Here is a 121896-nt window from a genome sequence, read left to right on the forward strand (position 1 = left end):
TTCAATGAGCAAGCTTGCATTGTGATAAATAACACCCATGCTATTACACCCATGCATATTATCAAATGACACTGATGTTAAAGATAGATTTTATATTCACCTTATGCATAGATAACTAATTGATAGGTGATATGATGCATTACTAGATTAGAAAGCCTAGAATACTTCATCCTAATGTAACCTAAATGCATTGAATACAAAACAAACACTGGCATACTACGCGGATTCCCTGTTCCATCTATTGCTGCCCTCTGGACCCTATGATCACTTGGCTACATAGCTGATGCCTGCTGGACTGTCCATTAATCACGGTACTCCATTCTGTTTATTTTTTGTTTATCTGTCGGCCCCAGCCGCGAACTCAGGCTCTGTGTGTAGTTAACTGACCCTCTCTGCCCAGTCATCGCCATTTTACCTGTTGTTGTTGTTTTAGCTGATCAGCTGTTGTCTCACCCATTGTTGTCCAGCTAGCTCTCCCAATCAACACCTGTGATTACTTTATGCCTCGCTGTATGTCTCTCTCAAATGACAATATGCCTTGTATATTGTTGTTTAGGTTAGTTATCATTGTTTTAGTTTACAATGGAGCCCCTAGTTCCACTCATCATACCTCTGATACCTCCTTTGTTCCACCTCCCACACATGCGGTGACCTCACCCATTATAACCAGCATGTCCAGAGATACAACCTCTCTTATCATCACTCAGTGCCTGGGCTTATCTCCGCTGTACCCGCACCACACCATACCCGTCTGCACATTATGCCCTGAATCTATTCTACCACGCCCAGAAATCTGCTCCTTTTATTCTTTGTCCCCAACGCTCTAGGCGACCAGTTTTGATAGCCTTTAGCCGTACCCTCATCCTACTCCTCCTCTGTTCCTCGGGTGATGTGGAGGTAAACCCAGGCCCTGCGTGTCCCCAGGCACCCTCATTTGTTGACTTCTGTGATCGAAAAAGCCTTGGTTTCATGCATGTCAACATCAGAAGCCTCCTCCCTAAGTTTGTTTTACTCACTGCTTTAGCAGACTCCGCCAACCCTGATGTCCTTGCCGTGTGTGAATACTGGCTCAGGAAGGCCACCAAAAATTCAGAGATTTCCATACCCAACTACAACATTTTCCGTCAAGATAGAACTGCCAAAGGGGGAGGAGTTGCAATCTACTGCAGAGATAGCCTGCAAAGTTCTGTCATACTTTCCAGGTCTATACCCAAACAGTTCGAACTTCTAATCTTAGAAATGAATCTCTCCAGAAATAAGTCTCTCACTGTTGCCGCCTGCTATCGACCCCCCTCCGCTCCCAGCTGTGCCCTGGACATCATTTGTGAATTGATCGCCCCCCATCTAGCCTCAGAGTTTGTTCTGTTAGGTGACCTAAACTGGGATATGCTTAACACCCCGGCAGTCATACAATCTAAACTAGATGCCCTTAATCTCACACAAATCATCAAGGAACCCACCAGGTACAACCCTAAATCCATAAACATGGGCACCCTCATAGACATTATCCTGACCAACTTGCCCTCCAAATACACCTCCGCTGTTTTCAATCAGGATCTCAGCGATCACTGCCTCATTGCCTGTATCCGCTATGGGTCCGTGGGCAAACGACCACCCCTCATCACTGTCAAATGCTCCCTAAAACACTTCTGCGAGCAGGCCTTTCTAATCAACCTGACCCGGGTATCCTGGAAGGATATTGACCTCATCCCGTCAGTCGAGGATACCTGGTCATTCTTAAAGTAATTTCCTCACCATCTTAGATAAGCATGCCTCGTTCAAAAAATGCAGAACTAAGAACAGATCTATATCTTGGTTCACTCCAGACCTGACTGCCCTTGACCAGCACAAAAACATCCTGTGGCGGACTGCAATAGCATCGAATAGTTCCTGCGATATGCAACTGTTCAGGGAAGTCAGGAACCAATACACGCAGTCAGTCAGGAAAGCAAAGGCTAGCTTTTTCAAGCATTTCTCAACGGCTGGCCATGCCTTCCTCCTGGCTACTCCAACCCCGGCCAACAGCTCCGCCCCCCCCCCACCTGCAGCTACTCGCCCAAGCCTCCCCAGCTTCTCCTTCACCCAAATCCAGATGGCAGATGTTCTGAAAGAGCTGCAAAACCTGGACCCGTACAAATCAGCTGGGCTAGACAATCTGGACCCTCTCTTTCTAAAACTATCCGCCGCCATTGTTGCAACCCCTATTACCAGCCTGTTCAACCTCTCTTTCGTATCGTCCGAGATCCCTAAAGATTGGAAAGCTGACGCGGTCATCCCCCTCTTCAAAGGGGGTGACACCCTAGACCCAAACTGTTACAGACCTATTACCATCCTGCCCTGCCTATCTAAAGTCTTCGAAAGCCTAGTTAATAAACAGATCACTGACCATTTCGAATCCCACTGTACCTTCTCCGCTGTGCAATCCGGTTTCCGAGCCGGTCACGGGTGCACCTCAGCCACGCTCAAGGTACTAAACGATATCATAACCGCCATCGATAAAAGACAGTACTGTGCAGCGTCTTCATCGACCTGGCCAAGGCTTTCGACTCTGTAATCACCATATTCTTATCGGCAGACTCAATAGCCTTGGTTTTTCTAATGACTGCCTCGCCTGGTTCACCAACTACTTTTCAGACAGAGTTCAGTGTGTCAAATCGGAAAGCATGTTGTCCGGACCTCTGGCAGTCTCTATGGGGGTACCACAGTGTTAAATTCTCGGGCCGACTCTTTTCTCTGTATATATCAATGATGTCGCTCTTGCTGCGGGCGATTCCCTGATCCACCTCTACGCAGACGACACCATTCTGTATACTTCTGGCCCTTCCTTGGACACTGTGCTAACTAACCTCCAAACGAGCTTCAATGACATACAACACTCCTTCCGTGGCCTCTAACTGCTCTTAAACGCTAGTAGAACCAAATGCATGCTTTTCAACCGTTCGCTGCCCGCACCCGCCCGCCCGACTAGCATCACCACCCTGGACGGTTCCGACCTAGAATATGTGGACAACTATAAATACCTAGGTGTCTGGTTAGACTGTAAACTGTCCTTCCAGACTCATTATTAAACATCTCCAATCCAAAATCAAATCAAGAATCGGCTTTCTATTTCGCAACAAAGCCTCCTTCACTCACGCCGCCAAACTTACCCTAGTAAAATTGACTATCCTACCGATTCTCGACTTCGGCGATGTCATCTACAAAATAGCTTCCAATACTCTACTCAGCAAACTGGATGCAGTCTATCACAGTGCCGTCCGTTTTGTTACCAAATCACCTTATACCACCCACCACTGCGACCTGTATGCTCTAGTCGGCTGGCCCTCGCTACATATTCATCGCCAAACCCACTGGCTCCAGGTTATCTATAAGTCTATGCAAAGGTAAAGTTCCGCCTTATCTCAGTTCACTGGTCACGATAACAACACCCACCCGTAGCACACGTTCCAGCAGGTACATCTCACTGATCATCCCCAAAGCCAACACCTCATTTGGCCGCCTTTCCTTCCAGTTCTCTGCTGCCAGTGACTGGAACGAATTGCAAACATCGCTGAAGTTGGAGACTTTTATTTCTCCAACCAACTTTAAACATCAGCTATCTGAGCAGCTAACCGATCGCTGCAGCTGTACATAGTCCATCTGTAAATTGCCCACTGAATCTACCTACCTCATCCCCATACTGTTTTTATTTTATTTACTTTTCTGCTCTTTTGCACACCAGTATCTCTACTTGCACATCATCATATGCTCTTTTATCACTCCAGTGTTAAACTGCTAAATTGTAATTATTCGCTCCTATGGCCTATTTATTGCCTACCGCCTCATGCCTTTTGCACACACTGTATATAGACTTAATTTTTTCTACTGTGTTATTGGCTTGTTTATTGTTTACTCCATGTGTAACTCTGTGTTGTTGTCTGTGTCACACTGCTTTGCTTTATCTTGGCCAGGTCGCAGTTGCAAATGAGAACTTGTTCTCAACTAGCTTACCTGGTTAAATAAAGGTTGTTGTTTTTTTTTAAAGGAGAACATGTCCAATTTCCTATTATGCATGCATATCAAACAGGAATATATATGAAATTAAATGAATACACCATTGAAATATTATTAATGCTTTTCACTCCTTGCAGGGGATTGGACAAATGAAATGCAGTCCCCAGATGCCTAAGCCTCAAAACCAGAACCGTGGGGAGACATCAACACTTGTCATTTAAAAACAATTTGGACCCTTTAATTGGATTTCCTGTATCTGTGTATGAAATCTTACAACACAGTCCGTTGTACAAAAGAAGTCAAATTTCAAGTTTTATTAGTCATATGTACAGGATACACATGGTCCAATGAAATGCTTACTTGCAGGTTCCTTCTCAACTATAAAACAACAATAAATAGTCAAAGATAATACGAACATAAAGTAAATGGCTCAGTAGAATAGAATAAACCTTTTAACATCCCCAAGTGAGGCACATCAAGGAGATCAACATTCAAAAGCTTGTTCAGTACATGAGGGCACATTTTGTCATAAAAGCCACAGGTTTTTTATACACAGGACAGGAGTTTACAGGTTTTTGTTCTAGCCTTTCACTAACACCCCATTCAACTTACTGTGGTCTAAATTGTAGACAATGAATAATTGAACATGGTGTTTGCTGGGCAGGAATAAAAATGCGCACACGGTGCAGTACCCTGGGACAGAAATCACTCGTCTGTATTTTAGAATGAGCTTCATGTTACAATGAGCTGACAATTCTGCATGATAGAGAATAACGTGTGGATCTACTTTTAACATAGTGATGTTTCAAGTTCGGGAAAGAGGTTTGCAAGTTCTTTACATCTGTCTGGCTGATGGGGTGGGCTGTGCTTAAACCTGAGGAGAACAGAGCAGAAACATTATGCCAAGGGAGGAGAAATTAACCTTGCTGCTCAAATTTCAGTGCTGGTTCCAGTTGCTGAGAACCACAACAACCTTATCAATGTACAATGATTTTGTAAACAGTTTTACATATTCATAGGCTTGATCAAGTTGTCACTGATTTACTTTCACTTTATCATTTCATTATTTAAAACATTTTCTTTATTTGCAATGGGGAAAGTAACAAGAAAGTTAGCTAACGTCAGGTGAACAGACTGCATGCATGTATTGACTGATCATGTATGAATGCACAAATAACTTGGCTGGCTAGCAAGCCTAGATTGAACAGAACACAGCTAGCTATATTTCCTACGTTTTTAATCAAATGTTGTTAAAATGTCTTGCATCCAAACCAGTCGGGCACAAATATTTTGTCCTGCCATGGAGTGAATTGAACGCATCATTTGTCATCTGTCCCTGAAAACAAAAACACTATTTTCTACATGTTTAATTAGCTGGCTAGCAAGTTCACGAATTCAGGATAATAATAAAAAATGTCCGGGTCTTCAGAATTGACACTGATGATTGTATAATTAGTTTGTTTAGCTAATAACCAGGACGAGATCTCCTGCTAGCTAGCCATCGCTTCCTACGAACTAACTTAGCTTGGCTAGCGGGCTGATAAACAGCGGTGACTTAACATTTGAATTCAAAATTCATATGAAATAAAAATTAAAAATTAAATTGATTGGTAAATAAATGTAATACTTACATTTAACAAAGTTATTTATTCCTTACATTTTCTCCCAAGTGGCAAGATTTTCTTATAAATTTCGCTGTGTCGCAAGGTTTTATGGGATAGCTTCCCTGGCGAAGGGAACGAAAAAGTATGCTCCCATGTGTGCTAATAGAACTTCCAGTATACATATGTTGTGGAAATTCTTAAACTGGGACACTCGAAGTCAATCTTAAATCAATCATCGTTTATTGTCAGCGCACTGGTGATGTTGCAACCAACTCAATGCACCATAGTACACATGTCAATCAGGAGTTCTCATTGGGCGGTCCCAGCAGTTGTCTTATATACGGCTATACACAGTTATATTTGCATGATTTAGCATAATTCATTAATCATTACCGTTTTGTTTCATTCATGTGACTGACCAATACTGGTTCATAACATGTGACAGACCAATACCTCACGAGGCTTCTTCTCTCTAAGCTGAGACCTTGAAACTGAGATATCTTTCGTTCTCAAAAAAAGGTCTGGGTGTACTGCCAAAATGCAGCTACTGATAGTGAGGATTCTTACAGTCAGTCACTTGCATGAACACAGAAATTGGTTATTAGAGCAGCACATGAATAGAACACAAAAATTAGTTATAAGAAAAGCACATGTATAACATTTCCATCACACTTTTTTTTTTTTTATATATATATTGTAATGACCTGACTAGATCATAAAGGAGCAATTGTCCAGACAGAGGATTGAGTTTACGAATTGACGGTTTATTAACCCAACTTTACACAGGCTACTGTTTGGCCGTAGCCCACGCCAAATAAATGACAGATAACCACAAGCCAACCGTGACCTTCTCTTGTGAAGGCCAGACATAAGAGAGAGAACAAAGGCTAAACCTGGTCTTAACTTCCAATGCTCCATCCCCCTGCCCAACCCCCCTCCACGCCACTCCGCCAACCGCCAGGATGCCCGGCATCAGAACATTCCAGGCATTCCCGTGATTGGCAGATAGCAGGTTGATTGGCATGTCGGACCCCGCGAACACTGGGTACTGGTAAGTACAACACAACCACCTACTAGCCTAACACATAACACACAGCTGTCTGTGCGGGTCGCTACAATATATATTTTTTAATTGAATATCCGAAACATACAATATACTTGCAGTGAAGCCGCTCAACAACTACATCATACCAGTCATCCAACATATTCCCATTCAGAGCGACACAGAAGCATCCTGGGTCAGTGCCCTGCTCAAGGGCACGTTGACAGATCTACCACCAGGCCAAAAAACGTGAACCCGAACCCTCCAAGATCCCCCCTCAGTTCACAATAGCTGTCCCTCAACCATTCGAGACCCCCCCCCCCCAGAAGAAAAATAAAAAATACAATGAATTCCATTCCCCACCCCCAAGAACCCCCCAATGCACCAACAACCAAGAGAACGAACTACTGAGAAAAAAGGAAAAGACAGAAGAAAACAGCAAAACAACAATGCCATTTAAAAAAAAATAATAATACATTTAAAACAAAGGATATCAAGGACAACTAAAATCATAACAGCAATGCCAACTGTATATGTTTGTGTGCATGTCTGGCACTATTACATGTATGTGTGTGTTCTTGTACTCCCACACAGCAACTCCACGCCCACTTGTCTCCAATTCCATCACACTTAGTACTTGCCTTTTCACGTTCTTATGTTTGGAATCGCCCTTGAAAAATTACAGTTTACTTCCGGACTCGCTAAACGCTTTAGTCTAGATAGAACACAAGTATGCATTTTGGAACACACCCCTAGTGTGTTCCAGCTAGTTTGAGCTGGCTTTAGGGGACACACAGCAGCTTCTAAAGAGCCCTGTGGTCTCATTAAGCCCAGCTCTACCCCCACCCACTCTCGGCTTTGAAGCTTGAAGGGAAAAATCTCACTATTGATCTGAAAATCAGACTACTCTCAAAACAGCTGACCACTGAGAAAGTACTAGAGCTCAAAGAACACCTAAATGCAAGAGTCAGGAGGATTAGATCATTCAGTTCCGCTGTATATGATGAAGGGCCAAGAAGAGAAGTATCGTAACTTATTATTAAACCCTCAAAATATTTGTGACGTCACTTCTCCAATAGCTTGCCTCTTTCACAGTCACTTGAACGTTTTGGCAATTACCTGATTCTGTAGGAAGACCAGGAACCAAATACATAAAGTTTTTCATAACCCACTCCTGTTTATCATGCTGGTCACTCACACTGCCTCTCTCTACCATAGTACCCCCCTACCCCTGCCTCCCCCTACACCCCAGCACCTAAACTGTCCTGATGGGCAGCTCTCCAAGAACCGTCACTTATAGGCTTGTGGACAATCCTCAAAAGGGGCTTTAGTTTTTGAGATGAACAACCATGTTTTTTTTTTACATCTGTAATGTCTCCCATTTATGAAATGGATGGTTGTGAAAAAAATGTTTTACCCGAAAACGTGGTTAAATTGATAGATATTGTGACACACGCTCTAAACTCAAAAAGTGAATGCCTGGTTGGGGGGAACATAAGCTCATGTAATCCAATATTGCAAGCTCTGATATTGCTAATGTGGAATACAAGTAGTCAGTTGTCTGCACTACATACACAAATAAACAGCATTAGGATATCTTAATGCATCTTGGAAATATAGACCTGTAAACACAGAGATACAATAGGTGGAAATATAAACTATGAATATTTATGAACGTAAGCTTTACTTTTTGGTAGCTGATTAATAGACAACTTGCTCTCATTCAGTGCTGCATGGTCCTGTATGACAAAAATACACACAGTTACACGTTTTTTGAGGGAAACAAGTGGGCTGAAACAGTGAAAACTGTCATTTCTTTTCAGTAAAAGGTTCCTCTGTGGATTTTATATGTTTAGCCTCTTGCAATTACATAAGGTGGCCCCGCCCACATTTGACTCCAAATACATTATGGCTGCCACAATACCATTATATGGTGGTTTACAGTTTTCCACAATTGTTTACACACGTTTGCTGAATCTTTGGCTCATTTTCCCAAAACTCTAAACACAAAAAACTCTACAAATCTCTAGCAAAAGCAAACACTGCATTCAAAACAGTTTTCTCTTTCCAAAATGTTTTTTTTTTTGCATCAAAATGACACACACACGCATCATATGAATACATCTGTCTACCAACCAACAACACACTGATGTGCTCAACACAAAACACTACTATGAATATCCCATAAGTAGGTTTATGCCTTTTGCATTTTCAGTGTTACACTGTAGCCGGTTGTAAAAGATTGTTACAGTAATGTATACCTACTCAAAAATACATAAATAAACACACACAAATGCAATACAGTAACAAAAACATTGTCATGTATTTCCAAAATGCAGTATTTTTGAACACTTGTGTTTTGTATGTAACACTTTCCATATCCAACAGGAGAAAACCAGGAAAAACATTCAGTTAATAAAAGACAGAGACTTCATGGACCTGCCACATATCAGGAGGCCATTCAACAGACAAAATGCCATCTGAAAAGAGCTGCCGTGCACTGCCCTCATACTACATGACCAAAAGTATGTGGAGACCTGCTCGTCGAAGATCTCATTCCAAAATCATGGGTATTAATAGTGAGTTGGTCCCCCATTTGCTGCTATAACAGCCTCCACTCTTCTGGGAAGGCTTTCTACTAGATGTTGGAACATTGCTGCGGGGACCTGCTTCCATTCAGCCACAAGAACATTAGTGAGGTCGGGCGCTGATGTTGGGCGATTAGGCCTGGCTCGCAGTCACGTTCCAATTCATCCCAAAGGTGTTTGATGGGGTTGAGGTCAGGATTCTGTGCAGGCCAGTCAAGTTCTTCCAACCCGATCTCGACAAACCATTTCTGTATGGGGGGCATTGTTATGCTGAAACAGGAAAGGGCCTTCCCTAAACTGTTGCCACACAGTTGTAAGCACAGAATCTTCTAGAATGTCATTGTATGCTTTAGTGTTAAAATATCCCTTCACTTGAACTAAGGGGCCTAGCCCGAACCATGAAATATGGCCCCAGACCATTATTCCTCCTCCACCAAATTTTACAGTTGGCACTATGCATTCGGGCAGGTAGAATTCTCCTGGCATCCGCCAAACCCAGATTCATCTGTCGGATTGCCAGATGGTGAAGCGTGATTCATCACTGCAGAGAATATGTTTCTACTACTAGTCAAATGGCGGCGAGCTTTACACCACTCCAGCCGATGCTTGTCATTGCACATGGTGATCTTAGGCTTGTGCGGCTGCTCGGCCATGGAAACCTATTTCAGCTCCCGACGAACAGTTCTTGTGCTGACGTTGCTTCCAGAGGCAGTTTGGAACTCGGTAGTGTGTGTTGGAACTGAGGACAGACGATTTTTACGCACTACGTGCTTCAGCACCTGGCAGTCCCGTTCTGTGTGTGGCCTACCACTTCGCGGCTGAGCCGTTGTTGCTCCTAGACATTTCCACTTCACAATAACAGCACTTACAGTTGCCCGGGGCAGCTTTAGCAGGGCAGAAATTTGACGAACTGACTTGTTGGAAAGGTGGTATCCTATGACGGTGCCACGTTAAAAGTCATTGAGCTCTTCAGTAAGGCCATTCTACTGCCAATGTTTGTCTATGGAGATTGGTCAGCCAAAAAATACCCTTCCAGTCATACAGGAAGGATACTGCCCTTGTCGCTGCATCTTGCCCAGAATGACCAGTTAGCTGTTCAACTAGGTAAGGCCCCAGAACTACAACCACAACTGGCTACTTTGTCTCCTCACCCTGTTAGGACTCACTCATGTCCGGGTCACCTCAAAGACTTTGAATCAACCTTCAGTGGGGGAAAGGGGGTGAAAAGTTAGACCTGCTATAGTGGCTGACTGTTGTATTAAAGGTTAATTTCCTGCAACTTGGTTATGCTACTATGGCTACCTTTACACAGGCAGACCAATTCTGATATTTTTTCCACAAATTGGTCTTTTGACCAATCACATCAGATTTTTTTCAGAGCTAATCTGATTGGTCAAAATACCAATTAGTGAAAAAAATTACAGAATTGGACTGCCTGTCTAAACACAGTCTATATCCTTGTTTCATGAAACACATTGAAAAGGTAGTTGGCTTCAGCTAATCAAACATAACAGAGGCACGGCAGTGCTCATAGTCCTAGTTATAACAAGAGCCGTATGAAACCATTTTAAAGACAGAATAACACAATACAAAATTAACCAGGGCAATTTACATTACCACTCAAAAGTTTAGACACACCGACTCATTCAAGGGTTTTTATTTTTACTATCTTCTACATTGTAGAATAATAGTGAAGACATCAAAACTATGTATCTCTGTGTTTACCAGTGTTGGGGAGAAGTGAACTGCATGTAGTTCAACTAGTAATTGAACTACATTTTGCAGTAGCTTCATTGTAGTTGAACTTAATTCAAATCTAGGTATTGTTTTCTGTACTTCATTACTATTTTGCTATGTAGTTACCTACTGGAACTACAGTACTCTTTTTTGCCTTGTCACTAGCCTATTACTCCACATCTGTTTATCAGGCTGGTCACTCACTGTCCCTCCCCTACCCAGCACTCCCTTACTTCACTTCTGTAATATTGAGACCTGAAAATCTTTCAAATACTTTGACCGTTTTCTCACGCCAGCCTGGAGTGCCAGGGTTCAGTTTTAACACTATTCTATTGGTTCCATTGTGCAAGGCAAGCTCAAATAGTATTTGAACCCAGGTCTGGTACTGTTTATCCAGCAGTTTTCTTCCGGTGGGTCAGTCAGTTGGAGGATGAGGATCAATAGAAGGGCTGCATTATCCGGCCTCATCAGAGACGCAGGACGCTAATGAGCCGGGAGAAAGAACAGCTGACTACTCACTTTTGTCCCGTACAGCCCCCCGGTCTTCTCCAGAGAATCATGCACATCTTCTGGCCAAACACAATATCAAACACCAACCTCCTTAGACAAACAAAGCAGGAAGCCATGGATGCCATACTCAAGAGACCCTGCTGGATTGGACAGGTCCTGAGAAAGAGTGCAGACTCCATCCCAAGAATAGCTGTCCATTGGACTCCAGAAGGCAGATGTACAGTGCCTTCAGAAAGTATTCATACCCTTGATTTATTCCACATTTTGTTGAATTCAAAATGGATTACATGTCTTTTTTTTCTCAACCATCTAAACACAATACCCCATAATGACCAAGTGAAAACAAGTTTTTAGAAAGTTTTGCAAATTGCTTGAAAATGAAATATAGAATATATATATCATTTACATAAGTATTCACACCCCTGAGACACCAATACATGCTAGAATCACCTTTGGCAGCAATTATAGCTGTGAGTCTTTCTGGGTAAATATCTAAGAGCTTTACACACCTGGATTATACAATATTTGCACATTATTCTTTTTTTACATTATTCAAGCTCTGTCAAGTCGGTTGTTGATTATTGCTAGACAGCCATTTTCAAGTCTTGCTATAGATTCTCAAGACAATTTAAGTCGAAACTGTCTCTAGGCCAATCAGGGACATTCAATGTCGTCTTGGTAAGCAACTCGTGTACATTTGGCCTTGTGTTTTAGGTTATTGTCCTGCTGAAGGTGAATTTGTCTCCCAGTGTCTGTTGGAAAGCAGACTGAACCAGGTTTTCCTCTAGGATTTGCCTGTGCTTAGCTCTATTCCGTTTTTTTTTTTTTTTTTTTAACTCCCTAGTCCTTGTCGATGACAAGCATACCCATAATATGATGCAGCCACCACCATGCTTCAAAATATGAAGAGTCGTACAGTGATGCATTGGATTTGCACCAAACATAACACATTGTATTCAGTACATAAAGTTAATTTCTTGGCCCACATTTTTTGCAGTTTTAATTTAGTGCCTTATTGCAAACAGGATGCATGTTTTGAAATATTTTTATTCTGTGGAGGCTTCCTCCTTTACTCTTTCAATTAGGTTCGTGTTGTGGAGTAACTATAATGTTGTTGATCCATCCTCAGTTTTCTCCTATCAAAGCCATTAAACTCAACTGTTTTAAAGTCACCATTTGCCTCATGTTGAAATCCCTGAGCGGTTTCCTTCCTCGCTGGCAAATTAGTTAGGAAGGACGCATGTATGTTTGTAGTGACTGAGTGTATTGATACACCATCGAAAGTGTAATTAATAACTTCACCATGCTAAAAGGGATATTCAATGTGTTTTTTTTTTTTAACCCATCTACCAATAGGCACCCTTCTTTGCGCGGCGTTGTAAAACCTCCCTGGTCTTTGTGGTTGAATCTGTGGTTGAAATTCACTGCTCGAATGAGTGACCTTACAGATCATTGTATGTGTGGGGTACAGAGATGAGGTAGTCATTCAAAAATCATGTTAAACACTATTATTGGACCTACGTGACTTAATCCCATTTTTACTCCTGAACTTATTTCGGCTTTCCATAACAATGGGGTTGAATACTTTTTGACTCAAGACATTTCAGCTTTTAATTTTAAATTTTAAAACAGTCTAAAAACATGATCAACTTTGACATTATGGGGTATTGTAATTTAATCAATGTTAAATTCAGGCTGTAACACATGTGGATAAAGTAAATGGGTGCAAATACTTTTTGAAGGCACTAAGAGGTGGAGGCCCAAGACAATCTGGTGGAGAACAATCAAGACCGAGGTCCAACAACATCAGCAGAGCTGGGGCATGGTGGACAAGACTGCCAGAAACAGACAAAAATGGAATGCCTTTGTTGCTGCCCAATGCACAAGCCAGCGTGAAGGGGATGAGTGGGCAATGGAGGAGAAACAAAGTTAGAGTTATAATTAAAGGAGTCTTGTTTAGATATATTGTATTACAGACATGGCAACACAGTATATGGTTTCAACAAGAACAACTCAGAGCAAAGGGTTAGGGGAAACATCTGCCTGGCTACAGCGATTCAGAGGGAGATCTTGGGAACACAGCTGGACCTCACTATCCACTAGCAGGCCTAGTAAACAACCTTTATCCTTGCACTGACCCAAAATCAAAAGTAAATATTCTTCACACTTAAAAGATTATAATGAACAACATAGCAATTGATTATGTGGTCGCCTGAGTGGCACAGCGGTCCAAGGCACTGCAAGAAGCGTCACTACAGTTCCTGGTTTGATTCCAGGCTGTATCACATCTGGCCATGATTGGGAGTCCCATAGGGCGGCGCACAATTGGCCGGGGTAGGCCGTCATTGTAAATAAGAATTTGTTCTGAACAGACATGCCTAGTTAAATAAAGAAATGTATAACCTAGAGATTCTAGCATTCATATTGTTTGTCCACAAGTACTCAATGGCTGCATTTACACAGGGAGCACAATTCTGATCTTTTGCCCAATTATTGGCATGAGCCAGTCCAATTGTTCCAAAGATCAATTAGTGGAAAGAAATCTGAATTGGGCTACCTGTGTAAACGCAGCCAGTGAGTCAGCAACAGAAACTCACTGAGGCACTACTGACACCAAGTGGACTTTACAAGTACTGCGCCTCTGGTATAACTAGAATGAAGGACTGACCGCACAAAACATCTATAAAATCGAAAAGTCTCAACTTTCTGGAAATTTACATTTCAGAGACAATGTTAATGCCTTTGCATCCAGTGCGATTTGTATCCAGTCACACTACCAAATAACCTTGTGTTAATATTTCCATTTATATGCCAGTTATGAAGAGGGTGGTCTGTCCCATCTAAACTTAAAATTGTCCATCTGTACATTTAGTACTGGACTCATTCAAGTCACTTGATCTAAATAATATAACTAGCAATAGCATTTGAGAAGCACCATGTTCAAATAGGACTACCTTCCATCAAGTCACTTGGCAGGCAGCGGTATGAAGGCTGGGAACTAAGGCAATGAATGTCATATTACAGATTGAACGTCTGTCTAGAACACCATCCTCCATATATCAATGTTAAAATAAAGTCCTAGTCTGTCAGAGGGTCTATCCATGAATTCTATGAAACATGTTTCATCAGTTATTAATCTAAAAACATTCTAAAGCGACATTCCGAAATACATGGAGTCCAGCATCCTAATTTGCAAGACAAGACAAGTCAGTCAACAAGTAATCGTGTTTTTTTTATTGAAGATGTTTAGGTTTCATTTGGACAAAAAAAAAAGATTAACATTACTTTCCAAAACAAGTGTCTTCCACAACGCATAGCTAGACATTGTGCATGGTCAGACTGGCTTTATATGGATCAAAAAGTTGTAGGTTACAAGTGTTCAACATTATACAACTGAAAATGCACAATTACCACCTAAACACTGGATTCAGAGAATACACCAGTATGCAACCCACCCTCTTCTCATTGCTCCTATGCTTTAGAACAAGTAAAGACATTTATGGGAGAGAAAATGTAAACTTGATGCATCAATTACAGTAAAAGCAGACAATATAAAAGTCTAATAAAATAAAAATCGAGGTAAAAGAAGTCCAGAAACCAGAGCGCCAAAACCATGTCAAAACTGACTGGTGACTAGAGAAAAAGCTTTGATGATTAAAAACCCACATTATTCCAAGACAATACACTGAGGCAGTTTAGCTTCCCTCTTCTGGTGAATTGCATTTAAGGAAATCCACAACCTTTCAGTTACGAAAATGTATTTATCAAAAGTAGAAACAAAACATGACAGCAGAACTCACTCAACTTTAACGCCTCTTTTCCTTCCTATCTGACTTGCGATCCCTGTCACCGCGAGAGGACCTCTTCCCTGACCGGCTGCCTTCAGAGGTGGTCCTCTTCCTGTCAGACTTGGAGCTCTTATCTTTGGAACCTTTAGATTCACGACCACTGCCCTTGGACGACTTGTGGCTCCTCTCAACTACTGCCTTCTTCCGCTCCCTGTCCCTCTCGGATGGCCGCCTCCTACGTTTCTTGTCCTTCCTCCCTCGGCTGCGGCTCCTGCTAGAAGAGCTGGAGGAGCTGCCACTGGAGGAGCTGCTCCTGCTGGAGGAGCCACTAGAGGAGGAGCCGGAGCTCCCACTGGACGAGGAGCCGGAGGAGCTGCTAGATGAGCTACTGCTGCCACCACCACCTCCCTTCTTGTCCTTTGACTTCTTACGTCCCCTGCTGGCTTCCTTGCTCGGGGGCGCCAGCTCCTTGGGAGCCGCAGCATCATCCTGGGCCTGGGCAGGCTGGGCATTAGTGGTCTGCTTTATGGCACCTTGATCAGCCTCTTGTCGCTGCTCGGTTGTGAGCGGCTCTGGATCCATTCCAGCCTCCAGTAGGGGGATCTGAACCTCAGGAGCCATAGATGTTACATCAGAGACTTCCACACTAGGGTTGCACTCTGAGAGCAGGGGTGTGGCCACTTCTGTACATGGCTCGTCATCTTCGGTTGGTTGCATTTCAATGCTCTTCTCCTGGTCGTCTGACACAGCTGTGAGGTCCTGACCGTGAAGGGGCTCCTTTTCTGCCTTAACCAGTTGCTGCTCTTCTACTCCTTTCTCATTACCTACCTCCACTGGACTATCCTCCATCTTCTGATCCCCATCCCTGGCCTGCCCTTCAGCCTCCCTTACTACTGCAGTAACCTCCATCTGCTCCCCCACATCTCTGAACTCCACTATTCTAGTGTCTTGACTGTCTTCCTCAGCCTCCTCCATCTCATCTGCTTTAGTCCCCCCCTTCTTAGACTCCTGCTCCCCAACTTTCTCTACTGGCTTTTTCTTTCTGTCCTCCTTACGCTTTATACCCTCACCCCCCTCTTCCTTCTTTTCCTCCTCTATTGTTGCCTCATCTTCCTCCTCCATCTCCACATCAAACCGGTTACCTGTCACTTTGACTACCTGACCCGTGGGCTTACCCTCCTCTCGATCTTCTTTCTTCAGGTCCTTACCCAGAGCGGTGTCCCTCTGAGACTGGCGCCGAGGCCGAGCCTCCATCTTATTCAGATGCTCAGCAAATGCCTCGCATCTCTCCTCAAACATAACTGAAAGCAGGGATTTAAAAAAAAAAATGTTTACGATTCAGTGACACCACAATGCACACCAAGGATAGGAAGTGTATTATGGCTACTTGTTGGAGGGCAGAATAATTTGGCTAATTGCACAATTGCTTACCATTCATTTTTTTCTGAGACTCATCTAAGAGCTTCTGAGTGGCTGAGCACATCCTCCCAGGCAGAAAGAAGATGGGTGGCTTGGTCTTTGTGCGGATGTACTTGACAATTTTTGTGTTGTGCACATTCCACTCCTCTTGCTAGAATACAAAAAAGTTCATGAGCATTCAATCGTCCCATCTACTTATGGGGAAAACTGTCACACACACACAGGTTTCATTTCACCTTAGTGCAATGTTATTACAGATTAAAACATTAAATTTTTTGGCACCAGCACAACCAATGAGGTTGAATATTGCTTTCAAGTTTCAAGAAAAGTCTTTACCAACTGAGCAAGCTCCACTTTCTGTTCCAACAGTCTCAGCTCTGTCTGCTTGGCACGCCTCTCCTCAAAGAGCTCTCGCCTTTCGCCCTCTACTTTTTTGCGCTCTTGTTCAGCTTGAACTTCCAATTTTTGTTCAATCTCAATGCGTTTCTTTTGCTGAGAAGATATAGATTAAAAAAGTATATATAAATTCACACATACATACAATTTCCCCATTAGCAAACATTCCAAACTATAGCCTAACGGCTGGAATAATTTTCACCAAGCTAGCTTGAAGGCTAATTCTGTAAGGGGACTTTTCATGCATTTACTGTATTAGAGTACTAGTTCACCAGTGTTAAGAGTAAACAATATTCCTACCCTATCCGTTGCCACATTAGATTCCTGCTTGAATTTCTGTAATGTTCCCATCAACAGGCCAAACATACGTCGATTCCTATAGGGAAAAAGGACAAAACAAAGAATAACATTTACATGATTTCTTGAAGACACACAAACTAAAGACCATTATTTCCCTAAGCATGTACAATGACACGTTACCTTTGTTTTCCCCTCTCATCCATGGTCTGATCCTGGATCAGGTCTCGACGTGTACGCTCCTTGGAGGTAGCTACTACTGATGACTGCAACACTGGCTGTGTTTGGACAAAGGCAAGTGGAGAGTTGGACTTTTAAAACATCAAGGTAAAATATTCAGACAGTGAGTGTATAATGATGGTCTACCTTTTTGACATCGTCATCATCTTCAGCGTCGCTGTCATGGCGTGAATCTCTCCTCCCTCTCTGGTCACCGGCCAGCCTATACAACAAAGACACGAGCAACACAAATGTGTGATTTACAGGCCACATCAAATAGAAACCCATTTGAATGCCACCAGGTGTAGGGCAATACCTTTTTAGGAGTGCCCACTACCGATTAATTGACGCCATATGGAAGTGACTGCAATAATCATGCAACAAAGAATGACAGCCTACTAAGTGAAAGTTGGGTTCTTGCACAAGATACGTCTCCCTCTGGCTATCTGCCTTGTCAATATCCTCGGTGTCTATTAGTTTCACTTGTCTGTGCATCCATCCTGTGTACGGTAACTAGTGGATTTGCACTGGTTTTATATTTATTTTGTTAACTACTCAACCGGGCATTAGAAGATGAGGGAAGCAAAAATTACTTAATCTTCAAAATTCTTAATCTCTTTAGAGGACATGTATGAGATCTGTACATTTTATTTTGCTGGATTAATCCCTAAAACATCCTAACACACTGCGAGCCAGTACCAGTTGATCAATTGTTGCAACAGAGAGAGCAAGCTCAAGACAGAGTGGACAGGCAGAGTAAGAAGATTATGCAATTGAAAGAGAACTTGAACCAACCTCCCTGCATACCCAGTGTGATTTATAGAGGATATTTACTTTTAATAATTATATGTTCTGACAACGCAGTGTTTTAAAATTTGTCCACTATTTTATTATAAAAAAATATTTAAATTCTCCCCGCCCTGAAGATGGCTGTATCGATCCACTAATACAGCAGCAGTAAAGGCCCAGCGCACTAACATTACTTTTGTGAGAGAAAAAAATCCCTGTGCTGCAGACTGCTATATCAGTCAGTTATTATTAATAACTACTACTTTTTAAAAGTAACCTTTATTTAAATAGGACAAATTCTTATTAAGAATGACGGCCTATAGCGGCTAAACACGGACAATGCTGGGTCAATTGTGCGCCGCCCTATGGGACTCCCTACAGCCTGGATTCCTAATACAGGAAGGCCCATTGAAATGTTTTTATAAACATTTTTATTGCGATTTCTTTGGGGGGGGGGGGGGTGTTGTAACACCCCTACTTCCCATGGCTATGGACTCACCTCCACTACATCTGAAAGTGGGCTAGATCTACAGATTACTCTTACCTCAGGAGGGCCCCTTCAATATCCCTCTGTTTCACTGGGGGTCCTCCTGGTCCACCGCTGATGTCGGAGAGTCCACGTCTGCAGACAAATACGACATATAGCTCAATGAAATACAATCACCACACATAATGTTGGAGATAAAGCCTAAATATGAAATGTGTTTTACCTCAACAAGTTGATTCCTCGACCCCTACCTCCTCCAATACCTGGGATGGTTGGCCGTCTAACTTGGCCAGGTCTGTAAGGAAACGTTACATTTAGATGTAATGTTAACATAGATCGACCAGAGCTAGCTGTAACTAACATTGTTTAGAAAAACGTAGCCAACGTTACATAGGGGGAGTGTTGGGGGGGTATAGAATAAAAAATATATAGAAAAGCAAAAATAAATCAATGTGGCATAGCTAACTGTTACTTCAAGTAACGTTAGTTACTCTGACTAGTCTGGAAATGAAACTGAATCGAAACTAGCCAGCCAAAGGACACTAGCGAGCAACAACCGAGTAGCTAGCCAACTTGCTAACTTTACCAGTTGAACAATAATATATGGACATAACGTTAGCTAAGTAAAAACAGTAACGTTAGTTACCTAACTATAGTAATTGCATAAGTATTTGTACTTGCAGCTAGCTAGCCAACTAACACGCGGCCGATTCCATTCGACAGCACAGGCACACAACCAAGCGGCTAGCTGGTTATGCACGAGAATGGGAGATGCCATTTTTGTCGTGGGATTGGCATTTGTTGCTAGCTATTCTGCATAGTTAGCTAGAAGACGAACGAATGCTGAAAATGTTAATACAATTTACATTTTAAAATGCCTTTTTGTCATACCTCAATTCATTAGGATCCCGACCAGTTAATTTACGAATATTATCGTCTACATTTTTCAAACTCTCTTTCGCTTTCTCAAGCTGGGCTTGCAAAGATCCCACTGCCACCGCCATCTTAGCTACAGTAACTACCTTTCCTCACGGGCACGCCAGCTAAGTGTTGGTCGCAAAGCATCACTGGGTGAAAAGCGCGCTTCACTATCTTGATTGACAACTCAAAAGCCCAATCGGCAACTTCGTTATCTTAACGCGCACGGCCATAAATTGTAAGCTTTCTCCAGTCGACACGTCCATTAGTTTGTTGATCAATGAATGATTTTGATAATGACAAATAATTAGTAATTTGGTTGTTTTGGTCATAGAGTTACACCACAGAACAGTGGAGCCTAAAATATCTGGTAACAGTCACTAAAACACTCATTGAGAATAAAAGGATGTCCAATGTCTTTATGGCATACAGTTTTTCTTGATGGTACATAGCAGTGGTGGGCTTGTAGAGATGGAAGCCACAACAATTGTGAAAGCAAACATTTAACTCCAGCAATAGCAGAAAGTGAACAAAAACTGTAATAGAAAAAAATAAACTGTCTAATTGCACCAGGTAGCCTAGCAGTTAAGAGCATTGGACCATTAACCAAAAGTCGCTGGTTTGAATCCTGAGCTGACTAAGTAAAAAAATATGCTGATGTGCCCTTAAGCAAGGTACTTAACCCTAATTGCTTCTGTAAGTCGCTCTGGATAAGAGTGTTTGCTAAATGGCAAATGTATTGGGTCAAATGTTCTCCATAAGACTAAATAGTTGCTTTATCTAAAGGCTTCAAATTGCCACAGTACAACTCCCTGTGGATCCTAAATCTGAGCATGGTGATGGGTTCATAGAGCTACAGCTCATGGGGTGATGAGTTTCAACCTCATCGTGGATTTCATCAACCCGTTTAGTCCTCCTTATCGGCCAAGTCGTTTTGATCAAAGTACCTATGTAAAACAAAAACAAAAACATGAGCAATCAAATGACACGGTTTCCTGGCTATGAGTTTGTGAAGTCAAATAAACTTACCTAGCAACAAGGCAGATCATCAAGTTGAGAGGAGACAAACTTTCATCTTCTTGGTGTTCCTGTAATGGGAAAGAAAGAAAAACAAAATAATGACTATAATATACTCTGTTCATCATTATCAAATATTATCATGCAAACATTTGAGCATCTAACATTAATGTAGTTACATTTTAGTCCTCCATAAGGAAGTTGGTTTGCAACCTTTCATCTCAACATTAATACAAGCCACTATATCACCCTACCAGTTTGGTCCGCACTTCAGAACTACGTCTGGCCAGCTGTCTTATTAGAGAATGTGCTTCAGGGAGGAGAGGTTTCTCAAGGCAAGCCAGCAGTGCATACTGCCATCTTCCCTAGAGAAGTTGAGCACATATTAGCATTAAAAAAAAGGCACAAACTCTGTACATAGCCCATCTATAATTTAGCCCAAACAACTACCTCTTTCCCTACTGTATTTATTTATTTTGCTCCTTTGCACCCCATTATTTCTATCTCTACTTGCACATTCTTCCACTGCAAATCAACCATTCCAGTGTTTTACTTGCTATATTGTATTTACTTTCCCACCATGGCCTTTTTTTGCCTTTACCTCCCTTATCTCACCTCACTTGCTCACATTGTATATAGACTTATTTTTCTACTGTATTATTGACTGTATGTTTGTTTTACTCCATGTGTAACTCTGTGTTGTTGTATGTGTCGAACTGCTTTGCTTTATCTTGGCCAGGTCGCAATTGTAAATGAGAACGTGTTCTCAACTTGCCTACCTGGTTAAATAAAGGTGAAATAAATAAATAAAATAATTAATTAAAGAAACTGAACTTACTAACTGTGGGACAAACTCTCTCTCTTCAAACCAGTTTATCAAGTACTCCAAAACTGCAGAGACTGTGGCCTAGAAGGGAATAATCATTTAGAGAGTGTCAAACACAAGTATTGTCATTTAGGTAATGAAGGAAAGCATCAATTGATGAACAATTAGTGTAGTAAGTATCATGCCAATGCTGTGAAAACACTCACCTGATTTAACCTGCTCACTATGCTAAGGAAAGGTGGAAAACCAACCTGGTGAAACAGGTGGGTAAATATCAAACATGATTAATGTCAATTTTTACACAGAAATCTTGCAAGATGCATCACTTAAATATTTCCTCTGTGGTCTATATACAGTTACCTTCACATAATCAAGGCCTGGATCTTCAGTAACAGGGTCAGTTGGAGGAGAGTTCAGATAAACATTTTCACCCAGGCAGAACTTTTTCCATTGTTCCTCTGCATCCTGTTTTGGCTAGATACAGACAGAACACATACTTTAGGGTTGCTGTATTTTACAATTCACTTCTACCAACAACAACAAAAATCATCCTCATACTTACCATGAACACATTGTCATCTAAAGCTTGACCACTCCAGTGTAGTCTGTGCTTACTAATACTCTGCAAGTAGTAAAACATTATCAGAATAAGTCACTTCAAAACAAAGCGACAAACAACTCGAAAGGGTAGTCAAATCTATAGTTACCCGTCTTATTTCTGAGAAGTTGCTGACTTGCTGTCGCTGCCATTTTAAACTCGGTGAAAATCCTTGTGGAGCAGCTTGGCAACCCGTGAGCTACCAAATAGAAGATTTGACAGGAAATTATACAGACAGACTCTCTCGCTCCCTCTCCCCTTTATACATTTTTAATTTATTTATTTTATTTATTTAACTAGGCAAGTCAGTTAAGAACAAATTCTTATTTACAATGACGGCCTACACTGGCCAAACCTGAACGATGCTGGGCCAATTGTGCACCTCCCTATGGGACTCCCAATCACGGCCGGTTGTGATACAGCCTGGATTCGAACCAGGGTGTCTGTAGTGACGGCTCTAGCACTGAGATGCAGTGCCTTAGACCACAGCGCCCCTCGGGAGCCCAAAATATATCTGCGTTGGCTGGGGAAAATCAAGACAGTAGGCTACATTTAATTTGTGTCAGTGTGGTGAAACTTACCGACACATTCACTGTCTGTTTCTTTCTCAATTTCTTTGGGTCAATCTTCGCCACCACAACATCTGGACAGAGAGACGCCTCTAATCTGAAAATGAGAAAGGCAGTGTTGTTTTTACTTACGTGAATGCGTGTTTCCTGATCATTTGCGTGAAAAAATATCAAAAGACAGAGCTGAGGGACTTACTGAACCTGCCTCAGATATTCCTGGGGATTTCTTGGAGGCTCGTTAAGATTGAAGTCTTCCCCAGTTTCAATGCCGCATGTTTCCACAGGCAGAAGCCTGGGCATCAGTTCCTCCACGTCAGATTTCATGATGATGATGCAAACTATATGGTCAGCGTTAGACTGATACGACGTTAAATTAACCAATGACCGTTGCACTTACTATTGTACTTCTTAAAATATCACATTATAAAGGTTATTTTGTTGGATAACGACACAAGTCTCACGTCAAAACAAACGTTGTCGCCATCTTGTTATACTTTCGAATCAAGCCTGACGCATATAGAATGCGCCCGTTGCCATGGCGATTTAAAGAAGATGCTGCATGTGTATTTTGCGTTCTAAATTCCACAGGTCAAAGTCGAAAATAGAATGTTCCACATATTTTTTTCTAACAAAATCTACTACGCCATAATGACTATACAAATACTTTAAATCACTTGAAGGGAGATAATTATCAAATCATTGGTTGTTTGTGTTTCTTATTGATCAGCTCTTGATACAATTAAATTGGTATCTTGTTACAAGTTAATCATTACCCTCTGTTACATTGTATCTTGAATCCCTCATTTAGCTATTGAAACGTCCATACTTGTTGAGATGTGACATCAACAGCTTGAAGGCAATGTCAATTTGACACTATGGAATTCAATGCAACCTGACTGTTCACCTCAAGGACTGCTTTAGTCAGGTTTTAGTATCTGGACCATTTTACATGACTGGACTTTCCAACATCAATATGGCTATTTCAACGATATACCTTTGGACATTTACTATTTGCATTTTTCCAACTCTAACTTGTGGATTATGAAAGTAAGTACAGCCGTTGCCAAAAGTTTTGAGAATGAAGCAAATATTAATTTTCACAAAGTTTGCTGCTTCAGTGTCTTTAGATATTTTTGGGACATGTTACTATGGAATACTGAAGTATAATTGCAAGCATTTCATAAGTGTCAAAGGCTTTTATTGACAATTACATTAAGTTGATGCAAAGAGTCAATATTTGCAGTGTTGACCCTTCTTTTTCAAGAGCTCTGCAATCCGTCCTGGCATGCTGTCAATTAACTTCTGGGCCACATCCTGATGGATGGCAGCCCATTCTTGCATAATCAATGCTTGGAGTTTGTCAGAATTTGTGGGTTTTTGTTTGCCCACCCGCCTGTTGAGGATTGACCACAAGTTCTCAATGGGATTAAGGTCTGGGGAGTTTCCTGGCCATGGACCCAAAATATCGATGTTTTGTTCCCCGAGCGACTTAGTTATCACTTTTGGCTTATGGCAAGGTGCTCCATCATGCTGGAAAAGGCATTGTTCGTCACCAAACTGTTCCTGGATGGTTGGAATATCAGTCTGTCCCTGATGTTTTTCCTGGAGAGAAGTGGCTTCTTTGCTGCCCTTCTTGACACCAGGCCATTCTCCAAAAGTCTTTGCCTCACTGTGCGTGTAGATGCACTCACACCTGCCTGCTGCCATTCCTGAGCAAGCGCTGTACTGGTGGTGCCACAATCCCGCAGCTGAATCAACTTTAGGAGACGGTCCTGGCACTTGCTGGACTTTATTGGGCGCCCTGAAGCCTTCTTCACAACAATTGAATCGCTCTCCTTGAAGTTCTTGATGATCCGATAAATGGTTGATTTAGGTGCAATCTTACTGGCAGCAATATCCTTGCCTGTGAAGCCCTTTTTATGCAAAGCAATGATGACGGCACGTGTTTCCTTGCAGGTAACCATGGTTGACAGAGGAAGAACAATGATTCCAAGCACCACCCTCCTTTTGAAGCTTCCAGTCTGTTATTCAAACTCAATCAGCATGACAGAGTGATCTCCAGCCTTGTCCTCGTCAACACTCACACCTGTGTTAACGAGAGAATCACTGACATGATGTTAGCTGGTCCTTTTGTGGCAGGGCTGAAATGCAGTGGAAATGTTTTTGGGGGATTCAGTTCATTTGCATGGCAAAGAGGGACTTTGCAATTAATTGCAATTCATCTGATAACTCTTCATAACATTCTGGAGTATATGCAAATTGCCATCATACAAACTGAGGCAGCAGACTTTGTGAAAATTTGTGTCATTCTCAAAACTTTTGGCCACGACAAGAGAAGAAAGAAATATGTATCTCATATAACAAATTCGTTTTTTCCAGTCGCTCTGGATAAGAGCGTCTGCTAAATGACTTAAATGTAATGTAAAATGTAAGTAAAAATTCCTATGATGACCTTATGTGACTTTTCATAGGCTTTAGTCGGGTCAGGGCCACAAGAGCATCGGGGAGAGGACTGGTTTTAGACCCCATCATAGCACTGAGACTGCACTTGTGAAGGTGGTAAATGACCTTTTAATGGCATCAGACCGAAGCTCTGCATCTGTCCTCGTGCTCCAAGACCTTAGTGCTGCCTTTGATACCATCGATCACCACATTCTTTTGGAGAGATTGGAAACCCAAATTGGTCTACACGGACAAGTTCTGGCCTGGTTTAGATCTTATCTGTCGGAAAGATATCAGTTTGTCTCTGTGAATGGTTTGTCCTCTGACAAATCAACTGTACATTTCGGTGTTCCTTAAGGTTCCATTTTAGGACCACTATTGTTTTCACTATATATTTTACCTCTTGGGGATGTCATTCGAAAACATAATGTTAACTTTCACTGCTAAGCGGATGACACACAGCTGTACATTTCAATGAAACATGGTGAAGCCCCAAAATTGCTCTCGCTAGAAGCCTGTGTTTCAGACATAAGGAAGTGGAGGGCTGCAAACTTTCTACTTTTAAACTCGGACAAAACAGAGATGCTTGTTCTAGGTCCCAAGAAACAAAGAGATCTTCTGTTGAATTTGACAATTAATCTTGACGGTTGTAAAGTCGTCCCAAATAAAACTGTGAAGGACCTCGGTGTTACTCTGGACCCTGATCTCTCTTTTGACGAACATATCAAGACTGTTTCAAGGACAGCTTTTTTCCATCTACGTAACATTGCAAAAATCTGAAACTTTCTGTCCAAAAATGATGCAGAAAGGTTGATCCATGCTTTTGTTGCTTCTAGGTTGGACTACTGCAATCCTCTACTTTCCGGTTACCCGGATAAAACACTAAATAAACTTCAGTTAGTGCTAAATACGGCTGCTAGAATCCTGACTAGAACCCAAAAATGTGATCATATTACTCCAGTACTAGCCTCCCTACACTGGCTTCCTGTTAGGGCTGATTTCAAGGTTTTACTGCTAACCTACAAAGCATTACATGGGCTTGCTCCTACCTATCTTTCCGATTTGGTCCTGCCGTACATACCTACACGTACGCTACGGTCACAAGACGCAGGCCTCCTAATTGTCCCTAGAATTTCTAACCAAACAGCTGGAGGCCGGGCTTTCTCCTATAGAGCTCCATTTTTATGGAATGGTCTGCCTACCCATGTGAGAGACGCAGACTCGGTCTCAACCTTTAAGTCTTTACTGAAGACTCATCTCTTCAGTGGGTCATATGATTGAGTGTAGTCTGGCTCAGGAGTGTGAAGGTGAACGGAAAGGCTCTGGAGCAACGAACCGCCCTTGCTGTCTCTGCCTGGCCGGTTCCCCTCTCTCCACTGGGATTCTCTGCCTCTAACCCTATTACAGGGGCCGAGTCACTGGCTTACTGGTGCTCTTTCATGCCGTCCCTAGGAGGGGTGCGTCACTTGAGTGGGTTGAGTCACTGGCGTGATCTTCCTGTCTGGGTTGGCGCCCCCCCTTGGGTTGTGCCGTGGCGGAGATCTTTGTGGGCTATACTCGGCCTTGTCTCAGGATGGTAAGTTGGTGGTTGAAGTTATCCATCTAGTGGTGTGGGGGCTGTGCTTTGGCAAAGTGGGTGGGGTTATATCCTTCCTGTTTGGCCCTGTCCGGGGGTATCATCGGATGGGGCCACAGTGTCTCCTGACCCCTCCTGTCTCAGCCTCCAGTATTTATGCTGCAGTAGTTTATGTGTCGGGGGGCTAGGGTCAGTTTGTTATATCTGGAGTACTTTTCCTGTCTTATCCGGTGTCCTTTGTGAATTTAAGTATGCTCTCTCTAATTCTCTCTTTCTTTCTCTCTCTCGGAGGACCTGAGCCCTAGGACCATGCCTCAGGACTACCTGGCATGATGACTCCTTGCTGTCCCCAGTCCACCTGGCCGTGCTGCTGCTCCAGTTTCAACTGTTCTGCCTGCGGCTATGGAACCCTGACCTGTTCACCGGATGTGCTACCTGTCCCAGACCTGCTGTTTTCAACTCTCTAGAGACAGCAGGAGCGGTAGAGATACTCTCAATGATCGGCTATGAAAAGCCAACTGACATTTACTCCTGAGGTGCTGACTTGCTGCACCCTCGACAACTACTGTGATTATTATTATTTGTGTTCATTTATGAACATTTGAACATCATGGCCATGTTCTGTTATAATCTCCACCCGGCACAGCCAGAAGAGGACTGGCCACCCCTCATAGCCTGGTTCCTCTCTAGGTTTCTTCCTAGGTTTTGGCCTTTCTAGGGAGTTTTTCCTAGCCACCGTGCTTCTACACCTGCATTGCTTGCTATTTTGGGTTTTAGGCTGGGTTTCTGTACAGCACTTTGAGATATCAGCTGATGTAAGAAGGGCTATATAAATAAATTTGATTTGATTTGACTGTAGATTCCTTAACTTCAAAATAGGGGATGTGATATTTGTTTACCACAAACTCAGTGGTAAAGGAGATGATCTATGTACAGGAAGTGTAGGCGGTTTTCATTACAACCCATATTTTTACAGAAAAGTACCACAATACAGCTAAAATTATGATCAATTACATATATTTTGTTGAATGTGAAATATGCAATAATGTTTGTGCCCTAAACTGTATTTCAGATTGATAGACGATATTGGTATTTTCTAAAATATGCTGTGAAAATTGAGGAAATTTATGCAAATCACAGAGAAAGAAGTAGCCACACAGGTAATCTTTGCAGTGCTCTATGCATTTCCGTTTTGGGAATGTATATGTGTACTGAAAGTATGTAAATTAAAGGGTGAATAATCGGTGCTTTAAACCTTTCTATTAAAGACATTCTGTTAAAGCTCTTCTTCTGTTCCTTCCAGAAACATGACTTCTTCTGCATTGATGAATATGGCACATTAATTGATAATGACTCCAGTGAGTGGGACAATGAAGTTTATATCGGTTCAGAATTGCAAGAGATCACAACCAATAATGCTCCAGAATCTAAAACTTCCAAAGATGTCTCTGTGTCCAAACATCGTCATAGAGCAGTGATGAAACAAAAACAAAGATGCCAATCAGGCCGGAATGGAAGACTTCTCCATGGATACCAAACCTGCACCTAGCAAACAAGGTGGGTCTCAGGGGAAAGCCCTGATGATCCCAAAGAAGACAACCCAGAACAGTCTTTCAGGAGCAGGAAACGTGCTTTGGACATTGATGGGAACCAATTGGAGGAAGAGACAAAGCAGACCGAAATGTCTGTCTGGTTTGGAGATGGACTGACTAGTGTCTTCGGTTTTGATGAAAAAGCTCCAGAGCAGAAGAAGCCCATTGAAAAGGAAGTGGAAGAGCAACCCCCAACTTCTAACTCCTGGTTGAACATTGGCAATAGAGATGTCTTAAATGTTGTCAGTCTTATCAGGATAAAGTTGAAGAGAGAGTATCAGCAGCAGGCAGAGAGGAAAACATTGATCCAGATGAAATGACAGGTATAACAGACCCACAGGACCTTGACTTAAGTCAGTCTCATCATGATGCTACAGTGGAGCAAATAAAAGAAACAGAGCACCACAGAGATGATGACACTGGTAAGGAGACAGAGAGAACAGACACACACCCCTCAAAACCTGTTGGGGATTATGACGACGGTCAAGAAGACCGCAGTAAGAAATCACCAAAGGTGGTGAATTTAGAAAAGAGGACGATGCAGGGTGGTATGGCAGAATCTATAACAATGTTGCAGGCCGTTATGGGGAACAGGATAATGAGGAAGAGGAGGATATAGTTATAGACAAGGATAAAGAGTATAAAGATATCAGCCTTCAGTCAGAAGCAGAGTCTCAGTCTGTGTTCTCATCCATGTTTGACACTCTGGCATCACTGTTTCAGGCAGATACCGATTATAAAAATGCTCAAAATGATGAGGTAACAGATATAAAACCGGCAGCCACAGATGCCAATAGAGAGATCTCCGCTACTCCTCAGACGGCTATCCCATATGATGGTAATGACAGCAATGAGGCTCCACATCCCCCTCCATTAGATATAGGTAAGGTTCAGAGTGCTAATGAAATACAGGAGGCATTCAAAAAGCTCTTGACACTAGCAAGAATATTTCATTGTCCCATGACCCTCAATTAAAGAACACAATTGGCATACTGAATCTTGAAGTTGATCCTGAAAAAGCTATCGCTGAGATCAGTGAAAATGATGAGCATAACTCTGCAGGTAGATTAGAGTTAGATGATGTCACCACCACTAATGAACCTTTCAGTTCTCGTGGAGATGTAGAGCCAAACCAATTTGTGTTGGACAATGAGGACGTGCAAAAATCAACTGTGCTCCTCAATGGGCTTATGCATTCAAGTGATGAAGATGTCTCTAATCACCATCAAGAGAGTCCTGCTGCTGACCTCTCTGAAAATAGCCTGAATGATGTTGAGACTGATCATTCAGTTGGTCGGGACATTTTAGAAGGCTCAGGGATTTCAAATCTATCTGATTTGATTCTTATTCAGACAAAACCAGAAATATTAACAGAGGAGCTACTTGATGTATCGAAGGACACGTCTGTAATGCTTGCTGACGTGGAGGACATTGACACTACAGGCATTAAAGTGGTCTCATCCAATCAGACAGGAGAGGACAGTATTCTAGTGTCTCAGTGCCCGGCAGAAGAGGACAGTGATAATCAGACAAACACGCCAGCTACAGATGATGCTTCAGTGCTGGAGGAGATCACACAGACACCTGACCCCTATCTGCATAATGCTGATATAGCTGAATCTAATCTGAATCTATCCCTAGCTGAACCTGTCACTGAAAATGTCTCAGGACAGGAAGGACATCATTTGATTAGGAGGTGGAAAGTAAGGACATGAATGAGAATACATTCAAGGCACCAGATAAGAATGTTCATGTTGAAGAAATTGACAAAGATTCAGTTTCTCTGAAAGACTCGTTCTCTTCTAACTGTGAGGGAAGTAATTCCAATGTAATGTAAGTTGTTGATCAAGAAGAATTTCTCTCCTCTGATCATTCCAAGGAGTGGCACATTGAGGCTGATCCCATAGATAAAGTAGGGTTGATAAACATAACCCATGACCCAATGTTAGACTCAACTATACTAAATGATGGCACTACAAGTAACAAACTTGTATCTGATAAAGCCAATGATGGTAGGGAAAGTAATATAGTGGGCAAAGCATCTGAGATAGAGGAAGAGGGTTCAAATATTGAAGTTACTGAGACAGAGTGGATAGAACCAGGGAAAATAGTTGAAGTTGAGCGAGACAATGTCTTTGAGAATGATGAAACACAGAGCCGTTCCAGACATGATGCTAAAATCAAAAGTTATCCTGATAGCTCAGAGCTAGTTCCCCCTGAGACAGTAACAGGAAATTAAGAAAGACAGACAGCAATCCTTGAGGAGGCAGATACAGAAAACTTGTCAGTGGAAGATTTCGTTCATGACCACGGGAAGTCAATGAATCTAAAAAAGACAGTGACGAGGAAAACGTCCTGAAGGATAGATCCAGGATGATGAATGACCAGACAACAGCAATTGAGGACAAAAAATCTGCCACAAGAAAACAGGAATCAGATGGATGACAATAACCACATCTAAGAGTCAGTAGCAAGGAAATACTTTCAAAAAGGACCAAAGTATTGCATAATAAGATCAGTCTTGAGAAGGAGAGAGCACAGGAATTAGGCCAACAGGATAGCGAAACCGATGATGGGCGAATTAGCTTTGATAATTTAAGTGCAGTCAATCAGCTTTCCCCCACTGATGAAGCTAATGATGTCATTACTCTGTCAGAGAGAACAGTAGACCATGATACATTGTATTCAGGTGAGAATTTCCTTTCAGATAGTTGTTCTAATTATCAAGAATTATCAGAACTAAAGAGATGAGAAGAAGAATAACAAGAACCCCTACCTGTTATTCCTGACTTGGACCTCCATGAACCAAAACCACAGTCTCAGTCACCTTCAGTAGAGGACTCTGACAGAACGACAACATTTTTGAAAGAATACAAGAATATCCAAAAGCACCTAAGTGCAGGTGAGATAACTACTTTGTTGTACTTGTTTGGGAAGCACATACTCCTGCGGCTTGACTACAGTCTAAGACGCTCAGAGACTTTGAATGAGGGCCAAGATGGTGATAAGGACCTTGCTATAATATCAGACTTTGAGAGGCTCCTGCAGTATTACATGGATGAGACAAAAACTCCATCTGGTGGATTTCTGGAGGATGAAGACAAATCCACAAAACGTGTGTCACTACAAAAACTAGAAATACTCTTGTCAAACATAACAAAAATATTGGATATAAATATATTTTGCATGTCTCTTGCATGTCAATATTGGAAAGGTTAGCATATTTTGTCAAAGTTTTTGCAATTCGGTCATTGTTAGAAGTGTGCTAAATCTGACCATCATTTATTGACAATGTCTTCATGTTTTAAGAATGAATTGGTGTCATAATACAATATGTTCTATTGCAGATACAGACAAGACAAACTGCATCAATGATGATGCAAGGAAAACGAAGACCTAACCAACCTGAAAAGAAAATAAATCTCTACTGAGGGGGGCATTCAGACTGGCAGATGGATGGGCAAACCAGGGAGGGAGTTAAAGATAAGCAGTGGTGGAATATCTTTCGACTTCTGCATGTCAAGTCACTGGTGATACTATTGCTCATATGCTGATTGCTAAGGTGCTTCTGAAATGGCTCACTGTACAGGTAAGAATGTTTAAATGACTGCTTTAATATACCCCTTTGTCATTACATTTACATTTACATTTAAGTCATTTAGCAGACGCTCTTATCCAGAGCGACTTACAAATTGGTGCATTCACCTTATGATATCCAGTGGAACAACCACTTTACAACAGTGCATCTAACTCTTTTAAGGGGGGGGGGGGTTAGAAGGATTACTTTATCCTATCCTAGGTATTCCTTAAAGAGGTGGGGTTTCAGGTGTCTCCGGAAGGTGGTGATTGACTCCGCCGACCTGGCGTCGTGAGGGAGTCTGTTCCACCATTGGGGTGCCAGAGCAGCGAACAGCCTTGACTGGGCTGAGCGGGAACTGTACTTCCTCAGAGGTAGGGAGGCGAGCAGGCCAGAGGTGGATGAACGCAGTGCCCTTGTTTGGGTGTAGGGCCTGATCAGAGCCTGAAGGTACGGAGGTGCCGTTCCCCTCACAGCTCCGTAGGCAAGCACCATGGTCTTGTAGCGGATGCGAGCTTCAACTGGAAGCCAGTGGAGAGAGCGGAGGAGCGGGGTGACGTGAGAGAACTTGGGAAAGTTGAACACCAGACGGGCTGCGGCGTTCTGGATGAGTTGTAGGGGTTTAATGGCACAGGCAGGGAGCCCAGCCAACAGCGAGTTGCAGTAATCCAGACGGGAGATGACAAGTGCCTGGATTAGGACCTGCGCCGCTTCCTGCGTGAGGCAGGGTCGTACTCTGCGAATGTTGTAGAGCATGAACCTACAGGAACGGGTCACCGCCTTGATGTTAGTTGAGAACGACAGGGTGTTGTCCAGGATCACGCCAAGGTTCTTAGCACTCTGGGAGGAGGACACAATGGAGTTGTCAACCGTGATGGCGAGATCATGGAACGGGCAGTCCTTCCCCGGGAGGAAGAGCAGCTCCGTCTTGCCGAGGTTCAGCTTGAGGTGGTGATCCGTCATCCACACTGATATGTCTGCCAGACATGCAGAGATGCGATTCACCACCTGGTTATCAGAGGGGGGAAAGGAGAAGATTAATTGTGTGTCGTCTGCATAGCAATGATAGGAGAGACCATGTGAGGATATGACAGAGCCAAGTGACTTGGTGTATAGCGAGAATAGGAGAGGGCCTAGAACAGAGCCCTGGGGGACACCAGTGGTGAGAGCACGTGGTGCGGAGACAGATTCTCGCCACGCCACCTGGTAGGAGCGACCTGTCAGGTAGGACGCAATCCAAGCGTGGGCCGCGCCGGAGATGCCCAGCTCGGAGAGGGTGGAGAGGAGGATCTGATGGTTCACAGTATCAAAGGCAGCCGATAGGTCTAGAAGGATGAGAGCAGAGGAGAGAGAGTTAGCTTTAGCAGTGCGGAGCGCCTCCGTGACACAGAGAAGAGCAGTCTCAGTTGAATGACTAGTCTTGAAACCTGACTGATTTGGATCAAGAAGGTCATTCTGAGAGAGATAGCAGGAGAGCTGGCCAAGGACGGCACGTTCAAGAGTTTTGGAGAGAAAAGAAAGAAGGGATACTGGTCTGTAGTTGTTGACATCGGAGGGATCGAGTGTAGGTTTTTTCAGAAGGGGTGCAACTCTCGCTCTCTTGAAGACGGAAGGGACGTAGCCAGCGGTCAAGGATGAGTTGATGAGCGAGGTGAGGTAAGGGAGAAGGTCTCCGGAAATGGTCTGGAGAAGAGAGGAGGGGATAGGGTCAAGCGGGCAGGTTGTTGTCATCTATTGAGATGTAATGAGATCTAATTTAAAAGGATTGGACTGCACAATGCATGTGTCAATATGAATGCCCCCTCTTCATCATCATTATAATAGAATAGCTTAATTCTTCCAAGAGGGAACTTTGGTTGTGGCATTTGAATTAGACATAACAGCCCAATACACTATTAATTGACCCAATAGCTAAAGAAGCTGGTCCTTTAAAACCTCTGGTATGTTTCTCTGGTATGCAATATATCATCTATCACAGTCATCATCCAACACTTTGAGGAGTTGGCTTTGGTGACTAGGCTATTCACTGCACTGTGGTAGTGCAATAACATGAGCATTTTAAATAGAGAATAGAGAAGGAGGTTCAGGATGTTGACCAGGTGAGTGACAGGTAGTGTTTTGGACATGCACTGAGAAGTTGAAAGGTTAACACCCAACCAACAACAACTTCTGGGCCTACTCTGAAAGGGCAGGGCAGGTGACAGCAGAGGGACTTTGGTGACAGTTGGTCTCAGCTGGAGGGAAAGGTCACTTATTCCATGTTTATAGATTATTTGAGAATAGGTATAGAGGTTGAATATGTGTTGTTTTCAAAACATTTTTGAAGAGTACTACAATTTGCATTTGTTTCATCCAGGTTTCATCAGTTTGAGTGTCAGCAAGGTTTGTCTATTATATTGACAAGATTGTAAAGTGACCCGCTCTAACAATGGAAAAACATGTCCTCAAAGATGGAAGGAGGCGGGATCAGGTGGGACCATTTAGCCAATGATAAGGTAGATATGCATGTGAACAAAAGTCTATAGAGATAGAGGACTCATCTTTTATCTGTGCCACTATAGCATCTGTGACAGCACGGGCAGCGCCATTGAGGCTATCTCCATTTTAAAGTATTCAATGTTCTTCTTCTTCATTGGCTAATTGCTCCGAATTCAGTTGACTACTTTAAAATGGTGGAACCCTCAATGGGAGCGTTGGGCCAGTAACCGAAAAGTTGCTAGATCGAATCCCCGAGCTGACAAGGTAAAAATCTGACGTTCTGCCCCTGAGCAACGCAGTTAACCCACAGTACCCCGGGTGATGATGTGGATGTCTATCAAGGCAGCCCCGGCACCTCCAGGATTCAGAGGGTTGGGTTAAATGCAGAATTGTATAACTGACGAGGTATCCCCCTTTACCCACGCTAAAAGGGGTTATGTCCATGCTAAAACTGATTATATCCATCATAAGCACCTACAATAACATCTGCAAAATGTGTATGACCAATAACATATCTCTATGATAACACCAACAACTCCGCTATAGTTTTTCCCCCCAAAGATGCTGAAATGCCACGTGCCTTCACTTATAACAGTGCATTTGTAACAAACTAACCATTACGAAACTTATATTCGATCAAATAAGACTCACATAGCAAATTAGCAATTAGATTGTGTTGTTCACCAAATTAGACACTCTCATTGACCTCCATACAAAAATTCCTCACTTCGTGGACCGATTTTGGGGTATTTGGAATCCCTTGGAAGTCCCTAAACTAAATATTAACCCCAACCTTAACCTCTACTCTAACCTAACTCTAACTTTAACCATTTTAAATGGCAACGTCATGGGGTAGGGGCGTCCCAAAGATGCAAGATAGCATGGATAGTTCTACAATTGGTGACGTTGAGAATATACCAACTCAACATTAAGGCAGGAAGTGGGGGCGTTGTAACATTTACCAATACTCCTTTTGAGTGAAAAGTCAAATAAAACACATTATTGTGTAGGATTAGAATTATACAAATCAACCAATATTCGTTTTAGGACAATATAAACGAAAGTGAGTCGTTTTAGCGAGTTCTGGGTGCATAAAATAGCATCAACCTGCGCACGTTTGAGCGTCATACGTGTCCTAACTCTCTAGTTTCATGTTGCCAACGATACTTCAGGATGACAGCTGGGTATTCGTTTTTTCAATGTTAATATAATCATGGAAATAATATTTCAATGAAATATTCGACAAATGGAAGATCAAACAAGTGGTGAGGCAGTTGCTACCCAATTGGCTGATTTTAAAATGACAGCAAGGACCTATTACACTCTAGCCGTGGAGAAAGTGAGAGATGTGAGTGTCAAATCAGGTTACCATGCTAGATAGCTAACTTGGACTAGTCAATGCTAAAAACATCAAATGGTGTAGCTAGCTAACGTTACCCAACTTTGTAATTTCTGTGAATTCAATGATTCATTGTGTAGGACTGTCAAATATGGCTTATCTACATTGTTTAGTTAACTAGCTAGCTAGTGTCTTGTCTTGTTGTCCACGAGAACACTGTTTCCTGGTAAGATAACGTAAACTAATGACATGTTAGTTAATTTAGCCAGCTAACTAACGTTAGCTATCTGTTGTATCCTAATGTAAGTGTGTTCACACTTGACTTTGTCCCTTTCAGTCAATTTTTGCGAACTCAGTGCGGTTCGCTTAATTATTTATTTTCTGCAGTGTGAACACGCCAAAGGAACTCAGACCCCTCAGAAGAGCCCCCGAAGCGAACCGATACCCTCTCGAGAGGTGGTCTGATTTCAGTTCGCTTGAATTCAGAGGTACGGTTCCCTTTTTAGGGTAATGTGAACACAAAACTTCCCAGGTTCGCTTGTAATTATTCCTGCACCACACACTAGACTACTGCAACACCTGGCCCCCTACCATAAACCCTCACATTGGTGCAACAAAAGAGATAAGATGATGTGCAGATTCGCGGGGGAAAAGTGTGCTGTTTTTAGATATTGATTAACGATTGTCAAGGATGCGCGGAAATTCAAAAATAGTGTGTGTGGTGCGGGAATACTGACAAGCGAACCTGGGAAGCTTTCTGTTCACATTCCCATAAAAAAAGTGAACCGGACTGCAGAATTCATGCAAACCGATCTAAAAACAAAAAAATAAGCCAACCGCACTGAGTTCACAAAAATTGACTGAAATGGACCAAGTGTTAAAACACCCTAAGTAGCTAGATAGCTGCCTAGTTAGTTTGAAGTTTTTATGTCACATACACAAGTACAGTGAAATACAGTTATTGCAAACTCAAAACCCAACAATTCAATAACAATGTAATACAAAAAATATATATACAAATAAACACCCAAGAAATATGACCAACACAATAAGTAAGTAAGCATTCTATATACAGGGTCATTTACAATACCGTATTTACAATGTGCAGAGCTACTGGAGTGATGGTAGATATGTATATGGGTAAGGTGTCTAGGCATCAGGATATAAGATAGAGTAGTAGCTATTTATCAGTCTTATTGCTTGGGGATAGAACCTGTTCAAGAGGCTGTTGGTGCCAGACTTGATGCACCGGTATCACTTGCTGTGCAGAAGCAGAGTGAATAGTCTATGGCTTGGGAGGTTGGAGTCCTCAACGATTTTCCGGGCCTTCCTACCACCATGCCTGATATAAATGTCCTGGATGGCAGGGAGCTCTGCCCCAGTGAAGTACTGGGCTGTCCGCACCACCCTCTGTGTGCCATGCGATCGAGGGCGGTGCTATTGCCATACCAGGCAGTGATGCAGCCAGTCAAAATGCTCTCAATGGTACAGCTGTAGAACTTTGAGGGCCTATGCTATCGCAGCTTCTTCATGACTGTGCGTGTGTGTTTGGACCAAATTAAGTATTTTGTGATTTGTACACCAAGGAACTTGAAGCTCTCGAACTGCTCCACTGTGTCGATGTGGATGGGGGCATGCTCACTCCTCCTGTTTCCTGTAGTCCACGATCGTCTCCTTGGTCTTACTGACGTTGAGGGATAGGTTGTTGTTCTGGTGCCACACTGCCAGGTCACTGATCGCCTCCCTGTAGGGTGACTCATCGTTGCCGGTGATCCGGCCTACCACCGTTGTGTTGTCAGCAAACTTGATGATTGTGTTGGAGCGAGTACAGGAGTGGACTAAGCACACAACCCTGTGTTGAGGGTCAGCGTGGCGGAGGTAATGTTGCCTACCCTCACCACCTGGGGTTGGCCTGTCAGGAAGTCCAGGATCCAGTTGCAGAGGGAAGTGTTCAGACCCAGAGTCTTAAGCTTGGTGACGAGATTGGAGTAGACAATGGGGTTAAATGCGAGCTTGTTGTGGCTCCTTGTTGCAATGACAATCACTTTACTTTTCAATCACTCACAACAACTAGCTGTGTGTCTGTGTTTAGATTAAGTTGGACGTTTGCATTTTGACTGTTACGTACTTGCAATCCAGGGCCTGAAACCTGAATAAAAATACTATAGCAAGTCTTTTGATTGTAAACAATTTATCTGATTTTCTACCCAGGTTGTGTCATCCCTTCCTGATGACATAAGGCCAGGTCCTGACCTGTATGGACTACCATGGGAAGCTGTCATCGTCACTGCGTTGCTGGGGTTGGGCACCCTCCTATTGTTCACCTGTAGGTTCTACCAATGTGTAAGTTGACTGTCTGATATTTATACCAGCATGCAAGTATAGAGATGAACAACAGCATTCTTTCTTTTGATCGGGGCGTGACCAAGCTCACACAATTGTTCTTGTTTCCAGATAAAGAGCAGACTATATTCTGGCAAAGAGAGGCGGATGGGCCTGAAGGTGGCTCAACTATTAGATGAAAAGTGCAAAGTACTTAAGACTTTGAGTGAGGTTCAACAAAAAGTGAGTCCTATGTCAAAGAATGCAGTGTGTGTGTGTTTCTGACTCACTGGATTCGCACACTATTCAATGCAATGCCCTCGGAAATTACATGTTTTGTATAGACCTGTGTGTTATGAATGCCTTTGCTACTGTTTGTTTATGTTTATTTATGTACATTTTTTAGTATGAAAAACTGGAATCTGCCCTGCGGAATAGTGGCGTTTTGGCTAAAGCCGCAGAGAGGGAGAATCTGGAGGTAAGACACAGAAATTACACAGTATAATTGTTCTCAATACTGAATAAACATTCTCATATTTCAAGTCCGAGTAAACCAATAATGGTCTCCTACTCAGGTGATGTTCCAGAGACTGAAACAGTCAAATACACAGCTTGGAGATGATATAGAAAAGTTAAAGGAGGACCTACATATCCAGAGAGCGAGGAGGTTGCAGCAGGAGAAGACGGTGAGTTTGACTTCGGACTGGACATTTTTCACCTTTTCCTGTGTTTTGATGTTCATGCGTTGACATCTTTTATTTTTTCAGTTTCACTCTGCTCTCATATTTCACAGTTCTTTTATTTTTGAGATGTGGTGATTTGTGTGATTTTACAGATTGCAGATATGCAGGAAACCTTGAAAACTGTAGAAGAAGAAACCAGGGACCTCAAGTCCCAGACAGAGCAGGTAAAGTATGACACTGACACATGTCCGCATTACAGTGTTATATATCATGAACAACACGTTAATTGTAATTCCTTCCTGTTCGGCATGTTAATAATATCCACACACTTAGAGCCAGGATAGATTTAACACATTTTGCTCTTTTCAGGCACAGACAACCCTGAAAATATATGACATGAACAGTGAGAGGAATCAGAATAATCTGGAGGCAGCAAAAGAAGAGAAGGCCTTGCTCCAGGAGAACAATGCACAGGTATGTAACCTGACATATAAGATGTCAATTTACAGCTACAGCGAGGGGGGGAAAAGTATGTGATCCCCTGCTGATTTTGTACGTTTGCCCACTGACAAAGAAATGATCAGTCTATAATTGTAATGGTAGGTTTATTTGAACAGTGAGAGACAGAATAACAACAAAAAAATCCAGAAAAACGCATGTCAAAAATGTTATAAATTGATTTACATTTTAATGAGGGAAATAAGTATTTGACCCCCTCTCAATCAGAAAGATTTCTGGCTCCCAGGTGTCTTTTATACAGGTAACGAGCTGAGATTAGGAGCACACTCTTAAAGGGAGTGCTCCTAATCTCAGTTTGTTACCTATATAAAAGACACTTGTCCACAGAAGCAATCAATCAGATTCCAAACTCTCCACCATGGCCAAGACCAAAGACCTCTCCAAGGATGTCAGGGACAAGATCGTAGACCTACACGAGGCTGGAATGGGCTACAAGACCATCGCCAAGCAGCTTGGTGAGAAGGTGACAACAGTTGGTGCGATTATTCGCAAATGTAAGAAACACAAAAGAACTGTCAATCTTCTCGGCCTGGGGCTCCATGCAAGATCTCACCTTGTGGAGTTGCAATGATCATGAGAACGGTGAGGAATCAGCCCAGAACTACACGGGAGGATCTTGTCAATGATCTCAAGGCAGCTGGGACCATAGTCACCAAGAAAACAATTGGTAACACACTACGTCGTGGAGGACTGAAATCCTGCAGCGCCTGCAAGGTCCCCCTGCTCAAGAAAGCACATATACATGCCCGTCTGAAGTTTGCCAATGAACATCTGAATGGTTCAGAGGACAACTGGGTGACAGTGTTGTGGTCAGATGAGACCAAAATGGAGTTCTTTGGCATCAACTCAACTCGCCGTGTTTGGAGGAGGAGGAATGCTGCCTATGACCCCAAGAATACCATCCCCACCGGCAAACATGGAGGTCGAAACATTATGCTTTGGGAGTGTTTTTCTGCTAAGGGGACAGGACAACTTCACCGCATCAAAGGGACGATGGACAGGGCCATGTACCGTCAAATCTTGGGTGAGAACCTCCTTCCCTCAGCCAGGGCATTAAAAATGGGTCGTGGATGGGTATTCCAGCATGACAATGACCCAAAACACACGGCCAAGGCAACAAAGGAGTGGCTCAAGAAGAAGCACATTAAGGTCCTGGAGTGGCCTAGCCAGTCTCCAGACCTTTATCCCATAGAAAATCTGTGGAGGGAGCTGAAGGTTCGAGTTGCCAAACGTCAGCCTCAACCTTAATGACTTGGAGAAGATCTGCAAAGAGGAGTGGGACAAAATCCCTCCTGAGATGTGTGCAAACCTGGTGGCCAACTACAAGAAACGTCTGACCTCTGATTGCCAACAAAGGTTTTGCCACCAAGTACTAAGTCATGTTTTGCAGAGGGGTCAAACACTTATTTCCCTCATTAAAATGCAAATCAATTTATAACATTTTTGACATGCGTTTTTCTGGATTTTTTTGTTATTCTGTCTCTCACTGTTCAAATAAACCTACCATTAAAATTATAGACTGATCATTTCTTTGTCAGTGGGCAAACGTACAAAATCAGCAGGGGATCAAATACTTTTTTCCCTCACTGTATACAGTACCCACGAATCAGAGCCACTGATATCTGAATGTATGGCTCTGTCACTTATAGTGTTTTATACTCCAGTTCCATATCAGGCTTGGTTGCCGTTTATACAAAGAACCTGCATGGGTTGTGCTGAAGAGAAAGCAGAAATTGTCCTATATTCTGGTGTGGTCCTCACCCTCTCCCCCTCTCCCCACAGCTGGTCCAGGAAGCAGAGGACTGGGGGGAGCGGATGAGTGAACTGGAGGAGGAGATGAGGATGTGTGAGAGCTCCTACACTGGAATGGTGCAGGATGCTGCCACCAAAGACGAGAGCATCAAGGTTTGCATTCATATTACTGCACTGGCAAAAACCACATGCAGCTAAATGTGTGCCTATAACAAACATTTGCATATTCTTCTTGTACTGGGAAAAACCAATCACCACACACTTTGAAGATTACTGAGGGTGTCAACTAGGACTGTTGCGGTGACCGTATTACTGCCACACCGGCAGTCATGAAGGCAGTCAAATTCCTGATGACTGTTTAGTCACGGTAATTAAGCTTCTCCAAGGGCTGCTGCTGGTCATTAGTAGCCTACCAAACTTGCTAACTGCCTGGTACTCAGTTCTGTTGTCCCTCTAATATCAATGTAAACACTTCATAGGAGCTCATGTTGCGCAACATTTCTATAGGCTATGCAATTGCAGGAATAAAACCGAGTGATGGCCGCTAATAAAAAGAGGATCCTATCAGTTTTCTATAGGCTAGGAATACTATATTTATTTCTAAACTTTCCTAATGTTAAGCACATTGCTTATATTTACAACAGGAGTATAGCCTACCTGGCTGGCATGAAAATAAACCACGGGGAAAAGCATCCTCTGTTTGCAGGTGCATGATAATGGTCCATTCGAAATCAAGACAAATGTCACACATATATTATTTAGTATATGTAAAGACAAGATTAAATCAAAGAATAGTCTGATGGGTGACAATATTAGCCTATCATTTGTGAATTATATATCATTTGTGAATGATGCCCATCATAAGAAAATATGCCTTTTTTTTGCGACGTGTTCGAATCATAGTCGCACACCTCATGTAGCCTAGCCCATAGGTCTATATGTTTTAATATGGTTTGTATCACAACTAAAGTGGCCAAATAACTTCTTAAAATTAAGCACATTGATCAGCTTTACAAGCGGTGTAGACCCTAACTGGCATATACAGTGGGGGGAACAAGTATTTGATACACTGCCGATTTTGCAGGTTTTCCTACTTACAAAGCATGTAGACGTCTGTCATTTTGATCATAGGTACACTTCAACTGTGAGAGACGGAATCTAAAACAAAAATCCAGAAAATCACATTGTATGATTTTGAAGTAATTAATTAGCATTTTATTGCATAGGTCTCGACCGGCCGCGACCGGGAGGTCCGTGGGGCGACGCACAATTGGCCTAGCGTCGTCCGGGTTAGGGAGGGTTTGGCCAGGAAGGGATATCTTTGTCTCATCGTGCTCCAGCGACTCCTGTGGCGGGCCGGGCGCAGTGCGCGCTAACCGAGGGGGCCAGGTGCACGGTGTTTCCTCCGACACATTGGTGCGGCTGGCTTCCGGGTTGGAGGTGGGTTGTGCTTCGGAGGACGCATGGCTTTCGACCTTCGTCTCTCCCGAGCCCGTACGGGATTTGTAGCGATGAGACAAGATAGTAATTACTAGCGATTGGATACCACGAAAATTGGGGAGAAAAGGGGGTAAAATTTATTTAAAAAAAAGATATATATATATAATAACTCTAAATGAAGCATATAGGAGTACCTATTTCTTTGTTAACCGCGCAACACAGAATAGCCACGTGTGCACTCACTCAAATCGTTTTGGAGGAAATATTTATATTTGTTCAGCTTTGTTCATTTGTAGTCTTCGTACTATAATATAAAATAATGCCAGGGAATTCTAAGCAAATCTTGTCTGCTAAATTAACTAGTGTAGCCCACAGCCATTTGGCACAGCCACATCAGGACCTAACATAAGGACATCTGAGTATTCTGTTCTTCTGAAATACACTACATTTTCTTCATATCATGCATCTTTAGACCTGTCTAAAATAATGGATTTATTGTGAAGGTGTAGGCTATATTACATGGATTTATTAGACTTTTTAAAATGGCTTATAGGCGGCAGGTAGCCTAGTGGTTAGAGCGTTGGACTATAACCGAAAGGTTGCTAGATCGAATCCCCGAGCTGACAAGGTAAAAATCTGTCGTTCTGCCCCTGAGCAAGGCAGTTAACCCACTGTTCCTAGGCCGTCATTGTAAATAAGAATTTGTTCTCAACTGACTTGCCTAGTTAAATAAAGGTTTAATAAATTTAAAAAATGTGTGGAAGCCAGGAGATGCTTAATGTTCTTATATTAACGGTCAATTACCGTGAGACCGACAGTTTATTTGCTTGCCAATCACCGGCTGATGACATTTTGTGACCGCCACAGCCCTAGTGTCAACTAACAATTAGTTAGTTGACACCCTAAGTGGCTATGGTCATAATGGTAATCCTCTATTGCGTGTTAATTATTGTAAATGGTATATACTGTGTTTTGTTGTATGTATCACTCAACAAAATACGTTTCCTTGGGGGAAAAACTATAGTTATTTAAATGGTAAAGCCTTCTCACGCTCTCTCTCGCTCTCACTCTCTCCATTAGTCCCTGACAGACTGCCTGTTGAAGATAAAGGACTGGGACTCAGTGCTGGAGGACGGAGCCAACGGAGAGGAGAGAAATGGGACACGAGGGGCGGAAAATGGAGAGGGGCCAGGTGAGGTTACGGTAGATAAGACTATAACCGCCAGTAGGTATGATCAACTGGCTTTCGCTCACCATCTCTTCGTATTATTATGCAAGATCATCGATTGGATTTTTTAAAAAAAACAAAAAACATTTGTGTCAGGATATTGAGGAAGTGGGATATCTGTCTTCCCAGATTTAACTTTTGTTTTTTTTATACACAGATAACCATCAACGACAAAGAATACAGAAACTAATTCATGCAGCCAAGGTATGTCTTCACTTAAATAAAATTCAGTTTTACAAACAAAACTCTTGTCAGCAATAGATGGGAAATGAGACTTGTTTATTTTTTATTTTTAGATGAATGCAGACTTGAAGTCAGTGGATGAAGACAAGGACAGGGTGTTTGCCAAGCTAGCAGATGAAGTCAAGGCCATGGAGGATCTCCAAGGTAAGCAGAGTATTATGCTGTTCAGTAGTAACTTTTCACTGCGGAGAACAAAACAAGAATATAACAAAGTAAATTTTATAATGTACATAAAATGTCTGTAGGTTATATTGAAATGAGCTTCAGTTGCTGTTTTCATGATACAACAGACCCAAAGGGTTGGTTTCCCAGATGCATATTAAGCCGTGTCCTCCTGGACTAAAAAGGACATGCGTCAGTGTCCGGGAAACCAGCCTAAACTGCTGTAAACCTCTGACATTTAATGAAAAACCATGTCTAGTTTTTAACACCAGGTTGAAACTTGGGTTGCAGAGGGGATTAAGAAACTTAAGAATGAGAAGGACTCTCTGCAGACCGAGAGTGAGAAGTACACGGGCCAGGTGCAGAAACTACAACAGAAACTGCAGATCATGACAGAGATGTACCAGGAGAATGAGCTCAAACTACACAGGTACTATACAGGAGCCACTCTAAGGCTGACCCAAATGCACAGCTTCATCCATGAACTTTGTCATTTTATACAGGCTGATCATAACAAACAAAAAACATTTATGAAGGATTTATAAGCATTTATAATGGCTGATTTATGAAAGTTTGGTTACACTTCATAATAACTATATTCAATAAGTGGGACTATTGAACTGCTGCATGCCTGGTAATATAATAATATATGTAATTTAGCAGACACTTTTGCAAAGCAACTTAGTCATGTGTGCATACCTTTTTTATGTAAGGGTGTCCCCAATGGGAATCGAACCCACTATCTGTGGCATTGCAAGCGCCATGCTCTACCAACTGAGATGCACTGGACCACACATGGCCTGGTAATGTTTGTCTGATCATGGCTGTTCCACTCTGTGGTATGCATATAATGGGTGTTCTCCCTGGTGTCAGGATGCTGACGGTGGAGGAGAGGGAGCGTCTGCAGAAGGAGGAGAAGCTGACCAAGGCTGACAGGAGTATCAGCCTGGCCGTGGAGGAGCTCAGCAGCTACAGGTCGGCTACTGGACATACACACACACAAACAAACCATCCCTGACTCCAGATATCACCTGTCTCCAAACCTACCCTGCAAATCTCTTGTTTACGGTGTTTTCATACAGGCCTGAAATTTAAAGGTATACTTTCAGTACACTTGCTGTCAATCGAATACATCCAATTAATTTTGTGGAACATAGAGTTGCACATGTCCAAAATTTTCGCAGGGCGGTTTGTATTGCGAGTGCTTGCATCAAGGTGCTGTTTTGTTTCCACACAAAGGCAAAGAGCACAAGACCTGGAGGATGAGCTGGAGAAGACCAACCAGGCCTACAAGATCCAGGTGGGAGATCTGACAGTCTGTCATAAGAGACGAGAAGAGGGGGGAAAACATAAACCACATGCAATTATCTGATGTATGGCCAATAACAAATGTCATTCTCCCTCCATTTTTCAGATAACCTCCCAGGAAAAGAAGGCACACAATAACTGGGTAAGTACATAGTAGTAACACACTATGGCGCACACCTCAGCTCATAGTCATGTTAAAGAGCAACTGAATGCATTTCTGGTTGAAAACAGCCTATGTGGCATCGATATTAGAAATGTTTATTCCATTGCCAAAATTGACTAAAGTGTAAGTAGGATAATTTTGGTCATAAGGTCAGTATAGTCCTAAACTGAGATTTGTGTAACTGAGGTCATCACAATTTACATAAGGGCTGGGTTTGGATTGCAACCATGCCCACTAACACGAGACGGTAACGGCAAAAATCTGCTCTGATTGCGCTCTATCCAATCGCAGAACCTCCAGGCAGTGAGACAAACTTGCCCAAACACTGCAAGACAGATGCAAACTCTGGTAATAGATTGTTTTTTAAACGGCACCGAAGCGCACACGTCGCCACTCGCCAGTGACTTGATAAGCTGATTTAGCTAACGTGGCCTGCCTGCTCAATGTGCCTGCTAGCTACTACTACATGGAACTTAGCTAGCTAGTGATGTTTTGGCACTGATAAACAGCGTGAAGCTTTTGATTTATTTAAGATAGTTTGACAGCTTGCTGATGATGTTGTAGACATGTTCCCCGAAATCAGTCCTGAGTACAGCCAGCAGCAGCTGACTCAGTACTCATACACTTTGCAGTGCACTGACTAGTTTTTTTAAATGTATTTATTTTTTACTTGAGAAATACTGCACCAAACACCTTAGCTAGATGTAAAATTGTGACCTCCTTAGATCAATTCTGACAATTTTTAGAAAGTGATAGTGGCTATGTTGTTGCCACGGTGTCTCAAGAGGGACAAACAACAGTAACTTGCCAGGGTACAATATATACGAACATAACACACCCACATACATGTCTTTTTTTAACTTGAGAAATACTGCACCCAACACCTTAGTCACACAATTTTACATCTAGCTAAGACCTTAGATCAATTCTGACTATTTTGAGGAAGTGATAGTGGCTATGTTGTTGCCACGGTGTCTCAAGAGAGACAAACAACAGTAACTGCCATGGTACGATCTACAAACATGAGACACCCACATCAAGCCACACCCCCAAGACCCACATACATTTTTATTGATGAGCAGCAGAAAGACACATGTGGAATCGGAGCTTAAATGGGATTTCCTCAGCTTGGCGACTCATCTGTAATCTCTGTTGTCTGCATTGTAGCTAGCAGCACGAGCTGCTGACCGTGACCTGGCTTACATTAAAAGAGAGAATGCACACCTCAGGCAAAAGTAAGTACTAAAGAATACAGTCAGTTTCACCAGACGTGTTGCTACAAAATAGTATTTCCCTGCCGTGTGGAAAGTATTCTCCAGCTGTGGTGTCTCCATGCAGGTTGACTGATACTCAGTTCAAGCTAGATCTGGTGGAGAAAGACCCCTATGCTCTGGACAATATGGGCAGACCTCCGTTCAGAGGTGAGTCTACAATAACCCTCCTATCACCCTAACTATAATCATATACTCCTCTGAATCCCAACTCGCTCCTACTCCCTACATGGAGACGATTGCATAGGTGAAAGCAATATGGGACTAGGTGTTGAATAGGTCATTATTCTGCTATTTGAACTTTCTGTCTCCCTGTCCTGCAGGTGAAAGGTCACCGTATGGCCCCTCCCCCCTGGGTCACCCTGCCGCCGAGAACAGAGCCTTCCTGTCTCCGCCCACCCTGATGGATGGCCAGCCACACCTCTCTCCAAACTTCCCTCCCATGGGACCAGGAGGCAGAGGTGACTTCTCCAGTTCAAACCCCCTCTTCAGTGCAACATGTGGCACTGCACCGCAGCCAAATGTACATGGCTTGAGACGTGTGTCCTAGAAGCATTGCAGAGTATCATGTTCTAATCGTTGGCATGTCATGAGTTTATAATTAGGATTCTATTTACGTTTTCTATTTAGTACCTACTGATGTGCCATGACATGGTGAAAATGCCATTAAGAAAGCAGGATAAATAGATTTAATTAAGTTTTGATTATTATTTAATCTCCTATCAATTGAGTTATTGAGTAAGGCAATGCTGAAGTCTGTTCTTAATCACCTGATACAAATACATGCTGAATCTTAATTTGCTAGAAGGTTGATACATATGTTACAGAGATGCTTATCTTTATAGTCTAAATTGCCTTGGTGGTGAGCATGCACCAGCAAAATAGGGAATGATGTGCAGCTGTATCACCTACAGAGGGAGCATTGTCTTTGCACATGACGTATTGTTCTGGTCTTGTCATCCTTGCTTCATGAACTCATTGACATTATGCTGTCTCTCTCTTTCTTGCTCACCTACCACTCCCACAACTCTCTCTCTCATAAGCAGTATCCCGAGGCCTAGTAGATCCCACCGGTGGGGTGGACTCCGATCGGAGTGGTGGTCCTCACTCTGACAGTGGCTCGATATCTCCCACCTGGGAGAGGGATCGCAGGGGCCCACCTATACCCCCTCCAGGTACAGTGATGACCACCCGCTATCCCCCCCCCCCCCCCCCCCCCTTATGATCTCAGCAGCCCCTCTAATCACTACAGACAGAAGATATTCTAATCTTCTAGTCTACTATATTGTGTGTGGAAAAATACTAATTTGCATTCAGTATCAGCCCTAAAGGGTGTGTGTTCGTTATTTATTTACATCAGTATGTTTTACCATCTTTTGCTATAAACAAATGTCCAGACTTTCTTTTGGGTTGTAGAGAAATATAATTAGTTATAGGGTGAGAGTGAGTTATATTTGTTAATTGACTGTCAGATTATTTCACAGCTAAACAATTCCCCTCAGTTAGTTACTGTTGTGGTCAGCCGGCCCTGTGAGAGGTTTGAGATTCTCTTTATTGGTTCAAATCACTGTTGTCAGTCTGTGAGGTGCAGACCTAGTCGTGAGCAGTGAGTGTATGACTACTCTATATATACAAAAGTATGTGGACACCCCTTCAAATTAGTGGATTCAGCTACTTCAGCCACACACTTTGCTGACAGGTGTATAAAATTGAGCACACAGCCTTAGCCTTACTGAAGAGCTCAATGACTTTCAATGTGGCCACCTTTCCAACAAGTCAGTTTGTCAAATTTCTGCCCTGCTAGAGCTGCCCCGCTCAACTGTAAGTGCTGTTATTGTGAAGTGGAAACGTCTAGGAGCAACAACAGGTCAGCCGCGAAGTGGTAGGACACACAAGCTCACAAAACGGGACCACCAAGTGCTGTAGTGCGTAAAAACTGTCTGTCCTTTGTTGCAACACTCTACCTATTTTCCAAACAGCCTCTGGAAGCAACTTCAGCACAAGAACTATTTGTCGGGCGCCTCATATATATATATATATATATTTTTTTTACAATGCTACCTGCCCGACTGCGTAGTGCCAACTGTAAAGTTTGGTGGAGGAGGAATAATGGTCTGAGGTTTCAGGGCTAGGCCCCTTAGTTCAAGTGAAGGGAAATCTTAACGCTACAATGACATTCTAGACGATTCTGTGCTTCCAACTTTGTGGCAACAGTTTGGGGAAGGCCCTTTCCTGACAATGCGCCTGTGCACAAAGCGAGATCCTTACAGAAATGGTTTGTCCAGATTGGTGTGGAAGAACTTGACAGGCCTGCACAGAGCCCTGACCTCAACCCCATCGAACACCTTTGGGATGAATTGGAACGCCAACTGCGAGCCAGACCTAATCGCCCAACCTCACTAATGTATTGAGGAGCCTGGTTTGTGTCGACTCGAACCAGGATCTCTAGTGGCACAGCTAGCACTGCGATGCAGCGTCTTAGACCACTGCGCCAGTCAGGAGGCCCTGGAACTAGGAACCTTTTAACCATTTACTTCCGTTATCATGGGGGAGCGATTTAGCATGTGGCATCACTGTATTTTGATTAGTCAACGACAATTCCATCATACCCATTCTACTACTGTCACTGTTTTGTTGTGTACTACGTAAATGCATCATGATTTTATGCTTGTTTTTGTTTTTTTGTGACCTGCAAAGAGGCTTCTGCTTTTGGCTCCAGTCCCCTTTGGACAGCACACTGGTTGTTTTGATTTGGACATTTCTGTTCTGATCCCCATCCTCAGTGCAGCTGGTCTGAATAAGGCTGCTGAAACGGTGCTCTCTCTCTCTCACTGCTCATAAAGGGTATATGTATCCAGACCCAGGCCTTCCCTACAGGAGACCCCTGCCCGGAGCCTTTCCCCTCGGGCCTATGGGCCCCCCCCCACCCAGGGGCCCCGGTCCTGCTGAGCCCCACAACTTTGGGCCCCACCCTGGAGATCAATCTGGTGAGAATCCTCCTTTTTGACCTTTTCTCTCTGTATTACAGCGCCGTATAATTAGTTTAAAAAAAGTGATTGATACTGTATCTCTGCACCATAGCCACTCTGTCAAATAAACTTCAAAATGATGTTTAGTGCTTGGAGTATGTAACTGAAGTGATGAAATACATTTCAGGACAGGATCTTTTTAATGCTGACGTGATTCAGACCAAGCTCCTTTGTCAGCAGCACACTGAATTGTAGGAGTGTAGATGATTAGTATACCTCTGAAGAATAATATAATGTTAGCTAGAGAATGAGCAGGATATTTTGCCCAGTGTTGGGTAACTCATTATGTAATCAGATTACTTTTATGAGTAACGGAGTACATTTTTTAAATTGGGTGATATTATAACATACTTCGTCAACTAACGTGGGCGTTACTTTCAGATTCATATCCCTACTGCACGCGTTTCCATGATCCGATCTCGACTTGTTTCCTCATTTGGTTCTTGAGCGAGCCATTGATCGCTTCTTTGATAGTAAAAGCCCGTAAAGGGCTTTCCCATCTAGTGGCAAGTGTGCCCTCTATACAGCTCTAGGGTCAGTGTATGTGCGATCTATAACCAGAACTGGCGGCTCGAGAGATATTTTGAATGAAAAGATGGCCAGATATCTGTACAGATTTTCTTACAGTGCATTTGGAAAGTATTTAGACCCGTTTTTCCAAATTTTACATTACAGCATTATTGTAAAATGTATTAAATAAAACATTTTCCTCAACAATCTACACACAATACCCCATAATGGCAATTTTTTACAAATGTTTGTTAATTTAAAAACAATAACAGAACTGAGACTCAAAATTGAGCTCAGGTGCATCCTGTTTACACTGATCATCCTTGATGTTTCTACAACTTGATTGGAGTCCACCTGGGGTAAATTAAATTGATTGGACATGATTTGGAACGCCACAGACCTGTCTATATAAGGTCCCACAGTTGACAGTGCATGTCAGAGCAAAAACTAAGCCATGAGGTCCAAGGAAGAGCGCTCAAAGACGGTTGTGTCGAGTCACAGATCTGGGGAAGGGTACCAAAAAATGTCTGCAGCATTGAAGGTCCCCAAGAACACAGTGGCCTCCATCATTCTTAAATGGAATAAGTTTGGAACCACCAAGACTCTTCCTAGAACTGGTCGCCCGGCTAAACTGCGCAATCGAGGGAGAAGGGCCTTGCTTAGAGAGGACAACGACCCTACGCACACAGCCAAGACAATGCAGGAGTGGCTTCGGTACAAGTCTCTAAACGTCCTTGAGCCAGAGCCCAGACTTGAACCCGATCAAACATCTCTGGAGAGACCTGAAAATAGCTGTGCAGCGACACTCCCCATCCAACTTGACAGAGCTTGAGAGGATCTGCAGAGAAGGGGAGAAACTCCAAATATAGGTTTGCCAAGCTTGTAGCATCATACCCAAGAAGACTGGAGGCTGTAATTGCTGCCGAAGGTGCCTCAACAAAGTACTGAGTAAAGGGTCTGACAAATACTGAAATATCACATTTCCACAAGTTATTTATTTTTGACAAGCAATTCTAAAAACCTGTTTTTGCTTTGTTATTGTGTGTAGATAAGGGGATAAAAAAAAATCTGTTTTAGAATAAGACTAAGGTACCAATGTGGAAAAAGTCAAGGGGTCTGAATACTTAACGAATGCAGTGTGTGTGTGTGTAAGCAGCCCATATGATAGTCTACAAAAGCTGCGCCACAGATGAAAGGAGAAACTTGTGATCAAACTTGAGTTAGGCTACTTACTATCTTTGGTAGAGCGTGCGCAGCTCGCCTTGCTCCCTCTGACAGTCAAACATTTCATTCATGAAAGTAACTCAAAGTACTGTAACATGTTACTTTCAACACAAAGTAATGCATAATATGTAATGTATTACTTTTTCAAGCAATACATATTAATCAGAACACTGTGCCCAATGTGGAAACTCCCTTGTTTTGACAGAGTTGAGCTGATAGCATTAAAGAGCATGAATGAACCCTCTTTTCATCAAGTTCTTAAGGATTGAATGAAATAAACCCACCAAAGATTGAAGTGGATATAGCTAGGTTCTTACTGTGTTTTTTCTCTTGTGTTCTTGCAGACTTGTCATTTATGGAAAACAGCATGGGTCCTGGTGAAAATGAAAGAGATGTAAGTATTCTAACCCTTATATTAATACATTGGCTCATTCATGTACTGTCTCTCTGTCCATAGGTGCATATTTTGCTGCAAAACCAATTTCCCATTGGGGATAATAAAATGTTCTACTACAGGGATGGTTAACTTTGACGGGGGTGTGGGATTACAAAAAATCTGAGCTTGTCATCATGGCCGCAGTGGCTCACGGGTCTGCGTACCCACATTCAAACCCACACATTCAGTCAGAGCCGGCCCTGGGTGAAAGAAATCCCCCCCCCAGAGAGAAAAACAGCGCTTTGCTGCAATTCTACTTATTTGCCATGGGGTGGAGAGAAAAATTAGCAGTTTCACAGATTTTCTGCAATTCTACACATTCTACCACATTTTGAAATTGCACTTGTATTTGACAGTTCAGACCTTGACTAACTAAAATTAGTAGTATATATTTTTTTACCTGAACATTTTCCTGTAACGGGGTGATCAAATTAAGATCCTACATCTATATTTAAAATGTTTCCTCAGTCCCACATGTCAGCACCTGGAGATCTGAGGATGGGGCCTCCTCCCTTAGGACCTCCTGGTATGGGTCCCCTCCCCCCCATGGACCCTTACTTTGCACGCAGAGCCCCCCCAGGCCCTTTCGGACCCCCAGACTTCTTCCCCCCACGAGGTCCAGCAGGACCCCCCATAGGCAGTAAGTATTATTCTCTGTATCCCTTACATATTAAAGGCTTATGTGCTTTGTACTTATAATGCATTTATAACTGAAGGTTTTTATGTAATCATTTGGTTCTATTAACAAGCTATGGGTGGGAGATGAGGAATATCATTTTATACCACATTCAGTACATCTTGCAGGTTAAATGACTCTGCATGTATACTGTTAGACTGACTAAACGTAAAGCTTTCCCCCTTGTTTTCCCCTGAAGTGCGAGGACCACCTCCCCCGGGAATGTTTGGGCGATTTCCACCTCTGCTGCATATGGGCTATCCTCCCATGAGGCCCCACCCAGACAGTTTTCCCCCTGGACCTCCTCCAAGGCCCTCCCCACCAGACAGCGAACAGCCTCCTGACCAGTCCCCTTCTCCACATGATGTCATCTGAGCCATCTCTCCCCGCCTGCTTCCTGTGTGGCACTTCACTTCCTGTTGTGCTGGTAGTGAGCGACTTAGGGTGTGCTCAAGGACTGTTTCATGAAGTGTAACCTTAAGTCATTTGACTGTCTTTCCCTTTTTTAGAGGCCGACAGTAGAATTGTTTCCCCACAGTCTGTCACACACACAAAAAAATAGATTAGTGACTACAATACCACCATGAATTTTACACAACTGGAACTACTGAGTGATCATCACTGTTGCTATGTGTATTTCTGGTGTTGAATGCAGTGTCTTTTTGAAGAAGTTCCATAGTTGTGTGAATCTGCTGATGGTAAACTGCCTGTGAGACTGCCTTTTTTGGAGTTGTGACTTGGGAAGGCTGTGTTTTCTTCCAATGTCAAAGGCTTTTTAATTTTACTTTGAAATAAGTTCCTAATTGCATACTTGCCATGTGTATATATTAAGATATTGTGAAAAAGGAAGTGTATCACCCTTAATCCATTCACATTTTCTGTCAATTGACCTGAAAGATGTTCATTACCTTTTAGCTGTGATTTCTTGACCGTCCATAGTTTGATCAAGAAATTACAGTAGTGTTAGCCTTGAGGGAATATGAAATATTGTAAAAGTCTAATAAATTATGTTCAAGTGTTTACAGTTCTTACATTTTCATAGATCAAATGATTGGGGATAAGGATATAATCACAATATTATAGAATAAATGAATTTCTGCTCAAGTCATATTTACAACTGGCATGCCATATTGGTCCTCTTCATGTAGAACTAACCCTTACATGACCTAAAAAGGACTGTATCAGCTGTGCCGTTACACATCTAGCTCTGACATGTACAGTTGAAGTTGGAAGTTTACATACACCTTAGCCAAATACATTTAAACTCAGTTTTTCACAATTCCTGACATTTAATCCTAGTAAAAATTAGGCTCACCACTTTATTTTAAGAATGTGAAATGTCAATAATAGTGATTTCTTTCATCACTTTCCCTGTGGGTCAGAAGTTTACATACACTCAATTAGTATTTGGTAGCGTTGCCTTTAAATTGTTGAACTTGGCTCAAACGTTTCGGGTAGCCTTCCACAACCTTCCCACAATAAGTTGGGTGAATTTTGGCCATTCCTCCTGACAGCTGGTGTAACTGAGTCAGGTTTGTAGGCCTCCTTGCTCACACATGCTTTTTCAGTTCTGCCCACAAATTTTCTATAGGATTGAGGTCAGGGCTTTGTGATGGCCACTCCAATACTTTGACTTTGTTGTCCTTAAGGCATTTTGCAAGTATGCTTAGGGTCATTGTCCATTTGGAAGACCCATTTGCGACCAAGCTTTAACTTCCTGACTGATGTCTTGAGATGTTACTTCAATATATCCAAATAATTTTCTTTCCTCCTGATGCCATCTATTTTGTGAAGTGCACCAGTCCCTCCTGCAGCAAAACACCCCCACAACATGATACTGCCACCCCCGTGCTTCACGGTTGGGATGGTGTTCTTTGGCTTACAAGCGTCCCCCTTTTTCCTCCAAACATAACGATGGTCAATTGGTCTGATGAAACAAAAATAGAACTGGAGGACATTTCTCCAAAAAGTACAATCTTTGTCCCCATGTGCAGTTGCAAACCGTAGTCTGGCTTTTTTTAATGGCGGTTTTGGAGCAGTGGCTCCTTCCTTAGGACTCGTTTTACTGTGGATATACTTTTGTACCTGTTTCCTCCAGCATCTTCACAAGTTCCTTTGCTGTTCTGGGATTGATATACAGAACGCGTCTCCTTCCTGAGCGGTATGATGGCTGCGTGGTACTGGGGTGTTTATACTTGCATACTATTGTTTGTACAGATGAACGTGGTACCTTCAGGCATTTGGAAATTGCTCCCAAGGATGAACCAGACTTGTGGAGGTCTACAGAAAAATGTGAGGTCTTGGCTGATTTCTTTTGATTTTCCCATGATGTCAAGCAAAGAGGCACTGAGTTTGAAGGTAGGCCGTGAAATATATCCACAGGTACACCTCCAATTGACTCAAATGATGTCAATTAGCCTATCAGAAGCTTCTAAATCCATGACAATTTTCTGGAATTTTCCAAGCTGTTTAAAGGCACAGTCAACTTAGTGTATGTAAACTTTTCCAAACAATTGTTGGAAAAATGACTTGTGTCATGCACAAAGTAGATGTCCTAACCGACTTGCCAAAACTATAGTTTGTAAACAATTTGTGGAGTGGTTAAAAAAAACGAGTTAATGACTTCAACCTAAGTGTACGTAAACCTCTGACTTCAACTGTACACTGGGTTAATGGGAGGTACAATTACACCAAAGGTAAAGCACTGCCATAAACTAGGATCAGCACAGGATTATTGTAATTCAAATTAAGCCAACATGAATAACAAAGCCCATGTTTGTCTTTTGTAATGCTTTTATTCACTGGTTTAAAAAATAACCATTCAACATTCAGCTGGTTTACCCAATATGTCACTTAGGCTTTTCCTTCTTTAGCTATCTTGCATCACTTTTTCAAATCAAAATTCTCTACACTTGGCATTTTCACACCTGCACCAGTGGATTTCCCATTTGCAGATGTACTGTACATATCCAATGCGCTCACTTGAGACATAGTTGACAGAACAGCTGTCCAAATATTTAAACATTTAGCAAAAATGGTAAAACCATCTTAAAGCTTAAACGTTCATAAATAGAACCCCGGAAATATGTTGCATAAGAGTATACATTATGTATTGATATATACAAATACGCAGTTATTTTCTTCCCCGAAAGCTTATAAGGACACAGCCTAGGTGTTCGCACTGCTAGTGCCCCATGGCCACTTCTATGACTTATTTTGCATTAAAATATCCTGATTTTAAACAAATGCACAACATTCATACCACTTAAAACTGGGGCCTGCTGGCCAGTCTCATAGAGACCATGTCTGTAACCCACGGTAGCCTTTGAAACAGAGTTTCACGTCCAAAGAATCAAGATCTTAAAACAATCACATTGTTATTTCCATTTGTAAGTGACAGAAAAATAAAAGCCACTGGATTATATGCGTTTGACTTGGCTGTAATGCAAGCAAGCCATTAAGAGATGTGACATGTTAAGCTCACCTCCCTCCTGACCCCCACAACAGTGAACTGTGGTATGATAGTGGTGCAGGTTTTTAATAATGGAATAAAACAAAACAGAATCCTCACTCAGGTCTCTTCAAGCGTTTACGCTCTTAATAAGGCTGGTACGAGGTCATTTAGCTGTAGCTTTCGCAGTACAATGAGGTTCTACAGGTAACAGTTAACTCGGATGGACCTGCCCTCAAGCAGCTCACTGTCGCTATATAGCTTCCTCCTTTTCTACAAGAGAGATGTGGATTGTGATGGCATATAAAATGTCAAGAAAATAAAATAAAAAATGGGATCCAACTGATTTGTAAACTGTAATAACTTTTCTCCAGAATATAAAAATAAAATACCTCCACTGCTATGCCTGTTAACATGCAAAGTGAGACTGGGCTGCACAACCACTTCACACAGCAAACCATTTTTTCAGCAAAGACCAATTGTGCATCATTTACTGGATCCAATTACCCCTAAAAAAAATATTTAAATAAAAAAAAAACATTTTATACAGACATTTGGCCATTTTCTGTTGGTTTTTAACTCCCCAGTGGAATGTTCCTGACACGTCTCATAGCAGCGTACAGGGCTGAAAGAATCAACCAAACTTGATTTTATCTATACTTAAATGACATTCACTTTTCACAATGAAACTGGTGAGCGAGAGCTCTGTTGTTGACCAAGCCACAGCACAGCTGTGCACCACATGTGGTCCAACTTCACCCCATATTCAGTAGGTATATTTCTAGTAGTATTTGTGGAAGAGCAGTCATAGTAGTACATTTTGGCTGATCAGCCATTGGCCCTGCCCTATGCCAGCACGTTGGCACTTCATAAGGGTCGTTTCCTACAGTTATCTTTGGCAGCTGATGCAGACACGCTGACAGACCGTTTTGTTGAAACCAGTGACTTGTTGGGAAAAAGATTCTTCCTAACTTTCATCATTTATTTTTTAGGTATGGAACACCTCATGGAAAGGTTGTTTCCTGCTCAAGGGTGAGAAAGAGGTACACCATGCTTTGCTTCAAGCACACCATACACCCCCTTCTTTGATGTATGCACTTCTGAAACTTTACACACACAACCAGCCCCCACAACAACAAGAAAATGCAGAAATGCTTTAACGGTAGTGAAATGCTGTACTAGAACTGAACACACAAAAAAAAGAGCAAAAGCTACACTGGATTTAGGCACAGCATTAGGATGTTTTACACATTGTAACAATTAACTGGCATTTGTCATATTCTAACAAGGTCTTACACTACCCCTGTTCAGCATAAACAAGTTAACTCCAAATATAGAATATTATCTACATCCTTTTTGGTGTGGTACTAAAAACAAACAAAAAAACGTAAGAATCCCCCTGTTAACATGTATATAATTTCAATATTCCTTTATCACTTCTCATGCATCAACCGTCGATAGACTACGTAAGTTTAACCCAAGTGGAACCTTGCATGCAGGCTCATATCTTACTGCCACAACTAAACAGGTTAGTAGTGGATCCCATAGGCTGATCGTTACATTGTTTGAACCATGGATCACACACGCACCTTGCCATCCGATGCCAGCTGTTTCTAGGCAAACTTATTTTCCCCTCAATATACAGAACTTTGCATACTGTGTTTCTCTTCCTTGACTAAACTGGCTGGCTTTGGTAGTACCAATGAAAGTTATGGGCACGGAGGAACACTACAAATAGTAATAGCCGACCGACAGCTTCACAAATCACACAAGAACAAGAGAAACCTACACTCCGCTTTTCCAGAATGTTCCAACATCTCAGCAGCACAGAACAACCACAGGTCACCTATTCAAAGCCCCACACACTACTGCGTTATCAGTCAAGACTGGCTCCCGAAGCTTTACAAGCAACAAAAAAAGATTTGGATATATAAGGGGAATTCTAGATAGCAGACAACTTTACACATTAAAAAGGTTGTTATCTTCATATTTACATTCTACCACTGAGCAATCAACCTCAGATTCCCTCTACTACTCTGAGCTCTAAAACGTCAAATACACGATAGAAAACGCCATTAAAAGTATTTTCACAGACGCACATCGAGGATGTTAACCTTTTTAAAAGTTAAGAGGAAACGAGAAGGCGTGTCTAGAAAAATAAAACCAACAACTTCTGGTATGCGTAGTGTTGGAAGACCTCTTCCCACAGTATTAGTATCCAGTATTCAGTCACACCACCACGCACACTGGCCCGCAGATCAACAGAAAGCTTTGATTAAAGATTAAAAGAAAGCCTTCAAATGGACACATTTACTGAAAGTGCAAAAATCCTGAGATTTGGAAGCAAGCAAGCAAATGCTTCCCTCCATCCAACGTTCAGCTGGTGAAACACTGTGGCCCTGGAGTCAGCCAACATAGCTGTGAACAAGAGAAACATGTGCAAGGAGTAGCTTTTTGCCATTGTTTAAACACCGTAATCTTATAAAAAAATGTACGACTAAGTTTGTTTACCCCACATGGTAAAAGGGGCAGATTGGATGGCAAAAACTACTGATACTAGAAAACAAGGGGTTTTCCAAGGCAAATGTGAAGAAAACTGCATTAGACCGACAGACTAGCTGATTGTTTCATAGTATATACATCCTCATCATCTTCATATAATCATGTTTTGCCCACCTGAGAGGATTTTTCTGAGAGCAAACTGCAGCGTACAACTCGCAACGCTAACCCCTGACTTAAGTACTGCAGCAGTACAGTGTGGAAACCTATCATATCCCACCTCTGGGTTGAGAAGAACCAGCAGGATCTTAGTCCCGTAACATAGCAACAATATCATCTCCAAAACACAAAAGTAAAGAGCAGACAGGATCTTGCTGGGCTGGGGGGGGGGCCTAACCACACACTCCATCAGCACGGTCCCTCCCTCTGCCGGAAGACTACAAGACTAATCTCCCATTTTAAAAAAATGTGCACGAACAAGTACACAGGATTCCATCATTGCAAAAAGCCAAGGTGGATTAACCTCTTAACTCAGCACTTGCTGACAGACAAAACACAAAGCAAAAAAGAAAACTTGCAATACAACTAACTAAGCTAGCTGTGTAGAAAAGCCTCCTTGCAACACCAATCGCTCATTTAGCTACTAAACAAATATTCGACTATACTCTCCTAATCATAAGCAGGATATATATAGATAGATATAAATGTAGAGCTAATACTGATAAACACGGCACAAAGGATAAGTTCATGCTACAGAGAAGAAAATAAACACAATTAAAAGATAAACGTATGTAAATGAGATGATCTAACCACCTTATAGGTCCCAAGACAAACACTGAGCATGTGCAGCAGGCAAGACCAGACCAGGGTTGTATTCATTAGGTCATTCAATGGAAAACGTTTTGTAACAGAAAATTTGCGTTGCTTATTGGTGAAGTGGGGTCCCTCCTGTTTAGGTCTTGTTTTCTTTTGTTTGACGCCTAATGAACACGACCCAGATGGCTGCCCGGTCTGGCGGCTGCAGCTCTAGCCTACATGCCCAAGCTGAAGCTCTGCATCTCCCTGTGGAAGTGCTGGGTGGGCTCGCTGAGGACCAGGTTGGAGTCCATAGAAGGGTGCCAGACGCGCCCCAGGCCCAGCGACACCTCCTTCACCAGGTTGTGGACGGGGTCACCCTCCATGAAGACCCTCTGGTCTGGGTCGAAGTCAATGCTCTCCTCGGACACAGCCAGGACCTTGAGGCTGGAGCCACGCAGACGGGAGATGGCCACCAGGTTGTGGGACCACACAGTGTAGCCTGTAGTGTTCAGACAGAGGAGAACGCCACTGTAGAAAGAACATACTGGATACTGAATGTAAAACAACTCCATTTGATCTGTGCTATACATATCAACATGCTGCCAATATGACCTCTATAATACACACACAAGACATTAGGGCTGTCCCCTAATTTTTATTAGTCGACCAAGATACTGTTCTTTCAACCAATCGATAGGTCAGTTTTAAAACATGTATTTTTCCATATACTGACACATCCTATGAGTTTTAACCAAATCAACTATATGCACTGAGCTTGTCTGATGTTTTAAGCAAACCATTTGTTGAAATAATTAAGACACAAATGACTAGAGGGAGTTTGACCGCAATTGATTTGATTGTGCCGGACCTGGCTCAGACATGCTGCGCTGTGTAAAAAATAAATAAATAATAATAAAAAAAGACAGCGAGTGACTGACTAGCTCCCGTTGTCTCGCTCTCCTCACTGCTGCATCGACACCACAGAACATCAACAGTGTATCGCGCTGTCCGTGTTGCAGAAGCTGCAACATAATTTGCCATCTGAATGATAAATTGTGTTACCGAAATCCCTAATCCCTAAATATTCCCTAAACCCTTGCTCTCTTTACGTAACCAATAGGGCCTGACCTACAGCATATCATAATAACATCAATAAATTGGTTAGAAACTCTGAACACCGTAACAGCAAATTGGATGCAGAGGACTGACAGGTAAACTCGAAACGGGATAATGTTTACTTGTTGCTTACTGGTAAAGGGGAAGTCAGATGTGTGGAATAAATTTGACTAGTTGTGGAAAATACTGAAGATCAAGAAAAATGAGGTAAGGAGCAAGTGCTGCGTGCATATTATGTGTCCCAAACAAGTGCTGTTAGATTACAATATCATTTCTCTGACCGTTTGGAACAATGTAAACTACACTAAATACATTATAAGTGGACCAGAGAGTTGGTTGAAAATGCTTAAATGCTTGAATGCATTTCAAATCATGAATGACTGTGATGACATGAATTAATAAATGATTGATTCATGCAGTAGCCTATTAATAGTGCCCTTGACTTTATCCCCCCGTTACGTTAGTCGTATTATAAAATTGATTAAATAAAAACATTTGCTCGGGAGTCTACTCACAATACCCCAAAAAGACAAAGCGAAAACAGGTTCTTAGAAATGTTTGCCCCCCCCCCCCCAAAAAACAAACAAAATACCTTATTTACGTAAGTATTCAGACCCTTTGTCACACACCTGTTTATATAAAGGTCCCACAGTTGACAGCGGAGCTCAATTTCGAGTCTCATAGCAAAGGGTCTGAATAATTATGTAGATAAGCCATCTGTTTTTTAATTTTTTATACATTTGCAAACACTTCTAAAAACCTGTTTTCACTTTTTCATTATGGGGTAGTGTGTAGCTTGATGAGGAAAATGTTTTATTGAATCCATTTCAGAATAAGGCTGTAACGTAACAAAATGTGGAAAAAGTCAAGAGGTCTGAACACTTTCCGAATGCTCTGTAAGTACTGAAATATAGGCCCAAGTTACGATATTTATACTAGACAGGATGCGCTCTTAGACCGACAGCTCAATAGTGGTTATACAAGGCTGCTATACTAAGCCAACTAATGAGAATGAAATTACTTATGATCATAATAATAACAATAAGAAGGAGATCAAGGAAAAAGGGCCAATTGTGCGCCGCCCTGTGGGACTCCCGGGCACAGCCGGTTGTGACACAGCCTGGGATCGAACCAGGGTCTGTAGTGACACTTCAAGCACAGCGATGCAGTGCCTTAGACCGCTGCACCAGTTGGGAGGCTTATGGATGATTTATAAAGTCAGGCACAATTTTCTTGGACAATTAAGGCAAAGTCTGTTTTCTCATCTCTCCTAACTTCGCTGCTGCCTCCACCGCATTGTTCTCAACACCATGCTGGTTAACTATTACGCACTTAGCAACATGGTCTAGTAAAAGGCGCCAATTCAACAGTGTACTGATGTGTTTCAGAACTGAGGACAGTGACTACATTCCAAAGTGTGAGAGGGCGCAGTTGTTAAATGTTTGATTTGTGTTGCACCATTGTTCTTACATAATATAACCATATACAGTTTCAGTAGCACATTTCTTAGACTGCTGGACTGTGTCATCCCCACGGCTTCCACAATGGATCAGTCCACTCAGACAGATGTCTTGTACACCATGATTTTTGTTGCTGTTGTTGCTACTCGGTCGACCAACAGCCTATCGCCCAAAACAATCAATCAACCAGTCGACTAAATGGGGTCAGCCCTACTAGACATTTTATTTTACCTTTATTTAACTAGGCAAGTCAGTTAAGAACAAATTCGTATTTTCAATGACGGCCTAGGAACAGTGGGTTAACTGCCTTGTTCAGGGGCAGAACGACATATTTTGACCTTGTCAGCTCGGGGATTCGATCTAGCAACCTTTCAGTTATTAGTCCAACGCTCTAACCACTAGGCTACCTGCCGCTGCACATAACATTACTCCCAGAAATAACCAGTAATAAATATTTCTATCAGAAAATCTTATAGAACCCATGCCACTGGAAATCAATAATTCCCATTAAAATGTTAGGCCACACTAAAAGAGTGGTGAGCTATGTAATGCTAACATCTGGGCCAGGCTCACCGTGGATGACCAATACAGAGAGGTGTACGCAGCGCCAGGCCAGTAGGACCAGCGGGTCCTCGTTTCGGTTGATGCCAAGGTCAGGGAAGCCGGTGTCATCCCTCATCAGGACGAAGTGGCTCAGGGTCTTGTTGTACTGCTGGGCAATGAGCTCCAGGGTTCCGTCTGTGACCAAGGTGGAGTAGCTGTCCAGGTGGATCCTCTCCAGGGGCAGGCTTGGTTTTAGCACCCTCAGCAGGTCCTGGCTGCACACATCCAGTGCCATCACGTAGACCCGCAGGTTAGCGCTGCGTTGGACCAGGGCCTTCCAGTCGTCCTCACTGGCGGTGCCATCGAGCGGCTTAGCCTCCAGAGCAGCGCCGTTGAGCATCAGGGAGAGGCGGTGTAGCGGAGCACGGTCTCCCCCAGCCAGTAGGTGGCTCAACTCAGAGGTGAAGTCACAGAAGTCGAGGGCCAGGGAACGCAGGTGGACCAGCCGCTCCAGCTCCACAGGGGAGACCAGGCAAGGCAGCTGGTTGTCCAGCAAGCCGAGGTGCTCCAGGGAGCCTGCGCTGTGGTTGGACAGAGAGGCCAGGGAGCAGGGGGTCACCACGCCCAGCATGAAGGCGGACGACAGCCACTTTATCTTCCTGCTGTTAGACAGAACCTCCACTAACAGCTGTTGGATCCTACCCCGGCCCAGAGGAAAACACAGAAAGAAAGTTTGAAAACTTTAGACATTTGTTCTCTGTTCCATTTCTGCAAATAAAAGGCCTACTCACTGACAATGAATACATAAAAAAAAACTGTATGGGCAGACCAGAGATCCTATTAAAATGACCTGTGTGTTCTATGTAATTATATGAGGCAGAATTTCAACTGAGGACAGTTTGTACTGTGATTTTGAACCTAAGTATTTTGCTGTGTGACCTCGAAGAAAAATCAGGATCCTAGCTTTATTAACTCAAATCATTTTCATTGTGTTCTTAAATTTCTTTGTGTGCCGACATTTTTCAATTTAGGCGCAAACATGTTCCTGGTAAAAAAAAAAGTGTAGAGCCCTGCTGTATGCCCTTTTGTTGCCCTGGGCAAGATGTAGCCTTGCCTAAAAGCTACTCACTCTTTGATTTTCTTGCCTCCTTGGTCAACCTGCTGGAGATCGGCACTGTCCAGAATGCCCTCATCCTGAAGAATGCAGGTATCCCCATACAGACTCAGCTTCTGGAGATTTCTGAGAGAAGGAGCGAGAGAGAAAGGGCCGAGAGAGAGAGGGTGTGTGTGTGTGTGTGTGTGTGTGTGTGTGTGTGTGTGTGTGTGTGTGTGTGTGTGTGTGTGTGTGTGAGAGAGTGAGAGAGGGCCGAGAGAGGTGGGTTGGGGGGCGGGGAGAGAGAGATATGAGCTTTGGTCAAAACCGGACACAAATCAGCCATAGTGGAGGTCTGTGATAGTATGTTGCAGACCACAATTAGAACAAACACAATCAAACAGTATACATGTCCTCACCAATTTGCCAGAAGGCCTCTGACAATAAATACCTTTCAACATCACACACTGGTGTCCACCACAAACCTAGCGGACTAAATTCCACTCCATGGTGACTTCCTTCACCATTGAACGGAGTTTGGTCCACTACCACAAACCCAGCTTCCCGCCTTTGATTGTGCCACTAAATATCTCAAACAAGTGTGTTGTAATTGAATGAACACTGGAATTACTTATCAACAAAGAAATGCCTCAAGACACCTTTAAGCCATCTCTGCAGCAGTGCAAGTGTAACTTTTCAGGACACAAATGTGTCCAAAAGATATTAGCATATTGAAAGTACACGTTCGAAAAGACAGAGTTGCATATCACCAGGGTTGGGGAGTAACGGATTACATGTAGTCCATTACATGTAAGTGACTACGAAAAAACGAACTGTCATCCGTTTCCAGCAAAAATATTGTAATCTGGTTACAGATAATTTTGAAAAACTAGATTACTTTAAGGATTACATTAAGGATTACTTTTGAATTCAGAAAGGATGTTTGCGGGGGGGAAAAAATAATAAAAAAACGGACACTTCTGTTCTCAATGACATTCAAATCAGCATTGAAAAGGGTGCAAGTTTAAATGTATTCAACATGTGCGAGTCTGACCATAAGTCAGAGACCACTATGATGACAAACCAAATGTGTTTGATGGATCGCGGGAAAACAGCAGGAATATACGTTTGTAGGCTACAGTCCAAGCTACGTCTTCCAATGGTGTGACTGCTATCGGCATCCAAAGATCATCCAACTTGAATAAATGCTTGGAGGCGAGGATGACAGCAGGTGTAGTCTACAACGATAAAGATATCACTTATTGATATCTACATAGCAGCAGTGTGATTCACAATCAATCACACTTGTGAGGCGTCTGAAAAATAGACAAGTACATTAGAGTGTCTAGTTTGAGAAACAGACGCCTCACAAGTCTCCAACTGACTGGTGTTTTGCCGGTATTATTTAATGAACCTGTCTCAATGTCAACAGTGAAGAGGTGACTCCGGGATGCTGGCCTTCTAGGCCGAGTTATTCTGTCCAGTGTGTGTTCTTTTGCCCATCTTAATCATAATTTCATTGGCAGTCTAAGATATGGCTTTTTCTTTGCAACTCTGACTAGAAGGCCAGCATCCCGGAGTCACCTCTTCACTGTTGATGTTGAGACTGGTGTTTTGCAGGGTACTATTGAATGAAGTTGCCAGTTGAGGACTTGAGGCGTCTGTCTAGTTTGAGAAATACTCTAATGTACTTGTCCTCTTACTCAGTTGTGCACTGGGGCCTCCCACTCTTTCTATTCTGGTTAGAGCCAGTTTGCGCTGTTCTGTGAAGGGAGTAGTACACAGCGTTGTACGAGATCTTCAGTTTCTTGGCAATGTCTCACATTAAATAACCTTCATTTCTCAGAACAAGAATAGACTGACGAGTTTCAGAAGAAAGTTTTGGTTTGTCCATTTTGAGCCTGTAATCAAACCCACAAATGCTGATGCTCCAGATACTCATAGTCTAAAAGCCTTTAATCAGCACAACAGTTTCAGCTGTGCTAACATAATTGCAAAAGGGTTTTCTAATGATCAATTAGCCTTTTAAAATTATAAACTTGGATTTGCTAACACAACGTGCCATTGGAACACAGGAGTGATGGTTGCTGATAATGGGCCTCTGTATTAGAGGTCGACCGATTATCATTTTTCAACGCCAATACCGATTATTAGAGGACCAAAAAAAGCCGATACCGATTAATCAGCCAATTTTTTAAAATTTGTAATAATGACAATTACAACAATACTGAATGAACACTTATTTTAACTTGATACATCAATAAAATCAATTTAGCCTCAAATAATGAAACATGTTCAATTTGGTTTAAATAATGCAAAAACAACAAGTGTTGGAGAAGAAAGTAAAAGTGCAATATGTGCCATGTAAGAAAGCTAACGTTTAAGTTCCTTGCTCAGAACATGAGAACATATGAAAGCTGGTGGTTCCTTTTAACACGAGTCTTCAATATTCCCAGGTAAGAAGATTTAGATTGTAGTTATTATAGGACTATTTCTCTCTATATGATTTGTATTTCATATACCTTTGACTATTGGATGTTCTTATAGGCACTTTAGTATTGCCAGTGTAACAATATAGCTTCCGTCCCTCTCCTCGCCCCTACCTGGGCTCGAACCAGGAACACATCGACAACAGCCACACTCGAAGCAGCGTTACCCATGCAGAGCAAGGGGAACAACTACTCCAAGTCTCAGAGCGAGTGACGTCACCGATTGAAACGCTATTAGCGCGCACCCCACTAACTAGCCAGCCATTTCACATCGGTTACACCAGCCTAATCTCGGGAGTTGATAGGCTTGAAGTCATAAACAGCGCAATGCTTGAAGCATTGCGAAGAGCTGCTGTCAAACGCATAAAGAAAGGCATTGATGTTTATGGTTAGGTACATTGGTGCAACGACAGTGCTTTTTTCACAAATGCGCTTGTTAAATCATCACCCGTTTGTCGAAGTAGGCTGTGATTCAATGAGAAATTAACAGGCACCACATCGATTATATGCAACGCAGGGCATGCTAGATAACTACACATGGTTGATGATTTACTAGTTTAACTAGTGATTAGGTTAAGATTGATTGTTTTTTTATAAGATAAGTTTAATGCTAGCTAGCAACTTACCTTGGCTTCTTGCTGCCCTCACGTAACAGGTAGTCAGCCTGCCACGCAGGCTCCTCGTGGAGTGCAATGTAAGGCAGGTGGTTAGAGCGTTGGACTAGTAACCGGAAGGTTGCAAAAACAAATCCTCGAGCTGACAAGGTAAAAATCTGTCGTTCTGCCCCTGAACAAGGCAGTTAACCCACCGTTCCTAGGCCGTCATTGAAAACAAGAATGAGTTCTTAACTGACTTGCCTAATTAAATAAAAGGGGTAAAAAATGTATCAAATAAAAGTTTTTTAAAATAAAGAAAACATTTTTAAAAAGAAAAGAAAAAATCTGCAAAATCGGTTTAACTAATCCAAAAAAAACGATTATGAAAACTTGAAAAATCGGCCTGAATTAATCGGTCGACCTCTACTCTGTATGCCTATCAGCCGTTTCCAGCTACAATAGTCATTTACAACATTAACAATGTCTTTCTGATCAATTTGATGTTATTTTAAAAATGGACAATTTTTTGTCCAAAAACAAGGACATTTCTAAGTGACCCCAAACTTTTGAACGGTAGTGTGACACACAAACACGTCAAAGTTTTAAAACACCTACTCATTTAAGGGTTTTTCTTTATTTTTTACTATTTTCTACATTGTAGAATAATAGTGAAGACATCAAAACTATGAAATAACACGTGGAATCATGTATTAACTAGGGATGCACCAATATGACATTCCGATACCGATATTTTCCTTGCCAAAACACCCGATACCGATAAACGATATTGAAAATTTTGGCGCCATTTTAAGCATTCTTGTACAGTTAAATAGTTGAAAACACACACAAATAAGTTATTTTGTTGGCATATACGTATGTCCCCATTACCAGTAAAACATAATCAAAACCTATTTCATTTATTGCTGTGCCATTTCGTTGTTCATTTGTTCAGTCGTTATATTCTCAACCAGGATTTCATCATACATGTCAAGCAGTGAAGTTTCAGCGCAGTCTGTCCGTGGCCTCTCTTTCTCGGTGCGCACTGTTACTGTGTCCTTTTCCATCTTGTCCAGCTGTGTTTAACATTTCACATAAACCCCGTTTCTTGTCTGCATCGAAGTAGCGGTCCTTGTACCTAGCATCGAGCATGGTGGCGACACAGTAAAGAGGCTCAGAGAGAATTCCTGTTAACGAAGTAGCGGTTCTTGTACCTAGCATCGAGCATGGTGGCGACACAGTAAAGAGGCTCAGAGAGAATGCCACCGAAAAGCTTGTTCACAGCCTCTAGTAGAGTACTTTTGCACGTTTTAACCCCGCGGTCTGTGTTGGCAGTTTTGTTGAGCAGGCGTTTCAATGACATGACAGATGGTATCACGTCTGCTGCAGATGCAGTTGATGAGCTTATTTCTCGAGTCAGTTGTTCAAATGGCGCTAGGAGTGTGTTCATGTTTCCAAGTTTCAAACATGTTCTCAAATGCCATTGAAATGGCAGCAGCAGTATGAGAACCAGCACATTCTTGAGCATGCAATACAGCTTTTCTCAGTACGAAATCCTTGTCGACCCACTATGCTGTCAGACTAAGCGCGCTCATGGGGCTGACATAGCTGGTCCAACTGTCAGTCGTGAAGCTAATAGCATGGATGTGCGTTTCAACAAAACTAACTCTAGTAGGGCAACATCTGAAAAATAGCGCCTACTTGGTAGTGTGCACCGGGGCTCGAGGTGCTCGACCAGTCGGCAAAAGCAAACATCATCCACGACAGAGAACGGTTGATTGTGAAGGGCAATGAACTCCATTATCTTGGCGTTAATGGATTTTGCCTTTGAGTTGTCTCGCTGAAATGTTCTTACTCTTTCAAATGACTGCTGGACTTCAACTTGTTTAGTTGTTGGAAGTGTGTGCTTAGTTTTTTTCTGCTTTTGTTCTAAGTAGTTGCTGAATGTCTGGGGGTGATGCACTTTCAAATGACTAATTAGGTTTGTGGTATTGAACGATTTCACTTTCTCCTCGGGAAATAGCAGCACAAACGTTGCATATAGCCTTTCTGTTATCTTCCTTTGAAACTTCAAAATAGATTCACACAGCAGACATTGTGGGCTAGGTTAGGAATGCTGTGTTGCACGTGTAACGCTGTATTTTTCGTGGCGTCATTACGTCATCCACCTATGTTATATAGGTATGCATGTCAGCTTTGACATCGGTTTTGCACATTGACGTTAAACTGGACATCGGGCCAATGCCGATGTTGGCATTTTTAGCTAATGTCGGCCGATTCCGATATGCTTACCAATATATCGTGCATCCCTAGTAGAAACCAGAAGAGTGTTAACCAAATCAAAATATATTTTATATTTGAGATTCTTCAAAGTAGCCACCCTTTACCTTGACAGCTTTACACACTTCGCATTCTCTCAAACAACTTCATGAGGTAGTCAACCTGGACTGCATTTCAATTAACATGTGTGCCTTCTTAAAAGTTAATTTGTGGAATTTCTTTCCTTCTTAATGTGTTGTGACACAGTATGGGGGGAGGGGGGGGGGGGTTATACAGAAGATAGCACTATTTGGTAAAAGACCAGGTCCATATTATGGCAAGAACAGCTCAAATAAGCAGAGCGAAACGACAGACCATCATTACTTCAAGACATAAAGGTCTGTCAATACAGAACATTTCAAGAACTTTGAAAGTTTCTTCAAGTGCAGTCGCAAAAACCATCAAGCGCTATGATGGTTCTACAGCTGCACCATCGAGAGCATCCTGACTAAGAGACTTGTTTGGGCAAAGAAAAACACACAATGGACATTAGACTGGTGGAAATTTGTCCTTTGCTCTGAAGTCCAAATTTGAGCTTGTTGGTTCTAACTGCTGTGTCTTTGTGAGATGCAGTGTGGTTGAACAGATGATCTCTGCATGCGTATTTCCCAATGTAAAGCATGGAGGAAGTGGTGTGATGGTGCTTTGCTGGTGATACTGTCAATGTTCGATTTAGAATTCAAGGCACACTTAACCAGCATGGAAACCACAGCATTCTGCAGTGATACGCCATCCCATCTGGTTTGGGCTTAGTGGGACTATCATTTGTTTTTCAACAGGACAATGACTCAACACACCTCCAGGCTGTGTAAGGGCTATTTGATCAAGTAGGAGAGCGATTTAGTGCTGCATCAGATGATCTGGCTTCCACAATCCCTCAACCAAATTGAGATGGTTTGGGATGAGTTGGACCGCAGAGTGAAGGAAAATCAGCCAACAAGTTCTCAGCATATGTGGGAACTCCTTCAAGACTGTTGGAAAAGCATTCCAGGTGAAGCTGGTTGAGAGAATGCCAAGAGTGTGCAAAGCTGTTATGATGGCTAAGGTTGGCTGCTTTGTTTGACACTTTTTTGGTTACTACATGATTCCATGTGTTATTTCATAGTTTTGATGTCTTCCCTATTATTCTACAACGTAGAAAATAGTAAAAAAAAAAAAAAAAACTTGAATGAGTAGGTGTTAAAACTTTTGACCGGTAGTGTATATCCATTGATTATTGAAGAATATAACTTAAATGCCTCATGAGCTTAGTTCATCTGTCACACTCCATGAGAACCCAACAAAATATAAGCTTGTTTTTCACCAATGTTTGTAAACATTGGAAATGTAAACAAACGCTGGATAAAACTATTTTGATATCATGGATGGTCAGTTCTTGCATCAATAGCTCTGTCTATTAATCTGAGAGTGGTTTCATTTCTCCAGGCCCATCCCTGAGTTTTTTACCAAAAACAGAGGCGGGGCGACCCTTTTGTTATTGTTTCATCTGGATTTGCTCTTAACACAGCTGCATATTATGAATATATCAAAGTGTCACCAACAAAAAAGTAAACAATAGGCCTATAGCAAATGCAGCATATGGCATTCATTTTTCAAATGTAAACAGCACTGTCAATAGTGCTCAAAGCATGCCGTTCCATGAGCGCAGCATTTATTTTTCAACTCGAATCAATGAGCCCAATCAATCCTCCATGACAACAAAATCATAAACAACATTAGGGATGGCTAATAAATCCTTAGTTTTGGGGTTATGCTCAAGTAAAACAACTTGGCTAATCTATACCTCCAAGTCCTATTCTTGAAGATCACGTAGTATAACATTTATTGGAATGCCTGAACTTCGGTTATTAATGTAAAGATATAATTTAATCGTATTATTATTATGTAGTAGAAAGCAATGGGTTAGAAGAGGCCTAAATAACCAACCCATAAAGTAAAATGTAGCATCCATATAAGGCCAGCTATGTAAACTATAACATTGATTTATCCTGCAATAGATATCGTTCAATTGGTAACATACATTTTTGCATTCTTCTTATGCCTCTTAAGGGGAAGTCATCTAAAAGTAACTTAATGTAATCACATTACGTTACCGAGTTTGGGCAATCCAAAAGTCACGTTACTGATTACTATTTTGGACAGGTAACTAGTAACGGATTACATTTAGAAAGTAACCCACCCAACCCTGAATGACAGCATGCTGCCAATGTCATTGTTGACCTCAGTGGTTGAGCCTAGCTAGATTCCATGAGCATGACCACCACTGCTGCAATGTTGTTCAAATGTCATTTAAAAAACTCCTTGCAACATTCTTCGCACAGCAAGCAGAAAAACAGACTTCAAACTGACATGCCTTTTCCAAGTAGTTAGATTACAACTTGAACAGACTGAAAACCACACAAGCAGTATAACGTTAAGCAGAAATCGTTAGAGTAACGACATGACCCGATTACGTAATGATAGTTTGTTTATAGCTAGGCTAGCTACTTAACGTTAGCCGACTACGACCCAACAAACACTCAAATTGACATGTACGGAGTTGCTGACTCAATTTGCTTTAAACATGTATTGAATAATTGTAGTAACTATCCAACTACCTGTTGTTTCGAATACATCCGAGCACACACAACACCTGTTCCAAATAGGTGATCATTGCGTCTTTCCAGCGATCAAGCAATTGAGGGTCGCGTTCTACAGGTTCTATCCTGCCCTCCACTCCGCTCAGTGGGCTTAGATATCCGTCCACAGGGGTAACCTCGAGATGTAGCTCCCGCACGAAAGAGCCAAAGTTCCTCATGAGAAATTCTAATCTTGGGGTCTGTTCGGAGCCAGAGCCTTCCCGGTTTGCACCACCTCCGACACGCAACTTCAGCTCCGTCCAAAGCGATGGGTAAAACAGACACTCCCTCCAGCGAGCGCACACGGACGAGGCCCGAAGCTTGTCACGGTCGGACAAGAATGAAAATATATGGACGATAAGCTCGCTAGGTAAAGCCATGGCTCCGACACACCCGTACAAAGCCATGGCGCAGACCACTAAACTACTGTATTAATCGCGGACAGAAAGTGTAAATATAACCGTTGTAAAATTGTGCGACAACAGTCCAGTTCCGGTACTCGCTCTCAGTAAAACTAAACAGCCAGCAGATTTGCGTTCAATACTATTGGATCATACCACTTATGACTACGTGGGGATGAAAACAATACTCTGCAATGTTCCACATTTGAAAACAGGCCGACATCATTTATGTTTAAGTTACATATTCATATGTTAGATCATAATTTGTTTAACTTATATATTCATATGTTTGATATACTTTCATTTTCTGTAGAATATGTTGTTAATTTAGTTGTCATCTGCAAATATAGTTATTTTATCAAACCATTTGCAGTAGTGGTTTGGCCCAATTACTTATTTTCGCCATACCTCTCAAGTGCGCAAGGGGGGGAACTTTTACTGCAGTTGAGTCCCCCACATAAGGGGGCATTTTATTGAATTCTCTGCCCACGACAAGACCACCTCGTTTTCTCTTTGCACACTCTCTTTACCGTTACAGTGTAGGATACCATATTATTGACCTAACTAGCACAGCCAATGCTGTAGAAATGTAAAAGGAATTGTTTTTCAAGGACAATATCCAATAGCAGATACCTTCATCACATTTAGGGGTATTTGATTGAATGCCATATTCACATATTTGGTTGCATCCAACAATTTCTTATCTGTAAACTGATGGAATGGGAAAAAATAAACAATCAAGTCGAGGCAGGAATCATGGTGTAATTGAATGCCGAGTTTGAAATGAGAAGTGCATCATGTAGAGAAGGAGAGAAAATGGCATCTTTGGGCTGGATGGCCTGTAAGATAAAGGACCGGTAAAAAATGAGGAAAGTGGAACATATGAGTAAATATGGAGTGGGTGATTGCACAAGCCTGCAAGATCTGATGAGGGAGAAAATGGTGGACAAGGAGAAAAGTGGAACATGTTTTGAGTGAATATGGAAAAGAGGACCATACAGAACTTTTGGAAGAGCTACAGAAGGAAATTGAATGTGACGAGAGTGAGGATGAAGTACCTGCGGTGAAGACCGCCGAGTTGGAGCCTCGTCCCGATGATGACAAGGATGATTCCGGCCCAGTGGGAGTGAGATTTGTGGAGAGAATGGGTACTTGTATTCTGGCTGATCCATATGTGGTTTCAGGTTGGATGGAAAAAGAGGTTTGGGACTGTTGAGTTGGTGAAAGTAACTCAACAGTGATTTATTGTGTTTCTTCCATCCAGAGGGAGAGGGCGCTCCGGACCATGCGATTAGGGACAAGAACTGTGACTTGCTTTGCTCTTCGAAGCAGGGCGCTGTTGAAAGGCGTGATAATGGGGTGGCATTAAGTATTGCGGAAGATCAGCTGAAATGGTAGATTCCTGGTGTCTGTGAGGCCCGCCGTTTGGTGCGATGCAGACCTGGTGGAGAGCGTGGTGAAATGGAGAAGACATTGGCTGTTCTGCTGAGTTTTGATGCAGAGTCTTTGCACAAGACCAAGTTAGCATGTGTTAGTTATCCCGTGAGAGTTTTTGTTCCGAAAATACTAGTGTTATAGGTGCCAAGCTTATGGTCATGTTGCAGCAGTGTGTAGGAGGGAGATTCCTAGATGTGAGAAGTGTGCAGGAGGGCATGAGATTAAGGAATGTGTAGTATCGGTGGAGAAAGTTGTGTGTGTAAACTGTGGGGGTGCCCATGGCACTGGAGATCGGAGGTGTCCGGTGAGAGAAAGGCAGGTTGAGGTTTCCAGACGTCAGAGTAGTACAGAAAGTGTCATATGCTGAAGCAGTGAAGAAAGTTGTAGAGAAAGATGGGTACAGGGTGAGAGATCCTGAGGGGATTCCTGTGAGTAGGCAGAGACCAATAGAGAGGGATGGGAATAACATGTGCTTCAGTAAGGTGGGTTTCTTAGCATTCATAGCCATGGTTGTCAGCTGTACTGTAGAAATGGAACATAAGTCACATAAAATAAAGGTGGTGGTGGCAGCTGCAGAGAAGTACTTAGGATTGTGGGGTTGTACTGCAGAAGATTTGCAGGGGGTGTTCTGTCCTCCCAGACCATTGGCCTAGAGTAGGATTAAATAGTGGAATGGGGTGGTGAGTTTTTTAGTGAGGGTTAATAGTTGGCAGGGTAATGTTCCTTTTTCCCAATTTTGTATTACCGGAAGTTAATGTAGGTAGGGCATGACTGGCCTCACACTCCAGTACAGTAGGTGGCAGTGTATTCCCGTAAAAGTTGGTTGCGATCCGCCAACCCAATACCGAAGAAGAATGGACAAAAGTAGTGGTGAAGAATGGAATGAAAAATAAGTGTCGATAATTGAAGGGGATGATAGTATATCAGACAAGGATTCGTTTCTTGTTGGGATGCGATTTTTTGAAAAGGGTGATTATCTGGGAAATCAGTTTGGCGTCTCGAAGACGGTAAATTGTAGCCTGTCAGGAAAAGTCAAATCAAATCAGAGTGACCAGGCGTGGGCTTGTCCCTGATTAATTGTGTGTCTGAGGAACAGGGCAGTGGGCCTCACAAGAATCGAGTCACCCGAAGTATCATGCTTCAAACACCGGAGTAGGGGTAGGGCACCTGTTTTAAGGGAGTTATCTCTGGGTTGTCAATGGAAACTGAGGAAAATCTTGCGAAAGGAATCCCTTGCGACAAGAATCCCAGGTGTGGTTAGTGCCCGTCACTTGACCCGCATGGTGGATGGAAGAAAATGTGTTCTATTTTTTTTTATGATGTCACATATTTTTTTAATGATGTCACCTTTTGTTACGTTACAGGCTTATTCTAAAAATGTATTAAAATGTTTTCTCATCTATCTACACACAATACCCCATAATGACAAAGCAAAAACCGAAAAAACCTTATTTACATACTGTAAGTATTCAGACGCTTTACTATGAGACTCAAAATTGAGCTCAGGTGCATCCTGTTTCCATTGATCATCCTTGAGATGTTTTTACAACTTGGGAGTCCACCTGTGCTAAATTCAATTGACTGGACATGATTTGGAACGGCACACACCTGTCTATATATTGTCCCACAGTTGACTGTGCATGTCAGAGCAAAAACCAAGCCATGAGGTCGAAGGAATTGTCCGTAGAGCGCCGAGACAGGATAGTGTCGAGGCACAGATCTGAGGAAGGGTACCAAAACATTTCTGCAGCATTGAAGGTCCCCAAGAACACAGTGGCCTCCATCATTCTTACGTGGAAGAAGTTTTGAACCACCAAGAGTCTTCCTAGAGCTGGCCGCTTGGCCAAACTGAGCAATCGGGGGAGAAGGTCCTTGGTCAGGGATGTGACCAAGAACCCGGTGGTCACTCTAACAAAGCTACAGAGTTCCTCTGTTGAGATGGGAGAACCTTCCAGGACAACCATCTCTGCAGCATTTCACCAATCAGGCCTTTATGGTAGATTGGCCAGACGGAAGCCACTCCTCAGTAAAAAGCACATTACAGCCTGCTTGGAATTTGCCAAAAGGCACTTTTTATATTCACACATTCAACAGACATTCAACAGACATTCGCCAAAAGCCATTTAAAATTGTAAAAATCAATAACTAACTCATTGTCACAGAAACGTAAAAATAGATATAGTTTATTCTATACATTTCTAGCATACTTTTACAACCTTTGTTTTGAAGAAAAAAAATCTAGTTTTGATGGAAATACATAACATCTATAAAATGCCATTTTAAACAGTATAAATCAATAATTAATTCACAGTTTGTCACAGAATCATCAAATTAGGTATGGTTTATTCTATAAATTTCTAGTATACTTTTACAACCTTTGCCTTGAGTAAACATTCCAGTTCTGATTTGATAGAAATACATAAAATCTATAAAATGCCATTTAAAGAAGTATAAATCAATAACTAATTCACCGTTTGTCACAGAAACATCAAACTAGGTATTATTTTTCTATAAATGTCTAGGATACTTTTACAACCTTTGTTTTAGGGGAAAATTCCAGGTTTTCATTTTATAGAAATACATAAAATATATTTACATATTTCTATAAAATCAAAACTGGAATTTGTATTCAAAACAAAGGTTGTAAAAGTATGCAAGACGTTTATAGAATAAATCATATCTAGTTTGATGATTATGTGACAAACGATTAATTAGTTATTGATTTTAACATTTGTAAATGGCCTTTGGCGAATGTTCGAATGTGTGAATATAAAACCAACTTTACCTCGGTTCTTTAGTGACCATAGAGTTGGGACACCCATTTAAAGTCCCATCTTCAATTTTATTGAGGAACATTCCATTGTTAGTTAGTACTTCAACATTATCAAAATGAAATGAATGTTGTAAAAGTGTATGGTATAAATTACAGCAGCGTTTCTTAAAGAATGGGTCGCAGCGGACCTGTTAATGGTGAGTCGCCACGTAAATATATAATTATTTCATTAATTACTGGAATTTATTTGGCCAAGTGGCAACTGCGCTCTCTGCTTAGCAGCGGTCTCTGCTCAGTTTGGCAGCTGCGCGAGTGGGAGAGGTAGAGGGAGATACCCGTGTTCTTCGCGGTTTACCGGATATTTTTTTCTGCAGTTTTGTTGAAGATCACTCCGCGACCCACACGCTGCAGCGCTGTCGTTCATGCCACTGACTTATTATTCCCACTCGCCATCACTCACCGCTGTCACGAAATGGACTCATGCTAGCCACAAGTTCTGACTGAGCTCAATCGTCATGAAACGCAAATACAGTGATTACTTTTTGTCTCATTCATACAAACTTTGAGAAATAACGAGGAGCGCCCACAATGTGTTTTGTGTGGGGAAGTGCTTAAAAATGAGTCTCTCATAACGAACAAATTAATAAAACGACACGACCAAACATCCAGGCAAAACATGACGGTAAACCCAGGGAGTTCTTTCAGAACAGGGCAGAATGCTTCAGGAAACAGTGCTTCGATTTTTTGCAAGATCAGTTGTCTTGAACAAACTGATGTTGGAAGTAGGACACTTCCGAGTTGATTTGAACGCGGCATAAGAACGGCGTCGCTGTATCTCTCTAATGTCATCATCTCTTTGTGGCAAGCTATGGACACTGAAAAGGTGTGATTATTCAAATGTTATACCTGTTCTCATGAGTTTAGCCAACAAAAAAACGACTGTGTGTGTGTTTTTTTTAGCTAGCTGGCTAGCTACTTCATTGTACTGTAACGTTAGCCTCAGCAGCTGGCTAGTAGCTATCTAGCTAGTAGGAAGCTGTCTCGAACAGGAATAAATATGTACATTCTGTTGCCAATTCGTTCACAATTGTATATTTATACGACATGCATAGCTAGCTACCATAGTAACAGCCACTAGCACGCTTTCATTCGCTACGGTACGAATTAAACACTCATAGAAACTGCTTGAATAAACATGCTGCGTTGGAATGTTTTCATTCAAATGCGTGACAAATGTCAACAACCATAATGTAGCTGCTATTCTTTCTAGTAGTTAAATTATGATAGTAAAATTCTGTTTCTACCAGCTGTATGTAACCAAACACGTCTGGAGAATGAACTGTTGTTATGATGATTGACAGAGCTCCAATATGGTGAAGGAGTTTGAGAGTGTGGAGCTGGGAGACATGGGGATGAAGAAGCAGAAGGTGCCCCGTAGAACGATTTACTTTGCCAGTGGCGAGACCATGGAGGAATACAGCACAGATGAAGATGAGGAAGTGCAAGTTTCTATCGCTGTTAAGACCTCAGCTGACCCGGTTGGTTTCTCTGGACTTTACTCCATGACATGCACTTGAATATAATGAATAATTCCCACATTTTGTTAACTTTGTTTTCTTATTGTGTCATGTTTTTGATACAGTCCAAGTTGAATTGGGGTCCATACTTTTGGTTTCACATTTGGAGAGTGGCAACCTCCACTATTTCAGGTAAATGTGGTATTTTGTATACTACACTCTAAAGATAAACATGTATGATGAGTGACTTAAAATGTAGCCTATATAAATTGAATGTTCTGTGTGTTTTTAATACTGTGCCTCTGCCTTGTGCTTTTTACTTTCAGTTTGTGACTATCTTGGGGAGAGAATGGCCTCATTGTTCGGAATTACCTCACCCAAGTACCAGTATGCTATTGACGCGTACTACAGAATGAAAAAGGAGGTACGTTGTTGTCTTGTCTTTGTGGAAAGCATCTGTTTACAGACCTTGGAATGCTTCATTACTTCTAATTTGTTACTACTACTTTGTAATATCCCTGCTTCTCATTCATGTTGTGACTGACAGGAGGATGAGGAGGAGGAGGAGAACCGGCTGTCTGAGGAGGCAGAACGTCGTTTTGAGGAGGAGCACAACCAGGAGATCCAGCAGCCAGCCATGGAGCAGCCGGAGGGCAAAGCCTCCTTCGTCAGCTTCGAGCTGGATCAAGATCCCACACCTGATGCCAACAGATGTCCTGCCCCCATCCCCACCTAACAGTTCAATTAAATAGGTGTTTCCATTTTTCTCATTTCCCGATGTTGCCTGCTCAGCCTTTTTTTTTTGCTACAGCATAGAATTCTTATTTTTATCATATTGATTTAATGATGTATCCTCAACATTCTTTCAGTGTACTTTTCTTATTTTTGCCTAAATGATCATGTTCTATGTAAGTCACGGATTTAAAAAAAATATATATATACATTTTTTAGTTGCTGCGTTGTAAATATGCATGAACTTTTGTGTGCAATGAACATTGCTGTGCTGTGTGTCAGTGACAATGAATGAGCACATCTGATGCTGATTTGAACTATTTGCAGGTTTAAGAAAGGTCTTTGATTTATTTTTTCAGGTACATAACATTGTTACACAATAAGTTAGCAGCTATTTTCAGCCAGTTAGCGGCGATATAAGTTACCTTTTTCTAAAACCATTCCAGATGTGCACAATGTTATAGGAATAGTACAGATTTATTTGAATGGAAAATTATTTATATTCATGGCCAACCATGAAAATCTATTTTCATTTCAGAATGCCCACAATTATGTTACTGTGTTACTATGAGAAGTTATGCACAGTGCTTTTCAGAGTCCATCAATTTAATGTTGTGATCTGTCCCCAGGCCTTTAATGTAATAACTTCACACGTTGCTCATTGGCATCTGTGCGAAGACTTTAGACATTACTGTTGTCCAGGGCCGTATATTAGAAATACAGTGAGCTCCAAAAGTATTGGGACAGTGATTATTTGTTGTTTTGGCTCTGTACTCCAGCACTTGGAAATTGAAATTATACAATGACTGACTTTTTGTACATGGTCCCCTAAAATGCGGGAACTAAAAGTATTGGAACAAATTCACCAATGTATTTGGTCTGATATTCCTAACACAATTTGGGCACAAAATAATCTGAAACACAAACAAAACAGCAAATGACTCCAACGAGTTTGTAGAGTCATACGCTTGATGTAATCATTATGTGCTAAGAATATGGGACCAAATAAACTTTTGACAACTTTGAATCACAAGTGAATTTGTCACAATACTTTTGGGCCCCTAAAATGGGGGGGGGGAGACCATGTACAAAAAGTGCTGTCATTTCTAAACGGCTCATATGGATGAAAATACCTTCAAATTAAAGCTGACAGACTGCATCGAAAGTGCTGGAGTACATAGCCAAAACAAAACATGTGTCACTGTCCCTATCCTTTTGGAGCGCACTGTATCTCTGCTAGAGCTGACCTTATCTGCTATTGTCCCTTCTCAGTGTACAGGGCTTGAGAGGGATGCCTAAGGTAAAGCCAAACATGATAAATTAATGTTAAAATCTGCTACTCTCTTTTGGAATGCAGTATTGTCAAGATAACTACTTTTTACCGTGTGTAAAGTTGCCCAAAGAGTTTGAAATGCCAAGAGACACTTTATCAAGACAGATGTTAAACAATTTATTTTCCCACCCTACTGTACTATGTACACACGAGGAAAGAAAATCTTAGAGTCCAACATACTGAAGAAAACAAATATTTTCTAATTTATTAATGTAAACCGGTTTCATTTGAAAGCTTTTTATAATAATTTGTGTAAAATACATAGTATTTTCTTTTTTTATATGAACTGTACATTAATAAACATTTAAATTACATACAACTGTCTTGCCAAGTCCACAGTAGTGTGTGTCAAGAATCTTCAACTGTAACATACAGTCCATTCGGGAAGTATTCAGACCCCTTGACTTTACCACTTTTTAACTTTTTTTTTTACGTTAGTCTTATTCTGAAATTGATTTTTTTTAAACATTCCTCAATCTACACATAATACCCCATAATGACAAAGCAAAAACAGACCTTTAGAAATGTTAACAAATATATCAAATGAAAAAAAAAAAAACTTTACTCAGTACTTTGTTAAAGCACCTTTGGCAGCGATCGCAGCCTTGGGTATGACGCTACAAGCTTAGCGCACCTGTATTTGGGGAGTTCCTCCCATTTTTCTCTGCAGATCCTCTCAAGCTCTGACAGGTTGGATGGGGATCGTCGCTGCACAACCTTTTTCAGGTCTCTCCAGAGATGTTAGATTGGGCTCTGGCTGGGCCACTCAAGGACATTCAGAGACTTGTCCCAAAGCCACTTCTACATTGACTCGGCTGTGTGCTTAGGGTCGTTGTCCTGTTGGAAGGTGAACCTTCGCCTCAGTCAGAGGTCCTGAGTGCTCTGGAGCAGGTTTTCATTAAGGATCTCTATACTTTGCTCCGTTCAGCTTTCCCTCGATCCTGATAGGTCTCCCAGTCCCTGCAGCTGAAAAACTTCCCCACAGCATGATGCTGCCACCACGCTTCACCCTGGGATTGTGCCAGGTTTCCTCCAGACGTGACGCTTGGCATTCAGGCAAAGGAGTTCAATCTTGGTGCCTTTTGGCAAACTCAATGCAAGCGGTCAAGTGCCTTTTACTGAGGAGTGGCTTCCATCTGGCCACTCTAACATAAAGGCCAGATTGGTTGAGTGCTGCAGAGATGGTTGTCCTTCTGGAAGGTTCTCCCATCTCCACAGAGGATCTCTGAAGCTCTGTCAGAGTGGCCATTGGGTTCTTGATCACCTCCCTGACCAAGGCCCTTCTCCCCCAATTGCTCAGTTTGGCCAGGCGGCTTGCTCTAAGAAAAGTCTTGGTGGTTCCAAACTTCTTCCAAACTGTTGGAGGGCAATGTGTTCTTGGGGAGCTTCAATGCTGTAGAAATGTACCCTTCCTCAGATCTGTGCCTCGACACAATCCTGTCTCGGCGCTCTACGGACAATTCCTTCGACCTCATGGCTTGGTTTTTGCTCTGACATGCATGGTCAACTGTAGAGACAGGTGTGTGCCTTTCCAAATCATGTCCAATCAATTGAATTTACCACAGGTGGACTCCAATCAAGTTGTAGAAACATCTCAAGGATGACCAATGGAAACAGGATGCACCTGAGCTCAATTTCGAGTCAAATAGCAAAGGGTCTGAATACGTATTTTATTTTTAATACATTTGCAAAAATGTCTAAAAACCTGTTTTTGCTTTGTAATTATGGGGTATTGTGTGTAGATTGATGAGGAAACATGTTTATTTAATACATTTTTGAATAAGGCTGTAACGTAACAAAATGTGGAAAAAACAAGGAGTAGGAATACTTTCCGAATGCACTGTATATCCTCTTAATGTTGGTCTTGCAGTCCTTCCCAGTTTGACAGAAGATTCATGTATTGTCAAGGTCAGCGGTGTCGCTGTCATTAGCAACCAGAACTTCTGTTTTCAAAAGTCCAGAAGCCGTTGAAATCAATGACGATGCTGGTTACTGTGTCTCATTGGCTGCTGTTCACTAGATCCTGCATGGATCCTTTGGCTTCACCATGTCAAAGATATTATCCTGAAGGCACAACATTGCAAATTGTTTTAAAATGACTTATTATTGAATTAATTATTCAAATCATTATTTAAAACATTCAAATCCAACTAGTACAAATGAGAATGCAGGTTAGGTCTGTAAAAAGTTGTCAGGGAACCATAAGATTTAATGGCATGACACATCAGTAGCCATCTTTCCATCCAATTAGCTACAGATTTTCATGGGAATATTCTAAAATCCACATAAAGAAAATATGCACATTTTCCCACCAGCGGTGTTTCCACCAAACTGACTTGAAGATAAACATATGTGTGTGATGATGTAGTGCACACAAAATATACTTTTTTTGCTAAAGTTTTCATGTACCGAATAAAAAACGAAAGTTCAATGTGTTTCCATCGCATTTTCACCTCTATCGATAGTTGTCACAAACAGCAAATATGACTACTCTCATCTTGGCACTTCCACTCTAGCCAACAGCTCGCAGATACTGTGCGGGTAGGCTATTCTACATGAGACTATTATGGATAAGAGCGAGAATATTTTTATTTGTCAAACGGCAGTCAAGCATCAATCATCATGTCACCAGAATATGACCCTCGATATTTATTGGAAATGAGCATCAATATTACTGTGCACTTTCACACTGTGAAGTTCATCATAATTGATTTAATCTGTCATTTAATAAACTGCATGGTTTCCATAATCGTAGTAGGAGTCAGGACCACACACGTGACTCCAAGTTTACTTCAATAGGATGGTTATTATATAAATATTTGCGCATAAAAAAGGTTTCCACCGCTATTTCTCACATAATTAATTCCGTCGAAACAAAAAGATCCCACCATGTCGAATGAACAAATTACCTTTTTTTTTTTTTTACGTCGGATAAATAAATAAAAAATTATGACAGGTCCTATTGAAAAATTTGTTGGTAAACTTTCCAATTGTCGACAAAACAAAATACGCTAGACAAGGTGGGCTCTTTTTGTGTCGGTCAAATTATTTATACGAGAAATGTCGGTGGAAACGCTTTAAATGCGCAAATATTTATATAATAACCATCATATCGAAGTAAACTTGAGTCATGCGATGGCATGTTATGTGGTCCTCCCACTACGACTTTGGAAAGCATAAAGTTTATTAGACTACAGATTTAAAAAATGATATACTTCACAGGTTGGTGATAGTGCATGGTGAAGAGATGTGATGCTCCTTTCCAAATACTGTGGGTCTTATTCTGGTGATCATCGATGCTTGGCTGCTGTTTGACAAATGCAAATATTTTCGCCCTTTGTCCATAATAATATCATCATGTAGTAGGCTACCTGCACTGTATCTGAGCTGTTGGCTAGAGCCCACGTGCCAAGACCAGAGTGGGCACATTCGCTATACAACGCAATTTTGTTGTTGTTGACAAAACCATCAGTAGAGTTAAATGCGATGGAAACCCATTTAACTTGTGTTTTCTATTTGATATCTGGGAATTTAACCCAAAAATTTGTTTTATGTGCACTATGTCATCACACACTGTCTTTTATCCGTAACATGTCAATGTGCATATTTATGCTCATTTAAAAAAATATTTGCATGAAAATCTGTCACCAATTGGATTGCTTATGGTGGGAAAATGCACAAATTGTTTTATGCGGATTGTAGAATAGGCCATTCGCATGAATATCTGTCGCCAAATGGATGGAAACCTAGCTACTAACTACGTTTTCATTCACAGTTATGTGAGTAAAGTCATACAAACTTCACAGTGTGGTGAAAGTGAACAGTGATGACCTTGATGTAGAGGTCTGCACGAGCCTGATTTCTTCAACCCGCACCCGCTTGCTTGCTGTCCAACTCCCACCCACTACTGCAAGAACTGGTCCCGAACCCAACCGCGGTAATTGTGAGTATTTCTGTCAGTAATAATGCCCTTTTGTGGGGAAAATCTCATTCTGATTGGCTGGGCCTGGCTCCCAAGTGGGTGGGTCTATGCCTTCCCAGGCCCACCCATGGCTGTGCCCCTGCCCAGTCATGTGAAATCCATAGATTAGGGCCTAATGAATTTAAGTCAATTAACTGACTTCCTTATATGAACTGTAACTTTGTAAAATTGTTTAAAGTTGCGTTTATAGTTTTGTTCAGTGTAGCTAGCTTTTAGCTACTTGAAAACCGAAGCACATGTGTCTCAGTATGGAAAATGCAGCCGAGACATTCGGCCAAACAAAATGCATATGTATCTGGTGGACATCTGGCATTACTGGGCTATATCAGCCAATAGGCTAGATATAGTTTGAAGAGAGCAGAGTTTGGAGCGAGAGCAGACACTTGCACTTTCTCTTGAGCTATGTTTGATAGCCTACTTTTTAAGAGTGGGACGATTTTCAGACAGAGACAAATATGGGTGATCAATGTGTATTTTTAGGCAATGTAGTAAACTATAGCCTATTCATATTTAAGAAGTTAATTTCCTTGGAAAGATAACTGCCCCATGCTTCTCCGCCCATGCATAGGCTAGCCTACTATTTTAACCACACACGCACCTGATCTTGTACCTATCTACTGAACTTGAAGCAGCAAGAATGATGAGAGTGAACACTTGATCTTTCTCTTGAGCTACAGTCATTTTGCATATAGGATATAGCCTACCTTTTAGGAGGACAATTTGCAGGCAAAGACAATTAAATGGGTAATCAATATTTATTGAAAATAAAAAAGGTGCAATGCTCGCTCACCATGGTAGCCAATAAGCGTGTTGACCTTTCAATAGCGACCTAATTTTTGGATTGCAGCTCGACTCAAGTTAGTTGAGCGCCCTCCACTTCTTTCCGTTATCAATATTAATTTACAGACACTGTAGTAAACTATAGCCTATTCATATTTAAGTTAATTTACTTATTTCATAGAGCCACACAGTGGAGGTGTCATAATACCCATAAAACCTAGCGGTCAAACAGAGAAATGTTTCCAATCGTTTTTCCACCATTCACTTTTCCCATTGGGTATTTTAGAAAGACTTATATTAAGGGCCGTGTTTTGTGTAGGCTAACCTTGGTGTGAAGTTTTGATAACCGTGTAACAAAACTCTTGGTAGAGTTGAAAATGCGATGGAAACACATTGAACGTTAGATTTGTATTCAGTACATGAAAATTTACACGAAAAATACATTTTGTGTACTGTATCTCATGCACTGAAGTCTGTTTGATGGAAACACACCACTGGTGGGAAAATAAAATTTTTCTTTATGCACATTTTTGTATATTCGCATGAAAATCTGTCTCCAACTGGAGGGAAACCTAGCTAGCATTAAATATTGTATCAGCAAACTCAGATTAGATCTTGGGGAAACAAAAGCAGCAGCACTGAACTCCTACTGAGCACTATGAGTTATGGTTAACTCCATACAAATCCTTGACACCCACAACCTAATCCCTCCACAACATTTCTGGATGAGACTTATTTCCGGATACTTCCAGCTGATTTTACAGTAACCAGTAGAACACTTCAGTTACTTCATCCATGGTGAATATGGTAATGGGGCAAAGTCTATTTACCTTGACATCCGGGGAAGAATATCGTCTCCTGCCCATGGATTTTCATCAACTCCTGAATGGCCTGGTGGATTTTTTATTTATTTTTACATAATAGATGACAACACTTTTTATACAGTGAGCAGGATAGCAAGGTCCCGCTGTCTGCTGTCTCCATCGACTTCTATTATCTCTGGCCCAATATGGCATGTTCTGTCAGATGTCCATCTCACCCGGAAGAAGTAATTGAGAGCGAAGACATTGAGGTAGCCCTTGTTCCCCATGTCCAGCAGCTTGAAGATGTACTGCAGCGCTGCAGGCTTCTTCCTGTTCTCCAGAGCCAGAACAAGTCCACGTGCGTCTTATAGTCCTGGGAGAGATACACACAGAGTCAAGACCAGATTTAGTATTAAATCAGGTCCTATGTTTCCCCTATATTTGTGGCGGCTGCTATATCGTTGCCACCACACCAAAAAAATGTATACAAATAAATAATAATAATTTTAAAGGTAAGAGTGACAAGTTACACATCTTCCTCAGATCCTCATGATTGTCTGAGAAATCTCCAAGGTAACTAGCTAGCTAGCTTGTAATCCTGGAAGTGTAGCCAACCCTATTAATAGATGTACTGTATTACATTTACATTTAAGTCATTTAGCAGACGCTCTTATCCAGAGCGACTTACAAATTGGTGCATTCACCTTATGACATCCAGTGGAACGGCCACTTTACAATAGTGCATCTAAATCTTTTAAGGGGGGGGGGAGTGAGAAGGATTACTTTATCCTATCCTAGGTATTCCTTAAAGAGGTGGGGTTTCAGGTGTCTCCGGAAGGTGGTGATTGACTCCGCTGTCCTGGCGTCGTGAGGGAGTTTGTTCCACCATTGGGGGGCCAGAGCAGCGAACAGTTTTGACTGGGCTGAGCGGGAACTGTACTTCCTCAGTGGTAGGGAGGCGAGCAGGCCAGAGGTGGATGAACGCAGTGCCCTTGTTTGGGTGTAGGGCCTGATCAGAGCCTGGAGGTACTGAGGTGCCGTTCCCCTCACAGCTCCGTAGGCAAGCACCATGGTCTTGTAGCGGATGCGAGCTTCAACTGGAAGCCAGTGGAGAGAGCGGAGGAGCGGGGTGACGTGAGAGAACTTGGGAAGGTTGAACACCAGACGGGCTGCGGCGTTCTGGATGAGTTGTAGGGGTTTAATGGCACAGGCAGGGAGCCCAGCCAACAGCGAGTTGCAGTAATCCAGACGGGAGATGACAAGTGCCTGGATTAGGACCTGCGCCGCTTCCTGTGTGAGGCAGGGTCGTACTCTGCGGATGTTGTAGAGCATGAACCTACAGGAACGGGCCACCGCCTTGATGTTGGTTGAGAACGACAGGGTGTTGTCCAGGATCACGCCAAGGTTCTTAGCGCTCTGGGAGGAGGACACAATGGAGTTGTCAACCGTGATGGCGAGATCATGGAACGGGCAGTCCTTCCCCGGGAGGAAGAGCAGCTCCGTCTTGCCGAGGTTCAGCTTGAGGTGGTGATCCGTCATCCACACTGATATGTCTGCCAGACATGCAGAGATGCGATTCGCCACCTGGTCATCAGAAGGGGGAAAGGAGAAGATTAGTTGTGTGTCGTCTGCATAGCAATGATAGGAGAGACCATGTGAGGTTATGACAGAGCCAAGTGACTTGGTGTATAGCGAGAATAGGAGAGGGCCTAGAACAGAGCCCTGGGGGACACCAGTGGTGAGAGCACGTGGTGAGGAGACAGATTCTCGCCACGCCACCTGGTAGGAGCGACCTGTCAGGTAGGACGCAATCCAAGCGTGGGCCGCGCCGGAGATGCCCAACTCGGAGAGGGTGGAGAGGAGGATCTGATGGTTCACAGTATCGAAGGCAGCCGATAGGTCTAGAAGGATGAGAGCAGAGGAGAGAGAGTTAGCTTTAGCAGTGCGGAGCGCCTCCGTGATACAGAGAAGAGCAGTCTCAGTTGAATGACTAGTCTTGAAACCTGAGTGATTTGGATCAAGAAGGTCATTCTGAGAGAGATAGCGGGAGAGCTGGCCAAGGACGGCACGTTCAAGAGTTTTGGAGAGAAAAGAAAGAAGGGATACTGGTCTGTAGTTGTTGACATCGGAGGGATCGAGTGTAGGTTTTTTCAGAAGGGGTGCAACTCTCGCTCTCTTGAAGACGGAAGGGACGTAGCCAGCGGTCAGGGATGAGTTGATGAGCGAGGTGAGGTAAGGGAGAAGGTCTCCGGAAATGGTCTGGAGAAGAGAGGAGGGGATAGGGTCAAGCGGGCAGGTTGTTGGGCGGCCGGCCGTCACAAGACGCGAGATTTCATCTGGAGAGAGAGGGGAGAAAGAGGTCAGAGCACAGGGTGGGGCAGTGTGAGCAGAACCAGCGGTGTCGTTTGACTTAGCAAACGAGGATCGGATGTCGTCGACCTTCTTTTCAAAATGGTTGACGAAGTCAACTGCAGAGAGGGAGGAGGGGGGAGGGGGAGGAGGATTCAGGAGGGAGGAGAAGGTGGCAAAGAGCTTCCTGGGGTTAGAGGCAGATGCTTGGAATTTAGAGTGGTAGAAAGTGGCTTTAGCAGCAGAGACAGAAGAGGAAAATGTAGAGAGGAGGGAGTGAAAGGATGCCAGGTCCGCAGGGAGGCGAGTTTTCCTCCATTTCCGCTCGGCTGCCCGGAGCCCTGTTCTGTGAGCTCGCAATGAGTCGTCGAGCCACGGAGCGGGAGGGGAGGACCGAGCCGGCCTGGAGGATAGGGGACATAGAGAGTCAAAGGATGCAGAAAGGGAGGAGAGGAGGGTTGAGGAGGCAGAATCAGGAGATAGGTTGGAGAAGGTTTGAGCAGAGGGAAGAGATGATAGGATGGAAGAGGAGAGGGTAGCGGGGGAGAGAGAGCGAAGGTTGGGACGGCGCGATACCATCCGAGTAGGGGCAGTGTGGGAAGTGTTGGATGAGAGCGAGAGGGAAAAGGATACAAGGTAGTGGTCGGAGACTTGGAGGGGAGTTGCAATGAGGTTAGTGGAAGAACAGCATCTAGTAAAGATGAGGTCGAGCGTATTGCCTGCCTTGTGAGTAGGGGGGGAAGGTGAGAGGGTGAGGTCAAAAGAGGAGAGGAGTGGAAAGAAGGAGGCAGAGAGGAATGAGTCAAAGGTAGACGTGGGGAGGTTAAAGTCGCCCAGAACTGTGAGAGGTGAGCCGTCCTCAGGAAAGGAGCTAATCAAGGCATCGAGCTCATTGATGAACTCTCCGAGGGAACCTGGAGGGCGATAAATGATAAGGATGTTAAGCTTGAAAGGGCTGGTAACTGTGACAGCATGGAATTCAAAGGAGGCGATAGACAGATGGGTAAGGGGAGAAAGAGAGAATGACCACTTGGGAGAGATGAGGATCCCGGTGCCACCACCCCGCTGACCAGAAGCTCTCGGGGTGTGCGAGAACACGTGGGCGGACGAAGAGAGAGCAGTAGGAGTAGCAGTGTTATCTGTGGTGATCCATGTTTCCGTCAGTGCCAGGAAGTCGAGGGACTGGAGGGAGGCATAGGCTGAGATGAACTCTGCCTTGTTGGCCGCAGATCGGCAGTTCCAGAGGCTACCGGAGACCTGGAACTCCACGTGGGTCGTGCGCGCTGGGACCACCAGATTAGGGTGGCCGATGCCACGCGGTGTGGAGCGTTTGTATGGTCTGTGCAGAGAGGAGAGAACAGGGATAGACAGACACATAGTTGACAGGCTACAGAAGAGACTACGCTAATGCAAAGGAGATTGGAGTGGCAAGTGGACTACGCGTCTCGAATGTTCAGAAAGTTAAGCTTACGTAGCAAGAATCTTATTGACTAAAATGATTAAGATGATACAGTACTGCTGAAGTAGGCTAGCTGGCAGTGGCTGCGTTGTTGACTTTGTAGGCTAGCTGGCAGTTGTTGACTTTGTAGGCTAGCTGGCAGTGGCTGCGTTGTTGACACTACACTAATCAAGTCGTTCCGTTGAGTGTAATAGTATCTACAGTGCTGCTATTCGGGGGCTAGCTGGCTAGCTAGCAGTGTTGATTACGTTACGTTGCGTTAAAAGAACGACAATAGCTGGCTAGCTAACCTAGAAAATCGCTCTAGACTACACAATTATCTTTGATACAAAGACGGCTATGTAGCTAGCTATGTAGCTAGCTACGATCAAACAAATCAAACCGTTGTACTGTAATGAAATGAAATGAAAATGTGATACTACCTGTGGAGCGAAGCGGAATGCGACCGGGTTGTTGAGTGCAGAAGTTCTATTCGGTAGACGTTGGCTAGCTGTTGGCTAGCTAGCAGTGTCTCCTACGTTAAGGACGACAGATAGCTGGCTAGCTAGCCTCGGTAAATTAAGATAATCACTCTAAAACTACACACTCTAAACTACACAATTATCTTGGATACGAAGACAGCAAAGACAACTATGTAGCTAGCTAACACTACACTAATCAAGTCGTTCAGTTGGGTGTAATAGTTGCTACAGTGCTGCTATTCGGTAGACGGTGGACGTTTGCTAGCTGGCTAGCTGCTGGGCAGATGGCAGATAGCAGTGTAGACTGCGTTAGGACGACGAAATACGATAATTACGCAATTATCTTTGATACAAAGACGGCTATGTAGCTAGCTAAGAAGAAATTGCTAAGATTAGACAAATTAAACCGTTGTACTATAATGAAATGTAATGAAATGTAATGAAAAGTTATACTACCTGCGGACCAAAGTGCTGCTATTCGGTAGACGGTGGACGTTTGCTAGCTGGCTAGCTGCTGGGCAGATGGCAGATAGCAGTGTAGACTGCGTTAGGACGACGAAATACGATAATTACGCAATTATCTTTGATACAAAGACGGCTATGTAGCTAGCTAAGAAGAAATTGCTAAGATTAGACAAATTAAACCGTTGTACTATAATGAAATGTAATGAAATGTAATGAAAAGTTATACTACCTGCGGACCAAAGTGCGAAGTGCGACCGCTCGACCGCTCGCTCCAACCCAACCTGTATGTAATAGTTGTTAGCTAAAATACAGTAATGTTACGCTAGCAAAAACATTTTTGGAGTTAATATAGAATTGGCTATGTCATTGAGATCAAGACATAAAATTAAACTGTCCTCAATTTTGAGATGAGTTTCAAAGGAAGAGAACATAATTTCATTTTCATGAATTTGAGTAGAATGTCCTTTAAAAAAGTTAGCGGAAGTGACCTTCTCACAGTAGTTTAACAAAAAAAAACTCCCAAGGGAAGACCCCATGCAGATAAGGTTTTTACAATTTCTCCGTCGTAGGTGAGGCACTCCCGGTACACGCAGTCCAGAAAGACGCTGGTCAGAGTGCCAGTGCCGTAGCGAGACAGCTCCTCCTTACTGAGCATGCCGTTGTGGTCCTTGTCCAGATTCAGGTATTGACCTGCAAGAGGAAACAGATGATCGACCATCTTACCAAGACAGAACAAAGACATCTAGAGTACCTTTTTTTATTTTAACATTCAGGTATTACCGGCTTCAGATTAGTCCGATGTCTATTAGGCAAAATGTTGAAATCAAATAGCTGCTGCTTACAATAAACTCGAAGAGCAGAGGGTGCAGAGAACCAGTTGGATTCCTGGCTCTTCTTGGAAAGCTCCTCATCTCTTAGCTTAAGTAGATCATCCAAAAAAACTGCAGGCCAAGATGTTTTGAATCTTAATTTCCCCTGGAAATTAACATAAATAAATGGAGCAAGATGTTTGTTTGTAAGAGTGGGCACAGGCAAACAAGTTGTAGGCATGATCAATCATCGGAATCTTACAGATAGGAATACATGTATAAGTCTGCACATTTGACTAGTGTTTCTGGTTAGTTATCTAACCAATCCGTAAAGAATCCAGGAAGAAGAAGAACTTGCGGACAGCGGTGCAGACATAGAAGGAATAGAAGGACGTCTCCAGGCCATCCAGCTGAGGGAGTGTTAGCACAAAACAGGGCCTCCCGGGTGGCGCAGTGGTCTTAGACCAGGTTGCTAGCTGTGCCACCAGAGACTCTGGGTTCGAGCCCTAGCTCTGTCGCAGCCGGCCGCGACCGGGAGGTCCATGGGGCGACGCACAATTGGCCTAGCGTCGTCCGGGTTAGGGAGGGTCTGGCCGGTAGGGATATCCTTGTCTCATCACGCACTAGCGACTCCTGTGGCGGGCCGGGCGCAGTGCGCGCTGACCAGGTCGCTAGGTGTACGGTGTTTCCTCCGACACATTGGTGCGCCTGGCTTCCAGGTTGGATGCGCGCTGTGTTAAGAAGCAGTGCGGCTTGTTTGGGTTGTTTCTCGGAGGACGCATGGCTCTCGACCTTCGTCTCTCCCGAGCCCGTACGGGAGTTGTAGCAATGAGACAAGACAGTAACTACTAACAATTGGATACCACGAAATTGGGGAGAATTAGGGGATCAAATTTTTAAAAATAAAATAAAAAGTGGTGGCTCCAAAATGACTAATATGCAGAGTACTCACTTGCACTTTACTCCTGCTTTGTCTCCAAACTTCAGAAAACAGTCATAGCTTATAATTGCCTCTTCTCCTGTCATGGGTGACACTTGGTCCAGCAGAAACCAAAGGATCTATATAACAGAAAGAAGATTTAGGTCAAATAATTAGGTTTGATTACTTGAATAGACTTATGCACTTTTCTGGTGCTTGTAAAGCTTTCTATTTTAATAAACATGTGTTTGATTCTGCCAGATGTTAGTCTCACCTGTAACTCCTCATTTGTTCAGAAGCTCCAGGCTCTTCCTCTGCAGAAAGATGGCTCTGGACTCCTCTCGCAGTTTCTGTCGGAGAACTTCATCCTCTGCAGGAAGCTATATGGGTCACAAAGATAAAAGACTTCATTAAACATGACACACGTCAATAATATCATAATTATTGTAGGCTATAAAGCTGTTAAAAATTGTTGATTAGTTAAAATGTTTAGTTAGAATGTTAGAGATTGTCAGAAAATGCAATTGCTTGCCCTGTAGTAGAAGCGTGGAATGTTCTTGTAGTTCTCTGTGCTGCGTCCTCCCCTCCACTCTGTGTAGTATTTAGTGAAGAGTATTGTCTCGTCTACTTTCTTCTCCTCAGTCCTCTCATGTGAACAGAAATTGATAAGTCAACGTAACATGTTGTCACAATAAGGCTGTGTGAAGGTTCAATCATTGAAATACGTGGGTAGATGGCTAGTGTGGCTACCGGTAGTTAGTTATCTAGCTGGATAGCTACTTCTTACTCAAAAATAAAGAAGTAACGTTAACTAGCTATTCAGGTTTCTATTAAATTTGCCTAGCTAGATACTTAAATAAACACAACCAATATATGGATGCAGCAAACCATTCATGGAGGATGCCAATCTTCTTTTCAAAACCTCTTTCCACACTAACTTATCGTTTGACATTTTACTTCTGTTTATTCGTAATAACAGGAAAAGTAGCTAACCAAAGTTATGATAACTTCTAACTCCAGCGTCTCTAAAATTTCTAAACAATCGTAGCTCGCTTGGGATTGGTCGGCTATCGACGTGACCTCTGAACTGCAATGTCACATGATTGTGACGTCATAAAATGCGACTTTCTGATCACAGGCATGCCTTCTTCTGCAGGTGAATACTCCGTAAAGTGTTATTTAGCTACATTTATTTAGCCAAATTATCATCCAAAACAAGTGCATGTAGATATTGGGCCTCCTGACTCCTTATCGAAATAATAAAACCGGCAAGCTGGTTGTTTGTTTATAGGCAATGTCAATTAAAGTCTCTAGCTAGCTAATTAGTTTGAACCTCATTTCTCATTTCTGACTTCACTTGACTGTTTTTTGTTTTCAACACAGACATGAGACAGCACATCTGACAGTGTACAGTAGTAGTATATTGTTACTAACTATGAGCTCCCTCCTGATATTAAAAACAAGAATATGTCTGAAATACATTAGCCCACTGTTTAATCCAAGCACTGCTGGCTTTACTCCCCTGAATAATGTGATTAGCAAGCTATCAGTTAGTTCCAGACTTTTATGCACTAAAGGAGGGAGTAGACATGCAGGTAACAACAGGAAAGACGACAGACAGAGGGAATTCAATATCAGAGAGAGGCTCTCTTTTCCCAAGTCAGTGTTTGCTGCTGGGACAGCCAAGAGAACTGCTGAATACCAAAAGAAGAGGGCTGAGGAGGAACCAAACTTCCCCAGAAAGAACAAGAGAGTGGAACCCCCAGACCACCCTCTCACTGCCTCAGAGTGGAAGAGCCTAAAATTGACTTCACCGAATCCTGATCGCTTTGACATCCGGATGATGTCATCAATGCTGGCTGATGGGACAGACATTAACGTGGCCAAGTCCCTGCTGGCCTATGTTGCCATGGATACCGGTACGCTGTCTTACGAGCTGCTACTGCGGTACCTCACCCTGTGTGTCGGCAGCGGCCACCACTCTGAGGTGTTTGACATGTATGATATCATGAGGAGCCGGTTCAGGACATTAGACACTGGAGCCTCCAGCCTGTTCATAAAGGGCTTCAGCAGGACAGAACGCTGGAAGGAGGCGCTGACCATCCTGGAGAACATCAAGAGGGCCATCACGCCATCACCGCGTAACTACGGCGATACCATCGCTGGGGCGGTGCTGCATGGTGACGGTGACACTGCCTGGGCCCTGTATGCTGAGCTGATGGAGAAGGGCCTCATTCCCAACCAGGAGACATGGCAGGCCCTGTTCCAGTGTGGTCTCTCTCATCAGGGCCACGAGGACGGGCTGCAGTCCATCCTGCTCCATATGAGGGACAACCAAATCTATCCCGAGGAGACTCTGGCTAAAGATATCAAAGCTTGGTTTGAGAGGTAAGTCCTGAATATAGGTTACTAAACAGGCCTACAATCACACAATGTTATTGGGACAAAGCATGGGCTGTGCCTATTTTGGTTTGATTATGATATCTTCTCCTGCCAGTCTTCCAGAACAGAAGTGGATTGGCAGCTGGTCCCCCGTAGACCCCAGGTAACAACAAACTTTATTTTCATTTTCTTCATTAAACCATTAGACCTAATGAATTTAGAGTTTGAATCAGCACTTCATACACTACTTCTTCTACTTCTATTCGAAATCTAGATGGCTGGAAAATGTAAATTCTTTATTACCCTCTGACCCTGTTACCTTTGCCTTTTTAACCAGGGGAGTGTGTCGGAGCTGCCAGGCAGAGCTGGAGTCCATCCAGCTGAGTCGGGAGGAGTACGCCCAGCTCAAAGACAGGGTGATGGGGGATGTGATCCAAGGCAGAGACATCTTCAATAAGACCACTCCAGAGGTTTGGGAACCTCTTTTTCTTAGTTTGTCTCCCTCTTGTCCTCTGTCTCTGCATTGATAGTGTCCACACACATTATGCAAATTGTCTACACTACAGATCAGCTTTATGTAATTGGTCAGCCAATCCTTTTGAGTACAGTTGGTTGTAATATAAACGCAACATGCAACAATTTCAAAGATTTTACTGAGTTACAGTTCATATAAGGAAATCAGTCAATTGAAATAAATGAATTTGGCCGTAATATATGGATTTGACTGGGAATACAGATATGCAAATGTTGGTCACAGCTACCTTAAAAAAAAGGTAAGGGTGTGGATCAGAAAACCAGTCAGTATCTGGTGTGACCTCCATTTGCCTCATGCAGTGCGACATATCTCCTTCACATAGAGTTGATCAGGCTTTTGATTGTGGCCTGTGGAATGTTGTCCCACCTCTCCTCAATGGCTGTGCGAAGCTATTGAGCCGTGCATTATCATGCTGAAACATGAGGTGATGGCTGCGAATGAATGGCATGACAATGGGCCTCAGAATCGCGTCACGGTATCTCTGAATTCAAATTGCCATCGATAAAATGCAATTGTGTTCGTTGTCCGTAGTTCATATCTGCCCATACCATAACCCCACCACCACCATGGACACTCTGTTGACACAACTTTGACATCAGCAAACCACTTGCCCACACGATGCCATACACACGGTCTGCGGTTGTGAAGCCAGTTGGACATACTGCCAAATTCTCTAAAATGATGTTGGAGGCAGCTTATGGTAGAGAAATTAACAATCGGTTATCTGACAACAGCACAGGTGGACATTCCTGCAGTCAGCATGCCAATTTCACGCTCCCTCAAAACTTGAGACATATGTGGCATTGTGTTGTGTGACAAAACTGCACATTTTAGAGTGGCCTTTTATTGTCCCCAGCACAAAATACACCTGTGTAATGATCGTGCCATTTAATGAGCTTCTTGATATGCCACACTTGCAGTGGTGTAAAGTATTTAAGTAAAAATACTTTAAAGTACTACTTAAGTAGTTTTCTGGGATATCTGTATTTGACTTTACTATTCATATTTTTGACTACTTTTACTTCACTACATTCCCAAACAAAATTATGTACTTTTTACGCCATACATTTTCCCTGACACCCAAAAGTACTTGTTACATTTTGAATGCTTAGCAGCACAGGAAAATGGTGAAATTCACGCACTTATCAAGAGAACATCCCTGGTCATCCATACTGCCTCTGATCTGGAGGACTCATTAAACACAAATGCTTTGTTTGTAAATGATGTCCGACTGTTGGAGTGTGCCCCGTCTATCCATACATTTTAAAAACTAGAAAATTGTGCCGTCTGGTTTGCTTAATTTAAGGAATTTGAAATGATTTACACTTGTACGTTTACTTTAGTATATTTTTGCAAATGCATTTACTTCTGATATTTAAGTATATTTAAAACCAGATACTTTTAGACTTTTACTCCAGTAGTATTTTACTGGGTGACTTTTTCACTTTTACTTGAGTCATTTTCTATTAAGGTATCTTTACTTTTACTCAAGTATGACAATTTGGTACTTTTTCCACCACTGCACACTTGTCAGGTGGATGGATTATCTTGGCAAATGAGAAATGCTCAATAACAGGGATGTTAGAGATAAATAAGTGAGATGTGAGATAAATGTGAGATAAATAAGCTTTTTGTGCTTATGGAACATTTCTGGGATCTTTTATTTAATCTCATGAAACATGGGACCGACACTTGACATGTTGCGTTTATATTTTTGTTCAGCGTGTAGTTCGACAGCAGAAAATAGTTGAGTACAATGGCCACTAGATAGTGCTAGTGTCGTATCAAAACAAATCTGCACATGTGAATTCAACGACAAGCACTGCAGATTTCTCCACATGCACACATTGAGAATTGCACAAGAAATGTGAAAAACCTATGGCAAAGTTTTATTTTGGATTGAACTATTCCTTTGATGTTTTGGGGCTACATTTTTTAAATATTGGTCAAACTTTTCAGCCATTAAATGCAGTGTTTCATGATTCAGTGTTGTTCAGGGCTGATCTTGCTTTACTCTTAGGGTTTGCTGTTGTTTATTAGTGGTTTATCTCCTGAATTAAACAAGATATTTTGCTGCATGAGGGCCAGTTGTATGAGCTTGGGGGTCTACTGATTAAAATAGCAAGTCGTCCTTCAAGGGATCAGGCCTGTTCCACAATTAGATGAGATGATGGGGATTTCCAGTTGCAGAACATGTATCTCCCCGTCTCTCTCTCTGCATCTGCACTGAGCCCGCTTTTAGAGTCAGTCAGCACAGCCACACATTTCAAACATTGGTAAAGGCTGGTCAATATGTAAGTGACAAAATACATTTGACCCTTTACTGGCGAAGACCCGTTTCACCTCATTGTAAGGCTATTTGATGATAGCTGCTTGTAGGCTCTTCTCAGGTCAAAATAAGTGTACTGTAACTAGCTTACCTCAATTTGTCATTGTCCTATATGTGGTCATTTATGTTTAAAGTTAAGACTTTCTGGAACGTGGACGTGCCTTCTGTTTCCTGCTATGATGATCACAGGCCGTGTTAGGAGTGTCAACAGTTTGGCCCACATTAGAATATAGTTGAATAGCCCTGTCATAGCCCTTCTAAGGATAGCCGTTCCACTCCCTATTTAATCTTGTTCTTGTGACTGACAGGGTTTGAACCAGGGCTCTTGCATGTCACAAGACTTTGTTAGTAGAGCTGGGACAATAAACCGAAAATGATCGACACCGTCCATATCTTTCACTTATTGCAGGCATTTTGCTGATATCGTTCATTACGGTAAGTAGCCTATACCATAGAAATGTAAAGTTTGAAATTAAATATGTTTGCTGATATGGCTGATTGTTAATGGGACAATTGATGGCCACAACCATCAAACTAGTTGTAGTAGTTTAAAGGATAATAACAAACAAAACAATTGCACATTGTTATAAACATATCGTTCTATTTATCGTTATCGCATCAATTCAGGCAGTTGATCACAATATGGATTTATACCCATATTACCCTGCTCTATGTGTTAGCCCACTTAGCTAAAGCCTATAGGGATCCGTTCATGAGTTTAATGTAAAGGATGACACATTGCTTGCTTAACGAGTACCGCATCCCCCTGATTCAGCTCATACTGAGACTCGAACACAGGACCTCTGCCTTGCAAACATACTTGACCACCCTCCTGAAGTGTTGCAACCCACCAAGGTATTTAAAAAGGCCTTCTTCAATTGCACAAGGGTCGAAGCTTCAGGCTTATGAGTGTGTTTCACAGATCCCTATCTGCTACGTTCACCCCCTAAACTCACTCCACAGCGACCCCAGTTGTTGAACCAGCGCATCTGTAGATCCAAGTCCAGTGGCACCATTGTAAAGGACATCACGTTGACTGCTTAGCGAGTACTGCTTCCCCCTGATTCAGCTCATATGGAGAGGCCTTCTAAAATTGCGCAGACTGAGGAGTGAGTTTCACAGATCCCAATCTGCTACACTAATACAAGTATTCAAGATCCAGCAAGGTTACTCATCAAAAGAGCGTGGTTTGGTGATCCATGCTTATGTGATGAGACCCTTGCCTGAGACCTGAAGACGTGTTAGTTTGACATGTGTTAGTTTGTGTTAGACGTGTACGTTTAAGTCTCCGGCAAGGGTAGTCATTATAAGGTTAACATGTTTCTGACTGTGTTAGCCTATTGAGCTAAAGCTTAGGCATTGGTCCTGTGGCTTGGATGGGTCTCTTCAAGGAGTAGGTCAAAAGGGGTTGAAGTGTAACACAGGTGGATCAGTGACCATGTTTGTGTGATGAGTAACTTGTCTGAGACCTGAAAAGTTGCATTGTCTGGCACACAGGATATCTGGGTTAGAAAGCGCATCAGTCAAGCTAATTCCGGTCTCAGGCAAGGTTGCTCATCACATGCATGGAACACCAAACCACCTCTGTTGCACTCTCATTGAATGGGGTGCAGAGATCCTTCTGCTTCTGTTTGCCACAGAAAGTGTTGTTGTTGTGCAGTACTTTTAGACTTTTCCTCAAGTAATATTTTACTGCTTGACTCACTTCTACTTGAGTCATTTTTTATTGAGGTATCTTTACTTCTGCTCAAGTATGACAATTGGGTACCTTTTCCACCACTGAGAACTACTGTGTTAAATCTGTTTTGGCTTAAAGGGATAGTTTTTGATTTTGGCAATGTGGCCCTGTATCTACTTTCCCAGAGTCAGATAAACTTGTGGATGAATGTTTTGTGTCTGTCGAGTAGGAAGGAAGTTAGAGGTAGTTTCACAAGCCAATGCTAACTAGTGTTAGCGCAATGGGAACTATCCTTTATAGATACTGTAGCATGGGAAATATAATTTTTGTACAGATGTACAAAGCATTAGGAACACCTTCCTAATATTGAGTTGCACCCCTTTTTGCCCTCAGAACAGATTTACTTTGTCAGGGCATGGACTCTACAAGGTGTCAAGTGTTCCACAGGGATGCTATCCCATGTTGACTCCAATACTTCCCACAGTTGTGTCAAGTTGGCTGGATGTCCTTTGGATAGTGGACCATTCTTGATGCACACAGGAAACTGTTGAGTGTGAAAAACCCAGCAGCGCCTGGCACCTACTACCATACCCCGTTCAAAGACACTTAAAACTTTTGTCTTGTCCATTCACCGTCGGAATGGCACACATACACAATCCATGTCTCAATTGTCTCAAGGCTTAACAATCCTTCTTTAACCTGTCTCCCCCTTCATCTACACTGATTGAAGTGGATTTAACAAGTGACATCAATCAGGGATCATATATTATCTGGATTCACCTGGTCAGTACGTCATGGAAAGAGCAGGTGTTCCTAATGTTTTGTACACTCAGTGTATATTGTATAATAAAGTGATATGCTATTTCATGGCAGTTTATTTGGGAAATGCAATTTCCTTTGATTACTCAATTGCATGTCAGGATGAACTGTAATACATTGTTAAGTCCCTGTTCTGAGCTGTAATCCCTCTTTGTTGCTTTAGGTAACACTAGTCTTGTTTATATCTGGGCATAGCTTGGACATTTTCTGGCCTGCTGCAGTCATATAAGCTGCACAAAAGAGTTTCACATTTCAACCCTCAACAGGCTCTCACATGAGTGACCCTGGAAAGTCCCTGTGTGTGTGTGTGTGTGCGTGTGTGTGCTTGCGCTGACTCTAACCCCCCATGGTTACATGAGTGAGTAGTTTATGATGTGAAACCAGTGTGAGGCACTGAAAAATAACGCCCTCGGTCCTGGGGCAGGAGCTTTGCTCCTATGCAGCATTGGTGTTTTCTTTGCAAGGTTCAACTTCATTGTAAAGTCTATCACATGAAAGAGTGCAAGAAAAATGCATATAGAACAAATTGAAAAGCAACGGTACCATTTTTTATTAAATCATTTTGTCTATGATTCACAGATTAAAATTAGAACCCACTCGGTATGGTTTGTCTGCGGTGCAGCACTGCTTTATATTAGCCTATTTCTCGCTCTGTCCCAGTTAATACTTTCAGAGGTGAATTCCTAGAATAAGCATAACATAGTCTTGCACTGAGAAGTAAGATATTATTGTTGCTCTGTAACTAACCAGGATATAAAGGGCAACATTTTGCAGCAGGTTGACAGGGAACACCCTGGCTTGCAGGGTTTTAGAATATAGACCCAGCCATAGAACATAACATAACAACCTGTTCCTCGCGCTTTAGACTAGAGGGAGATGACAGACCGGTGGAACAGCCACATGTATTTTTATCTACAATTTTTGTTTTGGGAGGTTGGATTGAATACAGTTATGTGGAATGTCACTGTATAGCCTAATGCTATTAAGATATCAAAGCAAATGTTATTTGTCACGTGCTAAATACTACGGGTATAGGATTTACCATGAAATGATTGCTTGGATGAGGTATTTCAGATAGATACAGTGCATTCGGAAGTATTCAGACCCCTTCCCCTTTTCCACATTTTGTTACGTTACAACCTTATTCTAAAATTGATTAAATATCGTTTTTCCTCATCAATCTACACACAATACCACATAATGACAAAGCGAAAACAGGTTTTTAAAACAGTGCATGTCAGAGCAAAAACCAAGCCATGAGATCGAAGGAATTGTCCTTAGAGCTCCGAGACAGGTTTGTGTTGAGGAACAGATCTGGGGAAGGGTACCAAAACATTTCTGCAGCATTGAAGGTCCCCAAGAACCTTCCAAAAGGATAATCATCTCTGCAGCACTCCACCAATCAGGCCTTTTTGATAGAGTGGCCAGCCTGAAGCCTCTCCTCAGTAAAAGGAACATGACAGCCTGCTTGGAGTTTGCCAAAAGGCACCTAAAGGACTCTCAGACCATGAAAAACAAGATTCTCTGGTCTGATGAAACCAAGATTGAACTCTTTAGCCTGAATGCCAAGAGTCATGTCTGGAGGAAACCTGGCACCATCCCTACGGTAAAGCATGGTGGTGGCAGCATCATGCTTTGGGGATGTTTTTCAGCGGCAGGGACTGGGAGACTAGTCTGGATCGAGGGAAAGATGAACGGAGCAAAGTACTGAGAGATCCTTGATGAAAACCTGGTCAGGACCTCAGACTGGGGTCGAAGGTTCACCTTCCAACAGGACAACGACCGTAAGCCCATAGCCAAGACAACGCAGGAGTGACAAGTCTCTGAATGTCCTTGAGTGGCCCAGCCATTGCCGGAACCTGATCGAACATCTCTGGAGAGACCTGAAAATAGCTGTTGGGTGACGTTCCCCATCCCAACCGGCCAGAGCTTGAGAGGATCTGCAGAGAAGAATAGGAGGAACTCCACAAATACCGTGGCAAGATTGTAGCGTCATACCCAAGAAGACTCAAGGCTGTAATCGCTCCAGAGGTGCTTCAACGAAGTACTGAGTAAACGGTCTGAATACTTATGTTAATGTAGATTTTTTGTTGTTGGAAAAAGTCAAGGGGTCTGAATACTTTCCGAATGCACTGTATGTACATGAAGCAGGGTAAAGTGACATTATCTGGATATATAATAGTAAGAGTAAAATGAAGAACAGAGTAGCAGCAACATATAGTGTAAGAGTGTATGTTTGTGTGTTTGTTTTGTGTCGGTTTGTGTTTGTGTGCTTATGTAGTGTATGTGATTGTGTTTTGTGTGAAAGTGTCAGTGTAGTGTGTGTATATAGTGTGTATATATAGTCTTGTGAGTTTGCATAGAGACAGTAGGTTCCGGGCAGATAGTCCGGGTAACCATTTGATTAACTATTTAGCAGTCTTATGGCGTGGGGGTAGAAGCTGACCACATTTAAAATACCCAAATGCGGGACAACAGGATGATTTTGCTGGACAGTGTAGTCTGTCTGTGTGACCCCCCTCAACCTTTTTTTTCTAAATTAGTAGTGTTTGAATTTGTTGATTAAATGTGGAACCTGATTGTTTGGTTGTGGGACACGGGACCAAGTACCAAAATGTAAGACTGTCCTGCACAATCTGGGACATGTGGTCACCCTACTGTGCAGGTGTGAGTGGGCCATGTTAAGTCCTTAATGATGTGGAAGGCAAGGAACGTGAAGCTCACGACCTGCTCCACTACAGCCTGATCGATGTGGATGGGGGCGTGCTCTCCCCTCTTTCTCCTGTAGTCCTCGATCAGCTCCTTGGTCTTACTAGCGTTGAGGGAGAGATTGGTGTCCTGGCACAACAATGCTATGTCTCTGACCTCCCTGTAGGCTGTCTCATTGCCGTCGGTGATCAGGCCGACCGTTGTGTTGCCAGCAAATTTGATGATGTTGTAGTCGTGCGTGGCCACACAGTCTTGGGTGGATAGGGAGTACAGGAGTGGACTAAGCACACACCCCTGAGGGCCCCCCATGTTGAGAGTCAGCGTGGCAGAGGTGTTGTTGCCTACCTTCACCACCTTGGGCCAGCCCGTTAGGAAGTCCATGACCCAGTTGCAGAGGAAGGTGTTCAGTCCCAAGGTCCCCAACTTGGCGATGAGCTTGGAGGGGACTATGGTGTTGAACGCTGAGCTGTAGTCTGAACAACATTCTCACATAGTTTTTTCCCCTCTTGTCCAGATGGGAGAGGGCAGTGTGAATTGACATTTTGCGTCATCTGTCAATCTATTGGGGCGGTATGCGAATTGGGCTGGGTCCATGGTGTCTGGGATGATGGTGTTGATGTGTGTCATGACCAGCCTTTCAAAGCACTTCATAATTACAGATGTGAGTGCCAGGATGATTACAGTATTTTAGGCAGGTTACCTTGGAGTTCTTGGGAACTGGGACAATGGTGATCAGTTTGAAGCATGTTGAGATTACAGACTAGGACAAGGAGAGATTGAAATTGTCTGTGAAGTCGCAGTACTGAGGCGCCACTACAGCCTGGGGTTCGATCCCGTGACCGAGAGCCCCATAGGGCGGCGCACAATTGGCCCAGCATCGTCCGGGTTAGGGGAGGGTTTGGCTCATCGAGCTCTAGCGACTTGAACTAGTACTTGTCCTCTTGCTCAGTTGTGCACCAGGGCCTCTTTCTATTCTGGTTAGAGCCCGTTTGCGCTGTTCTGTGAAGGGAGTAGTACACAGCATTGTATGAGATCTTCAGTTTCTTGGCCATTTCTCGCATGGAATAGCCTTAATTTCTCAGAACAAGAATAAACTGATGAGTTTCAGAAGAAAGGTCTTTGTTTCTGGCCATTTTGAGCCTGTAATTGAACCCACAAATGCTGATGCTCTAGATACTCATTTAGTCTAAAGAATGACAGTTTTATTGCTTCTTTAAAATCAGCACAACAGTTTTCAGCTGTGCTAACATAATTGCAAAAGGGTTTTCTAATGATCAATTAGCCTTTTAAAATGATAAACTTGGATTAGCTAACACAATGTGCCATTGGAACACAGGAGTGATGGTTGCTGATAATGGGCCTCTGTACGCCTATGTAGATATTCCATAAAAAATCTGCCGTTTCCAGCTAGAATATTCATTTACAACATCAACAATGTCCACACTGTATTTCTGATCAATTTGATGTTATTTTAATATACAAAAAATTAGCTTTCTTTCAAAAACAAGGACATTTCTAAGTGACCCCAAACTTTTGAACGGTAATGTAGGCTCCTTGGTGATTTAGACATTTTATTGGTTCCAGACAGTATTGCAGATACGCAGTTGATAAAATTGTTTCTCAGCATTGTCTCCTTTTTCCATGTGGAAAACTCAGTTATGCAAGAACAATGAAGAAGAGCCATCAAATGTAAAATCATCTCTCCCTACCAGGGAGAAACTCTGGAGAGATGCAAAGGTGCATCCTATCAAGTGTAACTGGGTGGGTGCCATGCTGTGCTCAGCTAAACCCATTCCCTCCACAATGGAACTAGAGTGGAGATCCATTGTCTCTGACTCCATCAAAAATGACATCTAGGCACAAGTCACGTGGCCCTACAACCTCTGGGATTTCCCAGTTCTTCCAGTCCCATTGTGTACCTCAACTCGCCATGACAACTGCTAGTGCTGCAGGGGAGCAGATAGAAACACAACAAGCTGTGTTAATAAGGTAGAGGTGAAGTAAAGGGGAAAGTAAGCTCGTCCCCAGGCTATTAGTTAACAAGATGTATGTGAATGTCTATGGCCTGAAACAGGGCCTGAATGTTTCTTCAATACTTAATGTCCTTTAGTTGCAGAACTCGTTCTCCCTTCTGCACCACAGAGGGATTCCCCAAATATTATTCCTCTTTCCGTCCCATACAGATGTCTCATTGCGATGCTGTTGCTTACAAAGCTTTAGCTAAATTTGCTACAGTTTTTTTTATTTTTTTTCTCAGGTGTATACAGTACTTTACGGTTGTTCTGGTGGACTTTTAGGTTTGTATTGGGGGTGTTAGGGGATTTTTCAGGCTCTTTGCTAGCAGAGACAAAGAAGTGAAAGTACTGGCCTGTTCCATGGGCTACAGTATTGTATAATGGACACTTATACCACATTATTTGTTGGTTTGTAGGCTGTAGTTGGTCTGTCTTGTTGCATTCTCAGGGAACATGGTGAATATATTGGCATCTATATGTGATGAAATTAATAAAAATATATATGTCGCAATCCATTTCCCCCCATTTTTTTCATCACATATAGATGCTAATATATACACCATGTTTCCTGAGAACGCAAACAAGACTGACCATGTATGTCGCAATCGAGAAAAAAGTATTTACCAAACTCATAACGTTCATGTGTCAGTGGATCTCTATTTCCTATGTACTAAGCAGCAGTGACAGCAACATGAGACCTATGCATACATGCAGTGTAGAATGTACATGATAGACAGACAGACAGGTGGAGGTGTGGCCTGGGTTGGCATGTGGCCTATCCATAAATTCTGCACTGTACTGTGTACTGCCAGATTTATATCTGGAGCCAGTCCAGGTTCCCATTGAAACGGAAACAATGAAAGAAAAACAAGAGCGAGAGGGAAGTCCTGGCTGTCGAGTTAAGTAAATATTGACCATGCCATGTTTGATTTAGCTTGCCCTGCTACTGAAGTTCATCCTTGTTATGTACAGACCAGCATGCATCCTGAGCTGGTGCTCAAGACTTTCGAGTATTTCTTTGTGAATAAGTATGTGAATTTCCCACCCCCTCATAGATCACCTGATAGCTGTGAGACATTTCATTTAAAAAATATTAAATATAATATGGACTTGGCATGCACAAACATTTCAAATGGAAGCATAAAACATTCAACCACATAAACCGGAAGCTTGGGTAACCAAGTGTTTCTCCCTCTCCTAGGAGCTGGAGAGCTTCAAGAACTTTGTCAAGCGGAAGCCGGCCTTTGACGTGGTCATAGATGGACTCAACGTGGCCAACATTGGCATCAAAGGGAACCAGTCGCAGACGGTGAGTTCTCTGCGAATGTAAGTCCAGAATACATCATTGTCATGCCTATTTTCGCAAGCAACAGACCTGCCAAACTCACTGGAACAACAATCACAGTGTATGAAATGTTCTGAGTTGGCACCATTGATCTGACATGTAAGGATGTGGTGTTGATTAGTGATGGGGGGGACGATAGTTACATTTTGGGATAATATTTGATGTAATTTTTTTACCCCCAATTTTGTGGTATCCAATTGTCTGATTGCTGAAACACGACCCAACCAAGCCGCACTGCTTCTTGACACAATGCCCGCTTAACCCGGAAGCCAGCCACACCAATGTGTCGGAGGAAACACTGTAAACCTGGCGACCGTGTCAGCGTGCATGCGCCTGGCCCGCCACAGGAGTCGCTAGAGCGCGGTGGGACAAGGCCATCTCTGCCGGTCAAACCCCTCCCCCCTCCCGGACGACGCTGGGCCAATTGTGTGCCGCCCCATGGGTTTCCCGGTTGTGGCCTGCTGCGACAGAGCCTGGACTCAAACCAGGATCTCTAGTGGCACAGCCAGCAACTGCGATGCAGTGCCTTAGACCACTGCACCACTCGGGAGGACGACGGGGATATTATTTTTGACGATATATTGTACTGTTCTGACAATATCGCAGTATCATTTTTGCGGAAGTTGGCTGTATCTGCACCAAAACTCCAGTATTTTTCCTTCATAGCTTATTCTCCATCTTCTTTTTAAATAGGGAGACAATTCGTTTTCAGCACTTTTATTTTATTGACTGATCAACATTCCGTTTATCGTGGCTCTCTATTGTCCCTCTGCAGCAGACATATGGTGAGCAATATGTTTAGAACATCAAATCACAATAAAATCACTGTCCCGAATCACTATATATATACAGTGGGGAGAACAAGTATTTGATACACTGCCGATTTTGCAGGTTTTCCTACTTACAAAGCATGTAGAGGTCTGTCATTTTTATCATAGGTACACTTCAACTGTGAGAGACGGAATCTAAAACAAAAATCCAGAAAATCACATTGTATGATTTTTAAGTAATTAATTTGCATTTTATTGCATGACATAAGTATTTGATCACCTACCAACCAGTAAGAATTCTGGCTCTCACAGACCTGTTAGTTTTTCTTTAAGAAGCCCTCCTGTTCTCCACTCATTACCTGTATTAACTGCACCTGTTTGAACTCGTTACCTGTATAAAAGACACCTGTCCACACACTCAATCAAACAGACTCCAACCTCTCCACAATGGCCAAGACCAGAGAGCTGTGTAAGGACATCAGGGATAAATTGTAGACCTGTACAAGGCTGGGATGGGCTACAGGACAATAGCCAAGCAGCTTGGTGAGAAGGCAACAACTGTTGGCACAATTATTAGAAAATGGAAGAAGTTCAAGATGACGGTCAATCACCCTCGGTCTGGGGCTCCATGCAAGATCTCACCTCGTGGGGCATCAATGATCATGAGGAATGTGAGGGATCAGCCCAGAACTACACGGCAGGACCTGGTCAATGACCTGAAGAGAGCTGGGACCACAGTCTCAAAGAAAACCATTAGTAACACACTACGCCGTCATGGATTAAAATCCTGCAGCGCACGCAAGGTCCCCCTGCTCAAGCCAGCGCATGTCCAGGCCCGTCTGAAGTTTGCCAATGACCATCTGGATGATCCAGAGGAGGAATGGGAGAAGGTCATGTGGTCTGATGAGACAAAAATAGAGCTTTTTGCTCTAAACTCCACTCGCCGTGTTTGGAGGAATAGAAGGATGAGTACAACCCCAAGAACACCATCCCAACCGTGAAGCATGGAGGTGGAAACATCATTCTTTGGGGATGCTTTTCTGCAAAGGGGACAGGACGACTGCACCGTATTGAAGGGAGGATGGATGGGGCCATGTATCGCGAGATCTTGACCAACAACCTCCTTCCCTCAGTAAGAGCATTGAAGATGGGTCGTGGCTGGGTCTTCCAGCATGACAACGACCCGAAACACACAGCCAGGGCAACTAAGGAGTGGCTCCGTAAGAAGCATCTCAAGGTCCTGGAGTGGCCTAGCCAGTCTCCAGACCTGAACCCAATAGAAAATCTTTGGAGGGAGCCGAAAGTCCGTATTGCCCAGCGACAGCCCCGAAACCTGAAGGATCTGGAGAAGGTCTGTATGGAGGAGTGGGCCAAAATCCCTGCTGCAGTGTGTGCAAACCTGGTCAAGAACTACAGGAAACGTATGATCTCTGTAATTGCAAACTAAGGTTTCTGTACCAAATATTCAGTTCTGCTTTTCTGATGTATCAAATACTTATGTCATGCAATAAAATGCAAATGAATTACTTAAAAATCATACAATGTGATTTTCTGGATTTTTGTTTTAGATTCCTTCTCTCACAGTTGAAGTGTACCTATGATAAAAATTACAGACCTCTACATGCTTTGTAAGTAGGAAAACCTGCAAAATTGTCAGTGTATCAAATACTTGTTCTCCCCACTGTATATATATATATATATATATATATATATATATATATATATATATATATATATATATATATATGAAAAAAAGGAACCGTCCCTTTTTCAGGACATTATCTTTCAAAGATCATTCGTAAAAATCCAAATAACTTCACAGATCTTCATTGTGAAGGGTTTAAACACCGTTTCCCGTGCTTGTTCAGTGAACCATAAACAATTAATGAACATGCACCTGTGGAACAGTCATCAAGACACTAACAGCTTACAGACGGTAGGCAATTAAGGTCACAGTTATGGAAACTAAGGACACTAAAGAGGCCTTTCTACTGACTCTGAAAAACACCAAAAGAAAGATGCCCAGGGTCCCTGCTCATCTGCGTGAACGTGCCTTAGGCATGCTGCAAGGAGGCATGAGGACTGCAGATGTGGCCAGGGCAATAAATTGCCATGTCCATACTATACTCTGAGACGCCTAAGACAGCGCTACAGGGAGACAGGACGGACAGCTGATCGTCCTCGCAGTGGCAGACCACATGTAACAACACCTGCACAGGATCGGTACATCCGAACATCACACCTGCAGGACAGGTACTGGATGGCAACAACAACTGCCCGAGTTACATCAGGAACGCACAATCCCTCCATCAGTGCTCAGACTGTCCGCAATAGGCTGAGAGAGGCTGGACTGAGGGCTTGTAGGCCTGTTGTAAGGCAGGTCCTCACCAGACATCACCGGCAACAACGTCGCCTATGGGCACAAACCCACCGTCGCTGGACCAGACAGGACTGGCAAAAAGTGCTCTTCACTGACGAGTCGCGGTTTTGTCTCACCAGGGATGATGGTCGGATTTGCGTTTATCATCGAAGGAATGAGCGTTACACCGAGGCCTGTACTCTGGAGCGGGATCAATTTGGAGGTAAAGGGTTCGTCATGGTCTGGGGCGGTGTGTCACAGCATCATCGGACTGAGCTTGTTGTCATTGCCTACAATCTCAACGCTGTGTGTTACAGGGAACATCCTTCTCCCTCATGTGGTACCCTTCTTGCAGGCTCATCCTGACATGACCCTCCAGCATGACAATGCCACCAGCCATACTGCTCGTTCTGTGTGTGATTTCCTGCAAGACAGGAATGTCAGTGTTCTGCCATGGCCAGCGAAGAGCCCGGATCTCAATCCCATTGAGCACATCTGGGACTTGTTGGATCGAAGGGTGAGGGCTAGGGCCATTCCCCCCCCAGAACTTGCAGGTGCCTTGGTAGAAGAGTGGGGTAACATCTCACAGCAAGAACTGGCAAATCTGGTGCAGTCCATGAGGAGGAGATGCACTGCAATACTTAATGCAGCTGGTGGCCACACCAGATACTGACTGTTACTTATGATTTTGACCCCCCCCCTTTGTTCAGGGACACATTATTCAATTTATGTTAGTCACATGTCTGTGGAACTTGTTCAGTTTATGTTTCAGTTGTTGAATCTTATGTTCATACAAATATTTACACATGTTAAATTTGCTGAAAATGAACGCAGTTGACAGTGAGAGGACGTTTCTTTTTTTGCTGAGTTTATATAGCATTGTGTGAATCACAAATCATATCGTATCGGCACGTAAGTAACGTGATAATATCGTGAGGTCACTGGCAATTCCCAGCACTACTAGTGATGTGGCTTCTGCATTGCAATTATACTGCAACCTATCTACAGTAGCTATTAGAATCTAATGCACATGCACAGCTGGTGTTACCACTTCCATTTCAGTGTGTTTAGGTTCATACTGACTCACTGTTAGTCTCACTCAGTCTTCCACACTAACCAAACCACAGTTAGCGTCAATCAAAAGCAATATCCCAATGCAGGGGATGTTTCCTAAATCTGAACTTTTTTACTACTTGAGTGGTCGAGCATCAGTCATCATCATGAAAGCAAATACTCTCGAACATCTCAGACTTGGGTTGAATCGGTGGGAGAAAATTACTTTTTCCCCCACTGATGACTAAGGCTGGAATCACTGTCAATATTACGAATTCCTAGTAATGGAATATAAAGGGTGCCTATCTTGTATTTGTAACTCAGTACAATTAAGTAATTCTGGACAGGATGTACGGTATGTCTGCTCCCTCTCTCCGGTTGCTACTAGGGGATGATATAGTGCACAGCACAGCCACGCCAGCATGTATAGACCCCTCGGAAAGAGCCAAATACAAATATCCGTCTTGAATTCCAATGAAGTGAATAAGTTGTAATGCCAGTCCACATAAGTTACCCATGTGCTTCCCCCACTTGAGACACAGAGGAGATGGCATTGTCACAGCTGCATGGTGCTGTGGGAGGCTGTTAACAAATGACAACACTTTTTCATGTGGGAAAGATGGGTATATTTTTAGTGCTGTGTATATTTATTTAACCATGGGCTCATAGCCGAAGAAACGCACACAGTATTATATCTGTGCTCTGTAAGCAGAACCCTCAGTCACCACAGAGTCTGGCCAGCAGTCTGCCATGCATACACAAACACACACACAGTGTGAATAATCCCTCCACCTCCCCACAGCTGTTTAGCATCTCGTTTCTCTGACAGGTGAGCTAAGCATTAGTGAGGAGCAGGGGGGACTGTGGCCTCAGGGCACTGACTGCATAGAGTAGATATGAAAAACCTGCTCCCAGCTTTCAAATACAGCAGTTCTGTATTTGTATAAATGCAGCACAAGTAGCTTTGTTTCAGCACACCTACAGACCCTGATGCATTATTGAGGGGATTTATCTTCCATTGTAATATGACTAAAATCAGTATTTGTGTATTTGTGGTGCTGACTTCTGTCCTAGTTATCAGCTAAAGTTCACATCTCCCCAACCCACTCGTCTGCATTCTCAACCACATCAGACAGACATACATGTCTGAGTTTTTGCATGTGTGTGAAACTATGACTCTACCAACAGATATTTGCACTTAGTTATTATACTGAACAAAAATATAAATGCAACATGCAACAATTTCAAAGATTTTACAGTATTTCACATGACTGGGAATACAGATATGTATTATTGGCCACAGATACCTTAAAAAAAAAAGGAAAGGGCTGTCCGGGATGACCAAGCAGGCAACGAGAGACAACTTATTAGGGTGCAAACAATATAAGGGTCAGTAACGGTGTGTGGGTAAATTCACTGGGGAAACCAGAAAAAAAGCCATATTATAACATATATGTTGTGATAATTGCGTTGTTTGCTCTATAACCTGATAATTCATATGCCTAAAGGCAGACAGTAAGAAGACAGTGGCAGAATAAATTCAACCATACCTTTATTTTATCACAAAACCGGATAGCAACCTCTGTCTGGTTTAGTCTTCAAAAGCATATTGCATGTAACAGACCGTTACATGACCTACAGCATGGTCAAGCAAGTTAATGTTTCCGACATTTTCGGGCCACAAAACAACTATTGATTTAGAACCACAGAGAGTTACCGCAAGTCTCAAAGAAAACAGGAGCTGCCTCCACTATTCCAGCACCATTTCAACATAATCAAATCACCTCTGCTTAGTCTAATACAGTGACAACTAAAAGATACCAAAACAATTTAGCCCAATCAACGTAAGCTGAATATGATGTGGCTGCCCATGGTTCTGATTTCTGTGTGTGTGCGTGCTCGTTTGTGCAGAAATAAAAATATTTTAACGTTGACGAAACGGACTATCACTCAGTCATTAGGTACACGCTTTTATTTTTTGTTATCCTAGGCTACCTGGCTAAAATGCTTGCTCGCTAGCCTAACTTACATTCATGGGCAACGTTAGCTAGTTAACATTAGCCTTCTACATACATATGTTACAGTGCATATTGAACTTCCATCCTCTCAGGCCAGGGGCACAACAATGTATGAATTAGTGGTTGGATCAGAATCACCGTTATAATCATTGGCCAGTATGGAGAATGGGGTGAACAGAGAGTTGGTATTTCCCAACGCCCCGCCTGAACCCTATTTTAAGCCTGGGATTCCGTTTGGGCCTCCTTTACCAGAACACCGCGGCATCCATGCTCAAGACATGAGGCTGTTAAAGCCCATTTATGTTTGATCCAAAAATGTGGTCGGAGGCTGTGTGGATGGTGTGACGCAATAGCGGAGCCTCCGAAGGCACGCAGAGGCCAAATCGAGCTCTGTACGGCATCGCTGTGCGCCTCTTAAATGTTGTAACAATGTGGAAAGCTTCGTATAGCTCCGCATGACATGATTGGTTGACGGTAGGCGAGTGTGGGAGGTCCTGTATAAACACAAACTCACATCCTTGACAACAGCTCTGCACTGCTCAGCGAAGCGCACAAAGTATGAATGCCCTGACTTCTGCAGAGGCCGTATCACCGTAAACGCGGCACGATAAATGCAAACGTCAGATTGACCATGTAACGCCGTTAAGACTGCTGGGACACGGAGGTAAAACTAGACATTACATTGAACTGTGACTATTTGCTTGAGAATGGTTAAATGATAAAGTTAGAGAATTGAGTTAAATTATACCAATGACTGTTACCACGTAAACTATGGAGCATGAACTCAACATATAAACAATGATAGCAAATGTCAAACAGTATTTCTGCAATGAAGTTATGTATGGGATATAAGAAACAAGCTATGTGTCACGTCATCATTTATATATTATTTGTATCGCCATATACAGTATATAGTGCAAACTGAGTACATAAAATGAAAGGAATATTTGTTAGGCAGGGGTTTTTACTGTGTGGCTCGTGGTGCGGCTGTCACAGGTGCATGGATCAGAAACCTGTCAATATCTGGTGTGACCACCATTTGCCTCATGCAGCACAACACATCTCCTTTGCTTGGAGTTGATCGGGCTGTGGCCTGTGGAATGTTGTCCCACTCCTTTTCCTGAGCAAGGCAGTTAACCTACTGTTCCCCAGGCGCCGAAGACGTGGATGTCGTTAAAGGCAGACCCCGCACCTCTCTGATTCAGAGGGGTTGTGTTAAATGCGGAAGACACATTTCATTTGAAGGCATTCAGTTGTACAACTGACTAGGTATCACCCTTTCCCTTTTAATGGCTGTACGATGTTGCTGGATAATGTTGGGAACTGGAACACGCTGTCGTACACGTCGATCAAGAGCATCCCATATGCAGGCCATGGAAGAACTGAGACATTTTCAGCTTCCAGGAATTGTGTACAGATCCTTGCGACATGTGACTGTGCATTATCATGCTGAAACATGAGGTGATGGCAGCAGATGAATGGCGCGACAATGGGCCTCATGATCTTATCGTGGTATCTTTGAATTCAAATTGACATCGATAAATGCAATTGTGTTCGTTATCCGTAGCTTATGCCTTCCCATACCATAACCCCACTGCCACCATGGGACACTCTGTTCATAACGTTGAAGGCAGCAAACCACTCACCCATATGACGCCATATACAGCGCCTTCGGAAAGTATTCAGACACCTTGACTTTTTCCACATTTTCTTACATTACAGCCTTATTCTAAAATGGATTAAATTGTTTTTGTCCCTCATCAATCTACACACAATATTCCATAATGACAAAGCAATAAGTGTTAAGAAATGTTAGCAAATTTATATAAAATATCACGTTTACTTAAGTATTCAGACCAACGTAAGTATTCAGACCGTTTACTCAGTACTTTGTTGAAGCACCTTTGGCAGTGATTACAGCCTCGTCTTCTTGGGTATGACACTACAAGCTTGGCACACACAGTTGGGGAGTTTCTCCCCTTCTCTGCAGATCCTCTCAAGCTCTGTCACGTTGGATGGGGAGCATTGCTGCACATCTATTTTCAGGTCTCTCCAGAGATGTTCGATCGTGTTCAAGTCCGGGATCTGGCTGGGCCACTCAAGTACATTCAGAGACTTGTCCCGAAGCCACTCCTGTTCTGTCTTCGCTGTGTGCTTAGGGTCATTGTTCTTTTTGGAAGGTGAACCTTGCCCCAGTCTGAGGTCCTGAGCGCTCTGTAGCAGGTTTTCATCAAGGATCTCTGTTCTTTGCTCCGTTCATCTTTGCCTCAATCCTGACAAGTCTCCCAGTCCCTGCCACTGAAAAACATCCCCACATTATGATGCTGCCACCACCATGCTTCACTGTAGGGATGTTGCCAGGTTTCAGGCCATCTTGGTTTCATCAGTCCAGAGAAACTTGTTTCTCATGGTCTGAGAGTCTTTAGGTGCCTTTTGCCAAACTCCAAGCGGGTTGTCATGTGCCTTTTACTGAGGAGTGGCTTCCGTCTGGCCACTCTACCATAAAGGCCTGATTGGTGGAGTGCTGCAGAGATGGTTGTCCTTCTGGAAGGTTCTCCCATCTCCACAGAGGAATTCTAGAGCTCTGTCAGAGTGACAATCAGGTTCTTGGTCACCTCCCTGACCAAGGCCTTTCTCCCCCAATTGCTCAGTTTGGCTGTGCGGCCAGCTCTAGGAAGAGTCTTGCTGGTTCCAAACTTCTTCCATTTAAGAATGATGAAGGCCACTGTGTTCTTGGGGACCTTCAATGTTGCAGTAATGTTTTGGTACCCTTCCCCAGATCTGTGCCTCGACACAATCCTGTCTCGGAGCCCTACGGACATTTCCTTCAACCTCATGGCTTGGTTTTTGCTCTGACACACTGTCAACTGTGGGACCTTATATAGACAGGTGTGTGCCTTTTCATGTCCTATCAATTGAATTTACCACAGATGGACTCAAATTAAGTTGTAGAAACATCCTCAAGGATGATCAATGGAAACAGGATGCACCTGAGCTATTTTTCAAGTGTTATCGCAAAGGGTCTGAATACTTATGTAAATAAGGTATTTCTATATTTTAGTTTTAATACATTTTCAAAAATGTCTAAACCTGTTTTCAATTTGTCATTATGGAGTATTGTGTGTAGATTGATGAGGGGGAAAAATCAAATTAATCCATTTTAGAAAAAGGCTGTAACGTAACAAAATGTGGATAAAGTCAAGGCATCTGAATACTTTCCGAATGCACTGTATGTGATGATGACTAATTGTGTTGGTGTTTCTATGCAGCTCCTGGAGGTGGTGTCGGAGCTTGAGCGCCAGGGCCTGGTCATCCTGGTCCTGGGGAGGAAGCACATGCAGCGGCCCTCACGCAGCTGGGACAGACATGACATGAGCTTGGTCCAGCAGAAGGCCCACTGCTTCTTCACTGACAACATGTGAGTTCAGCCCTATGTGTCTTGCAAACCATAGCTTTCTGGTAGATCATTCATATCCATATTATAAGAGTACAGGTCACTCTTGCAAAAGAGACTTTATCTCATTGAGAATAACTAAAGGCTGAAAGAAAAAATATGTTTTTGTGCAATACATTGGCTAAAGTAACCAATGTGGATTCTTTGGGTTTGTTTGGATGTTGACACCTCTGGTTGTTTGTCAGTTCTGAGGATGACCCTTTCCTGCTGTATGCCACACTGCACTCTGGGAACCACTGCAACTTTGTTAGCCGGGACCTGATGAGGGACCACAAGGCCTGCCTGCCAGACGGTGCCACCCGACGCCTCTTCTTCAAGTGGCAGAGAGGCCACCAGCTGGTGCTGAGCAGCTACACCCCAGGAAAGAGAGTACGATTCCAGGTGAGAGTAACAGGGAGATAGAGCTTGCTTATTTATTACACATCAATGCATAGTATAGTATCTGTTGTCTACATGAGGACCTAAAAGGCACATTGATAAACAAATAAATATGACGTGTATGTTTATTACAATTCTTGTATTCTGTACATTTTTTCCAGCGGATATTAAGTTATGACACCATTGTCCAGACAAATGGAGGCTCCTGGCACATCCCCTATGATGAGAATGGGGCAGAGAGATGCACTTATGAAGTTCCACAGAAGTGGCTGTGTCTTACCAAGGCAAAATAAGGACCCACTTAGAACTGTTTGATCTTCACAAACCTGTCAATACAGTGTTCGTTAATGAAACTATAGCATGTGGAAAAGAATAAAAGACGGAAAAAAAAGTTTTGTACTTTTCTTGTAGTCCTAGAATATCTTTTTCAAAATGCATTCAGTAAACCAAGAGGTGTCTAAAACAACGTTTGTTGGATTGACCCAGACATCAACTACTGTTCCTAAACCAATTCCGTGATCATTATCTTGCATGTTTTTTCCTCAGTAGTTCTGTTTTCAGTTTGCAACTTTTATACACATTTACTTGTTTACCAACACAATGTCCCGAGGGTCGAGTGCAGGATTTGAACGACATATTACCATCTTCTCTGGAGAGCAGACTCAAAGTCGGTTAGTATGGGATAGTTCTGAAGAAATTAAAATACCAACTTGCCCAGTCATTATTGTAGCCAAACTATAGTAGGTAGCTAACGTTAATGATATCTAACCTAGCCATAGCCAACGTTATCTAACCTGGGGCCTGTTGCACAAAACTAGGATAAGGGATTAAGCCAGGATATCTTGGTGATCCTGGCTCAATTGATCCGTAATCCGGTTGCACTAAAGATGGATAGGGGGCAGGAGGATATGTTATGGTATAAATTACCATGGAGATTTATTCTGTGGAGCTAGCCTGCTCCAGACCAGGCTAAATTCCAGGATCTATTTAATCTCATCCCTAATGTCAGTCAGCAGTCACCACAAATGGAAACCAATAGTTATTTCACTGCTCACTATACATAATGATTTTGGATAAAAAATGATTTTTAGATGATGTTGCTATCATTAGATAATTTACAGTTTCCCATAGACTATAAGGCTATATATAAAATGATAGAATATTAGGGCCACAGAGGGGAAAAAAACACAAGTCATAATATTGTAACCAGTTGTTTTAAAGGAGGACAGTTGTTAAAATGACAGATGTGGGGCATTTCGTGAAATTGTACTTCAGTATGGTTTCATAAACAAAGACATGCTGATGTGCCAGAATATTAAGTATCACATTGTCATAAGTATCAAAACTGTAAAAACAATATGTAGCTTTTCTGCAGAAAGAACCAGCCTCATAAATTTATGACTTTATCCTTTTTCTTCAGTGTGGCCCTAGTACTCTGTCATATAAACAAATACACATTCCATATGAATATAAAAACACAATGTGTAACATTATGTTCCTTTATTGAATAAGGACAAAACAAAGCAGGTAAACCATCAGCTCCTTTCGAAACTGAAGTCACAGTGACTCTACAAGATGGAAAGCACAGAATCCAAGCATATTATACAAAATGATACATACACATTCAAAGGTCTGTATATAACACACCCTGCATGTCTGCACACTAAAATAAATGCAGGACAAATCCATACACATCAACTGAACAGACAAATGAATGGATGCAGTAGCCTCCCTGCAGCCTTGTATTACACACAGTATACCGCACAAACATCATAAGAGGCCAAATTCGTCAAAAAACGAACCCAAAAAAACCCAAATTCCTCTGCCACCGCAGGACATATTTAACCAAAATTGAAAGCACACATACTAACTAAAATAATTCAACACATATTGGTCCCTCAGCAGCCGACCACTGTCGTCATCAGGGAAGATTGCCGGATTGTCCCAGTCCATGGCTGGTGGCACTCTGGGGGCCCTCTCCTTCCTCAGGCAGGCCACATTGTGGAGGACAGCACAAGCCACAGTAATATCACATGCCCTAACAGGGCTGACCCTTAATTTGTGAAGGCAGTGAAAGCGTGCCTTCAGGAGGCCAAAGGTCATTTCAACTCTGGCCCTGGTCCTGGCATGGGCATGGTTGTAGGCCTGCTGTGCTTCCTGGGGGTCTGTGAAAGGTGTCAGGAGAAAAGGCTGGCAGCCATACCCCCTGTCTCCCAGCAACACACCAGAGAATTCACCTGTCAACACAAAATCTCATCATTACTACCTCATAAACACAGTGATATTCTTGACACAGCCATGATGGTTATAAATAGGGGTTGTGTGGCTTACCTTGTGATAGGCACTGATAGATTTCAGAGGCCCGAAAGATTCTGGAGTCATGGACTGAGCCAGGCCATTTTGCCACAACATTGCTGATCACACAGTCAGCATTGCAGACCATCTGAAATCATAAGATGAGGAATATTACACCAATCAATGCACATCACTGGCAATGCAGAGTGTTCGTCAATGGACAATATCAAAAAGTTATGTTCACCTGAACATTAATGCTGTGAAAGGATTTCCTATTCACAAAATCGGCCTCATGGGCACCTGAGGGGGCTTTTATCCTTATGTGTGTGCAGTCCACTGCACCAATGACATTGGGGAAACCTGTCACACAAAGTAATGAGTATCCTACTATGTGTTAACAGTTGTCCTGTAATTTGTAGATCCTCTTACCTGCAATCCTATAGAACTCCTCTTTGATGTCACAGAGTCTTCTGTGGCCAGGGAAGGAGATGAAGACATCTGCTAATGCTTTGATAGCCAGACACACACTCCTTATTGTGCGGCAAATTGTGGCCTTGTTCAGCTGTTCTGCATCCCCCACTGAGTACAGGAAGGCTCCACTAGCAAAAAAGCGCAAGGCCACACAAACCATTTGCTCCACACTCAGTGCATGGCTCCGTGCAGTGCGGTGCTTAATCCTGGGACCCAGTAGTCTGCATAGATACCTGATGCCATCTGCAGAAAACCTGTATCTTTCATATAGATGGTCATCAGGGAAGGCCAGTGGGTCCAACCGGTCCCTGAAGACCCTTTCTCGCCTGAAGGCTCTCCTCAGCACAAGTGCTTCTTCATCCACCACATCTCGCACGAATGGGCATGCCATTGTCAGAGCAGAAAGGAACACACAATTTTGGGCCTTCATATAGGCTAGTGGCCACACCTGGTGCTGGGGGGGTGGGCAAAAGAGGGCGATGCCTTATAACGATGACTTGGTTGTACTGATTGCTGGGAAAATAAAAAAAACCTTAGAAAGATGCCACCGTCCTGTGTGCTCACAATAAGAGCTCATATGTCATGGCTCACTTGACTTTACGAGAATATACCTAATTTTTATTTTGAGCTGTGTCATCTTCTTGGAGCTGGGGGAGGAAAGAAAAATAATGAATAATACATTTGTGTTACAGTTAGCATACAGTGTACATTGAAGGCATATCTCACCTCCCTCTCAAGTTTTTTTATTTCAAGGTCCAGTTTCCTAATTGTCCTCTTTTTTATTTCGGACTCCAGTGCAAGATTTTCCATCTTTTTCTTCTTGTACTGAATGTCTATGTCTGCCAGTTCTATTTGGCGCCGGAGGTGGTTGCCATACAACTTTCTGATAGCTTGTGAGCTCTGTGAACACAATACAATTAGCGCAGCTGGAATTTGGCAGGATGTGGTGTCCTTTTATTAATACGCACTATGTTGCCAGGCTGGTTTTCCCACTGTATAGCATCTGGGTCCTGTAAAAGAAATTAGATTTTTTGATTTTGATGAGGACTCCTCACCATTGTAGAGTAAATAGTACTTTCACAGTCTTAACATGATACCTCATGCCTTCTGGAATCCAGAGAGATGGTCTCCTCCTCATCATCGTCTCCATCATGTGCTGTTGCTGCTGCACTGGGGCCTTCACCCTATCACATTTAATCGGATTCATATTGAAGCTAGTAGACAAGACATGCCAGGCCTACAGTATGCCTTTGATGGAGTACTCACTGGATCAGCATCGTCTGGTGCTTGTGCTGGTGGCTCTAACAGGAACACAGTGCTGCCAGACACTGCAAGGCAATAGGTAAACCAAAGTCAGACAGTCCAAATTGATTCAATATGAATGTGGTTGTATCCCATGTAGAGATGGAAGGACATACCTTGAATGAAGCGGGTGGCATCTTGGGAGGAACCTATGCTCGTCTCTTTCCCCCCAGGGATCCCCTCTAAGACGGGCCTGCCTTTATTTAGCTCCAAGGCCATGTCCTCTGCTGGGGTAAGGTCAGCCTTTGGTGACCCACCACCCGTGCCTTGTCTGTGGGTATTCTTTTTCACTGCTAAAACAGTACAGACAATGTGTGAGCAGGCACCTTCTGGGTACAATATATGCTTGTGCTTTGTTAAATATTAGTCAGGGACCATACCATTCTGCAGAATGTTCTTGTATTTGATTTTGACCTGCTGCCATGTCCGTTTTGGCCCGTTCATGTTTAATCTACACACACACACACACACACACACACACACACACACACACACACACACACACACACACACACACACACACACACACACACACACACACACACACACACACACACACACACACACACACACACACACACACACACACACACACACACACACACACACACACACATTTAATGGAGTCACACTGCAAAAAATTACTTGGTATTTTTGTCTTGTTTTCAGTAAAAATATCAAAAAATTTATCATAGCTTTATACAGTGTGATGGAGTTACTTTACACAATTTCACTCATATCTGCAGTGCATTTCAATTAAAAATTTAACCGTTTCATAATTACAGTACAACTGCATTTTTGGAGATGTGAATTAAATATTTGAATTGTAATTGTGATGTTTCAGCGGAGCGGTGAGTGTGTAATTGTGCACTACTTACGCATTCAGGCGGTCTGCAATACTTTGCCACGCTTTTTCTCTTTGCTTTATCACTGTGGCGGTGTTGCCTTTCTTCTTAATTATATCTTTTACCTCCTCGTATGCCTCCATGAGGATTTGTGCTTCCGACGGGGAAAAGTACGCGGCTCTAGTTGCCATGGTAAATCAGTTAATCTGTGATCTGTGGCGGGGTCTATTTGAGTGAGCCGTGAGCGCGCACCTATCCAGGATTGGTTTCACCTGGCTTAATGAATCCGTGTCTGCTCATCCTGGCTTGGTCTTTGTGCAACCAATTAAGCCTGGACGCACATGTTTTGGCTTCATTGAGCTCAGCTGAGTCATTTATCCCGGATGTCTTAATTCTACTTTTGTGCAACAGGCCCCTGGCCATAGCTAACGTTAGCTCAGTTGTAAAATATTAAAGCTATCAAACTGCTTTATAATGTCAGTGAATGGATAAAGTATGTTAATATTGTCAGATTTCTAACAGCTAGTTTATTGATTATGTTTGCAAACTACAGCAGTAAGGCAATTAACTAAGTTGGCTAGTTAACCAGTTAACCTAGCTAACGTTGCAAGCTGATCAAATTCATATCTGCCACCATTCATGCTGAGTTTGAAACAGTTACTATAGTAAGCTAACTTTTAGAACTAGCTTTTCCTGTCAAGTTATTTGACAGAAGTAGACCGTTACACCATTGCCATAGGAGGCTAACTTAGTAGCAACTAGCTGTCCAGTAATGAGTTGTCATTCTTTGAGTGTCTTGGCACATGCGTTCATGGTCTGAGCTCGTCAATGTGGTGAATAGCCTTCATCATGACATGCAGTGACAGCTTTGAAGCTGTTAATCTCTCACCTTGACAAAAGTCTGGAGTGATGCATCATTTTTCCCTGTTCTGTTTAGTTTTTGCGACTGCACTTGAAGAAACTTTAAAAGTTCTTGAAATGTTCCGTATTGACTGGCCTTCATGTCTTAAAGTAATGATGGACTGTCGTCCAGGCAAAGGGTGGCTACTTTGAAAAAAGTAAATTATAAAATATATTTTGATTTGTTTGAGCACGTCTGGGACCTGTTGGATCGGAGGGTGAGGGCTAGGGCCACCCCCCCCCCCTAACATCTCACAGCAAGAACTAGCAAAT

General features: G+C 42.7%; 7 protein-coding genes, 1 long non-coding RNA gene and 1 pseudogene across 17 annotated transcripts; 3 read left to right on the forward strand and 6 right to left on the reverse strand.

Moving 5' to 3' along the window:
- Positions 1-14693: 14693 nt before the first annotated feature.
- LOC139553359 (pinin-like) lies at positions 14694-20025 on the reverse strand. Its single transcript, XM_071365609.1, has 9 exons — positions 19761-20025; positions 19093-19164; positions 18927-19004; positions 17741-17816; positions 17558-17652; positions 17378-17453; positions 17018-17173; positions 16694-16832; positions 14694-16563 (listed from the first exon to the last, which is right to left on the reverse strand). The coding sequence occupies exons 1-9, from the start codon at positions 19871-19873 to the stop codon at positions 15281-15283; spliced, it is 2088 nt and encodes a 695-aa protein (XP_071221710.1). The 5' UTR covers positions 19874-20025; the 3' UTR covers positions 14694-15280.
- A 166-nt stretch (positions 20026-20191) lies between these two features.
- Positions 20192-23334, reverse strand: LOC139553360 (gem-associated protein 2-like). 3 transcript variants are annotated; one of them, XM_071365610.1, is made up of 10 exons: positions 22994-23315; positions 22810-22894; positions 22338-22427; positions 22193-22252; positions 21991-22104; positions 21837-21881; positions 21643-21711; positions 21059-21169; positions 20817-20875; positions 20192-20734 (listed from the first exon to the last, which is right to left on the reverse strand). In XM_071365610.1, exons 1-10 carry the CDS (start codon positions 23119-23121, stop codon positions 20695-20697), a joined length of 801 nt encoding a protein of 266 aa, XP_071221711.1. In that variant the 5' UTR covers positions 23122-23315; the 3' UTR covers positions 20192-20694. The 3 variants fall into 3 exon arrangements, with proteins under 3 accessions (XP_071221711.1, XP_071221712.1, XP_071221713.1); XM_071365611.1 differs by having other exon boundaries at positions 23003-23303; XM_071365612.1 differs by lacking the exons at positions 21643-21711; positions 21837-21881 and having other exon boundaries at positions 22994-23334.
- Positions 23335-35484: 12150 nt separating this feature from the next.
- LOC139553361 (melanoma inhibitory activity protein 2-like) lies at positions 35485-53787 on the forward strand. 3 transcript variants are annotated; one of them, XM_071365613.1, is made up of 23 exons: positions 35485-35810; positions 38013-38144; positions 38256-38366; positions 38530-38601; positions 38699-38809; positions 38959-39030; positions 39176-39280; positions 41108-41230; positions 43598-43709; positions 43903-43949; positions 44042-44132; positions 44442-44580; positions 45024-45125; positions 45390-45450; positions 45565-45600; positions 46789-46856; positions 46960-47042; positions 47216-47353; positions 47936-48067; positions 49736-49879; positions 52000-52049; positions 52560-52731; positions 52967-53787. In XM_071365613.1, the coding sequence occupies exons 1-23, from the start codon at positions 35709-35711 to the stop codon at positions 53140-53142; spliced, it is 2379 nt and encodes a 792-aa protein (XP_071221714.1). In that variant the 5' UTR covers positions 35485-35708; the 3' UTR covers positions 53143-53787. The 3 variants fall into 3 exon arrangements, with proteins under 3 accessions (XP_071221714.1, XP_071221715.1, XP_071221716.1); XM_071365614.1 differs by having other exon boundaries at positions 35487-35810; positions 47939-48067; XM_071365615.1 differs by having other exon boundaries at positions 35488-35727.
- LOC139553364 (uncharacterized) lies at positions 44004-52032 on the reverse strand. The gene is made up of 2 exons (XR_011670638.1): positions 51973-52032; positions 44004-44170 (listed from the first exon to the last, which is right to left on the reverse strand). It is a non-coding gene; the product is annotated as an uncharacterized lncRNA (long non-coding RNA).
- Positions 53788-55542: 1755 nt separating the features above from the next.
- Positions 55543-72271, reverse strand: LOC139553363 (F-box only protein 33-like). Of its 2 annotated transcripts, none has more exons than XM_071365616.1 (4): positions 71726-72271; positions 63764-63874; positions 62665-63332; positions 55543-60014 (listed from the first exon to the last, which is right to left on the reverse strand). In XM_071365616.1, exons 1-4 carry the CDS (start codon positions 72151-72153, stop codon positions 59749-59751), a joined length of 1473 nt encoding a protein of 490 aa, XP_071221717.1. In that variant the 5' UTR covers positions 72154-72271; the 3' UTR covers positions 55543-59748. The 2 variants fall into 2 exon arrangements, with proteins under 2 accessions (XP_071221717.1, XP_071221718.1); XM_071365617.1 differs by having other exon boundaries at positions 59906-60043.
- Positions 72272-76385: 4114 nt separating this feature from the next.
- LOC139553366 (protein FAM177A1-like) lies at positions 76386-80258 on the forward strand. 2 transcript variants are annotated; one of them, XM_071365621.1, is made up of 5 exons: positions 76386-76554; positions 77719-77895; positions 78000-78066; positions 78201-78298; positions 78422-80258. In XM_071365621.1, exons 1-5 carry the CDS (start codon positions 76552-76554, stop codon positions 78608-78610), a joined length of 534 nt encoding a protein of 177 aa, XP_071221722.1. In that variant the 5' UTR covers positions 76386-76551; the 3' UTR covers positions 78611-80258. The 2 variants fall into 2 exon arrangements, with proteins under 2 accessions (XP_071221722.1, XP_071221721.1); XM_071365620.1 differs by lacking the exon at positions 76386-76554 and adding an exon at positions 76685-77240.
- Positions 80259-85094: 4836 nt separating this feature from the next.
- On the reverse strand, positions 85095-92636 carry LOC139553034 (serine/threonine-protein phosphatase 2A regulatory subunit B'' subunit gamma-like; annotated as a pseudogene).
- Positions 92637-93063: 427 nt separating this feature from the next.
- Positions 93064-116584, forward strand: LOC139553365 (mitochondrial ribonuclease P catalytic subunit-like). The gene is made up of 7 exons (XM_071365619.1): positions 93064-94354; positions 94464-94511; positions 94686-94818; positions 105635-105742; positions 115248-115396; positions 115618-115813; positions 115972-116584. Exons 1-7 carry the CDS (start codon positions 93402-93404, stop codon positions 116101-116103), a joined length of 1719 nt encoding a protein of 572 aa, XP_071221720.1. The 5' UTR covers positions 93064-93401; the 3' UTR covers positions 116104-116584.
- A 690-nt stretch (positions 116585-117274) lies between these two features.
- Positions 117275-121126, reverse strand: LOC139553367 (putative nuclease HARBI1). Of its 4 annotated transcripts, XR_011670639.1 has the most exons (9): positions 120259-121116; positions 119995-120171; positions 119843-119904; positions 119674-119760; positions 119303-119586; positions 119188-119223; positions 118535-119089; positions 118142-118253; positions 117275-118047 (listed from the first exon to the last, which is right to left on the reverse strand). XR_011670639.1 is itself a non-coding variant. In XM_071365623.1 (8 exons), exons 1-6 carry the CDS (start codon positions 120095-120097, stop codon positions 119188-119190), a joined length of 504 nt encoding a protein of 167 aa, XP_071221724.1. In that variant the 5' UTR covers positions 120098-121126; the 3' UTR covers positions 117275-118047; positions 118142-118253; positions 118535-119187. The 4 variants fall into 4 exon arrangements, 2 of the variants coding, with proteins under 2 accessions (XP_071221724.1, XP_071221723.1); XR_011670640.1 differs by having other exon boundaries at positions 118535-119223; positions 119303-119476; positions 119545-119760; positions 120259-121118; XM_071365623.1 differs by having other exon boundaries at positions 118535-119223; positions 119303-119476; positions 119545-119586; positions 119995-121126.
- Between the last annotated feature and the right edge of the window lie 770 nt (positions 121127-121896).

This window comes from Salvelinus alpinus, chromosome 25 (genome assembly GCF_045679555.1).
Source record: "Salvelinus alpinus chromosome 25, SLU_Salpinus.1, whole genome shotgun sequence".
NCBI classification, from domain to species: Eukaryota; Metazoa; Chordata; class Actinopteri; order Salmoniformes; family Salmonidae; genus Salvelinus; species Salvelinus alpinus.

Excerpts from the sequence above, each read along its gene's own strand:
- LOC139553367 (XM_071365622.1), bottom strand. The coding sequence starts at position 118,603 with ATGTCTTCATCTCCTTCCCTGGCCACAGAAGACTCTGTGACATCAAAG. Across the intron at positions 118,254-118,534 it reads GGAGTTCTATAGGATTGCAG|ATGGTCTGCAATGCTGACTG; the intron begins GTAAGAGGATCT and ends TTATGATTTCAG. Across the intron at positions 118,048-118,141 it reads CTATCAGTGCCTATCACAAG|GTGAATTCTCTGGTGTGTTG; the intron begins GTAAGCCACACA and ends TTGTGTTGACAG.
- LOC139553360 (XM_071365610.1), bottom strand. The coding sequence starts at position 23,121 with ATGAAATCTGACGTGGAGGAACTGATGCCCAGGCTTCTGCCTGTGGAA. Across the intron at positions 22,428-22,809 it reads AACAGACAGTGAATGTGTCG|CTCACGGGTTGCCAAGCTGC; the intron begins GTAAGTTTCACC and ends TCTATTTGGTAG. Across the intron at positions 22,105-22,192 it reads TAGATGACAATGTGTTCATG|CCAAAACAGGATGCAGAGGA; the intron begins GTAAGTATGAGG and ends GTCTGTATCTAG.
- LOC139553363 (XM_071365616.1), bottom strand. The coding sequence starts at position 72,153 with ATGGCTTTGTACGGGTGTGTCGGAGCCATGGCTTTACCTAGCGAGCTT. Across the intron at positions 63,333-63,763 it reads GGAGGCAAGAAAATCAAAGA|GATCCAACAGCTGTTAGTGG; the intron begins GTGAGTAGCTTT and ends GGGCCGGGGTAG. Across the intron at positions 60,015-62,664 it reads CTCTGTATTGGTCATCCACG|GCTACACTGTGTGGTCCCAC; the intron begins GTGAGCCTGGCC and ends TGAACACTACAG.
- LOC139553359 (XM_071365609.1), bottom strand. The coding sequence starts at position 19,873 with ATGGCGGTGGCAGTGGGATCTTTGCAAGCCCAGCTTGAGAAAGCGAAA. Across the intron at positions 19,165-19,760 it reads CGGGATCCTAATGAATTGAG|ACCTGGCCAAGTTAGACGGC; the intron begins GTATGACAAAAA and ends GTTTCCTTACAG. Across the intron at positions 19,005-19,092 it reads CGAGGAATCAACTTGTTGAG|ACGTGGACTCTCCGACATCA; the intron begins GTAAAACACATT and ends ATTTGTCTGCAG.
- LOC139553365 (XM_071365619.1), top strand. The coding sequence starts at position 93,402 with ATGAGCTCCCTCCTGATATTAAAAACAAGAATATGTCTGAAATACATT. Across the intron at positions 94,355-94,463 it reads ATCAAAGCTTGGTTTGAGAG|TCTTCCAGAACAGAAGTGGA; the intron begins GTAAGTCCTGAA and ends TTCTCCTGCCAG. Across the intron at positions 105,743-115,247 it reads AAGGGAACCAGTCGCAGACG|CTCCTGGAGGTGGTGTCGGA; the intron begins GTGAGTTCTCTG and ends GTTTCTATGCAG.
- LOC139553366 (XM_071365620.1), top strand. Across the intron at positions 77,896-77,999 it reads TTAAGACCTCAGCTGACCCG|TCCAAGTTGAATTGGGGTCC; the intron begins GTTGGTTTCTCT and ends TTTTTGATACAG. Across the intron at positions 78,067-78,200 it reads GGCAACCTCCACTATTTCAG|TTTGTGACTATCTTGGGGAG; the intron begins GTAAATGTGGTA and ends TTTTACTTTCAG.
- LOC139553361 (XM_071365613.1), top strand. The coding sequence starts at position 35,709 with ATGGAAGATCAAACAAGTGGTGAGGCAGTTGCTACCCAATTGGCTGAT. Across the intron at positions 43,950-44,041 it reads AACTAATTCATGCAGCCAAG|ATGAATGCAGACTTGAAGTC; the intron begins GTATGTCTTCAC and ends TTTTATTTTTAG. Across the intron at positions 45,126-45,389 it reads GAGGAGCTCAGCAGCTACAG|GCAAAGAGCACAAGACCTGG; the intron begins GTCGGCTACTGG and ends TTCCACACAAAG.